Genomic DNA, 144179 nt, shown 5'->3' with positions numbered 1-144179 from the left:
CTAGAATTTTTAGAATCATCACTGATCAATACTCACATAGTATAAATTAGAATATCCATATTAGTTTGTAACATATTACAATATATTCATACTGTCGTCACTGCCCAGCATCTTGAGTGCCTCCTTGCCTTATCAGGCCTTCTCTTCCAACCACACTGACATCTCCAGGATCCTAAATTAAAAGATTAACACCTGGCTGCCTAAAAGTGTTACTGTGCCCAGGGTCCTGATTAGTCACTGGCCATTGTCAGTTGTTAAATATTTTGACACTCCAGAGTCAGAGACTTTTATATAAATTATAACATTTGAATGAATTAGCACAGCTTTAACAAGTTAAATTTAGCTTGCATAAATGTGTTGATATTGGTGCTTTAACATTCAAGGAGGAATGGCTATTTCATGCAGTTCATCTTCTAATCATTCTAGCTTTTTCTGAGCCTAAAAATGCCTCATGGGACTGCCTGACTGGCTCAGTCAGAAGAGGATATGACTCTGGATCTCAGGGTCATGAGTTTGAGCCCCACATTGTGTGCAGAGGTTACTAAAAAATTAAAACTTAAAAAAAAAAAAAAAGCACCTTATGCAATTACTACAAAAACTCCCTAGCCCAGACTTGCCTCACCTCACTTCACCTCACACTTCACATAGGTGCCCTTTGTTCTTTCCAGATATATTGCAAAATGGCAGGATCATTTTCTTTATCACTCCACTCCTTCCTCTTCACTTCGGTAAATCTTGGTCTCTGCAGATGGCCTCACTTTCCTCTCTTCCATGTGGGAAGATGGTCTATAAATATTTTTTGATTTGTTGATGGTACACAGTCTATATTTTTTACTGTTGTCCTAATGTCATTAGGACTTTGAAAGATCATAAAAATAGTTTCAGGGCTGCTAAGGGATCAGATGATTCTGAACTCAATGAATAAACTGTTTTTCTCCTTCTGAAATAAATACTTGAGGGGGCCTGATCTTGACAAAAGAAGAAATACTCTATTTAGTGAATAAGAAATGTAGGTAGTTTATGCCAAACATGTTTTTCTAAAAAACACTGTTTACCCAAAGCAATCAGTCAGTCCAGGGGTTATTGCACTGTATGGTTATCACTAACCAGGTAGCCATTACAATATGTACTCTGAATTTAGGTATATCCGAGTACATTTGAGTTCTTCACAGAGTTCACTTGTCTTTCTCGTAGCGGTACCAGTTAGTTTTGAGAATCATTCAAAGCAAAGTTAGTATAACACATAATTCAGTCAGTGAGAGAACAGATGGACCCCATTCAGAGTAACTAGGAATTTAATCCTCAGAGAAAATACATGGACAAAATATAAAATTCTATGAGAAGTCTATCATATGTAAAACTACCATAATAAAATCCATTAAAGGAAAGTATGAAAATTTGTCCTACAATACTTAAAGTAGATAGAATTTAGGATGAAATTAACATCAAGAAACAAATAGTTATCTTACCTGAAACTCCTCAATTATTGACAAAGAAAAAAAAATCCATCCATCTATCCATCCATCCACTACAGAATACATATTTACCACTTTAGACAAGCTACAGTGGTAGATAATCCATGTGGTAAATAGAATATGCAACCCACAGGGACTTTTCAATTTAGTTGGCAAGTAAAGGCAGAGTCGAAAAGAAATGTTAAGTGTCAGACATGAAAACTCACTGTTCTAAGCTATCTTCCTTTTTGTTGTCATGAAGTGGGGCATGTTCTAGACTGTAAAGGGTAAGGAACAACTGAGGAAATGCAAAGTAGAGGACGGTACAGTTGACCTCTAGATAGTATAATGAATAAAGGAATTGAAATAGAAATCTTTCAGGATAGTGAGTTCTCTCTCCTTACTACTCTAAAAAGCAGCAGCCAGACATTTGATTATCTTTATAGAAAACTTTGAATATTCAGATTGGAAGTCTGTACACTTCCTTTGAAGGGAACAGCAAGTCCACAACAGAAGAGTGACTGAAAGAGGTACTTTAATATTAGGCCAGAGTTTGTGTAACAGCCAATCTAGAAGGAAGTTAGCTGAGTGATACTGCAGTGGTCCAAGTAATAGCATACCTGTAACAAAGCTTCTTAGATCAACAGAAATTCAAAATCAGTTTATCTTTTTAAATTTGTCATAAGGCATATGGGAAAAATGGTAAGAGAACAGAAGAGAGGAGAAAAGGCATCCTGGTTTAACGGCCTCACACTTCCTCTTCACTACCTGCTTACCAATGTGGGCAATGTTCTTAGTAACTGGGAATTTAGGGACAGTCACATGCAATTGCACCTCTATTCATATAAAAGCCCCCTAAAATATAACCACTTGTCATGTGTAAATACAGATAGTTCTAAAAACACAGACATACAAGCATTACGAGAGGCAATCTGCTATGGGCCCTGAGTGCTCCCTCCTACACATTGCTACAGAGTCTGCCAAACCACAAGGCGTGATAGTCCCCTGAGCAATTTCTATAGCTCGTCACACAAGCAATTAAGTTAAGGGGAGCACAGAGTGACTACTGTGTTACACCCCACAGGAGAGATTGTTTTGTTTGCTGCTTACTGCAAAAAGTGCACCCTTGGTCCAGCGTTCATGTCACAATCTACTAAGAGTACAACCCTTGTTTAGACCCATCACCATGCCCTGTGGGATTTAGGGACTGTGAAACAAGCACTACCATACTGACATCCCCTACTCTGATGTACTGTGTGTAGTAAATGGTCTTGCTCTGATCCATAGTGTCTTACTGCTTTTTTTTTTTTTTTTTTTTTTGCACTTAAGTTATGACATAGCTATGGGTTTGGGATTCTTCTAAGATAGCAAAGTCGGTGCCAAGACAATAACATTTGGAAAAGAAAAGGCAAGAGCCTCATGGGTCACGTTCTAGGATATAAGAAAACTACCATCCAAGTGCTGGGCTGAGGCTGAAAGGAATCAGTTATCCCCCACTGTCCCAGCTGCTAATGAACAAAAAGTTGGATCAATGAATAGAGGTTGAATGATTAAAAGTAGGATAAACACAAGCCACCCAGGGGTGCCACGGTTGCTAAGCTGGTTGAGTGGCTAATGTGATTTTGGCTCGGGTCATGACCTCAGGGTCATGAAATTGAGCCTCACATCCTTGGGCTCCTCGCTCAGCAGGGAGACTACTGGACACTCTCTCCCTCTCCCCCATCTGCCCCTCCTCACGCTCTCTCTCCTCTAATAAATACATCTATGAACAACAAAAACAATAAAAAGGAAGAAGCTGTCCAACCAGTGCCATGGTATTCTTGCTATATGGAATAATGCTCTAAGAAAGCACCCTGGTCCCACATCATGGAGGAAAGTACAACCACACCCTGTTTTAACCTAGAATCACTACAGCAGACTTCAAAACAGAGTAGCAAGATACAGACCCACAGTGAGAGGAGGGGAGAGAAATGTGGAACCACTTTGATCAACAAATTTAGGATCCGTTAGAGACATGGCTAGTGCATTTCTGTGATGAGGGAGTTAGAGAGGTTATCCTCTTAGGTGAATGGCAACACATAAGCCAGCTCACTCCAGAAACCAGGATTCCAGCATTTGCAGAAAATTTGGTTGAGACAAAATTATGCTTTGCAATAAGGCTTCCTACTTTGAATGTTTGTTTCAATGACTGTATTATGGCCCTCCTAGGAAGACTTCCCCAAGGCCAGTGGAACTGAAAGTGCCTTTGGAGAAGAAGATTCCTCCTTGGAGATCAATGTTTTTCCACTGGAGAAATTAAGAAGCTGGGAGCTGGGTAGCTTCCTTAGAACAAACTATTCCTTCAGTAGCTCCACTTTCTGACCATATATTCTGCCAAATTTGACAGTCTTTAACAGAAAGGAGGACTTGGGGTGAGCCCAAGATCACTATCCCCAGAGGGACTATAAGTCTCATACCCAGGGAAGGTACATAGCTCAAAGCCTTTACCCATTCCTGGCAAAGAGACCACATTGATCCCCTATTGCTATCTTATTGCTACCAATATCATCTGGAAACCATTGACAATTACTCCAGTTATGACCACAGAGTAGCACTACCAATTCAACTGTAACTTGTTTGGGGGTATCTGGGCTTTTAGAGTAAGACAGTGACATCCCATTAATGAGAAAAGGGACTCAACCGTGGGAAAATGGGCATAGTATTCAATAGGTATTTCATACCCTTATGGTCCTGCAGTTGCTGGCATAACCAAAAGGTGAAATGAACATTTAAATAGTTGACTGAAAAAGATCATAAATCACCAGACTGTCATCATTGTGGACTAACACGTTAGAGAGACAGTAACAGCATGAGATGCCACTGTTCGTTGCAAGGGACTATGTCTTTTTTTTTTTTTTTTTTTTTTTTTTTGCCCCCGGACTCTAGTATCTGAGAGGTCTGAAGAATTTCATCTCAAAGTGGCAGTTAGAGTGAATTATTTAGAGTGAATGACTCCCACCTGTTGCTTAGACTACTCTTGGTTTCAGTTATTAAGTATGACAGATCACAGATCATGAGCAAATTAAGCAGCTGGAAGAATGTGTGAACTCTACCCTATCCCTGCTTGGTGTAGCCCACTTGGGAAGTGATAGAGGCACGATAAGTCATTACTAGTCTACCACTGTGCCATAGCCCATCTGATGCCTGACCCATCAGGCCAGGCAAAGGAAAGGAGTGGCTAATACATTAAAACTACATAGCTGTAGAAGGACAAAAACTCTAGCACCCAAGAAGAGAAGAAGACCTTAGAAGCCTGAGAAGTATGGAGAGAGAGAAAAATGAATAATTATCATCTTGTCCCCTAGACCTAGCACCACAACTAGGCAAACTCTGAAGTAGTCCGAGTCAACAACATCTGAACTGGGAATCTGACCCTCTGATGGTTTCATGGTTCTCATTCACATGCTGTGGGAACAGAAAAATTCTTATGAGCATGACAGTCCAGGAATTTTTCTGTGCTTGATACTATTGTCAATAGTATCCCAGTGTGGGATCCCAGTGTGGGATCTCCCCTCTCCCATATAGGACAAACATGGACAGTCACAACCTTGTTGTGACTCATAAAAATTTGTATTTGCTCCTGAGGCCCAAGCAACCTTGGGTTATATCATGTATGACAATAGTTTGTATGTCTCAGGAACACTGCCAATGAGGCTTAATCAAACCCATGTACTGGTGATCCAAATCAGACTGAATAAACCCTAAACTATAGTGACCTGTACCCTTTGGGTTAGATGTTTATATGTTAAGGACAATGGGTCATCATTGTCTGCTATTGGGATGGCGGTGTTTTTTTGTTGCTCTCTGTAATTACTGGTACTGGCTTGTTTCCTGTTTGCTCTAAAAGACCATGAGCCCTTGGGTCCCATGTTTCTCTCCCGCAGCATAACTTCCCACACAGTGGGCTCGTTGCATTGCCTCTAAGACTTGGGGATATGGACACTCCTGCAGACTGCTGTTCTTGAATCATTAACTGTCTCATTGAGGCCGTTTTGTACTTTTGTACTTACACAGTTATTCCTTGCTGTCTACTATGAGTCTGGGGTTCCTTCCTTACAAATCAGTTAATATATAATTATAAAAACCCAACAAAGAACTCTCAAGAGACGTGAGTCTAAATGTATCAACCACATACTTAGGCTTAAAGGAAAGGATAGAAAGGGAAAGTAAATATAATCCCAGTTACTAAAAGTATGTGTATATATATATACTACTTGATCACATAAAATGGCCATAGCAATCCAGATTGACAAATTTTACAGTGATAGAAAATTCATAATGAACAATAGTTTATAAATAAATCATAAATAATAGTAATCAAACTGGTAGTTAAAAGAGAAAACAGGGCTTTTGGTAGATATTTTGACTTTATTCTCATGAACAATCAGCTCATATATGAATATATTTATACTTTAAGAATTCTGGAAGGGTTTAAAAAAAATCCTGGATAGGTTTTTTTAAGCACCAGATAAAAAAATTATTCGATTTACAAGAAAGCAGAATGCAATAGGTCCATAATTCAACACCATTTAAAAAAAAAATCCAACAATCTGCAGCAGAGATGTGTTGGTATACATTTAACAACCAGTTTTAGAATAAAGAAATCTGCTTTGTAGTGTTTGCCTATGTCCATGGCATCACTACTACTGCTTTATGGCCAACTTCAAGCTACCAACATAATACCACTCATCAAAAAAACACGTGCACAGTTGGCTCTTCTGAACTGGGAAAAGCCAGCTCTGGTACACCACTGAATTAGGGGGAATGGATTAGAGTTCATAATAAGGATTAGTGGTTTAAAAAAAAAAATACCCCTACCATGTATTTATTGTCCATGGAAACAGTTCAGCTTAACGGCAAAAAGGTAGGCATTAGCATCAGGTCTATTTGGGTTAAAGAATCCTTCACCATTTACTACCGTGCAATCATGGGCAATTTATTTCCGTGGTCTTGGATTTACTTTCTTAAATGTTAATGAAGTAAAAAGAGTACCCACCCCACATTTTGAAGAATATACCAATGCATGTAATCATCTGGCACTGTGCCTAGCATATAGCTGAAACCTGTGTGTTTTCCTCTTCATGTTACTAATATACCCAAACTCCTTAACGTAAGGAACATAGTCCTTTCTAATCAAACTGGAATACTACAGTCTCCATCTCTCTTTCCCTCATGTCCAGTGACCAGGTAGGTTTCTTTCAACAGACTAAGCAACTCTAGACTTCTTTATCTTGCCATGATCTTCTCTCTGCCACTTCTCCTCCTAGTATCTATTTATGCCTTAAGTTCCCGCTAAAACTGACTCTTAAGTGTTCTTTGACCATTTTCTCAATCTTCCCTATAGGCAAAATTAATCACTCTTTTCTCTATTTCTTCATGCCTTTGTGAATACTTTTATTGAAGAACCTATCACATTGTTTTTTTTTTAATTCTTTATTTACATTTCTGTCTACCCAATACTTTAAGTATCACTATTATTTGTTTACATTTATTTACATTTATTATTTGTCTACCATCTCAAGCAGGTTAGCATACTAATCTTTATACTTAAGTCTCTAACACAGTGCTTGGCCCAGTGCCTTATGTATTTTTAATGATTTAATGATATTTTAATGAGTAATAATTTAATGAATGAGCCCAAACAATAACTATGAAAGTCTGATGCAAGGGAAGATTAGTCAGGGCTCTCTTTAAAGTGACAGAAACCCACACTGAGTTCCCTTAAGCAAAAGTAGTATTTATTACAAAGTAATAAATTTAGTTCCCTATATCCCTTGGGGTCTAATTAGAAGACAAAACCACACCAATGATTTGAACAAGGAAAATATTAATAAGAAGATAAACTAGGTAAAAGGGAGTTCATTATTAAAAGTTGTAAAAGAATTTCAAGGTATAACAGGATAGCAATTTCAGAAAGTGTCTGCCACTGTAGGGCTGAGAAAAAGGTGAATAAGGGACATGGAAACTTAAGAGAGGGGGCTCCTTCCCTCCACAGGGTAAAGATTCTGACATGTGAGGAGAAACTAGCCTTTGCAGAAATATGTTGCTGCTAATCAAGGTGAAGAGGAAACAGGGTCCAGGCTACTTTCCAGAACCATGGGAACTGGTTGCTGCTGTAGCAAAGGTTTCCAGGACCCACTGACCCCCAATCTGGGGAATCCCCAGCCCCCGAAACAGGGTCAGCAACACAGAGGAAACAAACAAAAGCCCAGGTGCTTTCTCCCATCTTGCTATCTCCCTACAGCACCACCTACTGGCAGAGTTTAACATTAAGCCAGTTAGTAAAGGAGAAATGGAAGTCCGCAAAGTCCAAATTCATCATCACACAGTAAGACAAAAAATGGTGGATTTATAAATAATACCTGACATTCCTGAACTGGAATAAGTGCTATAAAAACAAAGGACTTAAGGTGCTAGGAGCTGAGGCTCCCGCCCTGTAAGCCTCGCCTGTGCAGCTCCCACCCTGCTTTTCTCTAGGAATCCTCCTCATTCTGCCATTTGACCATGGATGAGCTCAATAGATCAGAGATCATGGACATTGTCACCATTCAGAACCGTACTTTTCAAAGTGAGACCACGGTGGAGTTTGAAGATTAGACATCTTGTCCTTCTGCTCCATTATTTAAAAAAACAAAACAAAATTCCAAAGGAGTTTTGAGTCATTCAGTGAGTCTCTGTGACCAAGAGGGTGTTCAACTCCAAAGTTTTAAGTGACATATGCTCTTCTCCGTAGGGAAAAAACAGGCACTATAATTGTAATGCCACCAAAAGCACATGGGTAAAATGGAAAGATCTCCCCAAGAAGAAGGGGCAGGTGAAGACAAAAGAGTAAATGTCAGAATGCTCTATGCCTCACTTCTCTCTCCTTCTAGCCATTACTGAAGACCCTGTGAACAAAGCACAGAGGTAGAATTCTGCAAATTTAATACTCAAGATGACAATTTTACTCCTACACAACCATCTTCTTCACTGTGCTTGATTCTTCCCTGCTCTCATTTTAGCAGTGACTGAAATAGATAACCAGGGCATGGTGGTGGACACAACGATAGATCACAATGTGGGGAGTTATTATGCTGGTTGGGTTTCACCACCGCAGCTTCCTAAATGCAGGGAAAAGCAAATTGGAAAAGCAAGTTAAAGTGACATATATGAGAAAATATGGGTTTTAAATTAAAAATTTCCTTGACAGAGAACCAATGATTATGACTAAGGGATTTTTTAATTCAAGGAGAGGAATATACATTACTGTGGTCTTTTCATACTCAGTTTATGAAACTTCTATTTGACAAAAACCTGAAAAATCACTTTACTGAGGACTTACACATCAATTATAAATTTGATTAAATCTCCTCAGTTTAAACTGTAATTACAGACTGAGTATGGTTGATTCCTTTGAATGTATTAAGCATCTAAAACAGCAGACAAATTACAAACACAACGATTACAAAACTTGTAAAACATTAAAGCTAGTTACCAAAAGGCTAAAAACATGTTTAATTTTGTCTTATTCCTACCCTTATTTTGACACACTGCTAGTGTTATTTTTAGATGCTTATGAGTTTTATTAATCTAACAAGACACAAAGGAAAATGATTAGTCTCATACACACCAATGTGGCAGATTCTGAGTTGTTGGCTAGATGACCATGGCTAGCTAGAAACCCAGTTGTCACTATAATGGCCATAATGATTTAAATGAGTAACACAGGATATCATAAACTGAGTCCTTTATATAATAAATATTTGTTTCTTTTTTTTTTTAAACTTGGATACTTTTCTGAGAATGATATGTTCCTAAACTTTGGTTTCTAATCCAATGTCCTGTCAGTATGATGTTTGTACCTAATCTATTGATTTTTAAGAGTATGCATTTTTTACCAGATTTATTTTAATTACTGGAGGCACCTAAAATTTAATCTCTATTAACAGTTCACCTCTTGGGCTATTAGGCTTAGAGATGAGAGATTAAACTGTTTTACTGGAAACAAAATCTCCATCTTATTGATGAAAAGGTCTGATTATTTTTTGCATTATTATAGGTCACAACTCATAATAGGTTATTTTATATATCCACAAATGTGAATTACTAATTCCTGTTCTTGGTAGAATTCCTACTTTATACAGATTTCTTTCCTGCTTACACAGAAACAAGTATATGTATGCATATTTGTAATTAATAGAAGGAAAACATCCCATCTAATAGACTCTTGTAAAAATCAACTTTTAAAGCATCCACATACATAATTGTCTTTTATATTACTACTTTCTGCATACTTATTAACTTTTAACTTGGGGTGTTATTAGGAATTCATGCCGTTTTACAAATGCAAATTTCTAAATACCATTTTTGCTATTATTTGATGCTCATGGGAAGTCCCCTTTAGCAGATACAGTCATTCCTTATTCTGCCCCTTACGTGCTTTGAAAGCATTCTTGCCTTCTGACAGCAGATATTCCAGACACATCCTGGTTTTTAATCCAGGCTTAAAGCAGGAAATATCAAATACCTCCAAGGAGACCTGTTCTTTTATGCAGAAAACAAAACTGATGATCAAACTGTATCTGGACACCAAGTGTGCACTGTAGAAATGGGGGAAAGACATGAAATGTTGGAGTTGTTTTTCTTTTTTTTTTTTAATTTTTTTAGGGTCTGAGCTGGAAAACTATTATGTACTTGAGTATGGCTTAAAGCTAATTTTTCCAGTTTTCTATGGTTTTGCTCCAGTTATCTTTATGCTTTTTCACCACTAAGATTTTCTCCTACACTGGCCTTAATAGTTCAACAAAGAAACCTCCGAAAGAAAAGTTTAGGATTTGATATTGCTTTTACATCTAAAGAATATTACCCTATAGAAAACTAAAAGAGTAAGAAGGTATATTTTTAAGATGTTTAAATTTTGAGAGAGAGAGAGAGCAGGGGATGGGGTGGGGAGGGCAGCGGAGGAGAGACGCTCAAGCAGACTCCACGCCAAAAATTTGATTCAGGATGATGGTGGCAGTGGCAGCTTAGTTTTCGAATCTCCTTAAATCGCACCATACAAAGAAGATAGCAAGCTAGAAAAGCAAATTATCCAGGTCTTCAACAAAATTAAGTGACCAAGTATCGTCATGTACCCCCATAATATGGGCAGATGTAGATAAACTTTTAATAGCTATTATGTGCATAACATTCACACCAGAGGACATATAAGTAAGCAACTAGGTATCCTATAGTCCTAAGAATCCTAAAATAGCCAAGAGAAGTCACTGGACATTTCAGAGGCCAGTATGAGAACAGCCCCTAGGATTGCCTGGGCTCTGCATACACTATTAGCAGGTGAGTATGAGGGCCTTTGCAAAAAGTTCTGCAGAGACTGGAACAATCTGTGTACCATAAACCCTCAAAACCAACTCCCAAAGCTTTCTTGCAGGACAAAACCCAACACTGAGAATAAAGCACTGGAAATAAAGGTCCAAATTAAGAAACATAAATACAAGAGAAAAAGGGAAAAACTCATGTAGAAGTTGGACATAAGAACAGAGCCCGAAGATCTCAGAAAATAAACCATACGTTTTAAGGCTACACTAAAGAGTAGAAGTGCTACCTTAAGAGTGTCAAGTTAGAAAACCCCTTCTGAAAAAGAAAATTTCGTATCAAACCAAGCAACAGAAAAGCAGCAAGTTGAATCTCCTACTATAGTAATTTGAGAAATACAGAAAAATGGTCATCATGATTATACATCAAGAAAGAGCTTTAAAGGATTTGCCAAGTGACCTGGAGGATATGTAGTTTACATGGAAGACACTGAGTTGACTTTTTATAATCTATATATTTAGAAATATTTTATTCACTGAGCGATTTGTGCTTCCACTAAATTTTAAAATTTGGTCTAATATTTGGAACTAGCCACAAAAAGATTAAGAATATCTCCCTCATTTATAACTTATAAAACAGGCTCACAGGAAACACATTTGGGATCCCATTGCTAAAATCCCAGAATAAAAGCATTCCATAAAGCCAGCTCCAAAAGGTATCTGGAAACTGATATTTCAAAATGAGTCAAATGCAATATAAATAATAAGACATGAAAGATTAACATAAATCAGGATTAGAGAAATGAGGTGATAAAATTCAGAAGGGCATTAGAAATACAAGAATAATTTTATAAAAGAATACTCAACTAGAAGGAATAGTAGAAAGTAGACATTAGAGACATCAAAGGAAAAAGGAAAGGAAATTTTCAAAATCCAGAAGAAAATTACTGAACATTTAGATGCCACTACATAACCCATCAGGATGATGAAAGTCCCAAACTCTGGCAACACTAAATGCTGGTGAAGATGGGGAGTAATTGGAAACCCAGCCATTTTAAGAGACATTTCCTTACAAAATGGGCTCTTACCAAACAATCCAGGAATTTCATCTCATATATTTACCCAAATGAGTTAAAATTCATATCCACACAAAAACCTACATAGGGTGTTTATTAATAAGGGTCTTAAAAAATTGCCAAAACTTGGAAGCTTCCTAGAGGTTAGAAGGTGAATGTATAGACTGTGGTACCTCCAAAAAATAGATCATTATTAAGCACCGGGGGGGGGAAGGAAAAAAATGCTATCAAGCCATGAAAAGACGTTGAGGAATTTTCAGGGCATATTACTAAGTGCAGTAAGCCAATCTGAAAAGGCTACATGCTGTGTAATTCAACTCTATGACATTCTGGAAAAGGTAAAGCCATAACACACTGAAAAGATCAGTGGTTCACAGAAGTTGGTGTGAGGGAGTGAGGAAGAGGCAGAACACAAGATTTCTAGGGCAGTGAAACTATTCTGAATGATACTACAATTGTTCGATACATATGTCAAAACCCATAGGATGTACAAGAATTAAGGAAACCCTAATGTAAATTATGGACTTTGGGTGATAATATGTCAATGTAGGTTCTTTTTTAACAAATATACCCTGATGAAGGGTGCTGATGATTAGAAAGGCTGTCTGCGACAGTGGCATGGGCTATCTGGGAACTCTGCTTTCTGCTACTCAGTTTCGCTGAAAACCTAAAACTGTTTTTAAAAATAAAGTCTATTTTTTAAAAAGGTAGAAACACAGATTTGAGAAAAAGGAACAGATACCAAAAGTAGAGAAGATCCAAAATTTTAATTAAAAAACTGATATCATAGGGGTGCCTGGATGGCTCAATCAGCTAGGCATCTGCCTTTGGCTCAGGTCACCGTCTCTGGGATCAAGCCCCACATCGAGCTCTCTGGTCAGAGGGGAGTCTGCTTCTCCCTCTCCCTGCTGCTCTGCCTGCTTGTGCTCTGTCAAATAAATCAAGTCTTAAAAACAAACAAACAAATAAAAAAAAAAAAAAAGCAAACAAAACAACCCTGAAACTACGTACTGAAACTGAATATTGGAACAACTAGTGTACCTAAGAAGAAATTACCATTTGCCTAGTAAAATTCTAATAATTTGGGGATTTGGAGAAGAAAAAATTATATCCAATCAAGGACTATATTACTTCTCAAAAAAATTACACATTTTAAAGATTTTATTTATTTGAGAGAGAGAGCACATGAGAGAACACAAGCAGGGGAGGGCCACAGGAAGAGGGAGAAGTAGACTCCTCTCTAAACTGGCAGCCTGGTGCAGAGCTCAGTCTCAGGATCCCAGGATCACAACCTGAGCTGAAGGCAGACACTTAATCGACGGAGCCACCCAGGTGCCCCAAGAAATCATATTTTTATTCAGACTTTTCAATAACAATGTTTTATGCCAAAGGAAAACAGAGTAAGATATTGAGTTATCAAGGAAAGCAAATGTTAAGTCAAGGATTTGGTATCTAGTCCAACTAACTTGTAAATATGACTACATCAATCTAGTATCAATGCATTAAGAACTCAGTATTTTCCCCCGTGATTTTCCTGAGGGATCTACCGGAGAACAAGTTTAATGCCCAAGTAACTAATGAAACACTAACCTAAGGACAATAGATAAACATTAATATGCACTTACTTGTAGAGCAGGGACACAGTGATGGTTAAAAGTGTGACAATATATTATTTCACAGTTATGTTCTCACAATAAAGAAATTGTACAATTTTTTAAATGGGGAATAATGAGGAAACATGCATCAAGGAATATTAACTCTTTTTATGTGTGTGATAATAGTAGTCTTGTGTAATTCTGAGCCTGCTGTGTAAGTGATGTGGAATAAAGTAATTGGGTAATTATGTGATATTCTAATTCAACCATCCTATCTCCTTGAAAATCAAAATTTCCAACATGGAGGAAAGAAGATTCATATGTAAGATAGAAGCTACTAAACAGAAACCCTAGTCATGAACTTCATTTGCAAATATTTCTCATTATATAATATTTTTATATGTTTTGGGGCTATTTCTTCCTAAATGTCCACTGATAAGGCCTAGAAATAACCAGCCCAGTAGCAGTGAAGAACCCTACCACTGAGGTTATGGTCTCAAAAACCATTTCTCCCAAAAAAACACCAAGGACCCTTGGGGAATGGCTGATTACATGTTTAGAACAGGAAATGTACAAGATGAAGCACAAGCTATTATCTAACCAGAGAGCAAAGAAGCTATTAAAGACTACTAGGGGCATATACCAAAGACTCAGGAACCAACCCAAGAAGACCTCTACAGCCAAAAGAGGTCAATTTTATTTTTAATAAGGATAAGATGAAGACACAAAATATATTTAACCCCTTTAATTCAAAATGATTTTTATTAAAAGGGGTAGCTTAATTGATCGGCCTTGAGAGATCATGGTGAACCATTCATTAATTTGAAAACTGGTAACTACTAAAAAAGGGTTATTTATGCTGTCTTTCCAATTCTAGCTACACTTAGGAAAAGCCAAATAGTAGATGAGGGTAAACTTCTTAAGGTTTCAATTAATAGATGAAGACAGAATTGGAGTATCCTAATTATGCAATCTTAACAAATGACTGGATCTGACCAATGTACAGCAATGGCTGTTAACATCAACAGTAAAGAACATGCCCCGCCCATGAAATGATCTCGTCAAAAAATTCTCATGTAATTAAGTTTCTTTTTTTTTTAAGATTTTATTTATTTATTTGACAAACAGAGATCACAAGTAGGCAGAGAGGCAGAGAGAGGAAGGAAGCAGGCTCCCTGCAGGATCCCAGGACTCTGGGATCATGACCCAAGCCAAAGGCAGAGGCTTTAACCCACTGAGCCATCCAGGCACCTGTAATTAAGTTTCTATCGCAGGTATCAATATACAGGGAATGAAAAGGGCAGAGGCATGTGCCAAACCTCATGTTGGGGATGCAACCAGCATACTCAGCCCTGGGAGAAACTCTACAGATGAAATATATGAGCTTCTTCAACAAATAGGTTGGGAGAGGAACAAAAGAAAAACCTGTACATTGAAGAGATCATAAAGGGACTATATTATTCTGTACTGCAAAGACATTATACATACGAAGGAAAGACTACAGGGATGGAGGATACCAAAGTATTCGAGGTTGGACACTTTGATGGCAAGACAAAGAAAAGCAAAAAAGGGATTATTTTCAATGTCAATATAGTAGTTATTTTTAGAAGATGTGTAAGAGGTTGTGATTACAATAGGGAATTGCAAATGTAAAATTCTATTTCTTCACATGGGTTATTTACAAAATTACTTGCCTTAATTCACTGTTGTATGTGTTTTATGCAATTCTTTATTTTACACAATTTTTAAAACTTATTGTAAGAAGATATTTCAGTTTGTTTTTGTTTTTTTTCTTAAAGGTTTCTTTAGTTGAGATAAAGAGAGCACAAGTAAGAGAGGCAGAGGGAGAGGAAAAGAGAAACTCAAGCTGACTCCGCACGGAGTGCAAAGCTCGATTCAGGGCTTGATCCAATACTCTGAGATCACAACCTCAGCTGAAGCTAAGAGTGGGACACTTAACTGACTGTGTCACCCAGGCACCCCAAGACAAAATATTTTAAATGTTGTATTTCATTTTATTACGTTCAGTTAGCCACTGTATATTCTTGTAGAATATACCACATAATTTGTCTGATTGATAGTTCATTAATAGATTCAACTAACTTCTTTCGTAAAAATGTTAGAAGCAATATCATGTATTTATTTCATTTGATCAGGATGTACATGTTGTTTTCAATGTAGTGTTCTATGATTGATTAGTTGTATATAACACCCAGTTCTCATCTCAACACATGCCCTCAAGACCCATCACCCTGTAACCTGATCTCCCCCACCAGTCCCATCCCCTCTGAAACCCTCAGTTTCCCAGAGTCCCAGAGTCCACAGTCTCTCATGGTTCATTTCCTTCTGTTTTCTCCCCCTTCGGTTTTACCTCCCTCCCCTATCAGACCAGTGGTTTATCTGAATTTATTATCATACATTTTTAATAAGAACTCCCCTACCTGGGTTACCATTTTATTGAAAACTGTATTTACACACAATCAATCAATCAATAAAAGAAAACTGTATTTACAGTCTTCTCCATGCTTAAGACAGACCATGCACACAGCATGGACTCAGGAAGTTTTTACAAGGCAAAGTAAAATCTGTCCCAATAGCATAAAAGATCACAGAAGTTTGAGGGCCAACAGGGTATCCATGGAAAGACAGATAAAATCAGACCAATTTTGATTTTAGGCAGAACTAAAGAGTATGTGTTGTTTTTCCTCCATAGAATTGATAATGTTCATAGGACAGGTCAGAGGTGGAACAGACACAAACATCATTAGAGTCAAAGAAAGAGCAATTTCTCTCAAAGCACCTGTAACAGGATATAATTTCTATTTTTGAAATCAAGAATACCTTTACACTTGGCACAGAGGTCTAGCAGACTAGATTCCTTCCCTGATTACAAAGAAGCTAACCTCTATAGATCAGAGACTCTCTTCCCAAGGAGACATACCTGAAAGCTGAGCATGAATAGGTTTAGAGTTATTTCAAGAGGTCTGCGAAACTACACATTAGTGAGCAATGCTTACAGGCTGAAAGGGTCATCCACATAAAATGTTAACTAACTGTTCAAACATAATTCCTTTTATTTTTAATATAAGAACTACTATATTTAGTATTTAGTAGTATTACATACTACTTTTAATATAAGAACTACTGAACTCAATTTTTCTCATATTTAGATCTCTATGTATATTTTGATTCAAGATATTTTCCTTTTTTTGTTTTAAACATTTTCAAAGCTACAAAGTCGTTAGAAGCATAGCACAGGAACACCATATGCCCTTCATGTAAATTCACCAATTCTAACAGTTATGGAAATACATTCTCATTCTCTTTTGCTCACTCTCTTATGTGCACACCTGTGATGTTCTTTATTTTCCTGATCGATTTTTAAGTTAGTTGCAGACTTCCCCTCTTTACCACTAAATACTTTAGCATCAGCTCCTAAGATTAAATCAAAAGACATTTTCCTACACAACCCCAATACAACTTTCATACTTACTGAAATTGACACCAACAGTTGTACTAAAAAGAAAGGGAGAGAGACTAGTTTCAATAACTCCAAAATATTTCCTAAATTTCAACAATTCTTAAAATATTCCTAAATATTTTATTCCTGAATTTGAAGTCTTTTTTCAAGTTTGTTTGTTTTTCCTGACTCAGGATATAAACAGGATCAGGGAAAAAATTTTGTTGTTGTTTTTTTTTAAGATTTTATTTATTTATTTGACAGACAGAGATCACAAATAGACAGAGAGACAGGCAGAGAGAGAGAGAGGAAGGGAAGCAGGCTCCCTGCTGAGCAGAGAGCCCAATGCAGGGCTCGATCCCAGGACCCTGGGACCATGATCTGAGCCGAAGGCAGAGGCTTAACCCACTGAGCCACCCAGGTGCCCCAGTTGTTTATTTTTGGTTTTTGTTTGTTTGTTTGTTTTCTTTATTCTTCAATACAGAATTGTCTGCAGGACTTTTTTAATAACTTCCTTTTTTGACAGAGACAGGACAATCTTCCAGAATATACCACGTAATTTGTCTGATAGTTCATTAGTAGATTCAACTAACTTCTTTTTTTTTATTTTTTATTTATTTTCAGCATAACAGTATTCATTATTTTTGCACCACACTCAGTGCTCCATGCAATCCGTGCCCTCTATAATACCCACCACCTGGTACCCCAACCTCCCATCCCCCACCCCTTCAAAACCCTCAGATTGTTTTTCAGAGTCCATAGTCTCTCATGGTTCACCTCCCCTTCCAATTTCCCCCAACTCCCTTCTCCTCTCTAACTCCCCATGTCCTCCATGCTATTTGTTATTTTGTAAAAAATGTTAGAGGCAACATCATATACTTATTTCATTTAATCAGGATGTACATAATGGCCATTGTCACACTATCAGGGATGTTAAGTTTGATTACTTCATTAAGAAGATCAGAAGCAAATGTCTCCACTGGAAGGTTTATTTTTCCCTGAGTTAGCAAAACATTAGCAAGCTATGTTTTTACAAACTTATTGACTATATTCCCTGTTTTTCATCTCAGTGACTTATTTTGCAACTGGAAGTTTGTACCTTTTAATTCCCTTTATCTATTTTACCCACTCCCCCAGCCCCAGTCACCACTCCTCTGATAGCCACTTGTTTGTTCTCCATATGTCTGTTTTTCTGTTTGGGGATTTTTTTTTTTGCCCATTCCTTTGTTTTATTTCTTAAATTTCACAAGTGAAATCATTTGTATTTGTTTTTGTCTGCCTGAAGCTAATAATACAGCATGTTAGTTATAAGGAACCAGTTAAAAAAAAAAGTATATATATATATATTGGCAAAATAAATTCAACAATACATTAAAAAAATCCTTCCCAGTATGTGTTATGTGAGTGCTCTGAAGTGTATAAACCTGGCGATTCACAGACTGTACCCCTAGGGCTAATAATACATTATATGTTAATAAAAAAATCCTTCCTCATGATCAAATGGGATTTATGCCAACAAGGTAGGGATGATTCATCATACACAAATAAATGTGATACACTACATTAATAAAATGAAAGAGGTCATCACCATTGTCATTAGTGTGGAAAAAACACTTGATAAGTTCAACAAATTAGGTATAGAAGGAATGTTCCCCCAAAATAATAAAAGCTATATACAACAAGCCCACAGCTAACATCATACTGAAGAGTTAAAAGTTAAAATTATTTCCTTTAAGATTAGGAACAAGACAAGGATGCCCACTTTGTTACTTCTAGTCAGCAGAGTACTGAAGTCCTAGCCACATCAATTAGGCAAGAAAAAGAGAAGTCATCTGTATCAGAAAGGAAAAATTAAAACTATTGGTTTGCAGCTGACATGATCTTATATATAGAAAATCCTTGGGGCGCCTAGGTGGCTCAGTGGGTTAAAGCCTCTGCCTTCGGCTCAGGTCATGATTCCAGGGTCCTGGGATCGAGCCCCACATCGGGCCCTCTGTTTGGCAGGGAGCCTGCTTCCTCCTCTCTCTGCCTGCCTCTCTGCCTACTTGTGATCTCGGTATGTCAAATAAATACATAAAATCTTTTAAAAAAGAAGAAGAAGAAGGAGAAGGAGAAGAAGAAGAAAGAAAGAAAATCCTAAAAAGACTCCAGTAAAAAAAAAAAAAAATGAATTCAGTAAAGTTAGGATATAAAAATCACCATACAGCAATCCGCTGCATTTCTATATACTATTTGAAAGAGAAATAAATTTAACCAAGGAGGTTGAAAAAAGAGGTGGCGGTGAAAGATCTGCACGATAAAACTTTAAGACATTGATGAAAGACTGAAGACAACACAAATGGAAAGTTATCCTTGTGCTCTTGGATTGGAGCAATACTGTGAAGTTACTCATACTGCCCAAAATGAACTACAGATTGGTGCAATCCCAATCAAAAATCCCAACAGCTTTAAAAAAAAAAAAAATTTTTAAAAAAAGAACCCTATCTTAAAATTTCTTTGGAATCACCAAAGACCCTGAATAATTGAAGAAATCCTAAGAAGAACAAAGACAGAGGCATCATACTACCATATTTCAAGCCATATTACAAAGCCAACAATAATTATAACAGTATGATACTGGCATAAAAGCAGGCACACAGGCCAGTGGAACCTGGCCACACATATAATGTCAAATATTTTTTTACAGGTTGCCAAACACACAATAGGAGGAGCAGTCTCTTCAAAAAATGGTGCTGGGAAAACCGGATATTCACATGCTAAGTAATAAAACTGGACATTTGTCTTACACCACTCACAAAAACTAACTTAATATGGATTACTTAAGGGGTTCCTGGGTGGCTCAGTTGGTTAAGCCTCTGATCCCAGGAGTCTGTTTCTCTGCTTTCTTGCTCTCTAAAATACATACATAAATCTTTAGAGGGGAAAATGGATCATTTGAATGTGAGACCTGAAATCAAACACAGAAATCAAAAGGAAGGAATCTTTGTCACTAGTCTTGGCAAGGATTTCTTGGAAAAGACACCAAGTGGACATGTAACAAAAACTAAAACCCCTGGGATTACTTTAGATGTAGTGAAAAGAAGGGCCATATGCACCCCAATGTTCATAGCAGCAAGAACCACAATCACCAAACTGTGGAAAGAACCAAGATGCCCTTCAACAGATGAATGGATAAAGAAGATATGGTCCATATATACAAGGGAATATTATGCCTCCATCAGAAAGGATGAATACCCAACTTTTGTATCAACATGAATGGGACTGGAAGAGATTATGCTGAGTGAAATAAGTCAGAGAGTCTCAATTATCATATGGTTTCACTTACTTGTGGAGCATAAGGAATAACATGGAGGAGATCAGGAAAAGGAAAGGAAAAGTGAATTAGGGGAAATCCAAGGGGGAGACGAAGCATAAGAGACTGTGGACTCTGAGAAACAAACTGAGGGTTTTGGAGGGTAGGGGGATGGGGTATAGGTAAGCCTGGAGGTAGGTATTAAGGAGGGCACGTATTACATGGAGCACTGGGTGTAATGCATAAACAATGAACACTGAAAAAATAAAATAAAATTTTTTAAAAAGAACTCTGTATAACAACAACAACAACAAAATCAAGTTGAAAAGGCAACCTACAGAATGGGAGAATATTCACAAAACAAGTATCTGATAAGGAATTAATACCCCAAATATATGATGAACTCATACAACTCAGAAACAAAGAAAAGGAAATAATCCATTAAGAAGTTAGCAGAGAGAGGTGCCTAGATGGCTCAGTCAAGTGTCCAACTCTTGATCTCAGGGTCATGAGTTCAAGACCTGCACTGGACTCCATGCTGGGTGTGAAAAACAAAGAAAGAAAAAGAAATGAGCAGAGAACCTGAATAGGTATTTCTCCAAAGGAGACATGCAGTTGGCCAACAGTACATGAAAATATGCTCAACATCACTCATCACCAGGGACATGCAAATCAAAACAAGAGTGAGATACCACCTCACAGCTGTTAGAAGGGCTAGTATGAAAAAGATAAAAGATAAATGCTAACAAGAATGTGGAGAAAGGTGAACACTTTTACATTCTTGGGGGAAATGTAAAATGGTAAAGCCTTTATGGACAACAGTATGGCAGCTCTTCAAAAATTAAAAACTGAGGTATCATATGATCCAGTAATCCCAATCCTGATTATGTATCCAAAGGAACGGCTGTCAAGAATCATATTGAAAAAACCACCTGTGTCCTATATTCACAGCAGCATTATTCATAATAGCCAAGATTTGGAAACAGCCAAGTGTCATTCAACAGATGGATGGATAAAGAAGATGTAGAATATATGTTTGTAATGGAGTATGCATAATGGTGTATTATTCAGCCATGAGAATGAAGGAAATCCTGTCATTTCCAACAATATGGATGGACTTTATGGGCCTTATGCTAAATGAGGTAAGTCAGATAAGACAAGACAAATACTGTATGATCTCACTTATATGTGGAAAATAAAATAACTGAACTCAAGAAGAGTTGAATGGTGGTTACCGCGGGCTGGGGAACTGGGATGATGTGTAAGGGGACAAACTTGCAACTAGTAGATAAATAAGTTCTGGAGATCTAATACGCAGTATAGTAAATACAGTCAGTAATACTGTATAATAAACTTTGAAACTGCTAAGAAACTAGGTCTTAATTGCTCTCATCACAAAAAAAATTGTGACATGATAAAGGTGTTAACTAATTCTCCAGCAGTAATATTCCTATATATAAATACATCAAGTGAGGACATTTTACACCTTATCATTGTCACAACATTGTGTCAGTTTCTCAATTTGTAAAAATCAAAACAAATATTGTTATCTAAGGAGGGATATTTCACAGTAATGTTTCCTGTTTTCAACAATCTTTGCCCATTCATTTTAACATCTGTTGATGTTACTCTGCTGGAGGGGCCAAGATAGGGACTGTCAAACTTTATTATCTTTTCTGCATTTATTAACATAGTAACTTTTGTTTTCTCAATCCCTAGTTATAAACACATGTACTGTTATCTGGGAATGCAAATCTTCACCTAAATTAGGAGCCGCATTATCTAGGCAGACACTGGACTTCTGGCTGCAGATTATTTAAATGTCCCACTTCCCCACAGTTAGCTGCACCAACACACAGGGCAATCAATTCTTTGCTTAGAAGCATTGTTGATTGACAGCACTGTTATCTGAATTATTTGTGCAGACTTCATTATTAGATTTGATAATGATAAACTTTTCGATTTTTATAAAATTCAGAATCTCCTTATTCTTGACATCTAGTATGAAGATTCTACAAAGTGATAGGAAATAACCAAATCAGGCTTTATCTAGATCGTGAAGACACTAAGCAAATAACTGCACAATCCCTACCTCCATACATGCTGAGACCAACAGAATTTTAATATTTGATGTTTAATTTATCTTCATTTCTCTTAATTTCCAATGTATTTAATGCAAAGACTACATGGGGCCATGTTGTTAAACTTTTATGCAGGCATGTTACTCTGTAATTTCTGATTCCCTGGGCTGTTCTTGAAAATCAGCCAAAAATCGCTACAGGTGCAGAATTCAGCAGCTTAAAAGCTGCATTCAAGCAGAGACCAATTTCATTAAATGAGAACATGGTATGTAGATCTTTCAATAGGCTCAGATGTAAAGGCCTGATTTACTTGTATCCTGAGCCAAGCCAAGAATCTGACTGACCAGTTACAGTCCTGCCCCTCTGAGGTTAACAGAAACATCAATTGAAATAGAAGTTGCATTTATAAGTCATTTTTGTTATTATTAATACTAAATTATTAAGTTTGTCAGTAGAAATAGTAAGAACCTCTTTTCCGATCTAGGGTGCTCTTATTCAAGATAGATAGATGGTAGGTATTTAAATACAGATGAAATCAAATAAGATAAAAACAGAGAGGGAGGCAAACTATAAGAGACTTAACTAGGAGAGCCCAGGTGGCTCAGTCAGTTAAGCATCCAGCTCTTGGTTTCAGCTCAGGTCATGATCTCATGAGTCATGAGACTGAGTTCCACACTGGGCTCTGCGCTCAGCATGGAATCTGCTTAAAGATTCCTCCCCTCTCTGAACTCACACACAAAGGCTCTCTAAAATAAATAAATCTTAAAAAAAAAAAAAAAGAAAGAAAAGAAAAGAAAAAGAAAGAAACTCTTAACTCTAGGAAACAAACTGGGGGTTGTTGGAGGGGAGGACGGTGGGAGGTAGGGGAGCTGGGTGATGCGCATGAAGGAGGGTACTAGATGGAATGAGCACTGGGTGTTACATGCAAGTGATGAGTCACTAAGTTCTACCCCTGAAACTACTACTACACTATGTTAACTAACTTGAATTTAAAGAAAATCTTGAAAGAAAAAAATATAGCAGAAATCATAAGACCATTATAGTCAACAGACCATACCAACTTCCTGGAACATGTTGGGATTCCTTATCTTCTTACTTTAATCAAATTTGAGGGATGATAATGGAGTAAACACTTGCTTATAGGAAATGCTAGCTTATAGGAATTATGTAAAGTTTGTAAGAAAAACCTAATAATTTTTGGATGAAATCTAGGAATGGCTGAAATTGGGGAATGGATCCTGAAAAAGGAGCTAATTCCTTAAACAAACAGTGCTTTGTACTTTTTTCAGAAAAATCAAATAAACACTATCCTATTATATGATTTAAAGTAGATAACCATATTGCAAACAGAATTCTTCTACATAAAAGTCCAAATGTTGTTTAATAAGTTCATTAAATACACAGAAGTTTGCCTTGCTAGAAGCAGAAAACATTTGTTCTCTAAATCTGTTGTTCACGTAGCTGTAAATGAGCATTATTCATTCCAGACTCTCTAATCTTCACCTTGGATCAGCACTTATTACCTGGTGCTGCACCTTAACACTCAGAGATTTAAAAAAAAAAAAAATTAATACCTGGGGTGCCTGGGTGGCTCAGAGGGTTAAGCCTCTGCCTTCAGCTCAGGTCATGATCCCAGGGTCCTGGGATCGAGCCCCACATCAGGCTCTCTGCTCAGCAGGGAGCCTGATTCCCCTCTCTCTCTCTGCCTACCTCTCTGCCTACTTGTGATCTCTGCCTGTCAAAGAAATAAATAACTAAATCTTTAAAAAATAATAATACACATGCTTGAGCACACCTCCAAAAACACTCAGGTTTACTGGATTCAGATACGTTCATATTTTAAAAGCTCCCCCAAAACTGGCTGTTTTGATATATATGGCCATTTAGAACCACTCAGTAGAAAGTAGATATACACTGGTTCAAGCAACTCTTGCCTCGCTAGTTAAACAATATTTAGAAAGGTAGTAAAATCTTCAAACATTCCTTCATTTGTATGTAACCCTAACCACCTAAGTATGGAAATACAATGAAACATCATCCTATTTCATTTCATAGTATTTTTGTAATTGTTTTAGTTCTAGGAGTCTATGCACATGTTTAACAGGGTTTTTTCCTCTGTAAAAACTATTATTAAAGTCACAGCTGAGTCTTAGGATGAATGATATCCTAGGATGAGCAAGTAGAGTTTAGATCCAGTGACATGGCCCAAAATGAATGCTGCCCTGGTAATGTTTTTCAGCCACATTCTTCTCTGCTATGCCTCAGTACTAGTCAAGTAGGGTTTCTGAACTTCAATTCATCTGAAAAGTCAGATCAAACCAATTGAGTCACTGGGATAACCCTTAGGTCTAAGCCCACCACCTTAGTAGACCTTCACACACTTTGGTTTTTATACTTGCAAACTGGCTGAGTTTCTTTGGTCAACATGTACTTCTAATTAGTTTGTGCAGCCTTGGGGATAAGCATGTAAGAGAATGCTTCTGTTTAACCAGGGCTAATACCAGCAAACTTTTTCATGGTAAATAGTAAATACTGTGCTGATATACCCAAAAGAGTTAGTTACAAATGTCAGCCTTGTCCTATCAAATCGTCATCTCTGCTTGTCATCTTCTTGGCTGACACCTGCAAGAGATAATGCCACCGTGAAGTATGTTTACAGCATCCAGCTCAGATAATGAGCCTATTTGCTATCCTACCCTCATCCTATCAAAAAATCAACATGGGGTGGGAGGAGTGGAAAATCAGCCTTGAGGAAATGACATAGGTAACTAAATCTCAGTCAAGAACCAAGTAGTTCTAAAGAACAAAAGCAAAGCTATTAGTGGAAGGAAGAATCTAAGAGCACAACTTAGCCTATAATTCACAAGTAAACCCTTATTAACACCTAGAAGTATATGTGGCAACAGGTGCAAGTGTCACCATGCTTAACTGAATCAGGATGAAATAAGTAGTAACCTTTCATAATTATCATTCCTTCTAAATTTTCACAGTGAGGTGATGAGACTTTTTACATTTCCTATTGTCATTCCACATCCTTACTAAATATTCCTCATTCAATAAGTATTGCACTCACTATCTAAAACAGAGATGGCAAACTACCATCTACAGGTCAAACACCTGTTTTTATAAATTCTTATTGGAACACAGTTATACCCATTCATTTGTACGTTATCCATGGCTGCTTTCACGCTAAAACAGAATTCAGTAGTTGCAATAGAAATCCTATGACCTACAAACCTACAATATTTGCTATATGACCCTTTCGGAAAAGTATTTGTCAACCTTTAATCTAAATTCTAGGCAAAAGTTTCTGGCTCTGGGTAAGATGGAGTCAACATATTTCCCCCACTGGTTTTCCCATTTGATTCCATTATAAAACCTGGACAGAATGCACAGGGAAACTATTGGAGGACTCTGAAAATTCGCAATCGGTGGACTGAGAATAAAGACCACAATTCAAAATATCTTCAAACCTATGATGAGTTGGCCATTTCCCTCCCCTTCCGTCAGAATTCCCACCATCTGTCCTTACATGTGGCACAGTTGCATAAGTCTATGGCAGGATAACTAACGTCCCATACATCTGGCCAAAAGAACAAAAAGGAAATTTCCCTAGGAAATTCCCTAGTTTGCAGTTCTTTGCCACTGCAAACTCTATGAGCTTTCAGTGGTAGAGAAGCTTGTGACCTCATAAAGTGATCTCAAATGTTTTTAATATTTGTAATATTTTAATTCCTGGGTTCACCCCCGAGCCATTTGTGTGTAGATAGAATCTTAAAATATCAGATTTTGAGAAATGAACTAATAGACTACCACCCAGATCTGAGACTGGCCATCACTGGTTGATGCAACGTGGTAGATACAGCCAACATTTCAACAGCTTTGAAAAACTGAGCTGATTTTTTAACTAAAGCACACTGAATGCAGTTGTAAATTTGCAGCCTGAAGCTAATCAGGCTGTTAAAACAAAAATGTCCACATTCACTATAGGATTAAACAAGACCTAGAATCTCACAACCTGATATTCAAATTGGGTCAGATATAACCCCAAATTACTGCAAATACACTTGTGATGAGCATTGAAAATTTTGTGTTGAATCACCGAACTGCACATCTGAAACTAGTATTACATTGTATGTTAATTGGTATTCAAATAAAAACTAAAAAAAAATTACTGTGCATACCAAGAACCAGGAAATTTTCCATTCCCATGTCACATGGGAAAGGCAATCCACAGATGTTAATGCTGAGATTAAATAGATATTAAAACTATCTGACAAAAGACTTCAAAGTCACTATTAGAAAAATGCTCCAAGCAATTGTTAACACTCTTGAAACAGAAAAATATGAAGTATCAGCAAATAAATGAGGATTAACCAGAAAATGGAAACTTTGCAATTTAAGAAATTCAAGACAAATGGCTAACAGCTGAAACTCTCCCGTGAGAGACACTTCCTTTTTTAAAGCCATACAAACATGCTTTCACCAAGGGGGGTGATGGCAGAGTAAGAGGACTCTAAACACACCTCATCCCACAGATACAACTAGCTTACACTTGCATCAGAGCCAACAACCCAGAAAAGGATCCAAAGACTTACCAAACAAACTCCACAACTAAATGTAGATAAGAGGCCACACCAAAGGGGGTAGGAAGGGTAAGGACCTAAAGCCTCTAGGTCTAACAGCTGGAGGGAGGATGCTGCAGGTAGAAAGGAGTGAGGAACAGTCTATCACACCCGGGGTGTCCCCAAGAAGAGAAATCCCCAAAGCATTTGGAAAATCAGAGGGGCTGAGTTTCATGAGTACTTCTAACCAGCAGGACTTGAAGCCTGGAACTTTAAAAAATCAGTGGAAGGGGAGGTGAACCATGAGAGACTATGGACTCTGAAAAACAATCTGAGGGTTTTGAAGGGGGGCGGGGTGGCGTGGTAGGTTAGGGGAACCAGGTGGTGGGTATTGAGGGCACTGATTGCATGGAGCACTGGGTGTGGTGCAAAAACAATGAATACTGTTACGCTGAAAATAAAATTAAAAAATTTAAAAAAAAAATCAGTGGGGCTCACCTCTAAGAACCTAAAGGGCAATAGGAAGCTGAGCTTTATTTTTTCTTTTGATTTTATTTAAATTCATTTTAGTTAATATATAGTATACTATTAGTTTCAGGGGTAGTATTTAGTGACTCATCAGTTCCTCAAGTGCCCTCCTTAATGCCCATCACCCAGTTACCCCATCCTCTCACCCCCTCCCTTCAGCAACTCTGTTTGTTCCCTATACTTGAGTCTTTTATGGTTTGCCTCCCTTTCTGTTTTTATCAGAGTTTTTCCTTCCCTTCCCCTATTCAGTTTTATTTCTTAAATTCTAAAGCCTTTAAAGAGACAGCACAGCAAAGAGCCTGCAGAAATACAGCTCAGAAGCAGCTGTTGAAAAGGCACCTGGGGCTTAGGGGAGGGACTGTTAGTGACTTATTTCAGAGTTCTTGGAATTCTGAGGGACTTCTCCAGGAACAAAGGCATTGGTTGGCAGCATTTTCCTCCCCTCCCTCCCCCGCAACCTGCAGGAACCAGCAGGACACTGGCATTCCCTACCCAAATTGCATACACCATGTCCCATGCCCCAACCCCTCCAACATGGCCTCCCTCAGTCCCAGCACTATGGAGCCCCTCCCCCATAAGACCCATAGAAACTGTGCCAACACTGTCTCCTACCTCGCCTGAAGGATGTCCATGCCTTGTTACAACTACACACACCAACCCCATACTATGCAGAGTACCCCAGACTACCACAGTCTCTGCAGTGGCTCCAGGATCCCTTTGGAGAAGGACCAGCACTACCTAGTTATAAGTGTGCATTTATCCATTCTCATCAGATTGCTCATTTAAGATTGGTGAATGTTATTTTATGTAAATTATACTTCAAAGAGCTGATTTTTAAAAATTTTCCAAAAAAAAAAAATAAAAGGCAAAGTGTCTTTCATGAAGGTGAGGGTAATTTACAAGAAATGCAGCCTCATGCATCTCCTTACTTTCTGAAGAGGTGAAGAGAAGAGAATAGAAACTTTCACATTTCTCCTTAGCTAGGGGAATATAACCAAGAAATGTAATTTCTTGTGTTCATTCTCCAAGAAGTAAGGCTATCTTCAAGCATGATTTTCTGTGTGCTTTTGAAACATCTCAGACTTTATTAAAACCTCTTATCAAAAATAAAATAAAAAGAAGTGCACATCCCACCCACTTTCAAGAAAAAGACTTAGCTGACTCTTCTAACACTCAGAAACAGCCACAGATAGGGGAAATGAGAAAACAAGAGGAATAGGTCACAAATGAAAGACCAGGAAAAATAAAAAAACCATAGCAAGACCAAAGCAAAATGGATATTCAAATTCCTTAAAAGCATAAAGTTGCTAAAAAATCAAAATGGCTGCAGTAATGCTTTAGTGAGGCTGGATTTCAAAGTAACCTTTTTCCTCCCTCCTGAAAACCTTCCCTCCACCCTTCTTGGTTTTTTGTTTCAGGAGCCCAGTACCACCCTGAAGACACAACAAATGAGGCTGGCAGCACATAACACAAATCCTGTTAAAAGAAGCTAGACCCTGTATTTCCCTACAAACCTCCAGGTAGGCTTCAGTTTTCAAGTCCTTAGCCTACTGCAGCCTCCTTTCCCTGGAAAAGCAATAAAGCTATTGGTCCTCCTTATTCCCAAACTCTGTCCTCACATTACATATGCTAGCTCAGAGCACAGAGGTCAGTTTTTAACAACAATTTGAGTAATAAGCCTGATAGAGAATTTAAAATAATGATCATAAATATACTCACTGGACTTAAGAATTGAGGACCTCAAGAGACCCTTAAAGGACAGAAAACAAAACAAAATAAAAAAAACAAAAACCAGAGAGGAAGAACACAATAAATAAGATTAAAAATACACTTGATAGAATAAATAGCAGGCTAGAAGAAGGAGAGTAATGAATTAATGAACTAAAGGAGTAATGGAAAGTAAGGAAGCTGAACAAAATGAGAGATAAAAGTCGTGCAAAATTAGAGCACACTTAGGTAACTCAATGACTCCATCAGCATAATAGCAGTCACATAGGAATACCAGAAGAAAAAAATGGAAAAAAGGAGGCAGAAAATTTATTTGAAGAAATAACAGCTGAAAACTTCCTTAAATCTGGGGGAAGGTAACATATCCAGATCTAGGAAGCACAGAGATCCTCCAACAAAAATCAACCCAAGGAGGTCCATCCACACCAAGACACACAGTAATCAAATTGGCAAAATGTAGAAAAAAAAAATTTTAAGCAGCAAGAGAGAAGGCAGTGACATACAAGAGAAACCATGTAAGGTTTCCAGCAGATTTTTCAGCAGAAACTTTGCAGGCCAGAAGAGATTGCATGATATATTTTTTAAAGTGCTGAAAGGAAAAAATCTGCACCCAAGAATATTCTATATCCCATAAGGCTATCATCATTCAGGATAGGACAGATTAAGAGTTTCCCAGACCAGCAAAATCTATAGGATTTCATGAGCACTTAACCAGCCCTACAAAAATATTAATGGGAACTCTAAGTGGAAAGAAAAGAGCATTAAATGAGTATGAAAAGTAGGAAACACAAAAGCAGTAAAAATTTTCCATAAAACAAACACAAGAAAACCCAAAAAAACAAAGAACAGTCAAGGGAATCACACAATAAAAGGATATACAATATGACACCATATACCTAAACCATGAGGGGTGAGGGAGAATAAAGAGTGAGTTTAAACTTAAGCAACTAACAATTTAATATAGAATGCTATATGCAAACTGTTGTATACAGACCTAATAGTAATCAAATCAAAAAATCACTAACGATATGCAAAGAATAAGGTGAAAGGAATCCATGTAAATCACAAAAGTCAACAGACAATGAAAGAAAAAAGGATAGTTCCGAGAGGAACTATAAAAACAAGTACAAAACAAGTAACAAAATGGCAATAATATGTATCAATAATGGCAATAATATGTATCAATAATTACTTTGAATGGAAATGGACTAAATGTTCCAATCAAGAGATACAGGATACAGGATGGAATGGATAAAAAAGCAAGATCCATCTATTTGCTGGCTACACCATAGTCATTTAAGACTACATATTCAAAGTAAGAGGATGGAGAAACATCATGCAAATGGATGTCAAAAGAAAGCCAGAGTGGACTATCAGACAAAATGGACTATTTTTTTAAAGATTTTATTTACTTATTTGAGAGAGAGAGAGAGAAAGTGTACATAAGATAGATGTAGTGAAAGAGAAAGCACAAGATAGTGGAGGTTCAGAGGAAGAAGCAAACTCCCTTCTGAGCATGGACCCTGATGCTGGGCTCAATCCCAGGACCCTATGATCATGACCTGAGCCAAAGGCAGAGGCTTAACCAACTGAGCCACCCAGATGTCCCCAAAATAGACTTTAAAACATTGTACCAAGACTAAGAAGGACACTATATAATAAAGGGGACAATCCAAAAAGATGTAGCAACTATAAATTTTTATGCATGAACATGGAAGCACTCAAATACTTTTAACAGTTAATAACAAACTTAAGGGAACTAATAGATAATACGTAACAGTGGGGGACTTTTAATACCACACTTGTATCAATGGACAGATCATCCTAAAAGAAAACTTAAGCAATGGTTTTGAAGGACACTGGATCAGAAGGATTTAAAAGACTGATTCAGAACATTCCATTTTTAAACAGAATACACATTCTTTTATAGTGTACATGGAACATTCTCCAGAATAGAACACTATTGGGCCACAAAATAAGCCTCAACAAATTAAAAGACTGAAGTCCTATCATGTATCTTTTCTGACCACAACCCTATGAAATTAGAAATCAACCATAAGAAAAAAAATCCATAAAGACAAAAAATAAATGAAGAATAACATGTTACTAAACAATAAATGTTCCTGGCTCCTAAAGAAGCCAGAAAAAGAACAAAACCCAAAGCAGAAAGAAGGAAATAATCATTACAGCAGAAATGAATGATACAGAAACTAAAAACAGAACAGATCGATTAAACCAGGGGCTAGTTTTTTAAAAGATCAACAAAATTGATAAAGCTCTAGTCAGACCCATTAAAAAGTGAGAAAAGAACCACAAATGAAAGAAATAACAATTAAAGGACAACTGGGTGGCTCAGCTGGTTAAGCATCTGCCTTCAGCGCAGTCCATGATCCTGGGATGGAGCCCAGAGTCAGGCTCCATGCTTAGCAGGAAATCTTCTCCCTCTGCCTCTGTTCATGTTCTCTCTCTCACTCACTCTCTCTCTCTCTCAAATCTTTTAAGAAATAAAAAAAGAGAAATAACAAGGAACACCACAGAAATATAATTTTAACTGATTATGAAAAACTGTATGCCAACAAATTAGATAATTAGAAGAAATGGATAAATTCCTAGATACATAACCTTCCAAAACTGAAGTTAGAATAGAAAATTTGAACAGATTACCAGCAAGTAGATTGAATCAATCATCAAAAAATTCCCAAAAAACAAAAGAAGAGGGCCATTTAGTTTCACAGGTGAATTCTAGCAAACATTTAAGAGTTAAATGTGTTGTGATAAGCACTGGGAGTTAATACACAACTAACGATGTACTATATGTTGGCTAACAACATAATAAATGAAAAAAGCATATCCAAGATGTATGGTTTAATTAATAGTAATAAAAGTTTTCCCCACCTTAAAAAAACATTTAAGAGTTAATAGTTATTCTTAAACTATTCCAAAAATTAGAAGGAATACTTCCATACTCATTCTATGAGGTCAGTATCAAATCCAGATAAAGACAACAAAACAAAAACAAAAACAAACTACAGGATGATTTCTCTGGTGAACATGGAGGCAAAAAAATCAACAAAATACTTACAAACCAGATCCAACAGTACATTTAAAAAATCATTCATCACGGGCGCCTGGGTGGCTCAGTGGGTTAAGCTGCTGCCTTTGGCTCAGGTCATGATCTCAGGGTCCTGGGATCAAGTCCCGCATCGGGCTCTCTGCTCGGCAGGGAGCCTGCTTCCCTCTCTCTCTCTCTCTCTCTCTCTCTGCCTGCCTCTCCATCTACTTGTGATTTCTCTCTGTCAAATAAATAAATAAAATCTTTAAAAAAAAAATCATTCATCACAATCAAGTGGAACTTATTCCCGGGAGGTACAGGGAGGTTCACTATTTGCTTATCAGTGTGATATCACATCAATAAGAGAACAGATGAAAACCATATGATCATTTCAATAGTCACAGAAAAAGCATTTAACAAAGTACAACATACATTCATGAAAAAAAAAAACCCCTCAACAAAGTAGGTTTAGATGGAAGAAAACGCTACATAACAAAGTCCATATATGAAAACCCACAGTTAACGTCATAGTCAATATATAAAAAAAGAGCTTTTCCCCTAAGGACAGGAAAAAGACAAAACTGTCCACTTTCACTTTTATTAGCATAGTACTGGAAGTCCTAGCCACAGCAATCATACAATAAAAGGAAATAAAAATCATCCAAATTGGTAAGGAAGAAGTAAAACTTCCATTACCTCAGATAATATGATACTCTACAGAAAACCTAAGACCCCATTAAAAAAAAAAAAAAAAAAAAAAAAAAACAACTTCTGATTTTGATGAAGTCCCAGAGGTTTATTTTGGCTTTTTTTCCTTTGCCTTTGGAGACATATCTTGAAAGAAGTTGCTGTGGCTTTATATCGAAGAGATTACTGCGTACGTCCTCCTCCAGAATTCTGATGGATTCCTGTCTCACATTGAAGTCTTTTATCCATTTTGAGTTTATCTTTGTGTACGGTGTAAGAGAACGGTCGAGTTTCATTCTTCCACATAGAGCTGCCCAGTTTTCCCAGCACCATTTACTGAAGAGACTGTCTTTTTCCACCATATATTTTTTCCTCTTTTGTCGAAGATTATTTGACCATAGAGTTGAGGGTCCATACCTGGGCTCTCTACTCTGTTCCACTGTTCTATGTGTCTGTTTTTATGCCAGTACCATACTGTCTTGGTGATCACAGCTTTGTAGTAAAGCTTGAAATCAGGGAACGTGATGCCCCCAGTTTTATTTTCATTTTTCAACATTCCCTTAGCGATTCGGGGTCTCTTCTGATTCCATACAAACTTTTGAATTATTTGCTCCACCTCTTTGAAGAATACCGGTGGAATTTTGATGAGAATGGCATTAAAAGTATAGATTGCCCTAGGCAGTATAGACATTTTAACAATGTTTATTCTTCCGATCCAAGAGCATGGAATGGTCTTCCATCTTTTTGTGTCTTCTTCAATTTCTTTCATGAGTGTTCAGTAGTTCCTCAAGTACAGATCCTTTACCTCTTTGGTTAGGTTTATTCCCAGGTATCTTATGGTTCTTGGTGCTATAGTAAATGGAATCGATTCTCTAATTTCCCTTTCTATATTTTCATTGTTAGTGTATAAGAAAGCCACTGATTTCTGTACATTGACTTGGTATCCTGCCACGTTGCTGAATTGCTGTATGAGTTCTAGTAGTTTGGGGGTGGAGTCTTTTGGGTTTTCCATATAAAGAATCATGTCATCTGTGAAGAGAGAGAGTTTGACTTCTTCATTGCCAACTTGGATACCTTTTATTTCTCTTTGTTGTATGATTGCTGTTGCTAGGACTTCTAATACTATGTTGAATAAGAGTGATGCGAGTGGACATCCTTGTCGTGTTCCTGATCTCAACGGGAAGGTTGCAAGCTTTTTCCCATTGAGGATGATATTTGCTCTGGGTCTTTCATAAGTAGATTTGATGAAGTTAAGGAATGTTCCCTCTACCCCTATACTTTGAAGCATTTTAATCAGGAAAGGATGCTGGATTTTGTCAAACACTTTTTCTGCATCAATTGAGAGGACCATGTGGTTCTTCTCTCTTTTCTTATTAATTTGTTCGATCACATTGATTGATTTGTGGATGTTGAACCATCCTTGTAGCCCAGGGATGAATCCCATCTGGTCATGGTGGATAATCTTTTTAATGTGCTGTTGGATCCTGTTTGCTAGGATCTTGTTGACAATCTTAGCATCCATATTCATCAGTGATATTGGTCTGAAATTCTCCTCTTTGGTAGGGTCTTTGCCTGGTTTGGGGATCAGGGTAATGCTGGCTTCATAGAAAAAGTCTGGAATAAACTTCTGGGACTTCATCAAAATCGGAAGCTTCTGCACAGCAAAGGAAACAGTCAAGAAAACAAAGAGGCAACCCATGGAATGGAAGAAGATATTTGCAAATGACAGAACAGACAAAAAGCTGATATCCAGGATCTATAAAAAGCTCCTCAAACTCAACACACACAAAACAGATAATCATATCAAAAAATGGGCAGAAGATATGAACAGACACTTCTCCAATAAAGACATACAAATGGATATCAGACACATGAAAAAATGTTCATCATCACTAGCCATCAGGGAGATTCAAATTAAAACCACATTGAGCTATCACCTTACACCAGTCAGAATGGCCAAAATTAGCAAGACAGGAAACAACATGTGTTGGAAGGGATGTGAAGAAAGGGGAACCCTCTTACAATGTTGGTGGGAATGCAAGTTGGTACAGCCTCTTTGGAGAACAATGTGGAGATTCCTCAAGAAATTAAAAATAGGGGAGGAGTCAAGATGGCGGAGAAGTAGCAGGCTGAGACTACATCAGCTAGCAGGAGATCAGCTAGATAGCCAATCTAAAGATTGCAAACACCTGCAAATCCATCAGCAGATCGAAGAGAAGAACAGCAATTCTAGAAACAGAAAAACAACCACTTTCTGAAAGGTAGGACCGGCGGAGAAGTGAATCCAAAGCGATGGAAAGATAGACCCTGGGGGGAGGGGCCAGCTCCCGGCAAGCGGCGGAGCAACGGTGCACAAAATCAGGACGTTTAAACGTCTGTTCCGCTGAGGGACATCGCTCCAGAGGCTAAACCGGGGCGAAGCCCACACGGGGTCAGGTCCCACAGGGTCACAGAAGGATCGGGGTGTCTGAGTGTCGCAGAGCTTGCAGGTATTGGAACGGGAAAGCCGGCTACAGAGACAGAGCCGACAGTAAGATCACAGCTCAGTGTTACCTTGAACCGGTCGCAGGCTCGGTGAGCTCGGAGCGCTGCTGGAGGTCAGGCAGACGGGAGTAACTGGGCACTATTGTCTGAGGGCGCACTGAGTAGTGGGGCCCCGGGCTCTCAGCTCCTCTGGGCCGGAGACCAGGAGGCCGCCATTTGTATTCCCATCCTCCGGAAATCTACGGAAAGCGCTCAGGGAACAAAAGCTCCTGAAAGCAAACCCGAGTGGATTACTCAGCCCAGCCCCTGGTAAGGGTGGTGTAATTCCGCCTGGGGCAAAGACACTTGAGAATCACTACACCAGGCCCCTCCCCCAGAAGATCAACAAGGAAATCCAGCCAAGACCAAGTTCACCTACCAAGGAGTGTGGTTTCAATACCAAGGAGAGCAGCAGAATTCCAGAGGAGGAGAAAGCAAAGCACGGAATTCATGGCTTTCTTCCTGTGATTTTTTTTTCCCTGTGATTTTTTTAATCTTGCAGTTAATTTAATTTTTTTCTTTTTCATTTTTTTTCTCTTCTTCTGCTAAAATTTTTTTTAACTTTTACCCTTTTCTTTTTCAATATTTTTTAACTAGTTTATCTAAGATATATATTTTTTCCTTTTTATATTTTCTTTATTCGTTTTCTTTTTTTAAATTCTTTTATTTTTTTCTATTCTTTCTTTCTTTCTTTTTGAACCTCTTTTTATCCCCTTTCTCTCCCCTCACGATTTGGATCTCTTCTGATTTGGTTAAAGCATATGGTCCAGGGGTTGTTGCCACCCTTTTAGTATTTTACTTGCTCCTTCATGTACTCTTATCTGGACAAAATGACAAGGCGGAAAAATTCACCACAAAAAAAAAAGAACAAGAGGCAGTACCGAAGACTAGGGACCTAATCAATACAGACATTGGTAATATGTCAGATCTAGAGTTCAGAATGAGAATTCTCAAGGTTCTAGCTGGGCTCGAAAAAGGCATGGACGACATTACAGAAACCCTCTCAGGAGATATAAAAGCCCTTTCTGGAGAAATAAAAGAACTAAAATCTAACCAAGTTGAAATCAAAAAAGCTATTAATGAGGTTCAATCAAAAATGAAGGCTCTCACTGCTAGGATAAATGAGGCAGAAGAAAGAATTAGTAATATAGAAGACCAAATGATAGAGAATAAAGAAGCTGAGCAAAAGAGGGACAAATAGCTACTGGACCACGAGGGGAGAATTCAAGAGATAAGTGACACCATAAGATGAAACAACATTAGAATAATTGGGATTCCAGAGAAGAAGAAAGAGAGAGGGGAGCAGAAGGTATACTGGAGAGAATTATTGGGGAAAATTTCCCCAATATGGCAAAGGGAACGAGCATCAAAATTCAGGAGGTTCAGAGAACGCCCCTCAAAATCAATAAGAATAGGCCCACACCCCGTCACCTAATAGTAAAATTTACAAGTCTCAGTGACAAAGAGAAAATCCTGAAAGCAGCCCGGGAAAAGAAGTCTGTAACATACAATGGTAAAAATATTAGATTGGCAACTGACTTATCCACAGAGACCTGGCAGGCCAGAAAGAGCTGGCATGATATTTTCAGAGCACTAAACGAGAAAAACATGCAGCCAAGAATACTATATCCAGCTAGGCTAACATTGAAAATAGAAGGAGAGATTAAAAGCTTCCAGGACAAACAAAAACTGAAAGAATTTGCAAACACCAAACCAGCTCTACAGAAAATATTGAAAGGGGTCCTCTAAGCAAAGAGAGAGCCTACAAGTAGTAGACCATTAAGGAACAGAGACAACATACAGTAACAGTCACCTTACAGGCAATACAATGGCACTAAATTCGTATCTCTCAATAGTTACCCTGAATGTTAACGGGCTAATGCCCCAATCAAAAGACACAGGGTATCAGAATGGATAAAAAAACAAAACCCATCTATATGTTGCCTCCAAGAAACACATTTTAAGCCTGAAGACACCTCCAGATTTAAAGTGAGGGGGTGGGAAAGAATTTACCATGCTAATGGACGTCAGAAGAAAGCAGGAGTGGCAATCCTTATATCAGATCAATTAGATTTTAAGCCAAAGACTATAATAAGAGATGAGGAAGGACACTATATCATACTCAAAGGGTCTGTCCAACAAGAAGATCTAACAACTTTAAATATCTATGCCCCCAACGTGGGAGCAGCCAACTATATAAACCAATTAATAACAAAATCAAAGAAACACATCAACAATAATACAAAAATAGTAGGGGACTTTAACACTCCCCTCAATGAAATGGACAGATCATCCAAGCAAAAGATCAACAAGGAAATAAAGGCCTTAAACGACACACTGGAACAGATGGACATCACAGATATATTCAGAACATTTCATCCCAAAGCAACAGAATACACATTCTTCTCTAGTGCACATCGAACATTCTCCAGAATAGATCACATCCTCGGTCCTAAATCAGGACTCAACTGGTATCAAAAGATTGGGATCATTACCTGCATATTTTCAGACCACAGTGCTCTGAAGCTAGAACTCAACCACAAGAGGAAGTTTAGAAAGAACCCAAATATATGGAGACTAAACAGCATCCTTCGAAAGAATGAGTGAGTCAACCAGGAAATTAAAGAAGAATTGAAAAAATCATGGAAACAAATGATAATGAAAATACAACGGTTCAAAATCTGTGGGACACAACAAAGGCAGTCCTGAGAGTAAAATATATAGCAGTACAAGCCTTCCTCAAGAAACAAGAAAGGTCTCAGGTACACAACCTAACCCTACACCTAAAGGAGCTGGAGAAAGAACAAGAAAGAAACCCGAAGCCCAGCAGGAGAAGAGAAATCATAAAGATCAGAGGAGAAATCAATGAAATAGAAACCAAAAAGACAATAGAGCAAATCAACGAAACTAGGAGCTGGTTCTTTGAAAGAATTAATAAAATTGATAAACCCCTGGCCAGACTTATCAAAAAGAAAAGAGAAAGGACCCAAATAAATAAAATCATGAATGAAAGAGGAGAGATCACAACTAACACCAAAGAAATACAAACTATTATAAGACATACTCTGAGCAACTCTACGCCAATAAATTTGACAGTCTGGAAGAAATGGATGCCTTCCTAGAAACATATAAACTACCACAACTGAACCAGGAAGAAGTAGAAAGCCTGAACAGACCCATAACCAGTAAGGAGATTGAAATAGTCATTAAAAATCTCCAAACAAACAAAAGCCCAGGGTCAGACGGCTTCCTGGGGGAATTCTACCAAACATTTAAAGAAGAACTAATTCCTACTCTCCTGAAACTGTTCCAAAAAATAGCAATGGAAAGAAAACTTCCAAACTCATTTTATGAGGCCAGCATCACCTTGATCCCAAAACCAGACAAGGATCCCATCAAAAAAGAGCGCTATAGACCAATATCCTTGATGAACACAGATGCGAAAATTCTCACCAAAATACTAGCCAATAGGATTCAACAGTACATCAAAAGGATTATTCACCACAACCAAGTGGGATTTATTCCAGGGCGGCAAGGTCGGTTCAACATCTGCAAATCAGTCAATGTGATACAACGCATCAATAAAAGAAAGAACAAGAACCATATGATACTCTCAATAGATGCAGAAAAAGAATATGACAAAGTACAGCATCACTTCCTGATCAAAACTCTTCAAAGTGTAGGGATAGAGGGCACATACCTCAATATCATCAAAGCCATCTATGAAAAACCCACCGCAAATATCATTCTCAATGGAGAAAAACTGAAAGCTTTTCTGCTAAGGTCAGGAACACGGCAGGGATGTCCATTATCACCACTGCTATTCAACATAGTACTAGAAGTCCTAGCCTCAGCAATCAGACAACAAAAGGAAATTAAAGCCAACCAAATAGGCAAAGAAGAAGTCAAATTATCACTCTTTGCAGATGATATGATACTATATGTGGAAAACCCAAAAGACTCCACTCCAAAACTGCTAGAACTTGTACAGGAATTCAGTAAAGTGTCAGGATATAAAATCAATGCACAGAAATCAGTTGCATTTCTCTACACCAACAAGACAGCAGAAAGAGAAATTAAGGAGTCAATCCCACTTAAAATTGCACCCCAAACCATAAGATACCTAGGAATAAACCTAATGAAAGAGGCACAGAATCTATACTCAGAAAACTATAAAGTACTCATGAAAGAAATTGAGGAAGACACAAAGAAATGGAAAAATGTTCCATGCTCATGGATTGGAAGAATAAATATTCTGAAAATGTCTATGCTACCGAAAGCAATCTACACATTTAATGCAATTCCTATCAAAATACCATCCATCTTTTTCAAAGAAATGGAACAAATAATTCTAAAATTTATATGGAACCAGAAAAGACCTCGAATAGCCAAAGGGATATTAAAAAAGAAAGCCAAAGTTGGTGGCATCACAATTCCGGACTTCAAGCTCTATTACAAAGCTGTCGTCATCAAGACAGCATGGTACTAGCACAAAAACAGACACATAGATCAATGGAACAGAATAGAGAGCCCAGAAATAGACCCTCAACTCTATGGTCAACTAATCTTCAACAAAGCAGGAAAGAATGTCCAATGGAAAAAAGACAGCCTCTTCAATAAATGGTGTTGGGAAAATTGGACAGCCACATGCAGAAAAATGAAATTGGACCATTTCCTTACACCACACACAAAAATAGACTCAAAATGGATGAAGGACCTCAATGTGAGAAAGGAATCCATCAAAATCCTTGAGGAGTACACAGGCAGCAACCTCTTTGACCTCAACCGCAGCAACATCTTCCTAGGAATATCGCCAAAGGCAAGGGAAGCAAGGGCAAAAATGGACTATTGGGATTTCATCAAGGATCAAAAGCTTTTGCACAGCAAAGGAAACAGTTAACAAAATCAAAAGACAACTAACAGAATGGGAGAAGATATTTGCAAACGACATATCAGATATAGGACTAGTGTCCAAAATATATAAAGAACTTAGCAAACTCAACACCCAAAGAACAAATAATCCAATCAAGAAATGGGCAGAGGGCATGAACAGACATTTCTGCAAAGAAGACATCCAGATGGCCAACAGACACATGAAAAAGTGCTCCATATCACTCGGCATCAGGGAAATACAAATCAAAACCACAATGCGATATCACCTCACACCAGTCAGAATGGCTAAAATCAACAAGTCAGGAAATGACAGATGCTGGCGCGGATGCGGAGAAAGGGGAACCCTCCTACCCTGTTGGTGGGAATGCAAGCTGGTGCAGCCACTCTGGAAAACAGCATGGAGGCTCCTCAAAATGTTGAAAATAGAACTGCCCTATGACCCAGCAATTGCACTACTGGTTATTTACCCTAAAGATACAAACATAGTGATCTGAAGGGGCACGTGCACCTGAATGTTTATAGCAGCAAGGTCCACAATAGCCAAACTATGGAAAGAACCTAGATGTCCATCAACAGATGAATGGATCAAGAAGATGTGGTATATATACACAATGGAATACTATGCAGCCATCAAAAGAAATGAAATCTTGCCATTTGCGACAACATGGATGGAACTAGAGCGTATCATGCTTAGCGAAATAAGTCAAGCAGAGAAAGACAACTCTCATATGATCTCCCTGATATGAGGAAGTGGTGATGCAACATGGGGGCTTAATTGGGTAGGAGAAGAATCAATGAAACAAGATGGGATTGGGAAGGAGACAAATCATAAGTGACTCTTAATCTTACAAAACAAACTAAGTGTTGCAGGGGGGAGGGGGGTTGGGAGAAGGGGGGGTGGGGTTATGGACATTGGGGAGGGTATGTGCTTTGGTGAGTGCTGATTCACAGACCTGTACCCCTGGGGATAAAAATACATGTTTATAAAAAATAAAAAATTAAAAAAAAAGAAATTAAAAATAGAACTTCCCTATGACCCTGCCATTGCACTCCTGGTTATTTACCCCAAAGATACAGATGAGTGATAAGAAGAGCCATCTGTACCCCAATGTTTATAGCAGCAATGGCCACGGTCGCCAAACTGTGGAAAGAACCAAGATGCCCTTCAACGGACGAATGGATAAGGAAGATGTGGTCCATATACACTATGGAGTATTATGCCTCCATCAGAAAGGATGAATACCCAACTTTTGTAGCAGCATGGACAGGACTGGAAGAGATTATGCTGAGTGAAATAAGTCAAGCAGAGAGAGTCAGTTATCATATGGTTTCACTTCTTTGTGGAGCATAACAAATAGCATGGTGGACATGGGGAATTAGGAGAAGGGAGTTGGGGGAAATTGGAAGGGGAGGTGAACCATGAGAGACTATGGACTCTGAAAAACAACCTGAGGGTCTTGAAGGGGCGGGGGGTGGGAGGTTGGGGGGGAACCAGGTGGTAGGTATTATAGAGGACACGGATTGCATGAACCACTGGGTGTGGTGCAAAAACAATGAATACTGTTATGCTGAAAAAAATAAATGAATTAAAAAAAAACCTGCTAAATGAATTCAGTGAAGTCACAGGATACAAAGATCAATGTGCAGAAATCTATTGTATTTTTGTAAATTATGAACTAGCAGAAAGAGAAATTAAAAAAACAGTCCCCTTTATAATTGCACCAAACATAAAATACCTAGGAATAAAAAAGACAAAACAGCTGAAAGACATAAAATCTAAAACTACACTGATTATACTGAATAGGACACACACAAAAATGGAAAGATAGTCCACGCACATGGACTGAAAGTGTATCATTAAAATGTCTAGTACTACCCAAAGCAATCTGCACATTTAATACAATCTCTATCAAAATACCCGTAGCATTTTTCACAGAACTAGAACAAATAATCCTACAATTTCTAAGAAGCCACGGAAGACCTTGAATAGCCAAAGCAATCTTGGGAACAAAAAGCAAAGCTAGAGGTATCACAATTCCAGACTTCAAGTTATATGACAAAGCTACAGTAATCAAAACACTATAGTACTAGCACCAAAACAGACACATAGATCAGTGGAAAGGCACAGAAAACCCAGAAATAAACCCACAGTTATAGATGTCAATTTATCTTCAACAAGGGTGGCAAGAATATCTTACAAGAAAGTCTCTTCAACAAATGGTGTTGGGAAAACTGGTCAGCTACATGCAAAATAATGGAACAGGACCCCTTTCTTACACCACACCTCAAAATAAACTCAAAATGAATTTAAGATCCCAATGTGAGACCTGAATCCATAAAATTACTAGAGGAGAACACGGGCAGAAATGTCTGACATTGGTCAAAGCAACTTCTTTTTAGATATGTCTCCTGAGGCAGGGAAAACAAAAACAAAAATAAATTATTGGGAGCACATCATAATAAAAATGTTCTGCACCTCAAAGGAAACAACTAAACTAAAAGATAACACACTGAATGGGAGAAGATATTTCCAAATGACATTAGATAAAGGGTTAGAATGCAAAATACATAAGAACGTAAACAATTCAACACCCCAAAGCAAATGGCAGAAGACATGAACTGGTCTTTCTCCAAAGATGAAACTGAGAAGGCCTACAGACACACAAGAAGATGCTCGACTCAGTCATCATCAGGAAAATGCAAAGTAAAACTACAATATCACCTCACACCTGTCAGAATAGCTAAAATCAACATACAGGTGTTGGTGAGCATGTGGAAAAAGGGAACGCTCTTCCAGTATTCATGGGAATGAAAACCGGTGTAGCACTCTGGAAAATAGTATGGAGTTTCCTCAAAAAGTTAAAAATAGAATGACCCAAAGATCTAGTAACTGCACTACTGAGTATTTACCCAAAAGATACAAAAACACTAGTTCCAAGGGATATACGTGCCCCAATGTTTATAGCAGCATTATCTACAATAGCTAAGCTTTGGAAACAGCCCAAGTGTCCATCAACTGATGAATGGATAAAGATATCTCTTTCTCTCTCATTCTCTCTCTCACACACACACACACACACACGCACACAAACACGAATATTACTCAGTCATGAAAAGGAATGAAATCTTACCATTTGCAACAACATGGATTGAACTAGAGTGTACAATGCCAAATGAAATAAGTTGGAAAAAAGGCAAATACCATATGATTTCACTCATATGTGGAATTTAAGCCATAAAACAAATGAGCAAAGGAAAAAGAAAGGCAAACCAAGAAACAAATTCAGAGAAAAACTAATGGTTAGCAGAGGGAGGTGGTTGGGGGAATGGGTGAAATAGACGGTGGGAATTAAGGAAGGCACTTGTAATGAACACTGAGTGATGTAAGGAATTGTTGAATCACTGTATTATTATGTACTATTACGTACTATTGAAAGTAGTTTAACACTTTCTATTCACTATACTGGAATAAAATTTTTAAATGCCTTTATCAAATAGTACAACTAAAAGTTCTGGATCACAAATTGTACGAGTATTTTCTAAAAATTTATTGTTACCTCTAAAATGAAGTTTTTGTGACTGAGAAACTTATCTTTATGGTCATACATACTTTTTTGCTTGCTTAAACAAAACTGGTATCACCCTGCTCAGTTTTTTATCAAATACAAAGCTCTCTGGCAAATACCTATCAAATATTTGGAACATTTACTGAAACATTTTGTACTCATTAGGAAAAAATATATCAAAGACAACTGGGTTGTGCCAAGAGGACATGGAAACTTATCAGAAAGGGCTATCAAAGAATGAAGTGCAACTGATAGAAACAATATTAAAATCTATGAACTCAATGATTTAAAGAGATAAAAGAAAAAAAAACCCATTGCACATCTTTGGAAGTAACTAGGCCACCAATTCCTTATTCTGGAGGTTGGCTATTTGAAAGCAAGAGAATAGAATTAATCATTTTGTTTTCCCTATGTGAACTGTATTTTAGGTTAACTAGTTTTAGTGGATGCAAATTTTTTTTTATGAAAGTATTCTAGCCAAACTATATGAGAGAGATAACAGACATGTACAACTAATAGAATCATTGAGCACTACATCAAAAACTAATGATGTACTATATGGTGGCTAACATAAGAAAAATAAAAAATTAAAATTAACAAAAAGAAAGTCACTACTTTGTAGACCCTAAGTAAAATAATTAATAAAATAATTGATTCAGGCAACAAACATTAACAAGAAGAAACCCTTATACATAGGCTATTAGTATTAATTTATAATAAATACAGACAACAGAAAAACTAAATGATGTAAAGAAACCAACTATGCTAAAAACAGGACCTTCTACAGGTTTCTGTTCGCAAGTCACTGATCTGGTGCTATAACAAGTCAAAATGTCATCAAGAGATATATGTGTTGTGGTGAACCCTGGATGTTGTGTAAGACAGATGAATCACAGACCTGTACCCCTGAAATGAATAATACATTATGTTAATTAAAAATATACATTAGAAGAGTCTTAGGAAACAACTATAAAATCCAGTGCATAGATCTTGTTTGGATTCTGCCTTAAAAGAGACATCTTTGCATCTCTGACACAATGATATTGGATAATAAGGAATTATTAGGTACAATGGCACTGTAGTTAAATTTAGAATGTCCTTTTTTGAGATGCACCTGAAGCATGAAGGTAGAAAATGACATGTCTTATATTTGGCTTCTAAAACTTCAGAAAGGTAAAGTTATAAATACAGAAAAATCCTGATAACTCAAATCTTGAGGTTCAGCATATTGATCTACTGGTCCCTCTACTCTTGTTTATCCTTGAACATTTGTTAAAAACTTCTACTAAAAAGTGTCACTAATACCAAAGATATTTCAAAGTCTACCAGCTAAGTTCCAGAATCATTTCTGAAAAATGAAGCAACAGAAGATTTGGGTACATTACCAGCTTCTTTTAAATATGAGGTAGTCTTTTTAAGTGAGTATTCTGAAGGGGCAAAATTCATTTTTTAAGTTCTAGTAGGGTTTTTTTTAAGATTTTATTTATTCATTTGACAGAGAGAGAGAGAAAGAGCACAAGCAGGGGGAGCAGCACGGTCCCAGAGTTCCAGAATCGAGTCCCGCATCAGGCTCCCAGCTCCATGGGGAGTCTGCTTCTCCCTCTGACCTTCTCGCCACTCATGCTCTCTCTCACTCTCTCTCTCAAATAAATAAATAAAATCTTTAAAAATATATATTTTTAAAAACTGAGGTAATATAGAAACACTTATACAAGGTTTCAGTTAAAAATTGGGGATAAAAAAGTAAGCACTTAGAGTAACACAACCAGACCAGGGCTACACAAATACCAGCCACAGACCAGCAGCATCAGTAATCACTTCCAAGTCTGATACAAAGCAAATTCTAAATAAATTATATATATTCATGAATCCCACCCCAGAATTGTTGAGTCAGAGTATCTGGGGATTGACTTCAAATCCATGCTTTAAAAAGCTTTGGTTTTTAAGAATCATTGAACTTGATAAACCACCACAGATTCTTATTAAGTTCATTTATGATAATCATTTTCTCAAACTTAGAGACACATTAGAATCACCTGGGGAGCTTTTAAAAGTCCTAACACCCAGTCCTCCAATAAACCGATTAAATGAGAAACTCTGGGAATAGATGCCAGGCATCAGTAGCTTTTAAAACTCAGCCAGAGGATTCTAATGGGCAGCCAAACTTGAGAACCACTGGTCTAGCACATGACATGCCCCAGCCATCATTATTTAGGAATTCCCCCAGAGGATACAGAAGTACAGCCTGAGCTGAGAACCAACCAATGGCTTGCATGCATACATGATACGTTTTCATCCATCTTCACTGGAGGGTCTAAGCCATCTCACTGTCAGCTTCCATATAACAAGGATAATTTTTTCCCTACACACCACAAATGTCCACAAACATGACTCAATGCTGCAAAATCCAAGAATAAGAATGAAGGAGGCCATCAATTCCCTGTACTAGTCTTAAGTATGTTCCAAGTTCTCATGATTAGCTTTTTCTACAGATGGGTAGTATTGGCAGTATCAACCTCATCATGAGACCCCACTTTCTAACCAGAAGGAGGTGACCATCCCTATGCCAAGGACCTTAGTAACAACCTTATCAGAATCTACTACAACACAGCAACTTTAACATTAGAATATGAGATAACAATTTAGAGTATTAGGGAAAACTTGTAATCTGTATGACCAAAATAATTCAAGGAATTGACTATCCAGGAACAGAGAAGTAATTAAAGGTATGTGTGTACTATACACATGTGTGAACCACTCTGGCTTATAATTTAAGTAATTGTAGACCCGATGGTTATTAAAAACCTTGGATATTGACCTCCAAGTTTTCAGAAGGCTGTAGGTTCCCAAAAACAATTCATCTCTGACTGATGCCATCTTGAACTCCCCGCAGAGAGATACTATGACACGTTATGAATTTATGTTCAGGATTTAGACCCTACATTTGAACCCAGATACACCACTTACTATGGGATCTGGAACATATTAACCTACTCTAACCTTTATTTCCTTATCTATAAAGTGGGGATACCACCTGCCCTGAAGGACTGTTGTGATAATGTACAGGACATACTGAAATTGTTTGGCATATTTATGGTCAACAATAGGCAGCTATTATTTTCAAAATACCCTGAGTAACTTTCATGCCTCCATGACTTTGCCCCACCATTCCCTATGCCTGAAATACCTTTCCCTTTTGTCAACCTGGTTTATTCGATCATTTGGAATTTATTAAATATCTACTATGCGCTGGATCTTTATTAGGCACCAAGGATAAAATAACAAAATCAGATATTCCATTTCCGTTAGGACAACTCAAACTGTTAAAAGCTATGAAGGAAAAGCTAGAAAGAAATTAAAGCATCTAAAAGGGAGCCTCTAGTCTAGGGCATCAGAGCAGTACAGTGCTTGAAGGCATGAATTCTGGAATCACTTCCAACACTGCTTAATGTTTACACTGAGAAAGTTATTTCAGCCTCTGTCCTTCTGATTCCTTAGTACCTACTAGTGTTGCTGGCACGATTAAATGCTGTAAAAATTAACATAATACCTGGCATACAAGTACTTAATAAAGTCTTCATCTGGTGAAAGCTGTCATCTGGTGAAAGCCATCTTGACTTACATGTTAACATTTTCTATGAACTTTTCCAACGATTAGTGTAAGGCACATAGCAGAAATAATACTGTTTCTCATTGAATGGATACAATGCCCATGGGCTGCAAGTAAGTCAAAGCTTACATCAAGTTATACTAAATTGTACTGCAGTTCAGTATAGCAGCATTTTACCATCCAATTTGTCTTCATTTTAAACTCCATGTAATAGCTGCTGGATCTTTATTAGGCACCAAGCCTCACATAATTAACAAAGCGAAGCTGTGTTTTAGTACAGAAATAGGATGATCTTTGTTCAAGTCTATACTGTCAATTTAGCACCTATTCATAATAACTATAAGGGAACAACTACAGTACCCTCCAAGCATTAACAAAAAATCAAATTAAGCACTGTTAAATATAGTTGTACCCATTAAAAGATATTAGAGGAATAAATCACAGCTTGAAGGCTACTATGTCCATATTTGTGGCTACTAGAAGAAAGCCACAACTCCCTCAAACATAGAGCTCCCAAGCTTCATGATCTTTTGTAGCTAGAAACCACAAGATCCTTGTCATATTTAAACCCAATTTTTTGAGGAAATTATTACCAATATCCCCTAATAACTCTAAAGTCAACTGTGTCTGTCTATATGTACAGATGCAAGGGTTTCACTACAACCAAGCCTCACATAATTAGAATCCTAACAAATCAGCCCTGATATCACTCTCTTCCTAACAATTACAGCAAGAAAATACCTCACATTCGTATTTACCATGTGCCAGGCACCATGCAAGGCACTGCACAGGCATTAACTCATTTAATTCTCCCAACATCTGAGATAGTCAGTACTATTACCCTATTTCACAATGAGTCATCTGAAGCTTAGAAAGGTTAATCTTTTTTCAAAGCTTTCCTTTTTAGCCACTTTTCCTTTTGGCTTTTTTAGTTTATCTGTGTTCTTGTTACAGAAATAGTAGCATCTTAGAGTTTCCCATTCTTGTCTTCTCTGTTGGTATTATAGTTCTCGGCTTCAGGCTATTGTTCCTACTGGTCTTTAAATTCCCTGCAGAATTCTTCCTCTGAAAGTGTCCCCCACTGGTTCTGAGAATCGGTGTTGAATCTAACAGTCCCCATACCTATGTGGCATGACAGGGCAAAAAGGGAACTCTGTTGGTTGAAATTTAAATTGGTTCAGTCACTATAGAAGACAATATGAATTTCCCTCAAAAAAATTCTAACTTAAACTACTCTATGATTCAGCAATCCCACTTCCAGATATATATATCCAATGGAAATGAAAAAAGGATATTGAAACAGTATCTGCACTTGCATTTATTATTTTTCTCTGTAGCAGCACTATTTACAAAAGCCAAGATACAGAAACAAGTTAAGTGTCTCTCAGTGACCCAATGGCTAAAGAAGATGTGCTATATATAAGAAGTATTATTCAACCATGACCATCCTGCCATTTGAAACATGAATGAAATTGGAGGGTATTACACCAGGTGAAAAAAAGGACAAAATACTGCATGAGAAATGCAGTGGAATCTATAAATCTATAAATCTTAACTCTTAAAAACAGAATATGGTAGTTTTCCAGGGACTGATGAGTGGAATGATTGAGGAGATGACTAGTAAGGGTATAAACTTCCAGTTATAGGTTCTGGAAATCTAATGCACAGGATTGTGTTTATTGTCAACAACATTATATTATATACTTACTTCAGAGTTTGTAAGAGTAGATCTTAAGTTTCTCACCAAAAATTAAAATTACAAAGATTACAAAACTAAGAACTGACATAAACTGTTAGTTTACACTGTAATGGTTGTGTTACAATATAAAAATGTATCATAATACATTGTACCTTTTAACTTTACAGTGTTTTGTGTCAGTTATAACTCAAAAAGACAAAGACCTCTACAGATGGGTTCAAAATCCAGAGATCTTGACAAGAGACCACGAGGAAGATACCTTGTAGACATGGAGTGCAAAAGAAGCACGGAGAAGGTGCTATTGTAGAAAAGTTTATGTGGAAAAAACTCAGACTTGAGAAGCTGAATTTATGTTATCAGTGTGGAAAGGGGCAGGGCTCCCTCAGGGAATAAAGCAAGTAGTAAGGACAACCTTGAAGTAGGGAAGAGAAATGATTTAGTTCTTTGAAAGGTCAAATCCTTGGCAAGTTAGAACCTTGGATCCTGCTTCAGGTCAGGCAAGGATTTCAAGCCACAGGGTCTGCTGCCATTGTGACAAGGATGGTACAAATAGCAAAGTTATTACCAAGTAGGCAACATCTTCCAGCTCCTTCCAAACACAGTTCATGAGGGAAAGATTCTAGACCAATTCTAGGACTGTCCAGCACTTTAGGAGGCAACAATGCCCACCTATCAGTTTTAGTTGTGGTGAGAAGGGATACACACAGACAGACTGCCACCAGAAAGAAATACACTTAGTGACTTAGCCATCTGTCTTTCTTGCAGGAAACCCTGAAAAGAGATACTGAAGGGGAGAAGGAAGGAATCTACACAAGATTGCTTTTCCTTTTCGGAGTGGAAGGAGGGTCAGACAAACCAGGTTGGGTTGGACTCCTTTTGAAGAAAACAAAAAAGGCAGTCCAAATGGGGATTCTGCCTAGTCACTGGTATGACTGAGTTTGACTCACTACTCAAACCTCAGTCCCTCAAGGCCCCTAAAATACTGGCTTACCCACAGGGTACTCACCTCTGTATTATAGCAGGATATCTCTACCCAGACCTGTACAAACCTTCCCAGCATTTTAATGTCCAGTCTAAAGAGAGATACTGAAGAAAGTTCCTCAGATTCACTACACTAAATCCTGAAGGAATAGGGAGGAGGTAGGTGGCTGGGCATGAGAGATAGAACTCAACTATGACTCTTAGTCAAAAGGGAAATCAAGAAACTGTGGATATTACATAGGGTCCTTATATAAATACATCTCTCATCTTTCTCATCTGCTGCAATGGGCTTGCTGAGAAGCCAATGTGATTGTTTTGGAACTCAGAAGAGTATTCAAACTAATGGAGACAGCTCACTCCGCTTAATAATATGGGAGACTTTAGATGGAGGGGCACACACATGAGAAAAAAAAGATTTAATGGGGAATTCTTATTGATTTTTGCCATAAGGTGTAGGATATAGATCTCTCCTCTAATCTACAAAGTAAAGGTACAAAGAAGGCACCTTCAGAAAAACTACCTAAGCATAGAATACTATAGCTGTTCGGGGGAGAAGAGAGTGTTACAAGAAAGTGCTAAGTCTGGCTGTAAGGTAGGAAAACAGTGAAGGTGGAACACATGAAGCCAGCTTCACCCAAGCTGTGTGAGGTCCTCCTATGGGTCAATAATCAAGTACTGGACAGGTCAAAGACAGAGGGAGAACTCACATCGTATGCCCCTGTAAGATGAGACATGTACACAGAGCTGGAAGGGGGCACTGGCAGAGGGACCTACTGAAAATCTGAGACCCTTTGGTTGTCAAGGCAAACAAAAGAATGAACACATCTGGAGGAAAGTCAGAAGCCATTCCAGTTATCTAACTATTGCTGCATCACCAACTATTCCCAAAACTCAACTCAGTGGTTTACAACAACCCACTGTGTTCTCTCTCACAATTTTGAGTTAGGAATTTGAACAAGGCATCAGCTGGGCAATTCTGTACCATGATAGTGTCACCTTGGATCACTTAGCTGTAATTAGCTGGTGTGGTCTGAATAAAAGATCCAAAATGTCTACACTCATGTGTCTGGGCCCTTCGGGTGAAGGTGGCTAGAAGACTGGGCTTGGCAGGATCCCTGGACTTCTCCATGTAGGCTGAGAGATACTCCAGAGTCCCTCCATTATGGTAATTTACCATTGTAAAAGCCATGGCAGGCCATCCCAAATTCAAAGAAAGTAGACCCACCTCTCAAACAAGCTTTTAAATCTGTTAAAGGAAAAAGTTTAGTCTGCATGTAATTGTGTTTTGCAACAAGAGTGACACATTCAATCCATCAGCAAGTTCTGTTGGGTCTACCTTCATAATATATCCCCAACCCAATGGATAGCTCATCACTTTCACCGAAATCAGGTAGTCCAAACCCAGATTATTTTAACAACCTCCATCTGCACTTCCTTCTACCACTCCTGCTTCCTACAATTTTCTACCCAACTGCCAAACACACTTGAGTTCTCAAGTCTCAAGCTGCTTACCATGACTTGTGCAGTTCTACATAATCTGAGAGTTGCCCATTTCTCCAATTGCCTTACCCATCTGCCTCTCACCTCCTCCACTGTTAGCTCAACTGGACATTATGCTATTCCTCAAATATCCCATATCCATCTCAAAGAGTCTTCACGTTTACTTTTCCCTCTGCCCGTGGAGCCCTTGTACCAATGCTCAGAAATGGATTCCCCTTGTTATTCAGATCTTAGGAATAATACACCCTCCTAAGATCTTAAAAACCCTATCTAAAGTAAGCCATACCCCACTTCCCTATCTTCTTACCCTGTGACATTATCCTTGGCACTCCCCATTGCCTGGCCTAATAGTATATATTAATTTGTATATGGTGATCTATCTTCCCAAGTTGAGTGGAATCTCTGTAAGGGAGAAACATAATTCCACTCTATTCACAACTATATACCCAGCATCTAGAGCATTGCCTGGAAAAGTAATAGACCCATAATAAATAGTTAATGAGTGAGGCAAATGCCAGAGGCTGTTTGAGAGAAACTGGGAGAAAATGGTAACTGTCAGGGGAACTGAAACTAGAAAGAGATTATAGAAAACATCTTTGTCTTCAATTAGAGAGTTTTTTTTTTTTTTTTTTTTTAACCAGAGCATCACTAACCCAATTATATTTGCAGGAATCTAAGTGATTTTTAAATACTGTTAAAGAGGTACCAACACTGAGGATGTCAAACTTCTGACAGGAAAATGACAGCTGAAAATTGTTAGGAATATGTAATGAACGTCTTATGACTCAGCAGGCTATGATTAATAAATTGCATCTTAGAACTAATATGTTTAAGGAATGCATATGAAATTTGATAGTTTCCAGTTATCTTTGTAAATTCATGTTGTGTGCTATTTCTTCATTTAATATTAAAAGCTACTAATATCTAGGATTTATTTATAATTTAAATTTTGTCTCAATCTAAAATATTCAGTCCATTTTCTTATATCATCCACATTTAATTTGTTCATCACCTATACACAGTTTTCATACTGCCCAAGTATTGCTAAACCAACTGGCCCCTCTTCTCACAAATGGAACACAATTAAGGATGAAGGTAATGGTTTTTAAAGACCTTAAGAATCTATGCAGTAACCATCTCCCAGAACATCAGCCGATTCATATTCCCTTTTCATAGGCTCTTGCTTCCATCATCTCAGTCCATGGCACTGCTGCTTTCCCTATAAAGAGAACAGAAGTGGGTAACTGGCCCTAACTGGGCCATTCAGATGATCTTCACTTCTGAGGTGGTTTTCAGAATCCTCCAGCAAAAGAACTTCTGCTTCCAGGAGTAAAGTGGAGACATACTTTTACCTGTTCTTTCCACTCAGTAGAATGAAAAACCCTAGATGTTTGTAAGTAAAATGAGCATAAGACAATTCCGAATGGTGGAAAGGAAGCACAGCTAGGGTCATCTGAATCCAAGGAACACTACAGTGGTGAATTCCTTGGGTTTTCTTTTGGCCTTCTTATTTTCCAGACTAGGTTTGAGAGAGGACAGAAACCTGGAAACACCAATAGAATTAGACAAGAAAAAGCTTAAAAGCCCCTCTCTATCCAAAGGATCAGGAAAAGGGGAGCCTAGAAAGATCAATAATTTTTTTTTAACAATTGCCACTCTACTCCAAACATTAAAAAAAAAAAAAAAAAAACTACAGCCACATCCAGCAAAAGCAGAAAGGAAAGCCTATACTTCCACTCTTGCCAGGCTGTACTGAGGCACCTAAAGGATCTATCCAAGCTGTTATTAGTGTAGGCTGAGTAGGTTGCCAAGACACTTATCTCTACTGAATAATAAGCAGCTATAACTCAATGTGAGTGAGCAACTGCATGGAGAACCTGGGCTTCTAATTCCCACATGGCAGTAACAAAGAGACACTCCCCTCCACTTCCCTGTCAAAGCAAGTATCAGAGGAAGTCAACTAAAACAGAAAGTATAAATAAGATCCACAGTCTCTTAACAAAATACCCAAAGTCAGATTTCAATTGAAATAAAATTATACAAAGCTACAAGATCTAAAATTGAAAATAACCAATAGACAATAACACTTAAATAATAGGATATTAGAAATTTCTGGCAGTGATTTTCAAGTGACCATCATAAAAATACTCCAAGAAACAAACACAGTTGCAACAAATGAAAAATAGCAAGTGTCACCAAAGATTAAAGAACCAAATGAAAAAACTTTTTAAGTGAAAACTAAAATAAAATTTTTTAACTCTGAATGGGTTCATAAGTTCAAATAGGTGTGTTTTTCTGCCAGTACCATATTGTCTTGATAGAGCTTGAAGTCCAGCATTGTGATGCCACCAGCTTTGGTTTCCTTTTTCAACATTCCTCTAGCTATTCGGGGTCTTTTCTGATTCCATACAAATTTTAGAATTATTTGTTCCAGCTCTGAAAAACGTCGGTGGTAATTTGGTAAGGATTGCATTGACTGTGTATGTTGATCTGGTAGCATAGACATTTTAACAATACTTATTCTTCCAGTCCATGAGCATGGAATGTTTTCCCATAACTTTGTGTTTTCCTCAATTTCTTTCATAAGTGTTCTGTAGTTTTTCGAATACAGATCCTTTGCCTCTTTGGTTAGGTTTATTTCTAGGTATCTTAAGGTTCTTGGTACAAATATAAATGGTATCAAGTCCTTAAATTCTTTCTCCTGTCTCATAGTTAGTGTGTAAAAATGCAACTGATTTCTGTGCATTGATTTTATATCTAGCCACGTTGCTGAGTTCCTATATGAGTTCTAGCAACTTGGGGGTAGTTTTTTGGGTTTTCCACATAAAGTATTATGTCATCTGCAAAGAGGGAGTTTGACTTTTTTTTGCCAATCTGAATACCTTTTATTTCTTTTTCTTATGGCATTGCCGAAACTAGGACTTCTAGTACTATGCTGAACTAGTAGTGGCAGTGGTGAGAGTGAACATCCCAGTCTTTTTCCTGGCCTTCAGGAAAAAGCTCCCTCTTATCCCCACTGAGAATGATACTTGCTTTGGGCTTTTCATAGATAGCTTATATGATATTGAGGTATGATCCCTCTATCCCTACACTGTACTGTATAGAGTTTTAATCAAGAATGGATGTTGTGGGCACCTGGGTGGCTCAGTGGGTTAAGCCACTGCCTTCGACTCAGGTCATGATCTCAGGGTCCTGGGATTGAGTCCCACATCAGGCTCTCTGCTCAGCAGGGAACCTGCTTCCCACTCTCTCTCTCTCTGCCTGCCTCTCTGTCTACTTGTGATCTCTGTCTGTCAAATAAATAAATAAAATCATTAAAAAAAAAAAAGAATGGATGTTGTATTTTGTCAAATGCTTTTTCTGCATCAATTGGGAGGATCACATAGGTTTTTTCCTTTCTTTTATTAATGTGATGTATCACACATTGATTTGCAGATCTTGAACCAACTCTGTAGCCCAGGAATAAATACAACTTGATCATGGTGAATAATCCTTTTGATGTATTGTTGCATCTTATTAGCTAGTATCTTGGTAAGAATTTTGGCATCCACATTCATCAGGAAATGTGGTCTATAATTCTTTTTGGTGTGGTCCTCATCTGATTTGGGAATTATAATACTGACATCATAGAACGAGTTTGGAAGTTTTCCTTCCATTTCTACTTTTTTAAACAGCTTAAGTTTAGGTATTAATTCTCTAAATGTTTGGTAGAATTCCCCTGGGAAGCCATCTGACCCTGGACTCTTTTGTATTGGGAGATTTTTGATTACTGCTTCAATTTCCTTGCTGGTTATGAACCTGTTCAGGTCTTCTATTTCTTCCTGCTTCAGCTTTGGTAGCTTATACATCTCTAGGAATGCATGCATTTCTTCCAGACTGTCCAATTTATTGGCATGTAACTGCTCATAATATGTCCTTGAAATGGTTTGTCTTTCCTTAGTGTTGGTTATGAGCTCTCTTTTTCATTCATTATTTTATTTATTTGGGTCCTTTCTCTTCTCTTTTTGAAAAGTCTGGCTAGGGGTTTGTCAATCTTATTAATGCTTTCAAAGAACCACCTCCTAGTTTTGTCGTTCTAGTCTACTTTTCTTTTGGTTTATATTTCATTGATTTCTGCTATACTGTTTTTCAATTCTCTTCTTTTGCTAGGTTTAGGCTTTATTTGCTTCTCTTTCTCCATCCCCTTTAGGTATAGGGTTAAGTTGTGTAATTGAGAAAGGTTTGCATTGCTATGTACTTCCATCTTAGGATGGCCTTTGCTGTATCCCAATTGTTTTCAGCAGTTGTGTTTTCATTTTCACTTGTTTTCATGAATTTTTAAAATTCTTCTTTAATTTCCTGGTTGACCTATTCATTCTTCAGTAACATAGTCTTTAACCTTCAAGTATTTGAGTTCCTTCCAAATTGCCTCTTGTGACTGAATTCCAATTTCAAAGCATTGTAGTCTGAAAATATGCAAGGTATAATCCCAATCTTTTGATATTTGTTGGAACCTGATTTGTCCATTGAGACCTTATTTGTGAGCCACTATGTGATCTATTCTGGTGAATGTTCCATGTGCACTTGAGAAGACTGTGTATTCTGTTGCTTTGGGAACGAATGCTCTGAATATATCTGTGAAGTGCATCTGGTCCAGTGTGTCATTCCAAGCCCTTGTTTTCTTGTTAGTCTTCTGCTTAGATGATCTGTCCATTTCTGTCAGTGGGGTGTTGAAGTCACGTACTATTATTGCATTATTATCAATGTGTTTCTTTAATTTTGTTATTAATTGGTTTGTATAATTGGCTGCTCTCAAGTTAGGAGAATATAATTGTTAGATCTTCTTGTTGGATAGACACTCTAAATATGACATAGTGTCTCTCTTCATCTCTTATTACAGTCTTTGGTTTAAAATTTAATTTGTCTGATGTAAGGATTGCTGCCCTGGTTTTCTTTTGATGTCCATTAGCATGATAAATTTTTCCCCACCCCCTCACTTTCAATCTGCAGGTGACTTTGGGTCTCAAATGAGTCTCTTGTAGACAGCATATGGATGGGTCTCGCTTTTTTTTATCCAATCTGATACCCTATGTCTTTTAATTGGAGCATTTAGCTCATTTATATTCAGAGTAACTATTCAAAGATATGAATTTAGTGCCATTGTGTTACCTGTAAAGTCACTGTTTCTGTATATTGTCATTGTTTCTTTTGGGTTTATGTTTTGGGTTCTCTCTTTGCTTAATGGATCCCCTTTAATATTTCTTGCAGGGCTGGTTTAGTGATCACAAATCCTATTAGTTTCTGCTTGTCCTGAAAACTCTTTATCTCTCCTATTCTGAAGGACAGAATATCCTCCTTCTGGCCTTCCTGGATAAAATATTCTTGACTGTGTATTTTTCTCATTTAGCATAAGGGTTAGCTCATGACTTTGGCTCAGGTCATGACCTCAGGGTTGGGGGGACAGAGCTGCATATTGGGCTCTGCACTCAGTGGGGAGTTTGTTGGAGATTGTCTCTGTCCCTCTCCCTCTGCCCCACCCACTTGCAAGCGTGTTCTCTCTCTCACACTTGCTCTCACTCTCTAAAGTAAATCTTTTTTAAAAATTGAGTTAATTCTAAAACTCCTCAAAAAGAAATCTCTAGCCCCAATTGCTTTCATTATAGAACTCTACCAAATATTTAAAGAATTATCATACAATCTTTTCCAGACAAAATTTAAAAAACACATCCCAGTGTGTTTTATGCAACTATTATCCTGATACCAAAACCAAACAAAAACAGAAAAAATGAGAACTACAGACCAATATCCCTCATTCATCGAAAAATTCTTTTTTTTTTCATCAAAAAATTCTTAACCAAACATAAAAAATAGATTTCAGCAGTAAGAATCCTATACCATGACCAAGTACGGATTATTCCAGGAATGCAAAACTGGCTTAAACCCTGAAGGAAAAAAATCCATGTAGTCCACATTATTAACAGGCTAGAGAAAGAAAATCATGAGATCATGTCAATTTACACATAAAAACCATTTAACAAAACTCAAAAAAAAAAAAAAAAAAAAGTGTGTGTATCTGTGTGTGTCTGTGTCTGTTGGGGTGGGTCTTTAACTTGATAAAGACCATTTATAAAACACCTACAGCTAACATACTCCATGGTAAAAGACTGGAGTAAAGCAAAAATATCCACTTCTATCATACTAATTCAATGTAGTGCTGGAAGTTCTACCTTGTGCAAAAAATGAAAATAAAAGACCTACAGACTGGGAAGGAAAAAAAAAAACATAAAATAAAACTTTCCCTGTATCCAAAACATGGTATCTATGCATGAACTCCTAGTATGTCTCCAAGTAACATTCCTAGATGTAAGAATTAACTCTAGCAATGTCAAAAGACAAAGATGTAAAAATTGTGCTTTTATGTACTATCAATAAAACATCAAAACTGAAAATTCAAATGTTATTACAATAACTTTTAAAAACCCCAAATATTTAGTTATAAAAACAAGCACAGAACTCATATGCTGAAAACTACAAAAGAAAAAGAAAAAGAAAAAGAAATAAAAGATCTAAACTGGAGACTCATACCATGTTCATGGATTGGAAGATTCAACTGGTTAAAGAGGTCAATTCGGAGTTTACATACAAATTGTTTAATACAATTCTCATCAATTACAGTAAGAATTTTAAAGATATAAGTGACGTTGTTTGAACATTTAAATGGAAAGGCAAAAGATCTACAATAGCTATAAATTTTTTGAAGAAGAATGAAGTGGGGGAAAAATCAGTTTGCTCAATTTCAAGATTTATCTGTCTACAGTAATCATAACTAGTGTGGTATTGGTAGAGGAACAAGCACATGGATAAAGGAATAAACATGTCAGAAGTAGTTCCTCACAATTATTCCCAAATTATTTTCAACAAATGTACAAATATGATGCAGTGGAGAAAATGTACCTTTTCAGTAGTACTAGAGAAACTGGTCATCTATAGACAGAAAATGAACCTCCACTGAAGTCCCACACCTTACACAAGTTAAAGAAATCACAAATACAAAACTTTAAAACTTTTAGGAAAAAAAAAAACCTATCTTCAGGGGTCTAGGAAGTCCCTCAAGATAGACCTTCAGGGGTCTATCTATTTGGGGTCTAGGGCTAGGCAAAGAGTCTTTTAGCTTCTCCAAAGTAGCACCCCATTGATGGAAAACTATATAAATTGGATTCCCTCAAAATTAAAATATTTTTGTGTAAGTGTTGATTAAAAGAATAAAAAAACCATACAGAATGGGAGGAAATATTTCCAAACCACATATGTGACAAAGGACTAGTCTGTAGAATACATAAAGAGTCCTCAGAACTCAAAATTAAAATTTAAAAATTACAATTAAAATTTTAAAACCCCACACCCTAAACTGAAAATGGCCAAAAGATATCTGCAATCATTTCACTGAAAAGGATATATAGATGGCATATAAGCACTGGAAAAGATATCCATTATCATGAACAATTAGGGAAGCTAAAAATTAAAATGAGATCACTACAGATTTTAGTCAGAACTAAGAGAGTAGTGACAGCACCAAATGCTACCAAAGATATATAGAAACCCAACCATTCACACCTTTCTAGTGTTAATGTAAAATTTTATAGCTACTATAAACATTAGTTTGGAACTTTCTTAAGACTCTTAACACACAACCACCTTACAACTCAGCAGTAGTGTTACCAGACATTTATTCCATGGAAGATTATGTTTACACAAATATCTGCATGTCAATGTTTATAATTAATGTGAAATAGCAAAAAAGTGGAAACCAGATGTTCTTCAACAGGTAAATGAGTAAACTGTTGTACATCTATACCAAGAACACTATTCTACAATAAAATGGAACTACTGATATACATAAAATCCTGGATATCGACAGAATTAGCTGAATTGGAAAAGCCCTTTTCAGTACATTACATTCTGCATGATTTCATTCATTCTCCATTTCTGAAATAACAATTATAATGAGGAACAGATCAGTGGTTATCAGGGAATAAGGAAAGAGTGGAGACAGAGAAATTGAGTGTCACTCTAAAAAAAGGTAACACAATGTATCCTTATGGTGATGAAGTGTTCTGTATCTTGAGTGTGTCAATGTCAATGTCCTGGTAATATTGTACTACTCTCTTTCAAAATGTTACCATTGGGGGGAAATGAGTAGAGGACATCTAGGATCTATTATTTCTTACAGCTGCATGTAAATCTACAATTTTCTCAAAAGTAAGAATCAAAAAATAAATAAACAGCAAGTCTACTGGGAGATTGGGTTGAGAGAACATTTAAATGGAAGCTGGGAGGCAATGTTGGACCAGGTAAAGGAGAAAAAGAAGTTTGCAGTAAGTAATGGGAGAATAAAGCAAACATGGCAGGTAAGAATGAACATCTAGGAAAAAGGAGCCATCTAAAAAGACAGCTGCCTTGATTCCTCCTGACAGCTGAGTTCTTGGTTCCACATTACTGGAAGGCTTAACTTAGCAGTACTTCCCACCTTTGAGATATATAAGACAGGTATCTCTGCATCTTTGCAGTTAAAGTCCCTTTGGGCTTAAGTTACTGTGGATGGTTTCCATTAATTGCCGCCAAACAATTCCTAACAAGACAGCCATGTTCAAATTACCTCAACTCTCAAAACAGAAGTGTAAAAAATGGGATATGTGATAGATTCGTTTGTTTTGGTTGCATCAGGGCACTCAATTTTTAAGGGTAATATAGTGTGAAGTAATAAGTGAATGGAAATACTGATGTTCCAAATATTGATAATAATTGTAAACATGTGCCTACCAAGGTTAATTTATACTTAACTATATAATGTCTTTTATGTCCCATTTCTCTGAGAAAATTTCAAACTTTTTCCAGTACTAAAACCAAGCTGTTCTGATCCTGCCTCTTTCTCCTTAAATTAGCTCATGTTCCGTATTCTTTTAAAACAAAGGAATGTTTGGGAGAAACAACTGTTTGTAGGACATTTTTCAAGCTGGATAACTTAAGTTATTAATTAATTTATTAATTAATTTATCAATTTGATTTTATTTAAATTTATTATTATTCATTATTAATTCCTTTAAATTTATTAATTTATACTACTGGGTTGTGTGCACCATTAGTGAAACATAGTTATGCCCATGTTCATTTTTATGCTTTTGATGTGGGCCCACAAATAAATGCAACAGGTGATTCAGATCCCTTCTTAGAAAGCAAAAGAATTATTCAATAATCCTCTGAGAAGCATTTATCTCAAATTTCTCTAATAATGGAAAACTCAAACTAAAATTAACATTATATTTTAGAAATTAAGTACCTTTGACCCCAAAAAGCACTTCCGATAGGGACAAAGTAAAATGCATTATGCCCACACAAGCTATGAATGTACGGATGAAGCTTCATTTTATCCCTGATATTACAAGACATCTTAGACTCGAAGAAATATACCATCAGGCCGCTTGGCATATTTTTGACTCAGTAAATTACAAAAATATTATCCTTGTCATTTTCTGTGAATGAGACAAGGTTTTAGCTTGCTCCTTTTTATGTGGAAATAGGACTAAAATAAGGCGTGCCATGGTGCCTGATAGTAAAAGCTGAAACAGCTTCCTTACCTTATTTAATCCCTTTTCAGAACAAAGCACATATTAACTACGATCATAATTATAATCCTAATTGTCCAATTTATTGCGTGTCTGTTACATGCCAGGTACCATACTTAGTATTCTCCACATGTTGTATTTAGTCCTCACAACCATCTAAGGCATTATCATCCCATTTTCTAGGGGAAGAAACCGAGGCTCAGAGTGTTTTGGCCAGCCTCCAGCCACAAACCAGACCACTGTATTGCCAACAAAATCCAACACACTTCATGTATGCTTAGAAAAATAAAGACCATGGTTGCTTCTGGGATGGTTGGTTCTCTGAGCCTGAGAAAGGGTGGCTGAACAAGATTTTTTTTTATTTTTTTTATTTCATGTACCTACTGCTTGTTTTTTTTTTTTTTTAAACAAGGAGAATGGATTACTTTTATAATAAAAGTTATTGAATTCCTTGATCTGAAAACACCTGCTGTATGAAAACTTCCAATCTTTGGAGAACTGAACACAGCAGGCACTGAGTCAACACTAGATAGAATTGAAGTGAGTTAAATTGATTATTCTTTTAAAAGTGAAAGATATGCAGAAATTGAAGTATAAATGTATTTCTACCCTTAACAAAGTATAATTAGACTATATATGAATATAGATAACCCCTTATTCTTAAGGTATCTTAGCTATATTTTATATATTTAACATTGTACTATCATAAATATGAATGATTCTCAACTTCTACCTCACAAGTTTATTTTCATAGGGTTTGTTTTAATGAAGAAAATTCAGCCCCACTCCAGAGGACCTGAAAATAAATCTAAGGTAGAATTTAGGCATATGCATTCTAAAAAGTCTCCATATATTTGTTGAATGGACCAGGGACTGTGAATCCCTACTCAAACTCTTTTTCACGTAACTTAGCAATTCCTCCTCCTAGGGCCAACAGAATACTGTTTACCAAAACACATGTAGCAGATGAATAACAGCACAATTTCTAACTGTCCCAAATTAGAAGCTAACCAAAAGCCTAGTGACAGAATAAAAAAGTGGTCTATTCACACAAGGGAATGCTATGAAGCAGTCAACAGCTACATGAAATAAGGATGAGTGTCACAAAATGCTGTTACTAGCCAGACACAAGGAACTCCACACTGTGGAATTCCACTAATGTAAAATAAAAAACTGATGAAACTCATTTTTGCTGTGAGAAGTCTAGATAGCAGTTACCTTTGCGGGAGCAGGAGAGGAGGCAGGGAAGAGTGACTGAAAGGGAAAATAAGGAGGATTTCTTGTATGCTGCTACTGCTCTGTTTCTCCATCTGGTCCTGTGGGTATATGAAGTTTGGGGAAATTAATCATGTAGTACTATTATATGTGTACTTTGCTACATCATACAGCATTCTAATAAATCTAAAATGTCCATAAAATATCAGTTATTTGGCAGTTTAAAATTTAAGAATCAAGAAATAATTTAAAATATACAAAGAAGGGGCGCCTCGGTGGCTCAGTGGGTTAAAGCCTCTGCCTTTGGCTCAGGTCATGATCCCAGGGTCCTGGGATGGAGCCCCGCATCGGGCTCTCTGCTCAGCAGGGAGCCTGCTTCCTCCTCTCTCTGCCTACATGTGATCTCTGTCTGTCAAATAAATAAATAAAATCTTAAATACATTTATTTATATATATTTATATATATATGTGTGTATATATATATAAAGATGTGATATCAGAGAATATACAATAGATAAGGGTTGAGATCCCAAAAGGAACAGACCTAGGAGATTTAAATTCAGTCTCATCTTAACTTCCCAAGATCATCTGTGTTGCATATTATTTTACCTCTTGAAAAGCTGTTGTCAGGATTATGTAACTCTAACTAAAGCTTAATAGTTGGCCCATAGTTCACAGTAAGCATTCATTTCTCTCCCTTTCCAGATTTTAGAACAAAATGTATGTTTCACAACAAAGCAGCTGTTATTATTCTTAAATGTAGTATCAGTTCAGGTAAGACTACCAAGAAATGTTTAAGCCAGTTCAGAAGTAGGTAATTCCAGAGGATTTTTAGATACTTCTAATTTTGTTCACTTTTCTGGGGTACGAAAGCAAGTGGTAGGTGGTGACTAAGCTACGAGACAGACATCTCCAGCAACCATATCCATGCGGTGGGTGATATGGTATCTGAAAGAACACTGGCTGTGACAGTTTTCAACAACCAGGAGCTGTGATTCTAACTCAGGTGGTATCACTAAAATGTGTCATAGAAGGAAAAAAATGATCAAATTCCAGCAGCCAAATTCAAAGGCAGAAAAAAAATCGAATCTGGGTATTGAAGGATTTCAAGCTGAATGGCAGTCAGAACTATCCTGTTTCCATTTAAAAGGCAAATCATCAGATGCAGCAAAAAATTGGCATATGGTTAGTCATAGTACATTGACAGAACAGAACACGTGCTGTGTAAGGAGCCTCTGGCCTCATCATCCAGTTCTCATCCAAGCCACAGAGGGGTTTTGAAGAGGATTAAGAAGGGCAAAGATTGATAACTAGGACTAATAAGCACAACTTAAAACTGACCAAAATTATTTACACCAAGAAGGGAAAAGCAAGGGGCAGTTCAACAATCTGTGTTTGAATCAAAAGATCAAGGATTAAGGAGGGAAATTAGAAATACATTGTCAACAAAATCAAACCCATTCATCATTTAAGCTTACTGCATGTTTTTAGCACCCTACTGGTCCCCTTCTGCTTCCCCAGGCAAAATTGATGCCTCCCTCACTGGCTTTATTTTGTTTTTAGAATAGTACAGTCAGGATATAATCACTGCAACTTCTGATTACAATAATGAAACTATGCCGAGAAACGGAGGAAGTAGAATGGAAGACAAAGGAGTAGCTGGCTGAATCAAGTGGTTTTATATTCCACTCTCATTCTTTATGTTACTTGGTCATTAGGGTCAATTGCAAATGCCTCTATAAGTCCTGAATCATGACCATCCCCAAAATAGATACTAACAGAATTGAGGGAATTATGGCATGTTATACTACTATGAAAGGTTAATATGTTACAGGACATATTCCTGAGTATCATAAAGAATGACTGAAGACAATAGCAAAATATCATAACTTTGCTCTTTACCTATAAGTCTTTAAAAATCTAATTTTCTGTCCTCTCCCAAAAATTGAATTGATGGCTTACAAAAATGGAATCAGGCCTTTGGCTATAAAATCCTTTAAAAAGGTCTGTTTACATGCCAAGCTTTCACATGCTGTCTACTTGGATAGAAGATGAAAAATTTAAGTCTGATTTATTCTTAGAAAGACTGTAATGGAAAAAATAGAATTTTAGAATTATAAGGTGATAGAGAATTCGTTCTAAAGTAGAGGTCAGCAGTTTTCTTTTTATGTAAAAAGCCAGATAAACACTTGAGAGTATGTGAGCCAAATGGTCTGTCATAACTATGCAACTCTGCATGAAAGAGGCCATAGCCTAGATAGAAGAGAATGAGCATAGTCATTTTCTAATAAACCCTGATGAAAACAACAGGCAGGGGGCAGTATTTAGCCTGAAGGCCACCATTTGACAACCCTGATCTTAAGAATATTAAGATGTGGTTTACCACAGGGGAGGCGGGTGAGCACTGGGTGCTGTATGGAAGTGTCGACCTACATATGGAAGTGTACACCTAAAACTAATGTAACACTGCCTGCCAACTACTGAGAATTAAAATAAAAACTTTAAAAAGATGTGGTAAAATACAGCAAACGACCCTTTTATTCAGTCTGGCCATGAGTAGGTAACATGACTGGCCAAAAGCTTGAGCATGTTTATCTGGGAAGCTATTAAGTTCTTCAAGTCTCCTTACACTGACAAAAATCAGAAGACCTTCTCTTCTTTATGTCTAAACACCCATATCACCGGTTTTCATTAGCGGTGGAATTCAAGTAGCAAAACAAAACAAATTAAATAAAAGGTCTTGACACAATAGGACTGGTAAGAAAAGAAACTCTAGTCTTGCGCTGACTCCAACAGAATTCACCCGATGCAACAAAAAAGACAATGAACTTTAAAACATGTACTTAATAAAATTTTGCCCTTTTGTCCGTTCAGGGGCACAATTAGAAACTCCAATAATTATAAACAAATGGAGGCTCTAAGGCATATTGCACCCTTGAACTACTGTATTGGAAAATAGGCTGTCAATTTCAGGAGAAAAGTTATGTGGCAAGTACCAAAAGAGGATACCGATGGCTACAGATCTCAAAGCTAGAAGAACCTACTTTCCCAGGAGATAGCCAACTATAATCAACAAGCCCTTTTATTAATTTAAACATGATAGAATAAGCATGTTGACATCAGGAACTTTCCTAAACCCATTTGGGATAGGGAAGGCAGGGCTGAATGAGGAATCAGGAAGTAGCATCCTGTCAGTGAGACAGTTTGTCTATAGCAAATGTTTGCATGACTGACCTGCAGTACCCATCTTTAATGGCTAGAAAGAACTCAAGCTGTAAATCTCATACACAATATATGACTAGGGACTTGAGGAAACAAGATGTGAATTACACTAGACCTATGGAGAAATTCTCAAAGAAAAGGGAAAGAATATAACGTGGGTAAGGGGGTTACAACTAGCAGACCAAGACTATTTGCTCCTCTCAAAAAACTTCCATCAAGAAGATTAAAATATTGATTAAACATAGGTCATGAATGTATAGGTCTTAATAAAGCAATCACACATATAAACAACAGCTTGGAGCAGCAATTCTGTGATCTCAAGCAATCTCAGGTGAGTTAACAGGGACATCGGGAGATACAGCAGGAGCTGGCTCGTGGCAACACATAATACAAAGTAGTCACAGAAATGTAGACCATATTCAAAATAGCAAAAATAGACACTGTTAAAACACCATAAAAAAAGACACAAGAGATTAAGTGAGTGAAGTATTTTTAAGACATGATTTAAGAAAATTACAGGAGTTCAAGAGGAAGTTAATCTACACATTAAAAAAGCACACTAGTTATACTATATGTTGACTGAATTTATTTATTTATTTATTTATTAAATTTATTTGTCAGAGAGAGAGAGAGCGTGAACACAGGCAGACAGAATGGCAGACAGAGGCAGAGGGAGAAGCAGACTCCCTGCCGAGCAAGGAGCCCGATGTGGGACTCGATCCCAGGACGCTGGGATCATGACCTGAGCCGAAGGCAGCTGCTTAACCAACTGAGCCACCCAGGCGTCCCTGTTGACTGAATTTAAATTAAAAAAAAATAATAAGAAAAAGAAAGGGCACACCACATTGCAGGAAAAACTGACAGGACTAATCAACAGCACCATATTTCCAGGTAAACTTACTAGACATCAAAAGTTTAAAAAAAAGTGGGGGAAGAGGTCTAGGTGGCTCAGTTAGTTAAGTGTCTGCTTTAGACTCATGTCATGATCCCAGGGTTCTAGGCTCAAGTCCTGCATCAGTCTCCCTGCTCAGCAGGGAATCTGCTCTTCCTTTTCACTCTGCCCCTCCATGACTCATGCTTGCACACATGCAATCTCTCGTCAAAAATTTAAAAAAAAAAAAAAAGCTCAAAGAAAACAGAAGTCTTTTGAGCACTTGAACAGAAGGAATAAAACACTTAAAATGGTGAAAAAAAGGAAATTCACTGAACTCCTACTTCTACACAGCCATCCTTAACCAAAGATGGTAAGAATATTGAGGGTGTCTTTTTTTTTTTTTTTTTAAGTGTTGGTTGTAATCTCTCCTCTTTCATTCATGATTTAATTTATTTGACTCCTTTCTCTTTTCTTTTTGATAAGTCTGGCCAAGAGTTTATCAATCTTATTAATTCTTTCAAAGAACTAGCTCCTAGTTTCATTGATTTGTTCTATTGGGTTTTTTAGGGTTTTATTTCATTGATTTCTGCTCTGGTCTTTATGATTTCTCTTCTCCTGCTGGATTTAGGCTTTCTTTGCTGTTCTTTCTCCAGGTCCTTTAGGTGTAGTGTTAGGTTGTGTATGTGAGATTTTCTTATTTCTTGAGATCCTTTTTTTAAAATCTATGTTATTTTCAGTGTTTCAAAATTCATTGTTTATGCACCAGACCCAGTGCTCCATGCAATACATGCCCTTTTATTGGCAGTAGCCAAGACACTGAAGAAGCCTAACTGTTCACTGATAGATGAATGGATTAAGAAACTGCTAGGGCGTCTGAGTGGCTCTGTCATTTAGGGTCTGCCTTTGGCTCAGGTCCTGATGCCAGGGTCCTGGGATCAAACCCCACATCAGGCTCCCTGCTAAGTGGGAAGACTGCTTCTCCCTTTCCCACTCCCCCTGTTTTGTGTTCCCTCTCTCACTCTCTCATTTTGTCAAATAAATAAATAAAATCTTTAAAAAAAAAAAAAGAAAGAAATGTGATATATACACAATGGAATATTATTCAGTCTTTAAGGAAATACTACCATTTGGGGGTGGACCTGGAGAGCATGGTGCTAAATGAAGTAAGCCAGATATAGGACAAATTCCAGATGATACCACTTATGTGAGGAATCTAAAATAGTCCAGCACAGAAGCAGAGAGTAGATTGATGGATGCCAGGAGCTGGGAGACAATGACAGGAGGGAAAAAGGGAGGTGATAAAGGGTGCTAACTTTCAATTATACAAAATACGTCCTAGAGATCTAGGATATGGCATAGTACCTATAGTTAATAGTATATTGCATACTTTAACATTTGCTGAGAGGGTAGATCTTATGCTAAGTATTCTTATCACAAAAAAAAAAAATGGAGAGAGGAAACTTGAAGGTAATAGATATATTTATGATATAAATTGTGTTGATAGCTTCATAGATGTGTACTTATCTCCAAAGTCATCAGGTTATATATATTAAATATGTACACTTTTTATATGCCAATCATCTCTGAATAAAGTGGTTAAAGAATTTATGTACAATGTTCAAGAAAATGACAACAATATTTGATGACATGTTAAAGTATAAATACAGACATTTTTTTCAACTTTTAACACTCAGAGAATATAGTTCTATGAGTCATTTTTGAAGAAACCTCTAGAGAATACTATTCCATCAACCAAGAGATAACCAACTATGGCAAAACAGACATTGGTAAGCAGTCATTTAGGATTAAGCCTAAAACAGATGTGAGGACTATGGTCACAAAATGTGATTTAACGTTATAGGCCTCAGAAGTTCTTGGAAAATGATATCAACAAAACCAGAATTGTCATGGCCAACGCGACAAATCGACCAGCAACGTGAGGGTAAGATGATGGTAAAAAGAAGGTAAGAGACAAAAAGACGGGGGCAGGAGGAGCACTGAGGAGGATGTCCAACAGTGCTGATTTTATTCCACATCTTACAAGCATTTATAAGGCAGATCACAATAGAAGGAATAATACATCAGTATCTAGTCAGATAACTGCAAGTTCCTATAACAAGTCTTACATTAACTACAAACAAATCTCGTGATGCCAAGTAATCATGGCTAATGCCATTAGCTACAAGAAGTTACAATCAACCAGAGAGTGCATTATGGGAAGTACAGGAACAACAAGGACCAACTAAGAATTTAGGACCCTGACCACATTTGTTCCCTTCTGTAGGGAGAGCATGTGGGAAGTCACGTAGGCGAGTGCATGACACATAGCACAGACCCTTTCTCAGTATTACTCAACTTTCCTGTCCTTAACCCCTTATCAAGGCATCTGAACTTTAAAGGAGACACAAGTCAGGGCCTGGTTTGATCCACGACTCCAACCGGGCCATGGCCTCCAACACAGAATGAAAAGCAGAAAAAAAAAAGTAACAGAACTACAAGCATGCTGATTTTCTTCCTTTATAGGCTATTATTTAAAGTTCTTTAGTAAAGGTATACACATATACTTAGAAGTCACCAGAGATGTAAAAAAATCTGGATCACAGGCATAGATCTGCAGCCCTGGGTGCTGAATTCTCACAATGCATTTGGTAGGTTAAGTATTTTTTCCTAATAGCCTTGGAGTTTTATGGCAAATGATCTAGAGAAAGACATGATTTTTGTTGAGAAGTTATCTGGAACCAAATCACTGAGACAGTTAAAATTAACATTGACGGAAATGGTCAAAGCAGAGAATCTCAAACTAAGGCATAAAGATATTTCAAGTAAACGTCAGGGGTTTTCAGCAGTTACAAAGACTGCAGGTTGCAAAAACTGTTAAATTTTTAAGCCTTCAAAGTTTACATACATAAGTGAAAACCATTTCAAAACTATGATATTTCATAAATATTTATAGTTATAAATTTCACTTAAAACTTAACAGTGAGGCACAAGTTTTGTTTAACAACTCATGGTTCAGAAGGTCAAATCATAGGTCAAATCACCAAAACTATTTTAAGAACCAAGCTACAGGTACTACAACACCTACAGTAGTAATCAAAACAGTATGGTATTGGCACAAAAATAGACATAGATCAATGATACAGAATAGAGATCCCAGAAATACACCCACACTTACATTGTCAGTTAATCTATGACAAAGGCAGCAAGAATATATGGAGGAAAACACAGTCTATTCAGTAAATGGTGCTCATAAAACAGGACAGCTACATGTGAAAGAAAGAAACCAAAACACTTTAAACACCCTAATAAAAATAAACTCAAAATGGATTAAAGACCTCAACATGACACCTGAAACCATAAAACTTCCAAAAAACATAGGTACTAATTTCTCTGGTGTTGGCCATAGCAACATATTCCTGGATATGTCTCCTAAGGCAATGGAAATAAAAGCCAAAATCAACTATGGGACCACACCAAAATCTAATGCTTTTGCACAGCAAAGGAAACCATCAACAAAAAGGGTACATACTGAATATGAGATGATATTTGCAAATGATATAACCAATAAGGGATTAATATCCACAATATAAAGAACTTCCACAATTCAACACCAAAACAACAATGTGATTAAAAACTGGGCAGAGAACATGAACAGGGATTTTACCAAAGAGGACATACAGATGGCCAGAAGATACATACAAAGCTCCACATTATAATCATCAGGGAAATGTAAATTATAACCATAATGAGGTATCACCTCACACCAGTCAGAATGGCTTGTATCCTAAAGACTTAGAAATAAGTGTTGTTGAGGATGTGGAAAAAAGGAACCCTCACCCACTACTGGTGAGAATGTGAATTGGTACATCCACGGTAGAAAACAGTTACGGAGTTTCCTCAAAAAACTAAAAATAGAACTACCTTACGATCTAATAATTCCACTACTAAGTATCTTCCCAATGAAAATGAAGTAGGGCAATTGCTGGGTCCTAAGGCAGCTGAACTTTTAACTTCTTGAGAACCTCCATATTGTTCTCCACAGTGACTCTACCAGCTTGCATTCCCACCAACAGTGTAAGAGTATTCCTCTTTCTCCACAGCCTTGTCAACATTTGTTGTTTCCTGACTTGTTCATTTTAGCCATTCTGACAGCTTCAAGGTGGTATCTCATTGTGGTTTTGACTTGTATTTTCCTGATGCCAAGTGATGGGGAGTTTTTTGCACATGTCTGTTGGCCATTTGTAGGTCTTTTCTAGAGAAATGTCTGTTCATGTCTTCTGCCCATTTCTTGACTCATTTATTTGATTTTTGGGTCTTGAGTTTGAGAAGTTCTTTTAGATCTTGGATACTAGCCCTTTATCTGATATATCACTTGCAAGTATCTTTTCCCTTTTTGCGGGTTGCCTTTTTTTTTTTTACTGTTTCCTTTGCTGTGGAGAGGCTTTTGCTCTTGATGAAATTCTAATAGTTCATTTTTGCTTTTGTTTCCCTTGCCTATGAAAATGTGTCTAACAAAAAGTTGCTGCAGCCAAGGTCACAGAGGTTTCTGTCTGTGTTCTCCTCTAGGACTTGGATGGACTCCTCTCTCTCATTTAGGTCACTCATCCATTTTAAGATTATCTTTGTGCATGGTGTAATAAATTGTTCAGTTTCATTCTTCTGCATGTGGCTGTCCAATTTTCCCAGCACCATTTATTAAAGAGACCATCTTTTTTCCATTGGACATTCTTTCCTGCTTTGTCAAAGATTAGTTGGCCGTAGAGTTGAGGGTCCATTTCTGGGCTCTCTATTCTGTTCCATTGATCTTTGTGTCTGTTTTTGTGCCAGTACCATACTGTCTTGATGATTACAACTTTGTAATAGAGCTTGAAGTCCGTCACTGGGATGGCACCAGCTCTGGTTTTCTTTTTCAACATTATTCTCGCTATTCAGGGTCTTTCCTAGTTCCATACAGAAGGGGCACCTGCACCCCAATGTTCATAGCAGCAAAGTCCACAATAGCCAAACTGTAGAAAGAGCCAAGATTTCCATTGACAGATGAATGGATAAAGATGTGGTGTGTGTGTGTGTAAACATATATATGTATGTATGTATGTATGTATATAAAATCTCCAATGGAGTATTACTCCATCATCAAAAAGGATGAATACTTAACCATTTAAATTGACATGGATGGAACTGGAGGGTATTATGCTAAGTGAAATAAGTCAATCGGAGAAAAACAGTTATCATATGATTTCACTCATATGTGGCATAGAAGATACAGTGCAGAGGATCATAGAGGAAGGGAGGGAAAACTGAGCAGGAAATCATCAGAGAGAAAAACCATGATAGGCTCTTAATTACAGGTAACAAACTCAGGGTTCCTGGAGAGATGGGTGCGGGAAATGGGGTAATGAGTGATGTGATGAGCATTGGTGTTAGACACACCTGATAAATTACTAAACACTACATCTAGAGACTAATGATGTACTATATGTTTGTTCATTTAATTTAAATTTCTAAAAATATGCCAAATATAAATTAAAAAATAAAAATTACTGAAATGCAATTATCTAATCTTCGCTTCCACCCTTCCATTCTGAGAATTCACCATATACTCGGTCCTAGTTTTGTGATTGTGGCAGAAAGATCCATAAAATCAAGTCACCTAACACAGAGGAAGGTCTCCAGGCCATGGAAACCATGTATGAATGAGGAACTGTACATACTGCTGAACACAGAGCAAGGGCACTTCCCTAAAATAGACTTTCCTTAGAAAGGGCAGGAAGAGACTTTAAAACACTGTGGCAGGAAGAAGCCATGGCAATACTGGAATAATCATTTCCAACTCTCTGTCCATGTAAAGTCTGGAGTAGACCTGACCTGTTTGGTCTAAGACTCTGGAGCCCTTCATAAACCAGAAGGAATGTGGCGATAACAATGGGCTTTGAAAGGGAGATAATGGACTTAAGGATATAAAGGAGCTCAAATAATTAATTTTACAAATAACATATGTGACCTTTTTTATTCCAATATTGTGGAGGTTTTAATATGCTCATGTGCAATGTATCACCTTATCCTGGATCATGTAGTTTAACATAGTTTGGGATGGACAATAAAGTAGGCATAGTACTTTTATCTTAATGTATAGTAATATGCTTGTCCATTTCAGTCATTTCTGGGACCCCCATGTGAGATCTTTATAAAAGGCCCTGAGGGGCTTACCTGTCAGAATCAGAAATATCAGGTGTACAGAAGGAAGTTTTTGGATTTTAAAAGTGAATAATCCAATTAAAAAATATGAAAGTGATGGATCACTAAATTCTACTCCTGAAAGCAAAATTAAACCAAAAAAAATTAAAACTAAAGAGAATAGGCTGACAGCATGAATAGTCATTTTTCCAAAGACAACATACAAATGGCCAACAGACACATGAAAAGATGCTCAACATCACTGATGATCTACGAAAGACAAATCAAAACTACAATGAGGTATCACCTCACACCTGTCAGAACGGCTAAAATCAGCAACACAACAACAGGTGTTGGCAAGAATATGGAGAAAGGAACTAGCACAGCCACTGTGGCAAACAGAAAGGAGGTTCCTCAAAGTTAAAAATAGAACTATCCTGCAATCCAGCAATCACACTAAGCATTTGGCCAAAGAATACAAAAATACTAATTCAAAGGATTACATGCACCCCAATGTTTATAGCAGCATTGTCTACAATAGCCCCATTATGGAAGCAGCCCAAGTGTCCACAGACAGATGAATGGATAAAGGTGGAATGTACATACAATGGAATATTACTCAGCAATAAAAAAAAGAATGAACTCTTGCCATTTTCAACAACCTGGATGGAGCTAGAGAATGTTATGTTAAGTGAAATTGGCCAGAGAAAGACAAATACATATGTTCTTACTCATATGTGGGATTTAAGCAACAAAACCAGTGAGCAAAGGGAAAAGGAAAAAAAAAAAGATTCAAAGCAAGAAACAGAGTCTTAACTATAGACAACAAACCGATGGTTACCAGAGGGGAGATGGGTGGGTGGATGGGTTAAACAGAAGCAGATTAAGGAGGGCACTTATTACAATGAGCATGAAGTGATGCCTGTCAGTGTTGAATCACTATACTGCAGACCTCAAACTAATATTGCACAGTTGGTTAACTGGAATTTAAGTAAAAGCTTAAAAATAACAACAGCATAAAAATAAAAGGGGCCTCATGAAGGTGAAAATTTGTCTTTTCTTATATACAGCTTTACTCCTGAGGAAGTCAACACTTTCTGTTCAGTTGACTAATCTATGGCTGTTGAACCCACTGGAATATAGAAGAAGCAGCTATACTGTGTACCCGTTTTATTCCATCAAAATTCAAGATGGGGAAGAGCTCCAATGTGGGTCCAAACCAAGGGCACAATCAGGCCACAGTGCTAAAAGATACAGCCTTCCCTGAAAGAAGCAAAGACATTAAAAATTTATCCTCTGAGCAGTGAGCTCTCATTTGCATTTCCTCTCATAGGCTGCTTTTTCCAAGCTGCCGCTTCAGTAAAATGGGCCCAAAGGATTTTTCTCCTTTGGAAAGTACCTCAACTAGTAAGTCACCCCATCCCCTACTACTCCCCCACCACTGTTAAGTTGGAAATGGAGTGGGACACAGAGGAGAGGCCCAAAAACTGTGAGGCATGACTCTGATCACACAAATAGAACCCTCACAACCCATTCTGGATCACTACATGCCCTAGTTAGGAATAAGTGTGTTTGCCAGGAATAATCCTCCAGCACATTTCACAGACAGCGACCAGGGTGGCTGTATCCACAGTTGGAGCCAGAACAAAATTTGGGATCCTGCCTAAGCATCTTTGAGATACTTTTCACCAATAGGCAACTGCAAACTTTTATGAGGTAATTCTTTGGGATCAGCAATTACATTTGCCTCAATGAGTTCTGTTTCTCTTATTTTAATTTTTTATTTCTCTTTTCTAAACATTTATGCCTTTAGAGAAAGAAAAAAAGAGCATATGCCTGAGTGGAGGGGTGGGGAGCCAGAGGAAGAAGGAGAGAAGCAAACACCCTGCTGAGCATGGAGCTCCACTCAGGCCAATCCCATGACCCTGAATTCATGACCTGATCTGAAATCAACCAGACCAACTGAGCTACCCAAGTGCCCCTATGCTTTTCTGTTACGGGGTAACATTGTATTTTAAATCCTTCTGTTGTACACTGTATGTTAGACTTCAATGTAAATAAAAATTTTTAAGTATGTTATTCTCTTGGCCCCAGGACACCATATTCTCTGATTTCTCTCCTCCCTTATCACCCCCAACCTTGTGTGCAGGTTCTTCCTCATCTCCCTTACCTCTGAATGTTGAGGTATCTCTGGATTCAGTCCTTGGACTGCTTCTTACTCTTAGACAGGATGAAATTTCTTAAGTATCTCATAACTTTCAATACCATCTATATACTCACAATATCCTAACTTACATATGCAGCCTGGACCTCCCCATTCTCCTCCTTACATTCGACCATGTTATAAGACATAGTTATTGGTTACATCTCCAGGTTAACGTACCCAAAACTGATCTGACATCTATCCAAAACTTGTACTTCTAAAGCCTTCCCCACCCCAGTTAAGCATAACACCATCTTCCCAGGTGCTCAGATCTAAAACCTGAGTCATCTTTGACACTTGTTTTTCTTACATGTCACATCCTGTCCTTCCACTTCCCACTTTCAGAAGTTCCTTTCCCCCTCCCCACCACTGCCCCATGACCTCATGTTTCTCTTGTATATTTTAACATTTTCAATGACATTGCTCTTAAGGTCACCACCAAACCCATGTTGCTAAACCCAATGGACTCATATATGCTTTCATCTTAATAAACATCTCAATGGTAGTAGGCCTCTTAGCCTTTATCTTAAAAACACTTTCTTCTGTTGTTCTAGGACACCAGACTCTTCAAGTTATCTTATCATTTCTCAAAGGAATTTTTTGCTGAATCTTCTAGTTCTTTCAAATCTTTAAAATCCACCCTTTCTCTTTAAATCAAGATCATTCCAGCAATTATTTCCTGCTTCTATTGCACTGTCCATTTCTCCCTTTCTTCTGGTTCATTCCCATGATCACAAACCATGTTATAATTTATCCTTTTTTCAAAAATTCCTCTTTGCCTCTTCTCCTATCAGTTACAACTCCATTTAGGTTTTCCAAGAAAAATCCTCAAAGTAACTGTCTATACGGTCTATACTTAACACGTCTTTTTTTTTTTTTTTTAAATCTATGCTATTGGGCTCTTACTTCAACTGCTGCAAACAGTTCTAATCAAGCCAAAAGCTTCCATTATGACAAACACAGTGGTCATTTCTTATTTCTCATACTGAGCTCAGGAGTAGTGTTTTACTACTGAGTACACTCCCCCACTTCACTGTCTTTCTCTACCTTACTTCTGGGTTGTCACTCTGTCCCTCCTTACTCACTGGCTGCTCCTTCTCATTCTGCTTGAGTAGTTCCCTTTAGATTTCTCCAACCTCAAAATTCTGAAGTAATCCAAAGCCGATTCCTCAAACCTCTTTTCCTTTCTCTATTTCCACTCACCTCCCCTCCCAGATGATCTCACCCAGTTTCACACTTTATATACCATCCGCATGCCATTGATCACCAAATTTATACCTCCTCCCTATACCCCTGTACTCCTACTTGCTATCACCAACTACTTAAGTACATGAATTAAAGCAGGAACCTTATCTTTAATGCTATGCTCAGCACTACAACAGTATAGTGCTCAAAGGTTATCCGTTGTTATTTTCATGAGTATTGTTCAATACCCCTATGAGAAAAATTAAAGTTAGTAGCTAATTCCAAGTAGTTGCTTCTTTTACACAAGTCAATGGTGTAAGAGAAGGCAATTTAAGGCCTTGTTTTCAAACAATGTGGTTTGTTCTAAACTGGAGAATTGGAACATCCGAAGGGAGGAATGGATTATTTATCATTCAGGAAATCTTTTGTGAAAATTTGTTCTCATTCCTAGACTATTAATAAGATTTGGACAGCATAAATCTCAGGGACATATTCTAAAAAGAACATAGAATTAATGAATTCTATGCAGCCATTTCAAAATAAAATCAGATCTAGTCCATTGAGCAGAGGTAAAGTTGGCATGGTCTTGAAAAAAAACCTAAAAAGAATGGATCAAGGATCTAGTCCATGTTTCTTTGAACAAGAGAAAATAAATGATTTCCCAAATATCCAGGCCATGTAACAGTTTTTCAGGCTACAATCCATAGAAAGTTTATGCACAGCAAGTAAGTAAGTAAGTCTCACAAACATACTGTTGAGCAAAAGAAGCCAGAACCAAAATGAGTATATACTACATGCTTCCATTTAAATCAAGGTTAGAATAACATGAGAGGACTTTCACACGTGATGGTAATGGTGGCTATCTTGACTTGGGGGATGGTTACACAGACATATAGTTGTCAAAGCTCGAACTATATACTTAATATATTGACACTTTAAATTGGGTTACATTTTACATTCATCAAACAAAGGGTCCTGAAATCAGTGTTCTGGGGCATAGATGGGGAGTGAGCAAGGTAAGATCAACAAATTTTTTCACTGCACCATCTCTTGCTGCATTTAAGAGGTTAACATACACTCCAGATCTCTAAGAGAAGGCTATAGGATGCATTATGTTCCGGGCTTACTTGCTCAAAGAATCGCCCTCACACATATACTAACATCTGTAAGGCACTGATGTTTCAGAACCCACTAACTTCAAACTGGAAAAAAGTTAAGGGCTACAAATACTGCCACAGCTATTAAAAAAAAAAAAAACCTGATTTAAGCAATCCTCTTTTAGGGAATACTTCCCATAATAAACTGGTTGCAAAACATTATCCCTAAAGAAAGTACAATTATGTACTTAAGAAAACATGTCCCAAATAAGTTTATTTTGGGGTTGTTGACCTTAAATTCTTTTTTTTTTTTTTAAGATTGATTTATTTGACAGAGAGAGATCATAAGTAGGCGGGGTGGGGGGGTAGCAGGCTCCCTACTGAGCAGAGAGCCCGATGTGGGACTCGATCCCAGGACCCTCAGAGCCGAAGGCAGAGGCTTAACCCACTGAGCCACTCAGGCACCCCGACCTTAAATTCTTTATGGAAGTAGTTAGACTGTAAAGCCAGTTGTCTCTTGCAGAACTTTTGGTTTATGAGAAGAAAGTATTCATCAACATATAATTTTTTTGTTTTGTTTAAAGACATTAAACTCGGGCGCCTGGGTGGCTCAGTGGGTTAAGCCACTGCCTTCAGCTCAGGTCATGATCTCAGGGTCCTGGGATCAAGTCCCATATCGGGCTCTCTGCTCAGCAGAAAGCCTGCTTCTCTCTCTCTCTCTGCCTGCCTCTCTGTCTACTTGTGATCTTTCTCTGTCAAATAAATAAATAAAATCTTAAAAAAAAAAGACATTAAACTCATCCAGAATGGCACTGAAGCATTAAAACACATGTTTAGGGGCACCTGGGTGGCTTAGTGGGTTAAACCTCTGCCTCGGGCTCAGGTCATGATCTCAGGTTCCTAGGATCGAGCCCCACATCGGATTTTCTGCTCAGCTTCCTCCCCCACCCCCCGCCTGCCTCTGTCAAATAAATAATCTCTGTCAAATAAATTAATTTAATTAAATAAATAAAATAAAATCTTAAAAAAAAAACCCACATGTTTAAAAATATTGGCCTTAGGTTCCCCAGGAAGCCAACTGTGAGACAGACTTGTGTGTGGGAGATTGACTGCTGAGAGCTCCAGATGGATACCTGCAGGGGAACAATGGAGGCAGGACTAGGCATGGGGAGGAGGTTAACAGAGATGCAATCTCAACAAAGGCCTGGACAGACCCCATGGAGACTCTGGGACCAGGATGGCCCTTCCACCTCATCTAGCCTCAAGGCAGGGAAACCAGACTTTTGTATCCTCACAAGAAACCAGTTGTATTCTGGCTGCCCTAGAGGAGAGAAATGGCTATGGTGAGGTGGTCTCTTTGGCTGAGGGTAGTTTTCAGACCAAGAATCGGCTGAGAGCCACCAGCTTTCAACATTTCCAGCAACAGGGAGAATGAGTGCCTCCATCCCAAAGAGGTTGCTGAGCTGCACACCAATGTTCACTTTAGCAGCCAACATACAGCCCTCTTTGAAATTCAAGAGTGTCTGACCTCCAAGAAACCATTCCCACCAAATCTAACTCCCATGCTGTTAACAGAGTAGCCAAGGGTCTGATTTTTGAACACATTCCTTTGCCCTGGACTAGTATTCATGGAACTGCAAATAATCTCCAATGGCTACGAACAAAATTATTTCACAATAGAAACCACATACCAAGGAATTCATTGATGAGCTTTGCCATGATTGGAAACCTGGCTGCACCTGAAGACATCAAACCTGAAAACATCAAGTTTCTCCAAGAAAAGCACAGCAACCCATAAAACAAAATAAAAAAGGCCTTAATTTTCTAACAGAATTTTTAATCATATTTCCCTTTGCCCTCTTTAATAAAATTTAGCATCCCACTGCACACAGTAATGAAAAAGGAAGTAGAATTCTTTGTTTCTCCCTGATTAAGCTTTTTAATACAGGCTGCCAACTCACTTCTTCTTTCAAAATGCATTTACTGAGGACCTTCCATCAGGAGATACCACGCTTGGTCTTGTAGGTAAGAGAGGACTAAGAAGTTCGCCATCTAATAAAGACAGACATATAAATTATCAGTCCCATGTTTCATTCAACAAACAGACCTAAGCACTATATGTATGACCATTAACAAGACAAATGTAGTCTTTGCCTACATGCAAGGTGAGACATGAATGAAGAGAAAGCTTCTGAAAATACCATGCTCGTTGCCCAGACTAGGGAATAGAGCCATGGAAATCTTGACAACTGTAAGCCAATGATTAGCCTTTACAGAGCACTCAAGTTTGTACATGCCTGGTGCATTTTGACTCTCAATCAATCCTCTCATATAGGTATTATCTTCCCCTATTTACAGATAAGGAAATTAAGGCACAGAGGTTATGCAGCTTAGTCCAGGTCACCCAGGGGTTGAGTGGCAGGAGTGAATTCAAGGACTTACCTTCAGAACTGAGCCTTGAAAACTGAGTAGGAATTTGCCAGATGGATACTAAGAGGGGGTGGTGAGAGCATTCCAGACACAGGGAACTTCAAGTACAAACACTTTAAAATTATCAACCTGCAAGTTTGTCTCCATGTAGGCTGCTTATAGAAGAAAACAGGAGTCTAGGCCTGGGAAGCGGGAGCAGTGGGGGACAAAGATGGGAGTTGTGTCCCACCAGGGAGAGGCTAAAGAAATGGAAGCACAAATTGGTGGGAGTGAGGTCAATTGTTTCAACAACATCAAATAGGATTAATAAAATGACTAACATTAAGAACATCCTCTAAGCATGTTGGTTTAAGTATTTACATGCAAGACCCCATTTTAGTTTCAACGCCACCTTGAAGGAGGTACAACTATGATCCCATTTAAAGGAGAATACAGAGTCTTAAAGAGGACGTCTAGATTGTCCAGGGTTCTACTGTTGGACTTGATCGAGCTGGGATTCAATACTAAGGAGCTGTAACCCAGAGCCTGGGCTCTCAGGTGCCCGCTCAAACTGCACAGCAATCACACTCTCCTCCTCCAAGGCATGGCATCAAGGGCAAGTTCCCACAAGGGAGAGCCTCCAGCCCAGAAGACAGGTAAAATGCAGGCTCGAGGATGAGAAGTCTGTGTACACATAAGTGGCCCTGGAGACTACAATCAGGCAGGGAGAATGAAGGAAGAGTCTTGGCTAACAGCCAGCTGTCTGAAGAGACGCTGATTCTGGTGACCAAGAGAATGGGTGGAGATATGCACCAAGAAACCGGTAGGGGGATGAGAGAAAGACACAGAGGTCAAGGTCCTCTAGGGCACAGATGAAGGTCTCAGTAGGCAGCTGGATATTTAGGTCAAGAGCAGAGAAATCACCTGCTAAGGAGGTACTAATTTGTCCAAGGACATGTTGAAGGCACACAAGTAACAGAATTTGTCTAGAGAGAATGTGAAGATAAGAACAGAAACCTAGAAAACCACCACTCTTCAGGATACGAATCCTTTCTTTCATCTGTAAAAATAATGCTATCTAGTGTATATACATATATACACCTTGTGTACTTGCCACATAGCTTCGGTCTTTAGAATTGAGAAGGGTTGTTTTGTTTTGTTTTGTTTTTAAACAAAGAAGGCAGGAGGTCTTTAAAATGATCTCTGAAAAACCCCTCTTCCGTATGTGAGGTTTTGAATTACTTCTAGGTAAGTTTATTTCTGGGGAAAATAAGTTAGTTGAATGGTGCATGCTACTGATAAATAAAAATACTACTGATAGTTTGAGTATCTCCAGGAGGAGCTTGGCTGCCCTGAGCCCAAGTCGCTGACGTCAGCAACTGCACTTCAGACAGCACTGTGGGCTCTGGGGGGGAAGAACAGCACGCTTACAGTGCTCCCGGGATATGCCATTTTCTAGCCTTATTAACGTGCTCCCCCACCCTAAGAACCTCACAGCACAGCTTACCTGCCTTAGCCATCTGCATAAAAGGCAATTCCTGACGTAAGAGAACTTCCCTATGTTAACATGTGGCCAAAAGAGAAAGAGAGAGAGAGAGAGAAACAAGGGGGAGAAAAAAAAAAAAACCCAGCCTGTTTGGTCCGCCCTCCTGGGCTGTTGCTACCTTGCAGTTTATGACATACAGATAGAGGGAGGTCTGGTGTGAAGTGAATGAGGCAGCCTGAGAGCCGGTCCATTCCCGGGGAAACCACGCGTCCCCTGGCACAGGCAGCTCTCCCTACTTTCCGGAGGGATTTCTTCTGTGTGCTGTGTGACTTGGAGAGGGGCTCATGAATGATTGCTAAACGTGTGCCTCGCTCAGGCGAGCCGCGCAGGGAGGGAGTGACCCAGCCGAGTGCGGGCAGAGCCGGCGAACGCAGACCACGCAGTGCTGGAATTGGCTCCACTCTTGCAGTTTTTGAAGTCAGCAGAACAGAAATCAGATTACTCTCCTGTTATGCCGGTTGAGGCTCAAGAAGAAGGGACTCTACACTGGCTTAATTACCGTGGGAGATGCAGCAAGTCCCAGAACAGCAAAGTATGTCTAACGTGTGGACCCTGAAGACAAATGTAAGTTCTCACGCTACTGTCTTTTATTTCTGTGTTAATTTTCTTTCTGCCTTGAAATCACGCTTGGCCAAAATGTTAACATTTCAATGAGAATTTCTGGTGTGAAAAGTTGTCTGCTAATCTTTGCTTAAGAGTTTTCTTTTCTTTTCGTTTCTTTTTTAACTAAGCATAATGCAAACGGAAATTCCTGAAGGCAGCTGTGGCCATTCAGCCTAGAGACAGAGAACTATAGCCCCAAGTACATCCAATTACTATGGGATTAACACAGGATGTATTTTTAATTGCCTTTCTTAATGTAGAATGCATACCGCCCCACTGTTTTGGATTGCATGCTGTTTTAATACTGCTGTGGCTAAACTAGTGGGATCAACAAAACCCACAAAATGAGACAGAGCTCAATGAGATTCCTGGTAATTACAAAACTTTTCTTTCCTGGCCAGGATCACATTTTTCTCTCCGAATGCTCCAAACTCTGCAACCTCGGTTAAAAAGTTCATCCTGCTTTTCTGACCTTGCTTTGAAGGGGGGAAAAAAAATGAAACCAAGCAAGACTCCACGAACCCCGTGAAGGAAGGAGATACAAAAAGCCACTGCAGTTCAGCTCCCATTGTAATCATGAGAGAAAAAAGGCGACCCAAGGAGCCCAGCATGTACGCCGGCTTCAGTGTGACAGAGCGTGGGGACATAAAGATGCATGGCGAGCTGAGGCTCTAACTTGGTAGCTTTTCTTTACTTCATCTGCTACAAATTCCAGCTTAGAAATGGATATTCTTTTTGAGGAAAATGCTTCCTTGAGCCCAACAACAAACTCCTTAATGCAATCAAATGAGGACCCAAGGCTCTACATCAATGACTTTAACTCCGCAGAAGCTAACACTTCAGATGCATTTAACTGGACAGTGAACTCGGAAAATCGAACCAACCTTTCCTGTGAGGGCTGTCTCTCACCACCATGCTCCTCCTTACTTCATCTCCAGGAAAAAAACTGGTCTGCTTTGTTGACAGCTGTAGTGATTATTCTAACCATTGCTGGGAACATACTCGTCATCATGGCAGTGTCCCTAGAGAAAAAGCTGCAGAACGCCACCAACTATTTCCTGATGTCACTTGCCATAGCTGATATGCTGCTGGGTTTCCTTGTCATGCCCGTGTCCATGCTAACCATCCTGTATGGTGAGTGGCCTTAGCCTCCCAGCTGCACCCACACGGGGAACAGACAGCGTGTGCATGTTAGGAGCAGATGAGTGGAGGCTCAAGGGACAAACTAAACACAAGGGTTTATTTATAGACAGGGGTCTCCCATGTTACACTGGTTAAATCTTAAATTGGCTTTCACAGATTAAGAGATCAGACAACCCATTATCCTTGGACAGTTTGTGCTTTGAAACACGTCCATTTTAGGTAGTCGCTTTAAATGCCCCCCATACGGTCATAAAGCAGTAATTTAGCTGTCATTCTAAATCCACTGGATTTTCGCTTCTAGATTTTCCCAAGTATCCCAGCCTTCAGGACAGAACACAGTTTTAGCTTTGTCACACAGTTTTCAGCACTTCTAATGGAGTGGCAAACCTTCCCAATTACCTTGGAACGTGTGCAGGGAGAACATTTGCGGTACAGTGGGTCTGATGTTAATTTATTTATTCTAAGGTAGAAGCTGCATATTTTAACTCCTGTTTCAATTGTTCCCTACCTCCAGAGAAGCTAATTCAGAAGTATGCCTTTAAATTAGACCCTCAACTCTTTAAAAATACATATACATCAACTCCTCCAGTCTGGTTTGGAAGAGGGTAGAAAACAAATGGGAAGACATTAATCTTGCTTTCTTCAACAGTTTGAAAGAGTCAAACCTCTCAGCAAGTCAGCAAACACTGGTACGGCTTCAGCTGGAAGCAGAATGTGATGTTCTTTTCAAATTATGAGTAATACAGTTGGATTTCTTTTTTGAAGAGTATTTAGACTGCTGACATAGGCACGGAGCAGTCACCTTATGGTCTTTTTAAGAGGAGATTTTCTGTCCAAGTCTTAAGGGCTAAAGTATATATATATTATCCCAGCACATAAGGGTATGGAGGAGGGAGGAGATGGGCAATGGAGAGCAGGCGCCGGTTTGCACGGGGTCCATACTGCTCTTTGCTAGGACAACCTCCGTTTGACCACTCAAATGTCACACCAGGGTGATTTCATCAAATTTGCCTGTCATTTCCCAGACATGCTGCAGAGGTTCTGGCTCCCTAAGGCCCGACCCCCGCCTCGAAGGCAAACTCCGGGAGTGGTGCATGGCTCCCAGAGGTCCCGTTAGGGCACTAAAACCACTGCCAGAGGGCGGAGGTGACCCCAGTAGCAGATGGGGAGCAGGCAGGCACCCACCAGCTGGGTTAAGAAGCTAAGACCTGGCCGCCGCCTCCCACTTGGGGTGCAACGGCGCCCCCTGGCGGCGGCTGCTCCGCGTGCAGCCAATTCCAGCCAGAGTTTCAACTCACTGGGACTGGTCCTCTCTCACCCCTCAAGGTGAGGAAATGCCCCCTCCCTATCCATGCTTTGGAAACCAGACTGTGGCCCGACCTCAGCTGTCTCCTTGCAGAGAGAACTCTCAAGGGCCAACATCAGTTCCCACCAGACAAAGTGTGGCTTCCCTCCAGGCACTGCAAAGGAAGAGGCTCTTGTTTTAGCTCCCGTTTTTTGGCAAGTAGAATGAAAGGCATTAAGTTAGACTTGTATCGTGTACCCTTTACTTCCCCAAATATAGGTGGTGGCATTTTAGTGGAGTACACTTGCACATGTGGAATCCGTTCAGCTTTGCGGGTCTGGACTACTGACAAGAAAAGGTGATCCTTAGGATTGCCTTTTCCCTTGTACACAGATGTAATATCATCGCTTACACAGTTATCAAAACTAATTTGGGTTTATATAACCACTGGATCCCCTGTAAAACAAGAACAGGACACTTAGAATATGCATTATGGGCCTCCCTCAGTGCTCTTCATATTGGGATCATCGTGACAGCTCTGGAACACTCTGTTTGGGGCCCACCTCCTCCTAGCCTCCTGAGAACCAGAATCTAGAGAAAAAGCTTCTCGGCTGATTCTCAAATGCAGCCAGGGCTGACAACCGCTGCTGCATGCAGCTGTTGCCCGAGTGTTATCCCGGGACCAGGAACACCACCTGGAAATTGGTTAGAAATGGCCGTTCTCCTCCCCAACTGCAGAGTCACAAAATTGACACCTCCAGGTGGGATCCAGCAGTACCATTTCAAGACCCTACCTGGGAGGCCCTGAGGCTCACTGAGTTTGAGAACCGCTGCACTGAAACACTCATCAGGTCAAGAACACAATGCTTTTCTGCATATCCCCCCACACATACACCCCAAATTTGAGTTGAACCCCTAAAGTATAATGTAATTATTTTTCATTTTTCCAAAAAATATTCTCAATCTGGACTTTTTCATCATTTATTCATTCACACCAATAGCATTTATTGAGAGACCAATTGATGATATCGCTGGGCAAGACTGAGCCATTATAGTTATGGAGACTAAGAGGTGGGCCGAACCTCAGGGAACCCACAGTATGTCAAAGACGTGAACAAGGTGCTTTAATAGAGGAGCTCCAAATCTATCGAGACTTCTAACTCCTTAAAAACAAAGAAAAAAAGGTAGATGCTGTTAGGGGACACAGAGCAAGAGAAACCCTGAAGACAACCCAAGGTTACCACAACACAGTGGCATAGAACTCCAGCCCCAAGAAATTTCTAAACCCTGAGTTCATCAGCTTGTAGGATCTGAACATTGTTCAGTACAATGGTTCTTGGGCTTTTAAAACACTGAAAATATCTTGTGTTGCCCTTTGCCACCACCTGTGCCTTTCCCACCCCACCCCACCCCACCCCCAGAATAGCAGCCCTTCTGGCAGGCTGGGTTCCACGCACCGCACAGTGGGAGGCCCAAGATCCCTAATTGATGCTAACCTTTTGCATCCCAGGTTACCGGTGGCCTCTGCCTAGCAAGCTCTGTGCTGTCTGGATTTACCTGGACGTGCTCTTCTCCACGGCTTCTATCATGCATCTCTGTGCGATCTCACTAGACCGCTACGTTGCCATCCAGAACCCCATCCATCACAGCCGGTTCAACTCCAGAACCAAGGCCTTTCTGAAAATAATTGCTGTTTGGACCATATCAGTGGGTAAGTGGGTACGGGATTTCAGGGGCTCATCTGAAATAACCATCCATGCCTTCCAAAGAGACTTGTTCTGTTTTATTGTACGAAAAGCTGATACACGGACTCCATGGGGTTTTTGTTATTGTCCTCTCTAGACCACAATGTCGTTATTTCTCAGATTTGCTTTAGGAAGAAAAAGTATCAACATCACTGGCTGACAACCTAAGTTTTCCCAGTTAAGAACAGACACCTGCAGAGCCAGTTAGAAATAACTGTGCCATAGCCACCTTCAAATGCTTTTGCTCCCCATCTCGCACTTTCTAATTCACTACTCTACCTCTTGAGTTCCCCTGGAGACCTCCACATTTATCATCCCTGCCCCTGTCCATTTAAATGGCAGGCCCCCACGCTGAAGAATACTCAGCTTCCGGAGGCTGGAGAAAGGTACCAGGGGCTGTAACTCTGAGGCAGAAGGTGAGAACAGAGAAAGGTGGCAGGACTAGTTCAAGGGCAAGGCACTTCTGCCTGCCCAGTACCTCTGTAACCCCTCCTCTTTTTCCGGTCACCACACACCGGAAGATTTCAACCCCCTTCAGTTGCTTTGATTACACATTCCCCTCTCACCAGTATTGATCTCTTGTCACAACCAACTCAACAGGCAGGAAAGCCCAGATAATGGGAGCCAAAGGGTCAGCTCACAGGTAGCTAAGTCAGTGGCACCTGTCACCTCAACAGGCTTGGTTTGGAACCAAAAATTCCCTGGGATTTAAGGCGACAAAGCTTTTCAGGCACGGACACTGCACCTGCTTGTGGCCACAGCGGTGTTTGCATCTGCTAACAGGAGGGAGGCTATGGGATTTGATGGCAGGCTTGACACCAAACATTTCAGAGTCTTTGTGATAAAAATCCAAGTTAACAGCAAACGCAATAGGATATTTTGTGTTTTTCCGTTCCTCCAGCTTGCCTTGCTGCTAAAGGGGTCCTCTGCAGAACAGGTAACTCCATTTTAGGGATGAGCAAATGGGGCTTCAACAAGTGAAATGACCCGCACCAGACCCCACAGCTAGGACACAGGACGGTGCCTGTTTCCTGATGGAAATGCTAACAAATTACATTTGCAGGATTTTCAGATTTTGAAGGGTCTTATCTAGTTTCCATTTTAAAATTCCTAGTACAGGTTGAGGTGGACAGAAGAGCTCATTATGCTTATTTGATCAGTTAGGGTACCAGTGCCTAAAGAGGCTTTGTGGCTTGCTGTGTCAGCTCTTCAGCCAGTGACAGGTCTAGGACTCTAAACTTCTGGTGCCAAGCCATGCTCTTCCTACTGCATGACCACCTTCTTTAGAAAACCGTTTTTTTTTTTGGCGGGGGGCGGGGAGTAGCCTGTGGTTTCTGGGCCCATGCAATCTTAGACTCCTTCTATCTGGAACAACAGAATGAAAGACCAGTGGTTCTCAATCCCAGCTACACATAAGAACACATGTGGAGCACTGGGATTTAATTGGTCCATGGTGGGATGACTAAGGAGCAACCAGGGTAAAGGACCACTGAAACACATGCGCTTAGCAAAGGTGGCCGATAATGCAAACAAAGCAAACCATGTTATCACCAGGTTTATTCTAGTGTTCCCCTCGTACACAGTCACACCGGTGAGACAGAGGCTTGGGAGCGTCACCCATCTTCTACCTTCTGGCATACACATACAGTTCAGTAGCACTTGTCCCAAGGAGCTGTTTCTGAGCAAAGACAACCAGCCTGCGGTATTTAAAGTGGCTTACAGAAAACAAACTGCAGAGAAGTTGCACAAGATGACATTGCTCCTATTCCGTTCTCGCTCCAGGAGACAGGCAGGCTGGATGGGTGTGGGGGTGCGAGGAGGGGTCATCACCAATGTGGCCATACTTACAACACAGCTACAATGTATGGAGCACTAAATACATGAAGATGAGTTAAGATAAGTATTTGGAGACTTCCAATAAGGTGATGGAGGAAGGCAAATAAGGAAATAAAAAAGCTCTGTATCATAAATCTGAGATAGAAGGCTGAGGAGATGGCAGTTGGGAAAGGGTTAAAAAAAAAAAATTCTAACCAAGAGCCTGAAGGTGCTCAGCACAAATATCTGAATTTTCTGCTACTGTTTCCACTTGTTTTACATTTAGATACTTAGTCCAGATAGAATTTTGTGTATATAGTCTAATAGATTTCTTCTACCAGTCTTTTTCGCATCTATTTTTTAGCATTTCTTCTACCGGTCTTTTTAGCATCTATTGATATATCAGTACACTGAAGCTGAAAAATGGATATTTTGTTTTCTTGATAGATCTGAACTGCCCTTGCATTCCTGAAATGCATTTATAAATGAAATTGCCTTTGGAGGACTTTGTTGGTTGGTTTATTATTCTTACAAGGTGTTTTTTTTTTTCTCTTTTTAGCTATATTAAATAAATTTGGGATATTACTGTTTTTTTCTCTGTGGTCTTCAAATATTTAAATGGGAATGTTCTTTAAAAGGTTTTATAGAACTTGGTTCTAAAGCTCTGTCATGTTGGAACCTTTCTAAATGTTCTCTTTAATTACAACTCTAAACTCTCTTCAGTAGTTATTTACATTTTCTACCTGGTCTTGGGTTACTAGCTACATAGAAAGTTGAGATTATCCTTTTATATGGATTCTTGATTATTAAATGCAATTCTTCTTGCTTTAACATCTACTTCATCTGATATGAATATAGCTCTGCCAGTTCCCTTTTGGTTATTTTCTGAATATATCCTATTCCATCTTATTACTGTCACTACTTCCTGATTTAATATTTAAAGTACATTGCCTACAAGCAGCACATAAAATTTTCTTTAATCCAGTCTATCTTTTCATTGGAATATTTAACCCATTTATAACTAATGCAGCCGAGATACATAGTATTTGGGTTTAAAATGACCGTTACTTTTTTCTTTTGTCCCATTTATTCTATATTCTAGTTTCTATCCTTGCCTTCTTATGGCCTGATCAAGAATTCATTGTTCCCCATTATAAGCTTGTTATCCATTCTTTTAAATCCTTATGATTTATTTATTTATTTTAACCTAATAGAGCCTAACAAATTACCATTTCTTAGATAATGGAAAACCTCTGGAATATTTTAAGTCCATTTGTCCCTATCTCTCATGTTCTCTTTTCCTATTGTCTAATTTTAAGTATCCTATTAAAAACCATAGGACATAAGTGTTCTACTATTTCCCACATATTGACCATTTCTGTTGCCATTCATTGCTTCTGTCATTTCCATGATTCTGCCTGTCTTTTCCATGATTCATAGTCCCTACTTCTGAATTTTAGAATGACCATGTAGTTTTCTTTCAGCTCGTTATTCTAAACATCTTTATTTAGCCTTCCTTTTAAGCATATTTTTTGCTCAATATACAACTCAAGGTTTCTGGTTTTCCAGTAATTTAGAAGGGGCATTCCAAAGTTCTAGCTTACATAATTTTATTTGATAGTGAGAACTCAGCTGTCAGACTTAGTGTCCCTTAGAAACCACCAGCCCTTGCCACCCCTTGCTACTTTAGTAGGATTCTTTCTTTGTATTTTATAAATTTAACTATGATGTGCCCAGATACGTCTTTTACTGTTGGGTTTGTCCTGCATGGTGTTTATATTCATTCTTTAATTTTTTGCCTAGTACTTTTGTTAATTTAGCAACATTTTTGGCCATTATCTTTTCAAGAATTGCTTCTGCTACAACTTTTCTCCCCGACACATTTCTTAGACTCGTTTCCCAGATAATAGAAATTTTACCCATGCTTACAACTCAAATAACTTTTCTACATTTTTACATCTTTAAGTCTTTAGTCCATGTAGTTTTACTCCCTTCTCTGGATTATTAAACCTCTCACCAGCTATTTCAAATTTGTTGCTCAACAAATGTATTATAGCCTTAATAGATCACTGTATTTCTAGTTTTAAAATTCCCATTTTATTGTATTTAGTTCTGAAATAATTCTCCATGGTTTCATCGGTTTTCTCAAATGTTAATCACAGATGTCCAGAGAGCTGATTACCTGGGATATTCTGTTTTCTGGGGTCTTTTCCCCTTTGGCTATTAGTATACCTTGTAATTTTTTTTTTAATTGTGTTAAGGGGAAAAAAAAAAAGGAAATAAAATGTTAGTATTCTTGTTCAGAGAGGCATTCTTTAGTTTTATCAGGCAGTTGCCATAAATCCCTTTAATCCAACTAGGGACTGAGCTTATTTTAGGCTCGCTTTTCATAAGCACTGTCTTTTAGTTTATCCTTACACCTAAGGTATATGCCTTCCTTTTTTCAAATGAAAGCCTGAGGTGTTCTCCATTTCGAAGAACTCTGAAATCCTATCCCCTAATCCTATCCCCTCAGCACAGATTATTCAGCTACTCAGCCTCTCAGTCCATCCCTCAAATGGACTGGTAAATGACTAACTGGGAAAAGGGCTCACATAAATACCTTCCTTCTCTTCACTTCACTCCAGAAGCTTAATTCTTGAAATCCTGGCTACCTTGGGTAGCCCGAGCCCAATTTTTTATCTCCCTAACCCCTGAGACATCGTTTTGGGCCTTGAGTTCTGCCTTATATGAAACTAGCATTGCCATGCCTCTTCCTCACCTGAAATTCTCCATTTCATCTTTTCTCCTCTCTTCATTTCTGTCATGTCTTTGTTCCTTTGATATTTTCACATTTTTAAAACACAATCTTCCTATCTCTGTCTTTTGATAAAGAAATTCATCCTGTCTGTATTACTATCACAACTGGCAAAAATCAATTTTATTCTTCCCATCTTCTATTTCATATATTTCCTTTATAACAGTTCATTTACCTTATTTCATGCATTTACTGACTTGTACAAAGTCATTCTTTACTTCACCCCATCCCAATGAGTTTGAATTATTTGAATTTTTCATTCTTTTTATTTTTGAAGTCCCATCCCAAAAATTGCACTGATGTATCTATTAGAAGATCGTAAGTAATCCAGCTAGGTTGTATTCTTTCCTCACTCACCCTGAGTCCCAATTTAGACTTCTCCATAATTTCAAAATAGTAGAGCAATAGCTTTTTAAGCAAGCCAAAGAAATACACAAACTACAAAGATATAGACATTGCTTACTACAGGAGAAAAAGTTCTATAGGTAAAAATCAATAAAAGCCAAGTCAAAAGAAAGTATCAGTGCATATGAACAGACTGAGGGTTGATATTCCTAACATACAAAGAGTACCTACAGGTCAAACAAAAAGACAACCCAATAGGGAAAAAATATATAAACATGAACAGAAACATGAAATGGACAATAAATGCTGAAAAGAGGATAACTAATGGACAGGAAAATGCTTAATTTCTTAAACGGTCATGGAAATGTAATTTAAAACAATGTATTACCATTGTTCATCTGATTGGCACAATTAAAATAAGTAGAATCACGCTGAGTGATGCCCTATGTAGGCTCATACCTTATTTGTGTGAATATGAATTGTTCTTGGACAGTGTAGCCAAAGCTATTAAAATCTGACCTGCCAATCCTACTTCAGGCCATCTGTCCTACAGAAAAATAGAAGTAGATCTAAAGACCTTGAATTCAGAAGTCTTGGAAAATAGCAGAAAAGAAGACTGGATTGTGGTTCACTGTATTGTTTTTATCCTAATTACAGAACATTTTCTAGCTCTTAAGAATATTGAGGTGGGGTTATTGTATAGTCAACTGGAAAAATGTCCATGACTAAGTGCAAAAAGCAAGATTTCAGGGTGGTATGGATGGTCTGAGCCCATTCTGGTAAAATAGGAATAATTTAGGTGAATCTATTAGCAGGAAGAATCTGAGGACTTCAAATTTGTCAAGTACGGGAAATTAGGAAAAAAACAACAGATTGTTGTTTTCCCCTGTAGCTTTCTGTATAGTTTTGTCACAGATATTATAAATGTTTCATTCTTGATCATCATAACATCTGTGGCGTGGGAGAGAAGGCTTCATGGAGAAGGTGGATGACCTTCTAAGTTTGCTCGGATCTAACAAATGGCAACCTTGGGAACCACAACCCAGATGACTCAAGTTTTCCTGCACTTGGTATTTCTGAGATTTGCTGCCATGTCCCCCTGCTCCCTGCTACCAGCTTGGTCATTTTACTGTTGCCAAGGCTTTCATCCAATTTGGAGGAAAACGAACGTAATTACAAATCAATTGCACTTTCTATTTGTGAACTCTGAGGAAAGAACTGATGACAGAGAAGATTGACGCATTAGATTAAGAACGATCCTAGGATTTTCCGGATTTCATCAGCCCTTCATAAACCCAATTTTTATGATCAGAGGTAACTGACTTCACCATGATATAAAAAAAGTGAGCAAACGCTTTCCTCACAACGATAGATTTGCTAACATCACGTAGGAAAAGAAAATACTTAATTCTCTATCTGTAGCAGGTAAAGGTACAGGTTAGATAGAAAAAAGTGAAAAGGACTATCTTTCACATCACATAGGACAAGCAAAGACCCCATTTAGAATTTTTTCTTCTACTTCAGAAACATACTTGCACCCCATGGAGTCATTTTGAAGTATCCCAAATCCAAATAGAATTTTTTCACTCCCCCCTCAAGGATATCCATGACTACTATTCTCTACATTAAGACTACTTTTGTAATAGGATAAAGATAAGCTGTGTCACATTTATTCAGAACCTGTGTCTTCACAAACTGACACCTTGGCATAAATACTCAATTGAATGCTTAGGTCACCAGGTACAACACTGGCCTTTAGGCAGTCAATAATTTCCTGTCTTAGGCAGATTTATAAAGAAATTTTTGAGGGACAGTGAAAGTAATCTCAGTGTAGCTTTCATTTTTTAAAGAGGACTTTGAGCATCTTTGGTCTATGAACAAGTTTCCATTGTGTTTAGTTGGTTGACCATAGATCCTGGTTATAAGCCACAAGTCTGGAGTCAGACTATCTGGCTCTGTCATGTCTAAGCTGTGTGACGTATGGCAAGTTACTAACCTCTCTGTACCTTCTGTTCCCAATGAATAAATTTTAGTAACAGTACCTATATCAAGAGGTTTAGTGATGGAATAAATATACGGTTTGTGTCATAAGCGTTACAACATGTAAACTTCTCTGTAAGGTTCTTGGTTTCTAACAAATTAGCAGGATTAGGTTTTTTTTCAAGTTTTTTATAATTTTTTTTTACTTTTTATAAACATATAATGTATTATTAGCCCCAGAGGTACAGGTCTGTGAATTGCCAGGTTTACACACTTCACAGCACCCACCATAGCACATACCCTCCCCAATGTCCATAACCCCACCACCCTCTCCCTACTCCCCTCCCCCCGGCAACCCTCAGTTTGTTTTGTGAGATTAAGTCTCCTATGGTTTGTCTCCCTCCTGATCACATCTTGTTTCATTTATTCTTTTCCTACCCCCCCAAACACCCCACGTTGCATCTCCACTTCCTCGTATCAGGGAGATATGACAGTTGTCTTTCTCTGACTGACTTATTTTGCTAAGCAGAATACCTTCTAGTTCCATTCACGTAGTCACAAATGGCAAGATTTCATTGCATATATATACCCCCTCTTCTTTATCCATTCATCTGTTGATGGACATCTAGATTCTTTCCACAGTTTGGCTATTGTGGACACTGCTGCTATAAACATTTGGGTGCATGTGCCCCTTTGGATCACTACGTTTATATCTTTAGGTAAAATGCTCAGTAGTGCAATTGCTGGGTCATAGGGTAGCTCTATTTTCAACTTTTTGAGGAACCTCCATGCTGTTTTCCAGAGTGGTAGCACCAGCTTTCATTGCCACCAACAGTGTAGGAGGGTTCCCCTTTTTCTGCATCCTCACCAGCATCTGTCATTTCTTAGCAGGATTAGCTTTTTGTCTGCTTTCATAATTTATCTAGGTATTCCCAATGTGTCACTGGTCATTTGAAAATGGTGGGTTTTTCCAAATGAATTTTTATTTTTATATGATTTTTTATGTATGTTCTTTTCTTTGGGTCTTCTGAATTTTCAATCATTACCAAGATTGCCTTTCCCATTACAAAGTTTAAAAATCTTCCATTACTTTTATAGTTTTATATTAAGTCTTTGAACCATTTAGAATTTAACCTGTGATTTTAGTTTTTCTACACAGATTCATGTACTCTTTATTTGACCACAATTTGATACTCTACTTTATCATAACCCAAGTTCCATATATATTTGGATTTAATTCTGGACTTGTTCTGTTGATTCATTTACTTTTACCCAGAGTATACTTTCAGTTGAGAATGTATAAAGGCATTTATTACCTTAGATCAACTCCCTCATCCTTAGACTTTTCATGACTATTTTCACATGCTTTGAGTTTTAAAAACCAGCTTCTATCTAGTTCTGGAGGGTGAGGGGGGGTGGTTTTATTGAAATCCCATGTAGTTTTATAAATCAACTTTCTAGGTCTTTTGTATGTGATTTAAAAATCACATACAATCGAGGTCCAAAAAGAATAATAGTGAACTATGCTTAATTAAAAATACAAAGTGAATCAGCTCTTCTGTTGGCCTTCATGCTTGGAGGTGATGGGATTCCCAACTCTACTGGCTGAGACAAAGTATCTTAGGACACCTGGGATTCTCTCTTCTGGGACCTGACAGGTTTATGCCCAATTTGCTTATTGCTAGGAGTCAGACAGCCTAGAAGTGGAATCCAGAGACTCACCAAACAACCAGGACAGGAGGTGAATGTGTTACCTATGCACTCTTCCACAATTGGAAGATCACAGTGTAGGCTAGCTCCTACCAGGACACAAAGGCAAACTTGAGAAATTCACTTAACTTTCCCTTTCCCTTGGTTTCTTGGCTCATTTTCTCTCCTGGGTGAAAGAAAGTGGTTTTTTGTTTTGCTTCCCCCATATGGCACTGTCCTATCCAGACGGCTAGGAGGAAGCTCTGGGTACCACCTCAGTCCGCGGGTGAGTGGGCCAGTGTCTGGGAGCAGGGATGCTCACAGCCACATGGAGACTGCAGTCCTTCCCAGGAGTATCATGGCACCAGATAGCTAAGGGACCAGCCATACTGTCACAGCCCTGAAACAAAGGCTCTACTGAGCCACTACCCCCTCAGCCCATCTTCTCATTTCTTAAAGGGCCATGGTCCTTTCCCCTTCAGCCCACAGGTGCAGAATTTAGGGACCTCTGCCCTGCTGAGCAGCACTTCCTAACTTAGAAATCTCACAGGAAGGCTATGCTCTTGGAGGACACATCCTTGGCTGTCCTTCAGCACTCTTGCCCATGGGTATGAGGCCATTTAATGGCCCATGTCGCTCAAAACCTGCCAGAATGACAGCTGACTTCTTTCTGCATCACAGACTCAGCCATAGCTATGGGACAATATGCTCAATAAAACAGCACTTAGCATAAACTCTCCAGGGCAATTGGAAACTGGTGAGAAAAATTAAGAAGTGATTTGGTGGTAAAGAAGCACTTTATGCCTTGTCAGTCTGCTACTTTGGCTTGCCTCATGGACTGTTCTGCTCTTTTGATCATTCTCTCAAGGAAAATGAGGAAGGAAAGAAGGGACAGGGCTGAGACTTTTATTACTTCTGGACATTGAGAGCAGAAGACTAGCATCCATATACCGCCCAGGCTGTGTTGGGTACTTCCAGGTTAGGGAGCCTTCCACTTTCTCCACATCCACCCATCACTTCTGGGCTGGAAGGTAGGAACCCTCAAGTCCGAGGCTAGGGTAGATCATCCGAAAGGTTATCACCAGCACCCTTCATATCCTAGTACCTGTTCCTTCTTTGGCCTAACCAAACCCCAACCCTGGGTCACTTAGACCACCATCCCTTATGGTCACTGCACCCATGTAACCCACAGCTGCTAGAGAAAGTCTCATACTGAATCACATGCTGCCACATATCTCTGGTTTCCAACTTTGCCTAGATGCCCGTTGTGGTCGGTCCTTTGGGCAATCCCTAGTGGATCTTTCAAGTTTTTCCCCATTTAGGTTTTCTCAACCTCAGTCCTTCATTCTCCAACCAGAAGGCCTCATCCCATTCTCCTCTGTGAGAAGGCTATTAAAGCTAATTCCCCTTATCCCTACTTTTTCTTTCCAATTTGGGTTTCAATTCCCAGTTTCCAGACACATATTCCAGGACTATCCATGTTCTTCTGTGCTTTATCTCTACTTCCTGTCCTTCCCCAACGGGTCTTCAATTCCTCCCCATTCAACTCTGATTTACATTAACTCCCCCTAATGACTCTACCTTTGCTTTCTGCATTTTGTCACATTTTTCACACCTCAAACACCATCCAGCTTTGGCTGCCCTTCTTACTGCTCAAAATCACCAAAGCCTTTCTTTTCCCAGCCATGTCTAAGAGACTCTAATAACATCCTCAAGTAATACATGGGTACTTTCCCAATGTGAGGATCCAACAGCTCAGACTACAGAGAATGCAAACTCACCCTTCATCCCTCCTGCCTTTCCAGACCAGCACCCACAGTCTGGGCTAACCTTGACCCTCACCGTTACCACTCAGTGCAGAGCATAAGCTGGAGGAGAACAAGTGAATCATACCAAGCAAAGCTCCCTCAGTTTTCAGCCCTTTGAGAACATCTCAGTCCCCTTCCACTTGGATAACCTTTGACTCTGTTTGCACTTCAAACCTTTGCTGCAGTTTCTCTTGTTTTGGCCCTTTCTTCAAGTTGTTTTTACTAAACCATCTGCTGTCCTCCATTTGTGAATTACTTGTAAGAGCATTATTTTCATGGATTGTTCTAGTTGATTGTAATTAATGGACTTTATTCTGTTTTGTCTGTGAAAGGAATTTCCAAGATCCTATACATATGTGCCCAGACATGGGCTTGACTCAAAAATATTTCTCATTCCTTACCTACTATCCTTTTATATATTTAATTCTATGGATTGATTGCTTTCAATACTATTTTTTTTCTCTGTTCCTTTATTAACTCCCAAATGAACCACTAAAGGTTTATAAGAGGAACCATACTTACAGGCTACACTCAAATGGTTAAGACATGAGCAATTCCCACCACATTTAAGGAAACCACCTAGTTTACATATTTGATATAGCAACTTCGGAAACCAGCCAGGATGTAGAAACCCACAGTCTGTTTATTCAGGGATGCTTTCTACTTCTGATACAGCAATTAACCCATCTGGGGTTTTTGGTTTGTTTTTTAAAGGTTTTTGCTCATTAAAATTTCATTTTATCCAATGAAAGATACTCAAGCCTGTCTGAAACAAAGTTGATCCTCATTTGTTGTCTTGTTTGGTCTGCTGGTTTTGTGTCTTTGTTTTAGGCACTGGATACTGAATCCATAGTAAATGGACCAGAAACCATGTATCTGTGGTTCCTCTAATCCAAGGGAAAAGAGAGGTTCCTCTTCTTTTGCCCAGCACCTTCCTGTGCTATCCTGCCGGCATTCTATTATGGCTCCAACCACTCTATTCCAGCATCACCATTCTTAGATGCTAATTCACCAACCCAGCCCTATCATTCTGGTTGAACACACATGCTCCCTACATATACTTGAAGACGTTACTTCTTTTGATTTGTCTCCTAAAGTCATTTACCAAGGAAGCAGACACATAAGAGACCAAGCAGGAGTGTATTTAGCCATACATAGGAAATAAATTATGCTATCTAAATGAATGAGAAAAGGATGGAGGAGACCTAGAAAGAAGTGATACAGAAATAAAAGGAAGGAGAGAAGTAGCTTTTCCCCTGCAGTAAGTCATCTTTAATAGCTCTACCTAGGCCAGCCGTTTTATGTACAGGACCTCACTTGGCCAAGTATAGCAAATAAAGGTTTGCATACACATCTCTAGGGTAGCTTTTTCAGTTGAGATTTAATGTCAGTTTCCATAGTAACAGGTTTGGTAAGGCTGATTCACACATGCTAAGAATGAGAGACATTCTAGGAGAACTTCTCTAACTTCAGGCAAAAACTAAAAGTCACACTTTAGTCTTTTCAGTAACTTGGTGCTTTAAACTCAGCAGGAGAGAGACTTATTAAGTCGAGCAAGAAATATTTTCATTAATGAGGTTTCTTTTTTGACTGTTTATATTTCTTGTAAAATTGAAAGCTATTATAGAACAGTGTTAATAGAGAATGTTCCTCAGGGGAATAGAAAACTTTCAGATTCTGGTTATGGTCTTCAGAACCGTCCCTGCCCAGCCCTTTCCTCAATGAAAGGTCTTAGCTGCCACTTGTTCATCTGCCTATTTTGAGGTATTTTATCATTTAACCAGACGTCAAGAGTGTTAAAGAAAACTAAAAAACTTGAACAGTAAGACTGAACTGTAAAAGTGAAGTATTTCTCTAAACATCCCTAGTGACCAATCCTAGACCAGTTTCTGAAACAACATCAAACAGACCAAAATGATAACCCGTAACTGAAGACCATTTATTTCACCCTTGGATGAGAACTTCCTTTGTGTCTGTGAAGGAGGACTTTTCTGTAAGGAAACAATGGAAGCACACTAAAGTTACTGTAAAATGCATATGCTTAGAGCCCATTCCCAGATAATCTGGTTCATTAGAAATGGAAAAACCCAGGAATTGATATACCTAAAGAAGCACTGCCTGAATTATCAGTTTAGAATTTGAATTTTTTTATGTATATTCTCCTGAAGTTCAAGACTTCAGATTTGTACATTGCATGTACACATATTTTTAAAGGAAGAATGTAAGGATTTCCACTAGAAGTACACAGTTGTTCAACACAGCTGTTCAACCAGCACGTAGTATGTTCTACATGCAGAATATACCAGACTTTTAACTTCTTAAGGGTAGGGACGAGCCATGTCTTACTTGCCTGTGTAAGTAACACCTCTTTGCCCCTAGTACAGTAGGCATTCCATCAATGTTTGCAAAACTGACCAGTAATAAGTCAATCCGGATTTCTTCAGTTTTCATTTCAAATTGGTCAAGGTAATAAGGTACCTTCTCACATAAAGGAATATCATGATATTTGAAAGTTAACTGCTGCCCATCAATAACTCTACCAGAATTAAAGAGGAAAAATACAACTAAGATGACCCAACTAATTTCCCTGGAGCTCTTTTGAAATAGTTTAGAAAGCCTGAAGTCTCACATGGCATTTGTCTAGAATTAAATTACATTTTGATAATCCTTTCCAGCTCTAAAATTCCATTTTCTACTCTTGGGTCTCAATACCTAAAATTGTTAGCAAGCCTCTGAACAAAGATACTTTTGTTTTAGCAGCAAAGAATTTTATTTCTAGGTCTCCATTCGACCTTCAAAATCATACTCAGAAGTTGGGTGTCAAAATGCGGAGAAAAGCACTGAAAGCTCTCACTGGTCTAACCAAAGTACAGTGTTATCTGCAACTCCTATCTGTTTGCCTACCTGGAAACTTTATGAATTCTCCATAATTATTGTGAAGTAGGGATGGTTCTTGGGTGAATAAAGTAATTCATAGACCCTATGGAAAAAGTAGCACTAAATAGCCTATCTTCAGAATGGTTTGCTTACCCCCCCCCCCCCCCCCCTGGTGGTTGAAGGCAGGAAAAACAATTGCTTATTTAGCAACTCAGAGGCTCAGCAGCCTGAAACAGGCTAGAAATAGAAATAGACCAGGTGAGAACCAATGAGTCAAAAGGTTTGGGGTTTTTTTTGTTTGTTTTTGTTTTTGTTTTAACCCAGCCCCAGTTGCAAGTAGAATTGAATAGACAGAAATCATAAAAGAAGGTAGGGTCTTGTGATTGATTTCCCTTTGTTTTTTAGGTCAAAAATGGACCTGTTTATAGACTTTTAACGGATCTTTCACAAGGATAAAGTAAGAAATCTGAATCGAATCATTTTCATAGTTCTTTAGGAAGCTTTTTCCACATTACTACATTCTAGAAGCTTTGGAAGTCCAATTCCTCAAGGTTGAAATAATTCTCGCAATGTAAAGGATACTAAAAGCTCAAAGGGAGAGAAGAGATGATGGATTTGGTTAATTTAGTAGCAATAAACTAAACATTTTAAAGTGGTTTTGCAGCACCAAGTCCCTCTGTCCATGATACATTGCCATTCAGAGTTAGTATCAGGTAATAAGCTGCACTGGCAAGAGGAGCAGTGCATTGAGACCCAGGCAGCCTGGACCATCAGCTTTTATGGGTACATGGGCTGTGTCCATTTCCGCACTTGTATGGTGAGAACTTTGGATTACTGAATTCCTGAGCTCATGGTCAACTCTACAGTCCTGTAGTCTGTAGACTGAACCCTTAAGTCTTGGTACTGAGAATATTTAGGGGGAGCCCAGGCAAAACTTAATTGGAATTTAAAATCTCCAAACTACTGACTTAGCTATACTTCATGTTAGACCAATTTAGATAAAATCCATCAGATTAAAACTGAGAACTGATGGAGCTCCATGATAAAATGTAGCTCAAAACTCCAATAGGTAATTAATAGGTCACTATCAATAGAGACCCAAGGTATTGAGCCAGACAAGATCTTTCCTTTAAAGAACAGTTGAAATCATTAGCAATTTTAATCCTAGAACCATTTTCATTTGTCTCCCAATAGAATGCATTTTTAGCAAAGAGCCTACACACGGTTCTATATCATGATACTTTTATGACTCATAATACATTGGTTTTTTTTTTTCCATTACAGGCTCTATTATTATGATTCTAATGACTGTAATCTATTCCTTCATGTTGGTAAAGCATAACCTGTTAGCCATTCTCCCAATTCTGTTTCTAGTTTTGACCAGAAGTAGTATACTCAAAAAACACTCACTTGACATTTAATAATAGCATTTGCTTTATTCTAACCTTACAATTGGTTGTATTTTAGTTTAGTCCTTTCAGTTTAACTTGTCTTGAATTTCCTCAAGTCTATTTACTTCAGTCCAAATGATTCCTTCACTTTTCTCCTGTTTAAGGAAGCTGACCATTTTAGAAGTTGCTTTTCTTTTTAAGAAGTCACAAATGAAGGCATTACTTTAAAAAAAAAAAAAAAAAAGTTGTGGCAAAACAACCAGTGTGTCATTTCACTACTAAGCATATAGTTCACTGGTACTACATTCAGAATCTTGTACAACTACAATCGTGATTTCCAAACTTCCCAACCCAAGCAGAAACCACGTTAAGCAATTCTTCTCCATTCCCTCCTACCGCAGCCCTTGGTAACTGCTAATCTAATTTATCTCTATGAACTGGTCTCTTACATTTCATAGAAGTAGAATTATATTTTTCCATTTGAGTCTAGCTTACTAAGTTTTTAAGGTTTATTACACTACCTAGAAAACTCCATTCCTTCTCATAGTTCAATAGTCCATTGTAAGTACATTTTGTTTATTCGTTTGTCTGATGGTGGACAGGAGTTATTTCCACCTTTTGGCTATTGTGAATACTGCTGTACTGAATGTTGGCACGAGGACCTGTTGTAGTCCCATTCTTAATTCTTTTGTATACTGAGCAGTGGAATTATAGGTCATATTGACCTTTTCAAGAAACAGATATATCAGCTTTCACAGTACCTATATACCATTTTACATTTCCATCAGCTATGTAGAAGGGCTCCAGTTTCGCCACATCATCAGCAAAAGCTATCTTGCTTTTTATTGTACACATACTAGTAGTGTGAAGTGATATTTCACTGTGGCTTTGATTTGTATTTTTCCTAATGACTGATATTGTATCTTAAGTATTTTTGGCTTTGTGTATCGTTGATGAAATTTCTCTAAGTCCTCCATCCACTTTTTAACTGGTATGTTTATCCTCTCATTTAGGAATTTTTTTTACATGTTCTGGATATAAGCCTTTCAGAGAATATTTGAAGACATTTTTCATATTTTGTCATTTTCTTGATCATCAAAATTAAACTTGTACACAGAAGGACATTAAATCCAATTTCATTTTTCTTCTGTCACCTGTACTTTTGGTTCCCTATTTCAATCACTTTTTATTCCTTTAATCTAGTTTGCTTTCTTACTCCATCTTCCCTAAGGTTTCTATATTACTCCAAGTTATACTATTGTTAGATAATAATTCAATGAGTTATCAAGGATTAAAAGAATTTGCAACAGACTGTTTTCCTGTCATTTGAAGTATTGAAAGTCGGTGTGGCAATGTTAATAGCAGTGAATAACTTTTCCATTTTTAGAAATGGCACATTTCAGTAGCCGGTAAATGTCGATATAGTTTATAAAGCACTTTTGGATGCTTCAAGGATGAAGAGTCACCCTAGACTTCTTTGGGTAAGTGCCTGAAGATAGATAATGAAAATGTGGTATAGAGGGTGAAATAGGAACTCAGTCAAATGCGGGTAATTTAAAATATGCTACACCTGTGAGTACACTCTCAAAAGAACTAGGTAGGATAATTACAGATTTGATGGTGCTAATTCCTTCGTTTAAGATGTAGAAGAATCCAACAGTATTTTAGGGAGGTGTTAGTCTAATTCCTTCAGTTGGAGTCTGCTTTTGATTATATGGTGGATTCTTCCCAATACAGGCTCTTCTGAATAGTTACTTGTTCTTGGCCATGCATTCACCTTCAAAGACCTCGTACAAATGTTAAATCTCAATACCAAGCTGTCAGAGCTTTGCCTTCTATTTCATCTACAGATCACATTTCCAGCCGCACAGCAGCCTTCAGTAATTCCATTCAGCTTGACTCTCTGACCCAGCTCTGGCAGCTTTGCACATCCAAGGATGTGGAGCTTTCTGATTATGCAAATGTTATGTGCTTCCTGAAGTCTGACTTCTCTAGGGAGAAGACATCCCCATAGTTTTAGAGAGACAGAAAGAAAATGTTTGAAAATGGGAACAATTTCCCCTGATCGTCTCTTCAATTCATGATTTGTATTATCCAGCTTTCCAACTGCTAAAGGAAACCAGCTCCTGAAGAACTGATCATCTCTTGGCAGTAGACTCAGGCAATTAATCTAAGACAAAGGAACCTGAGCTTAAACCCAAATCCTTCATGAAAAGCAGCAAGCAACCAGCCCCTTGTTCCAGATGGAGATGTTATCTGTTATCCAAGGCTGCTCACTATTCAAACATTCTCAAAAAGATATTCTTGAGGAGCAGCAACTCCTTGAATTCTGTGGAGAATCATATCCTCAGTTTTATTTTTTTCCCCTTTTAAAATCTTTAAAAAAGATTTTATTTATTTGACAGAGAGAGACAGAAGGAACACAAGCAGAGGAGTGGGAGAGGGAGAAGCAAGCTTCCCACTGAGCAGGGAGCCCAATGTGGGGATCAATCCCAGAACCCTGGGATCACGACCAGAGCCACCCAGGTGCCCCCCCTTTTAAAATTTTAATTCCAGAGTAGTAGCATACAGTGTTACACTGTCTCCTCAGTTTTATGCTATGTTGCACACACATGTAGCAGGCTGTCATAGTGCTGATATAAAATGACAAGTGGTAAATGGTAAAACAAGAGATTAAGTGAAAAATGACCAATTATCAGTCTCAGGGAAGGGAACAAGATAATGGAGTTGCCTTGACTTTCGAGGATGAAGTCCAGTTGGTACCAATTTGGAAGTAGCTGAGGTAGTTCAGATATCACCTATGCCAGATCCTTTGTCCACTCTACATCTAGCATATAGTAAGCATTTTTTGGAGTAGCTGTTGTCAATGTTATTAGTTCCAGGCAAGGGTTGGTTAGCCTATATATGGAAACTAGTTGGTTAATATATCAAACTATATAAAATATGTAACAAATATTAAAAAACTTTAGTTATTCTTCTATTTCTGGCCTCCAACCTATACTACTTAGAAAGCTTCTCCTCAGACTGTAAAGGAACCAATGGGACATGTGCCTTCAAGCCTTTGCTCAAATGTTCATTTCCTGGTGAAGCCGACCTAAACTTTCCCTCCCACCCAGAGAAGTTTTCACATTATGTCCTGTCTATTGCCCACCCATTCTACTCAGCTTCTTACCTTCTATTGTTTATTTATGTTTTATTTTCAGCCTACCAGTGGGATATATGTCCCATGAGAGCAGAGGTTTGTAATCTGTTATATATGATCAATCTCCAGCCGCAAACACTGTGTGGCCACCCACAGTCAATGCTCCCTAAATTTGTTAGATGAGAGAACTGAGTCCTAAGAGATAAAGTACTTCAGCCGGCTATAGTAACAAGGTAGGGTTGGGACACAGATGCAGGTCTTCTGACTCAGTTACTATTTCCACTGTATGTCACTCACTTTGCTAGCCTCCCCCTGTCCCAGGCCTCTAGGTACATGTATGTAACTCCATCTAGGAGTGGAGATGCCTGCCCCACCCCATCCCCACCCCCAGGAAAGAGAGGGACTGCAAGTGAGGCAGAGGCTAAAGGACGGGTCAGCTCTCCAGGTAAAAAGACCACCCAATCCAACTCTGTGTGTGCATCAGCCTCCTGGGTTAGTAACAGATGCACCTCTCTGAACTTTATAAAGGGGAGCCTTCAGAAGTCCAATCTCTAAATCAGGACTGCCCATAGTAATAAACATTTTATATAGAATTTTAATCTACAAACCAATTTCTAAAACTCTCCCAAGTGAATCCTCTTAGGATTCCCAGGATGTGGGCCAAGATAGAGATAACAGAACTTGAAAATAATGAAGTATGTGAGAACAACAAAAAGGCCTCAGCAGATGGCTGGAAAGCCCAGAAAGCTTACTTGGGTCTGAGCATCCCTATGTTCCCATCACTGCTAACTTTGAGGACTCCCACTCCAGTATCTACATATCCTGCCATCAGTGATAGATGCGCATCCGTGTCCTATACATAGGACTTATTTCCACTCATAGCACAAGACTCTGTGTATATATTTCTACATATGCTTTAAGTGATCCCAAGATTTCCTTTGAATTAGTTCCATAAAGCTATCAAGCAGCCACCAGAAATGTGTGCTATTTAAAACTTCAATGTTCAGTAGACCTAGCCATTGATGGCTCTGAAGGCTAACACGGACCTAGGACATTCCCATCACATAGTTCTACTAGACAGTGTCCCTGCTAGATGTAGCCCACATGAGCCAAGACCATTTATAATCTGCATCTCAATCTGGTAGAGCCATAATGGTTTCATAGGGCAGTCTGCTGGCAGCCCTGGTGCTAAAATTTGTGCCTAATAGCTTTTTGACACTGGATTCTCATGAACTTTGAGCAATTGCTTTATTTTGTCCTATCTTATGAGGCTCTTAGTTTTCTTTTCCATAACATCACACTCACTGACCTGGAGTCCTCAACTGCTGAAACTTTTCCCTCCCCACCTCCAATAGTTCTTGTCAGCTAGCTGACACTTCATGGCCATGTGAGGCTTGGGACAACCTACTTTGCTATCTTCTCCTTCTTTGATAGATCTTAAAATTCTCGACGTCCAAATTAAATTTACAGATTAGCTAAGAAGGCCAGAAGATGGGGAAGCGTATCAAAATATATTCTAGTAAAAATAGGCCAGACTCAGAGGTAGGATAACTCAAATTTGGCACTCATCGTTAACCCACAGACCAGTCCTCTAACTTCTTTCAAAGTCTTCTTCGTTGTCATTTGTAGAAGTATTCACATCTACTGGAGGCCTGGCGGAATATTTTATTTTATTTATTTATTTATTATTTTTTAATCTTTTCAGCATAACAGTATTCATTGTTTTTGCACCACACCCAGGGCTCCATGCAATCCATGCCCTCCTTAATACCCACCACCTGGCTCTTCTAACCTCCCACCCCCTGCCCCTTTAAAACCCTCAGGTTGTTTTTCAGAGTCCACAGTCTCTCATGGTTCACCTCCTCTTCCAATTTCCCCCAACTCCCTTCTCCTCTCCATCTCCCCTTGTCCTCCGTGTTATTTGTTATGCTCCACAAATAAGTGAAACCATATGAGAATTGACTCTCTCTGCTTGACTCATTTCACTCAGCATAATCTCTTCCAGTCCCATCCATGTTGCTACAAAAGTTGGGTGTTCATCCTTTCTGATGGAGGCATAATACTCCATAGTGTATATGGACCACATCTTCCTTATCCATTCGTCCGTTGAAGGGCATCTTGGTTCTTTCCACAGTTTGGCGACCGTGGCCATTGCTGCTATAAACATTGGGGTATAGATGGCCCTTCTTTTCACTACATCTGTATCTTTGGGATAAATACCCAGTAGTGCAGTTTCAGGGTCATAAGGAAGCTCTATTTTTAATTTCTTGAGGAATCTCCACACTGTTTTCCAAAGTGGCTGCACCAACTTACATTCCCACCAACAGTGTAAGAGGATTCCCCTTTCTCCACATCCTCTCCAACACACGTTGTTTCCTGTCTTGCTAATTTTGGCCATTCTAACTGGGGTAAGGTGGTATCTCAATGTGGTTTTAATTTTAATCTCCCTGATGGCTAGTGATGAACATTTTTTCATGTGTCTGACAGCCATTTGTATGTCTTTATTGGAGAAGTGTCTGTTCATATCTTCTGCCCATTTTTTAATAGAATGAAGTAGAACTACACTGATGTTAGATCTTGAGAAATTAAACCCAGATTCTCCCAACCCAGAAACTCTCTCAAAAAAGGTAGCCAGAAGTTATTAATGAAGCAGCATTAGTCAGAATATGCTCTGCATCACAGGCAACCTAAGAGTGCTGAAAGCAGGAAATCTCACCTTTTTATATAGCCAGGCCAATATAGCCTGTTACCTATGTGGTCTCAAGTCACGAGTCCAAGTTTAGAGGGCTTACCAGCAACATTTGTCACCTGAAGTACATCCTAGGCTTACCTAATAGTTGGGGTAACCATCTGTGTTACCTAACTGGCTGTATGCAAATATAAATTTTTCATCTTTATGACAGGAGGTAGTTTTCCAACTCAGAGGGAGGTATAAGCCAAAGTCAGGATCCCACCTTCCCACAGAACTTCGTGGATATAGTAGCTCTTAATCACAATTCAGAAGGATGGCTCCCTGGTCCTTGAGAATGATACCCCTAAATTCTAAGCCCTACAAGACTTATAAGAAGACTTAAAACTCAACAAGGCAGAGGAAGAATTTAACAGTTACAAATTTATAAAAGCAAGCACCCTAAGAAAAAGGAGGCATAGATCTCTCCCCTTTTCCTTATGAGAATTAAACCTTTTGATTTTCATTTGTATTTGTCCTGCTTATAGGAATAACCAATAGGTTATTTCAAATTTGCACTGTCACTTATAATGGAACCTTACCTAATTATTGGGAAAGTAAATCTGGATTAAAGAATCTAAAGTACATTTTTTTTTCTCTCACATGCATATAGTAAACTAGACCAAAGTAAACTGACCAAAGAGAAAGGTCAGTGAATGCGGCCCCTTGGAATCTTCTTCATTTGAAGAGCTGTATAATCAGTGATTTACACAGAAAGGACCATGTACCTGAAAGCAGTCCAGACAACTTTAATATTTCTACTAATAACTTATTTGATATTACTTGCAGGAGTATCATTTTGTAAATAAATCTATAAGAAATATTTGTACTGTAGTGATACTCAAAGTTTTATTCTATCGACCAAAGAACTTATTTTTTTTGGATGGGTTGCATTACAGGCCTTACTGTAGGCCTTTGCATCATTCATTGTTACTGAAAATCTATGTAACCATAATGCACTCTCACCGGTTTTGTTGTAGTTTAGGCAAACTAAAACTACACCATACTACTTCATAGTAGTTGATTCTAGTACTTCATAAAATTCAGTCGGTCAAGAGTCGTAGCATCATTCACTTCCGGAACAGTTGCCTGTGGTCCACATAGTCAAAGTTTCATGCTCATAAGAGGTCTTAATGACCCTCAAGTGGTCAGGACAGTACCAAGATTTTTATATACTCATTAAGTATATGCACCTGTTAACCCTGCTAATTTGTAGTTAAACAGGTGAATGTTTAAACAACCAGAGGCTTGATGCATTATTTTAGGTATTCAGAATTCAGACGTAGGCACTAAGATCTTTTCAATGGCTTTCCACTCTCCTTAGGAGTCTGAAATGAGTTCATTAGACTTAGATGTGAAGCCAGTCCTTCTGCCCCCAGACACCTGCCATTTCTTCTACCCTCTCTTCGCCCCACATGTTCCTTATCTCTCTTCAAATCAGCCTAGACTTTCCCAACTTACCAGGCTTACCCTTGCATCAGGGTTGAAATATTTCCTACCCCACCTACCATTGACTTCACGTTCTACCCTTCCTTTAGATCTTGACGGAGTGGTTTTACAACTAGAACCATTCCAGTTGAAGACACAGAGTTAGTAGACCCAACCTAAGTTATCTTAGGAGTTTAATAGAAGTCACTAACAACTTTATTTCCTATCCATGGTCAGCCAGTTTCTTACTGTTCTTCCTATTTCTGGGGTTTTCTCATTAGGAGGCCTCTTATTTCATTGAAAGCCCCATTTGATCTATCCCAAAGTGAATTCTACAATACTTATTTTCCAGCTAATTTTTCTTATTCTGTTTATATTTTATTAGACTTCATAGTAAAATATAGTTTATCTTCCTCAATACACGTATTTGGGTAGAACCAAGCTTACAGTGCTTACATCTATACTGACTATAGTACTTACCAGAGTAGGCTCTTAATGATTTAAGTAATATGCAAAATTCCTATCCCCCACCCTCCCCCAGAGAGCTACTTGCTGTAAGTCTATTTCTTCTAATGTGTGATATGTTTAAACTGCTTGGTTCAAAACTAGAGATGTATTGCCTATATCCCATGTAATAACTGTTGGGTTTAAGTCTACTTTCAAAAGATCCAGTAATTTCTTTCATTGTAATTGAGTCAAATCTGGCAAGGAACTTACTTGTCCTCATCTGGTTCTGTTGCATGCTTGGGTAGAGGTCGTTTAAGGCCACAGCTAGTTTCTTACATAAGAAGCTAGGATCCCAGACCACTGACCCAGAAACTAAAGGACAGGCAATAGCAAGACAACCTATTTTTGTCACAAAGGAAGTTGTCCCCATGTATATCCAGTGTTTATTATCTTGGGCTCTTTGGCAATATGTAAAGGGCATCAAGACTAATTGATTTTAGCTGGGGAATTAGTGATCAGGGACGTTATCAATAGCAATTTAGCCAGAGGAGTGGCCTCTTCAGAGGAGTAGAGTAGAGCAGGCAAAAAATAAAAATAAATAAATAAATAAATCCAGCTCTTCCACCTCTTGCAAGTGTTTCCCCCCTTTCCAAACGCTAATATCCAGGTAATCCATTCCACCTGCTTCAGTGTACCCCGGACTTCTATTTGGGTTAAGGTTTTAGCCAGTAAGAGCTATTGGGTTCGAAGTTATTACCTCTTCCAGAAATGTGTGCTTAGGAGGCAGAGTGCTAGAAGAAAAAGATGGGGTGGGCAGGGAGAAAGGTGCTTGGTATACAGAACAAATGAATCAGATGGAAAACTTTTAGGATGGTGGGAGAGCTTATTGGAGAACAGGCATTTCCAAGGTCTCCCAAACCAAATCCTAGAAGTTGTTCACTCCTCTGCAGCCAGATGATGGGGGAGTGGAGAGAGGAAAGGAACTCTGTTGCTACAGTTTTTGCTGGGACCTGGGTCTGGAGGTAATGGAAGTTTAATAAGGGTCTGGGAGATGGGGGAAGGAACATTTTTTACAATCTCAAAGTACGTAAGTGACAAAAATGGTGCTTAGGAGAAAAAAAAATTCCATCCTTTTGTACATCAGGCCAAGCTTCCAAGTTTCAGAAATGCAAACACGCAATAGGATTTGATCTTATTTATTCTCAATTTCACTTCTAAGCTTTTTCCCTCCATTTCCTTCTAAAGCTGGTTGCTTTTTCATTATTTCAGTTCAGTTTCCTATAAGCTGTTAGGAAATAACTAGGACCTTTGAAAAGGATAAATTGGTCTATTTTCTCCACACTCAGTGAGTTTCCCATTCCTGCTTACAACGAAAACATCTGGCAAGTCTAATTTTAAATAATCAACTTTTCTAATATGGTCATTAAAAGATATGGATCTGCATTTGCATTTGTTTGTAGAAATTCTTCCTTCAAGCCATTCATTTTTTGTCAAGCTCCCTTTGCTTTTCATTACTTCCTTCCTCACCTCCTCCCTGTGGTCAGCCTACCTGACTGAGCAGCCCTATTTCACTCCAGGCTCATGCTCTGCAAATTGTAAAACTATTAGCAAATGTTGATAGTAATCCAAACTTCATTATTTCCCTAATGGAATCTGTCAGTCAGCCACGATGGTTGTTAATGACCACTTCGTTGATAAATAGAGGGTAACTTCAACAATATTCATTTTAAACAAATAAAATCTGTTCTGATTAAGAACTCATTCTGCCCAGTGGGAATCCAATTAAGCCAGCTTCTGGAGGAAGGTTCACTCAGGATCTCTCCACTTAGTCACAGAAACTTAGTTGGAATTCAATAAAGCTCTCCTCCTTGGAAGCAGAGAAGTTTTGTCCTCCTTCCAAAAGTAAGGGTGATTGCTTTGCAATCCTCACTTGGCCACAAACCTCCCCATTTCAGACCCTAACACAAACCCCTATACACAGACCTACCCACTTACCATATTGACAGTTTTTTTCTTTAGTCTGCTCGTATTACCATTAAGGATCTCAAATTATGGAGGTTTCCATGTATTATATAGCAACATAAAGCAGATTCTGGCTTCAGATCAGAAGTGTAGCCAGGGATGACAGTCAAAATATTTCACCAACCCATATAACAGACACCAAGGACCTTATAGTGAGAATGACAAATATGTAAATAAAAGATGTGATTTGAAGCTGATGGAAGTGCTCTGAGTACAAAGTACATAGTTCCCATTATTAGGATACTATTTAGAGAAGGTATTCAAGGAAGGCTTTTCAGAACATTTCAGCTGAAACTTTAAAAATAGATCAGCTGTATATATCTTGAGTCATTATCAAATTATCAAAATGCTTTTGTTGCAGATAATCTGATTCAGGAAAGAAATATACCCCACCAATTCTGAGTCCTAGTATTTTTCTCCCTCCCCTTCACAGGTTGAATACTGAGGTCTCTTTAGAAGACAGAAAGTAATTATTACAGAGTGAATTCCTGTCCCTCAATACTGATGGAAAAAGATCAAGGGACATTGCCACAAGTTCTTCACTACCAACCAAAGTTAAAATTGCTATTTCTAATCCTTTAGTAACTCGTGACTTTACGAAGATGAAAAACTGAGGTTTATGGCCCATTTATACTGCTTTCTCAAAGCTAACCCTCGCCATCACCCACCTGCTGCTGTCCTTATAAAGTGGCCCACCATCAGCCAAGGCAGAACCCTGAACGTCACTCTTGCCACCTTGCCTCCCAGCGTCTGTGGCTACATCTGTCATTTTTACAGTCTCAGTATTGGCTGTATTCACTCCTCTCTCATCCCCTCTGCCTCAATTTGGGACCTCATCTTTGGACAGAAATAGTATTAGGTTTTCTTAACTACTCTAACATTACCATTTCCAGTACTCTTGCCAGTCCCTTGTTTAATTTCTAAAGCACAAATATGATCAGGTGTCCCTCCCCTGCCTACAACCTTATTAGCTCCTTCCTAGTCCCTTAGGCATAGAACAGGATGTACAAGACCCAGTTATTCCCTGCCTGCCTCCTCCAGCTCAACCCTTCTGTATCACCTACAGTTCCTCATTGCCTTCTGGTTTCTTTCACCAATGTTCTCCTTTCTGGAGGACGTCCCCCCCCCCCCCCGCCTTTTTTTTTTTTTTTAAGATTTTGTTTATTTATTTGACAGAGATCACAAGTAGGCAGAGAGGCAGGCAGAGAGGCAGGCAGAGAGGCAGGCAGAGAGGCAGGCAGAGAGGCAGGCAGAGAGGCAGGCAGAGAGGCAGGCAGAGAGAGAGGAGGAAGCAGGCTCCCTGCTGAGCAGAGAGCCTGATGCTATGCGGAGCTAGATCCCAGGACCCTGGGATCATGACCTGAGCCCAAGGCAGAGGCTTTAATCCACTGAGCCACCCAGGCCCCCTGAACATACCCCTTCTTTATCACCTGACCACTGCTATTCATCGTTCAAAACTCAGTGCAGCACTCCCTCCTTCCTGGAGCCCTCCCCCAACAGCTATCTGAGGAACTCATCCTGGAAGAATCCCTAGCACTGTCCTTCTCCAGATCTCATAGATCTCTTTACCAAGGAGCTCTACTTGGACATACCCTGTCCCACAAATCAACATGTCCCAAGCTAACTCACTTCCTTTCCCCCAAAACTGGACCTTCTCCCCAAGTTCTTGAGTTCCATGAAGGGTACGACTCTATGAAGCTAAGAAAGCTTAAGTCTTCCTTTTCTCCCCCATACCCACACCCACTCACAAAGTTCTACCAGTTCTGTTTTTTAGTATCTCATATGTCCACTTCTGCCACTGCCACTGCTGTCACTTCTCTCCTTGTTCACTGCATCAACTCCTTTACTGGTCCAATTCCCCGATAAATCCATTGTCCGCACTGCCAGGGAACTCATCTGATCCTTTTCATTCTCTGCTGAGGATCATTTATTGGCTGCCAGTTGCTCTCAGGATAAAATTAAAACTTCTCAAATGGCTCACATGCTCCTTCAAAGTGTGGCTCTTGCACACCTCTCGAGGCTCCTCTTGAGGATCCTAATTTCCAAGTGCATTACTTTCAGTTCCTATTATGTGTTCTGTCTTTTTGCCTCTTGGGAATTTGTCCAGTTTGAATAAACCCTTATTTTTGAGGTTTTAGCTTAGGATTCTTTTCTATCGAACACTTTCTCAATCAGTCCCCAAATCTAACTCAACTGACCTCTGTAGTGTTCCTCATAGCACCTTGAAATGGCCACCATCCCTAGAACTTATTAACATGAATTATTAATGCCTCGTACTAAACTGTAAACTTCATGGTGCCAGAAACTGGCTGTTTTGGCCAAGTATTCACCCTGCTTAGCACCATGCCTGACACTTAGTAGACATTCAGAAATTTGCAGGAGGAAGAAGTAATTAGGTAATGATAGGTCTTTGACCTAAGTTACAAGTATTTTGATAAGAAACTGATCCCAGGATCTAGTACTTTGAGTATAAACATTAACAATCACCCTATTAGATTACTCTAGGTGTCCATTTATCCTTGTAGTTTGTTCCTAAGAATTGAAGCCCGCTGGAAAATTTACAAACTTAAGGTCTGAGACTCCGATCTCATAAAGGATCCATAAGGATCCCTTAACCAAGCTTCACATCCATTTAGAGGACTCCTATTAAAAACTCTGCTGCATTTTTTAAAAACTCCTAAGTTTCATAAGCTTGGATCACAGTGAATAGAACATCTCCTTACGTTTTTACCTCTCCTTTGTTGGGAAAAATAGAGGTTAAGTAACTCAGCGTATTGAGGCTTCACTGTCAAGTTAGGAGGTTGGACCTAGTTGTGTGCCTGTATTTCAAGTCTCTTCTAAATCGTGTTGTTGATTATGAAGCCACAGGAGATTGCTGTTTTCATTTTAGTGAAAAACTGAGAGAGAAAAACACTTCATACTGGGGACTCTTCAAAAACAGTAACAGTGTTGGCGGGGACAGATATGCCGGCGTCTTGTTTGTAACGCAATGTCAGAACATCGTCATGTTTCCCAGAGAAACCCATAGCTGGAAATGAAGCAGCAAAAACGACTGCTTGATTCCATGCCTTTGTCCTCCATGCAAGAGGCTCTAATCTCCTCTTAGAGGTCAAGAAATGTACTAGCCAGGAAGAAGGTTTAGGTACGGGATGGCATACTAAGAGAAGCTGAAGTACAGCTAGAGGAGTAAAGACCATCTGCCCCAATGCCCAGGGCTGTTGATTTTTTTTTTAAAGATTTATTTATTTGACGGAGAGAGATCACAAGTAGACAGCGGGGGGGGGGGATCACCACTGAGCAGAATTCGAGGTGGGGCTCGATCCCAGGACCCTGAGATCATGACCTGAGCCAAACGCAGAGGCTTAACCCACTGAGCCACCCAGGCACCCCAGGGCTCTTGATTTTTAATAATTCTTGGAGATTCCATCCACATCATAGCTTAAGTATGACTTGATGTGATATATTATTAATCTGTGTATATATATATATATTATCAGAACTGATCTGGCTGAAAAATGTTCTATTTTGGATATTCAAGTTAAGTGTTTGAGGTTACCTGTATTTTGGATTCTTTTTTCCAGGTCTGAAGATGTCCCCATCTACTCACCTACCTCAGACCTTTTTAGAGAGGTAGGGCTTTGGAGTCCTATTCCTTCTCCCTCATCCCATTATGTTTTACGTGGCTACATGGAATACATAGAAGCATCCCAAAAGCCTAAGGGAAAGCCAGAGAACTAAGTAGCCAAGATGTCCCCCCTGAGAGCACCCCCCTATGCTCAACAAGGGGATAAATGAAAAAAAATCTAGAGACAGCCCCCACCCACCCTAAGATTTATAGGCCACACAAAAGGCTCTCCCCATCCCCAGAAAGGTCTTAAGTTGGATCATGTGAAACTGCCCTTTAGAAGGTAGAAATGGTTAAATATCAGCCTTCTCACTTTTCAACCTAGTAATTCAATGCTTGTCTTTGAATTCAAAGACTCCATAGCATCCTTGTGAGAGAGTAGTGGGAAATTGGGTCTTAGTTTCCTAGGGTTGCCATAACAAAATATCCCAAACTAGGTGACTCAACCAACAGAAATTATTATCTAGTCTCCCATTCCGGAGACTAGAAGTCCAAAATAGAGGTGTTGGCAGGGTTAGTTCCTTTCTAGGGCTGTAGGAATCTGTTGCATGTGTCTCTCCCAGATCCTGCTGGTTTGCTGACTCCTCCTGCATTCCTTGAATTAATGGGTGCCTCCTTTATCATCCCTGTGCCATCCCTGTGTGCTTGTCTCAGCCCTCATTTCTACCTCTTTTGTAAGGTCACCAGACATACTGGATTAAGGCTCACCCTAATGACCTTACTTTTTTCACTTGTGCGTCTACAGAGACCCTATTTCCAAATGAGGTCCCATTCACAAGTACACATTCAGGGGGATTGGGATTTTAACAGCTTTTGGAGGAACACTATTCAACCCACAAGGGGGCAGGAGGGACTCTATGGTCTACTGGCCTAAGGCACAGACCAGTCTCAGCCTCAAGTGTTACTAGATGTTAATTATGTTACCACATCTCCACAGCACCAAGTTCCCTCAGTCAGGTTGACTAATGTTCTCAGGGTAGATTCCAATCTGCAAAGAGGTGAAGTCAGATAGGGCCAGACCTGGGATGATGAGATTTTATTGTGAGGGGTTCAATAGAGACTCAAAAACCACCAAACCACTACTTTGTCTAGACACAATGTTACAGTAGCTTCTACCTTAAGGCAGTCCAAGTCTAAGTTGTATGAGTTTTATTATATACCCCTCTTGTAGCATAACAGAAATCTAATAAGTCAACTTCTAACAAATTCTAATAAGTGATTTTAACAGAAAAAGCACGGAGGTGTGGCTTGTGGCCACGGAGGAACCCCTGAGCCTGTGATATTTGCAACACCGCCCACTAGATGATTCTTTTATTCTCAGATGGCTGATAATCTGGTCACACAGCAGTTAATGTTTGTCCTATTCACACAAGAGTTAACATCCAGCTAATATCTAGGATTATCTCCTGAGAGCCTATTGCTGGTATGTACTTTTCCATCTTATCCCCTTTAATCCTCATAAGGACTGAGGGATAAGTTTGTTTTGTTAGCTAAGAATCTAAGCCCAGACTTGGCACTCTGTGTCCTGTGTCTTCTCCAATACCCACTGCATTTGAGAATGTTCTGAAGCAAAACACATACAGCACAGACAACCAGGACCCTTCAGGCTGGTTTCCCTTTAGTTCTCCAGGTTTAAAGGGGCCTCCAGGTCCTGCCATGTAGGGAAACCAGTGAAGACTGCCAACTACCTCTTCTAAATCTAAGAGGAAGTTGGTGAACTGGAGACCATAAGAGCTTGGAATAACCTCTAAGAAAGAAGGTGACTGGACCCATGCATGGCAGACACGTCACCCAAATGGGAAAACCAGAGTCACAGGCAGAGTAGTCTGGGCAGGGCTCACCTGCCTGCTGACTAAGCCAAGCAGAGAAAAAACAATGGTGGCCCAGCACCTCCTCCAGCTGGTTGGGTAAGTTCACCATAGGTTTAAAGCTACTGAGATAGAGCTCAGTGACACATTAGAATCACCTGTGATTCTAATTTTTAAGTTTTAAGACCTCCTTATGCTCTAGGCCTTACCTGGGGCTCATAAAAATCAGACCATGGGTTCAGTCCAAGTGTCAATAATTTTAAAGCGCCCAGGTGGTTCCATCATGCTCCATGGCGAGAACCACGGAAGTGGGTAAATGGGGTCTCTGAGCCCACATTTTAATTTTAAAGGCTATCTTCCCTAATTTCCATCTTTCTCCTCAGTCACAATCGCCAGGAGGGGGACACGCTGCAGCCCCTTCTCCCGATGTCCAGAATCAGTTATGGTAGCTGATACCCCCGAGGGAGCATTTATGCACAAGGAAAAAAAAAATACAACAACAAAAAACGTAGGCATAGGAAAACCAAGTCTCTGTAAAAGATATAGAACTAGTCAACCAACCTTTACCCCACAATTCAGAAGCAACACCCCATACAGGGGAACAAAATGAGTAAGAATGATACAGTAATACTGGATACAAAGATAGGCTTAACAACATGCATTCGCAGGACCTTTTTGGGGAAAAAAATCTAAAAATCATAAGACATAAATAACTTCATTTGTTAAAAAAATATGTGTTTGTACTGGGATAATGTAGCATTGTAAATTATAGGACTAAGATACTCGTTTTCCCCTAAATTAAGTCACAGTTTCAATTCAAATGTCAGAAGGATTTGAGGACCTTGATGAAGTTATTGTAAAATGTTTATGGGAGAAAAACCATTCATCACAGCCTCTTACGCCAGGCAGAGGAAGGAACAGGGCAAAGCCAGGGCTCCCATCCCCCAGTCCAGGCTTGTTTTACCCCACTTGGCTACAGTTCTGAGTTGCATTTTAGTAGCATAAAACTGAAAAGCAATGCCGTTTTTATTATTGAACTGTTATCTTGTTCACAGAAAGGTTTAAAAGTTATTAGAGTCAATGTCATCCAAACTCATCAAGTTTGTCCCTTTGAAGAATTCTCATAGTGAAAATCACTCCAAGTGCCCAAGGTCAAAAGCAATGCCATTAAGAACAGTGGGAGCAGGGGAGCCCTCCATACAAGGAGATACGGTCATCCTTGGCAAGAGGGGGCCCCTCCTCCTCCAGGAGCATGCACACCTATAGCAGCACCCGAGCACTGAAACAGGAATGGGTCCAAACAACAGACATTTGTTTCCTTTTGCTACCGTAAAAAATGACTACAAACTTCAACAGCACTTTCGTTAGCTCAAAAAAACCCAAATTCATTACTCACAATTTTAGTTCGAAATCTAAACTGGGTCTCCCCAGCCAATATCAAGGTGTTAGAAAGTCCACATTCTTTCTTGAGACCCTCAGAAAGAAGGCGTCCACTCGTGGCTTCTGGAAGACACCGTCTGCTGTTACAGAGACTGAATTACTCTGACATACCCCTGCAGCCTCCTCTTCTACTTTTAAAAACGCTTGTGATTAGGGTGGGCCCACCTGGATAACCCAGGACACACATGCCCTCTTTAAAGGTCAGCTATTGAACTTTAATTCCCCTTTCCTACGCAGTTTCCAGGAGACAGAGACTTCTCAGGGGATTATTTTTCCCAACACAAAATGCATCGGGGTCAAATATTAAGTGAGCTGAAGCTGGTTAAATAGTGTCTTTGTTACTGTCACAAAATTTAGGAAAGTGATGAATGCATCATGAGCAAGTACACGGTTTAATTAACCAGACCTGCAACCACTCCAGGTGCCCAAAATCTTGTTAAAAAAAGGGCCTTGGGCACCTGCATGGCTCAGTGGGTTAAGTCTCTGCCTTTGGCTCAGGTCATGATCTCAGGGTCCTGGGATCGAGGCCCGAATTGGGTTCTCTGCTCAGCAGGGAGCCTGCCTCCCCTCTCTGTCTCTGGCTGCCTCTCTGCCTACTTGTGATCTCGCTCTCTGTCAAATAAATAAATAAAATCTTTAAAAAAAAAAAAAAAAAAAAAGGAAGGGCCTCTCCCCCAGTTAGTCTAAAACCATCCTAACCTTATAAGGTGAGGTGGAGAGCTGCATCCGTTTTTCAGATGTGCCTGTCTCCATTAGATAGATATTCTATGTGAAAGATTCTTTTGGTCTGACTTATTCTAAGTGCTCCGATTTTAACATGTGGCCAGCCTGACAAAGTAACTTCTCCGCAGGATGCTAAAGTTAATTAATGAACGTGTGTTGTGAAGTGTGTGTGTGTGTGTGTGTGTGTGTGTGTGTGTTTTAACCTGAATACACAATTCATCAAGGAGCTCCTTCTTAATCACTTCCCTGCATTTCCTTAAAACTATCTGGCTCATTAAATGTGGACTGTGACTTTGGCTTCTTAATGTCTTTGAAAAATAGAAGTTTCTTCCATATTCTCTAGAAGAGTACTATCCAGGAGAATTATAATTCTGAAGCTGTGAAGCTGTGTTTTTATTAGGACACACATGACGCAGCCTTTGTACACCCAGGCTCAGTGCCTCAGAATCGTTTTTATCCTACAGAGTATTGGGGGATTGCCTCTCTTCTGAAAAATTTACATAGTCACAATAATAGAAATTTTCTATCCATTTTCAGGGGGTTTCTGCCCCACCCTTACCCCTGAGATCATCTAAAGTTTCAGCTGGAATTAAAAACATTCAACATCAAAACAGGTGTGGGACACTAGTCAGCTGAAACCCATGGAAAGAAAATAAGCATAGCAAGACAACATGAAGGATTAAATGCTAAGGTCTTATTCATTTTGTCCCAAAGTATAGCATAAACTGTAAATGTGTGTGTGTGTGTGTGTGTGTGTGTGTGTGTGTGTATGGTTAAAATAGTAAATTTTACATTACATATATTTTACCACAATAAAAAAGGGAACCTTATAGGTACAAATTTCTATTTCTTTCAACACTTAGTCATGTAAGCTCTCACAGTTATTTTCTAAAACACCTGAAACAGTAAAAGCACCAAAAAAGGTGAACATTGAGCAGATGCTTATTTTTTTAATGAAAAATACACAATTTTTATTAAAACTATCAATTACATAAGTGTGGGTATTTACCACAGGAGGCGAGCTGGGGGTTTGGACTGCCTGCCGGCAAGCTCACCAGTCAGCAGTGGTGTGAGGAGGCTTAGCAGATGTTTAAAAACATATCTCACAAATATAATATTAGTGAAAAGCCAAGCACAAAGGAATCTGTGCTGATGACTTGATGACTCCATTATAGAGAGTTTCAAAGCAGATGAAGCTAACCTGTCGCAGAGGTCAGCAGAGCAGTGACCTTCAGGCAGGAGGAGAGGAGGTGTGCCTGGGAAGTGTCTCCAGGGCGCCCAGGAGGTGCTGGTGGTGCTGTGTGTGGCCGGCGCAGGGACAGGCTCTCCTTCTGTAACTCACTCACCTGTACACGCGTGACTTACACACTTCTCTGTGTGGATGTTCTCCTTCAAGAAGTTGTGTCGGCTGTCAAAATGTAGAGGAAATTAGAATCTTTTAAATGTTAAAACTATTAATGTAATATCAATGTAAAAATGTTAAATTAGAGAAGAAAAACAAACCCTGAGAGATGTGTATTAAGGCTTATGGTGCATGATGACTCCTGAACCCGGAGATCCTAAGCAGCAGGTCCCATATCATACCTTATTCGTGACTCAGGGCCATGACCCTCCTTCCCGTGGGGAGCATCCACATGACCATAAATGTGAAATTTATGCACAAACACAGGAAGAAGAAGACTTGCACTCATTGTACTCATTTTATCAGTGGGACACAACGTGGATGTCAGGATCCAGACCTGAAGAGATAGGAACCAGGCCTAATGGACATGACTTCTTAAGCAGCAGATTCCCTGCAGTGAAGAAGTTTGACCAATCCCCACCCCCCAGCCCTGCACACCTGATGGCTAAGTTGTTCTGAAGCCACAGAGAAAAGCTCCACACAGACCATGGAGCCAGGCTGAATGTATCTTGAAAACCTAGCTCCACTACTTACTGTGTGACCCTAGGCATGTTAGTTAACCTCTCTGTGCCTCAAGTTTTTCATCAGCAAATGAAGAAAATATAGAACCTAACTCACGGCATTGCCATGAGGATCAGGTAAGCTAATCTGTATAAAGTAATTAGGACAATGCTTGGAACACAGGAAACCTTATACAAGTATTTGCTACTATTACTATTTTTTACTATTATTATTATTATTATCAATACCACCACTGCATAGTGTCCCTGATGGGGTTAGATTATAAAGTACTATTATCAACTCCAAGATATTAGAGAAAGAGTAATATCTATAAAAAGTCCTCATGTTTAATAGCTTTACCTTTATCATCTAAAAAGACCTAATTTATCAGAGTTTTTAGATCCCCAAATGACCTATGTTTGGGCAAATTCTTGCCCTTACCCCTATAACCAAGATAATGAAGAAGATGATGATTTAGTCATAATTGTTCTTTTTATGTCCCAAAGGCCTCTGAATTTGCCTGTTCTTTATTCCACAGATCCTTATTTAATTTAAATACTATGTGCCAGGCATAACTATCTTAGGAAAACTCCTTGCTTTTACAGAGTTCACATTTATGAAAAAAGACAGACAGCAAACAAGCGAATAAATAGACCAACAAAACATTTCATGTGGTGACAAATGCAATGGAGAAAAGAAGTCTGTGATATGCTATAGTCACTATGCTATGGAGTGACTCAGATAGGGTGAGGAAGGGCTAATTTATGTTTACTTCCCAAGAAGGGACAAACTGAGGAGACAGCATCGACATTGATGCCCAGTAATAAGGAAGAGCTAGCCAAGGGATCATCAGTGGAGGGCATGTTCCTGGTAGCGGGATTGGCAAGTTCTAAGGTCCTAATATGGAAACTAGCTTACAGGGTTGAAGGACCAGAAGGAAGCTGATGCAGCTCAAGCAGTTCATTGAGAAGGGATGAGCGACAGGAGACAAGCAAGGAGAGGTAGGCAGGGCCTTATAACCAAGGTAAGGAGTTTGGACATTGTTCTAAGTGCAGTGAGGGACCTCTGAGAGTTTTAAGCAGGGGCAGGGGTACATAAGTAAGGGCAGAAACAGAGAGAGCAGTAAGGAAGCTCTTGCGGTATTGGCGCCCAGTACAAGGATGGCTGTGGACATGGAGAGGGGTAGACAGATTCGGGCACAAAATATATTTGGGAGGTAGAATTTATAGGATGTGGGTGAGTGTTTTGCAAGGGAGAATAATGAAAAGAACGACTCCTAGGTTTTTGAGCTGTGCACCTGGATGGATGGATGGTAGCACCATTAGCTAGGATGGAGAAAGAATAGGAAACTGGCAGTTGGGGGATGGTGGTGGGGAACAGCATGCATTCCAGAGTTCTACTGTTGCCAGGAAAGGTTAGGGGGCATCCGAGCTGGGAGGAAAAGTGGGTAGCTATGTATTTGTTTATTCCTTATTAAACAGTTATTTCTGAGCTTGAATGGCATACTTTTAATGAAGAGCTCCATGAACCTGAGGGTAGAGGTTTTATTTGTTTTCCATTCCCTATCTCTTGTTTCTATTCCTGCCTCCCACGTATAAGATCTCACATAATGCTCAAGTGGATCTCCAGGCTCTTTACAAATAAACACCCTTATTCCTTAAAGCCTAATGAAATATAAGCTATAAAATGAAAGCAATGAAAAAGCTGTCTAAACACAGATGTAGATGAAAGCTCTCTAGACTAGGGATCTGGAGGCCATGGTCCTAACACAAAGTGAGGTACAGAAGAAAACCAAAGAGTCCTACCTTTGAATCCTAGTCTGTTTACTCATTAAGGGAAAGACCTAGAGCCAATGACGGAGTATCTTGAAACCTCAGTTTTCTCCACCTGAAAGTGGGAAAAATAATTCTTGCCTTATGGGTGCCTAGTGAGGATGAAATTTGTTGACATCCATGAAGGTTTCTACAGTGTCTGACACATGGTGGACACCTATAAACAGGTGTACACAGGACATCTGTAACCAGGATTCTTTCATTCTTTTTGCCAAAGAACCACTCTTTTTTATTACCAGTGTAAACTTTCATAAAGCATTTAATATCTCTCACCTTGGTTCATCAATTTTGAAAGAAAGCAACTTCAACAGATGATCATTAAGCTCCACCTAAGTCTTGGAAAACAACAACAATGAATGGTCTACTTGATAAAAACTTAGTGAAAACTTAGATAAACTTAGTGAAAACTGCTTTTTAACCTGGTATCAGTGCCTCTGTCTGCAAACTTACTTAGACTGGGGAAGACAGGGCATTGAGAAGCAGAAATTACACCAGAGAAATATCTCTCCAATGTCACAAAAATGTTCTCCCCAAACCACTAGAATATCAGACACAAACACTTTGCAGAAGATGAAGTAAATGACATCCCACTGAGTAGTGACTTTGGGATCGCTCACTGCACGTACAGTCTAAAAGAAATCAAAACCCAAAGCTCTTCATCTCTGGCTTCCCTAAACTAGATAGGAAGTTTGGAGATCTGGGCAAACCAGATTGATGAGTAATGAAAGGGATGGGAAGGTGGAATTGTAGAGAAGCTTCTAAAATCCTAGCAGCTCAAAGAGAGGGTGGCCATGACAGGAGGGAGACCCTGATTTAGCTCTGGTTAGAAAAATGAGTTGCTAGTTGGGGACTATCTATGTCCCCTCCTCCACAGGCACTGTCAGAACGAGAGTTTATCTACCTGTGTGACAACAGCATTGATCTGAACCCAAGGCGAGCACCTCTGAAACCCAAGCTCCTTTGAAAACAGTATGGAGTGGGGCGCCTGGGTGGCTCAGTGGGTTAAAGCCTCTGCCTTCAGCTCAGGTCATGATCTCAGGGACCTGAGATCAAGCCCCGCATTGGGCTCTCTGCTCAGCGGGAGCCTGCTTCCTCCTCTCTCTCTCTCTGCCTGCCTCTCTGCCTACTTGTGATCTCTGTAAAATAAATAAATAAAATATTTTTAAAAAAAAGAAAACAGTATGGAGTTTCCTCAAAAATTAAAAATAGAGCTATCCTATGACCCGGCAATTGCTACTGGGTATTTACTCCAAAGATACAGATGCAGTGAAAAGAAGGGCCATATGCACCCCAATGTTCATAGTAGCAATGTCCACAATAGCTAAACTGTGGAAAGAACCAAGATACCCTTCAACAGATGAATGGATAAATAAGATGTGGTCCATAATATACAATGGAATATTACTCAGCCATCAGAAGTAATGAATACCCAACTTTTACATCAACATGGTTGGGACTGGAGGAGATTATGCTGAGTGAAATAAGTCAAGCAGAGAAAGTCAATTATCATATGTGGAACATAAGAAATAGCATGGAGGACATTAGGAGAAAGAAGGGAAAAATGAACAGGGGGAAATCAGAGGAGGAGATGAACCATGAGAGATGGCAGACTCTGAGAAACAAACTGAAGGTTTTAGAGGGGCGGAGGGTGGGGGGATGGATAAGCCTGGTGGCGGGTATCAAGGAGGGCATGTATTGCAAGAAGCACTGGGTGTTATATGCAAACAAAGAATCATGGAACACTACATCAAAAACTAATGACATACTGTATGGTGACTAACATAACATAATAAAAACTATTAATAACTAAAAAGAAAGAAAAGAAAAGAAAAAGAATCCCAAGCTGAGAAAGACCTTGCTTGATCATTGAACTTAGGAACCAAGGCAAAAATATATTTAAGCCTAGTGGTAGAAATAGTGTCAGTCTATCCATATAGGGACAGTAACTCCAAGAGCAAAACCAAGATGAGAAGGCCATAAGATATATGAAAAAGAAGAATCCCAAGGAACTTTAAAGTTCTAAACCTGTATCAAGCTAAATGAATAATGAAAACTTTGTCTAGCCCAGAGATATGTCTTCTTTGGCTTGCACAATGTGTAATTTTTAAACCGAACTTGATTGTCCTTAGACACTGTCCAGTTTACCAAGCACCATTCTCCTGTCTTAAGGTCAGGACATAGCTCACTTATATTACCAGGCTAGCTCCATAAGAATTTCATAGATACCAGTGTGTAATGTTCAGACTGACTCATTTTTAAGTATTAAATATGTGAACATATGCTGACTACAGAGATGACAGGGAAAGGGGACGATCTTGGGGAAAAGATAAAAATAGGAAAAGGCCAGAAATTATAGCATTGCCCTCTTTGGAAGAGGCATCTCCCCGGCCCAGCCCAATTATAACAGCTACGAATCATGCCATGCAAAGGTCGAGTTAAATGGGTGCCTACCATATTTGTGGCTGGCTCTCTCTTTCAACTAACCTTTCTATATTTGGGGAAATTCCCAAGAGGCAGAACTCAAATTCTAAGCCTTCCTTATAGCTAGGACATTGGCTTATAGCCTAGGTTCACCCATATAGCAATGCCTTGGCAAAACTGTGACGGGAAAAGAGCAAAGTGAACAAATAGGAAGGGCAAACCACCTCCGTTGTTGCAAGCATGGAGATGGCCCAGGCGTGAGGCTTCTGGGAGGTACATAATTGAACCCCTGTTCTGGAAGTGGCATCGGTGAGGCAGGAGCTTCTGTGGTTATTCCTCCCGGTGCTCAGTGGACAAGGAAAACAGCAGAAATCTCCTCTACCAAACCCAGTCCATAATGAAATTGAATTCCTGGATTCTTAGTCTGGAGCCCAGCCCTGTCAAGAATTCTTTAAACTACTCAGTATCATTTTTTAAAACTCATTTTCTGCTATATCATCCCAAATCAGCTTCTACTACTTAAAACCAAAGTATCCTAATTGATAGAAAAAGCGATGGCAGACATATCTTGGAGAACCTTTCAGTGGGGTATCTTGGGAGAAAGCCATTCACACTAATTTCTATGAACCCTAATATCTGTGGAAGGAGCCCCAGGTTTTATAAGGCCATCCTTGTTCCCACAGAGGAACTGCACAGTAGAAATCTCTCTTTACTCTTGCTCTGTGAATCCTACATGTATTTTCTAAAGCAATATCACCTTGCACACATATTACTCAGTAGTCCTAGCAGTTGACTTAATTGTTACCATCCATAGAAGAGGTCATTAAATTTTCACCATTTGCTAATTAGTTATGGAAAATTACAGGGCTGAGAAGTCCATTATCAACCATCTGAGAGACGGTCTTGCTTTGCAAGGGCTCTATGTTAAGTGATGAACAGGTTCCTTATTAACAGACCTCTACACAAGCAAGCAAGACACAGATTTTTAAGCTTAAACTGTAAGGATGACATCAAGCTGGTTTAGATTTCTGTTACAACCAAACATTGAAAGTTTGAGCTATAGAAGGGATTTTAGATAGAATGAAGAACTCCGCATATTGAGGACGGCTGTGGAAAATTCTTGTCTATGATTTCCATGTGCTAGACAATACTGTATTTTACTACCAAAGGAATAGCAATTCCCGTTGTCCCTCATGATAATCTTTTAAAGGGAATCCTATTAAATAATCAAACAATCCTCATTTAAAAGGTGAAAGTTCTCACAGGGATTAAGTGGCTTGCTTAAAGGTTGTAGGGAATCCAAACTTGGGTTTTCTGATTTCAAGCTGATGGTTTTTTCTCCTACATCAGTGGCTTTCAAAGTGTGCTCCAGGGAGTTCTGGCGATACTCAAGACACTTTCAAGACATCTGTGAGGTCAATACTATTTTCATCATCATCATCATCTCCATCATCATCATAATAATAGCCAAAAGAAAAGAAATCCTCCATGTTCACTGAAGCACTACCACAATAGTCAAACAGGGAAACAACGTCAGTGCCCACTAATGAATGGATGAAGAAAATGTTGTGTGTGTGTGTGTGTGTGTGTGTGTGTGTGTGTTGCAATATTATTCAGCCTCCTTTATACATATAATGTAGTATTATTCAGCCACAAAAAAGAAAGAAGTCCTATTATTTGTGACAACATGGGTGGACTTTGAGGCCATTATGCGAAGTGAAATAAGTCAAAGAAAGACAGATACTATATGATATCCATTACATATGCAATCTAAAAATATCAAACTCCTAGAAACAGAGTCAAGTGGTGGTTAGCTAGGACTGAAAGGGTGGGAAATGGGGAAATGTTGGACACAGAATACAAACTTTCAGTTATAAGATAAATAAGTTCAGTTATAAGATAAATAAGGTGAATATAAATAAATAAGTTCTAAGGTATATTATGATGACTATAGTTAATAATGCCATATTCTATATTTCAAAGTTGCTGTGAGAGTAGAGCTCTAATGTTTTCGCCATAACAATAACAACAAAATGGTAAGTGTGTGAGATGAAGGATGTGGGAACTAACCTTATGGTGGCAAACATGTCTCAATGTATAGGTGTATGAAATCATCTTAAACTTATACAATGTTATATGTCAATTATATCTTAATAAAGCTCAGAAGAAATAAGGTATTATCATCCCTTTTCCCTCCCATCCTTTTATAAGATACAGTGCAGTTTAATGGAGGATATATGGTGTGTGATATAGTAGACTAAAACAGAAGCATCTATGAGAATCCAGCCATTCCTGGTTAAGCCTGATATTAAAAGAGGCTTTCAAAACTAAAACAATGCCCTTCTTCTCACTATTTGATTTGTTGTGGGAAGTTTAATTATTTTTCATAAAAATGCTATTTATGTTAATAGGCAAGCTGTTAGCTATTTTTGATGAATTGATAAATTATTTTAAGTGTCCTCCGTTTTCATTTATAATGCAACAAATATTTATAGGTATAATCCACAGAAACAAAGATTCTTTGGAATCCTCAACCATTTTTTTGAAAGAGAGAGAACTTGATTTGCGAGCAGGGGGCAGGAGGGCGGTGGAGGAGCAGAAGGGAAGGAAAGAGACAAGCAGAGTCTGCGCTGAGCTCAGAGTCCACATGGGGCTCCATCCTGGGACCTGAGATGGTGATCCCAGCCAACATCACGAGTCAGATGCTGGGGCGCCTGGGTGGTCCCATCCATTAAGGCTTCAACTCAGGTCATGATCTCAGGGTCCTGGGGTCAAGCCCCATCTCCAGGCTCCCTGCTCAGCGGGGAGCCTGCTTCTCCCTCTGCCCTTCCCTACCTCTCATGCTTGCTCTCTCTCAGACTGGCTCTCCTCAAATAAAGAAAATCTTTAAAAAGAAGAAAAGAAAAAAGAATCAGATGCTCAACTGACTGAGCCACCCAAGCGCTCCTGGAAGCCTCAATCATTTTTAAATGTGTAAAGGAGACTTGAGACCAAAACAATTGAGAACTGCTATCCTGCATTAAGCTGCCTTTAAAACAAACTCCAAGCTTGAGAGCCTGGGTGGCTCAGTGGTTAAGCGTCTGCCTTTGGCTCAGGTCATGATCCCCGGGTCCTGAGATCCAACCCCACATCGGGCTCTCTGCTCCATGGGAAATTTGCTTCTTCCTCTCCCACTCCCCCTGCTCATGTTCCCTCTCTCACTGTCTCTCTCAGTCAAAAATAAATTTAAAAATGTAAAAAAAAAAAAAAAAAAAAAACCTTCAGGCTAACTACAGATTTACCTAGTTTGTGTTACTTTTAACCAACGGATATCCATGCTAACCCTAGATTTTCTGCTTACATTTCTGTGCCTTTTTTCTCCCCAGTTTTAGATTGATGAGTTAATGAACGACAGCAAAAATCTTGGATTGTAAAGCAGTGATTATAGCCTCAAGTACCTTCTTCCTCTCAAATTCCTGAAGTACCTAGTTCACTGTACATTCAATTAATATTTAATTAATGGATGAATGACTGAAGCTGATTGCTATCACACAGAGAGGACCTGCTTGATGTCCCTGAGAAATAACATGTGTGCCTGCCCCTGAGTTCACAGGGGCCCATCAGACAGGGCAGAAGCTCAGCCCCAGCAAGGCCAGGCGGAGTGCAGGCCTGGAGGCATAGCGATCATATTCCTGCCCCCCCCCCAACCCCCACCTTCCATCCACAGCACAAGACCCGAATCCGCAATCCCGTCTCCTCCACAGCTCTTCCCCGGAGACAGTAACCCACAATAACACCACATTCTGACCTCATACAACAGTCTGAATCCACATCATCTATTTTGCTTCTTGGCCTCATTTGATTCTACACTACTGTTTTTGTAGACTAGGTGTGTCTATTTTGTTTTCCTAAGATTTGAGGCTTCTAAACGTTGTCAAAGGCCTTTTGTCGCACCCAAGACTCTAGCATAGACTCCACTGTATTTTCACCAATGCCCTATATGTAAATTAGGGAAGGCCTCTGTTTCTTACCTCTGCCTTACAGAGGGAGGCTTTAAAGTTAAGCTACGTTGAGTCTCCCAGCCAGTGATTGACAGAATGCACACCTGCATCTAGGGTGACCCATTCTGTGCTATTCTCACTGTATTAATGCTCTCGTTTCTCAATACATACTTGTTTAATTTAGCTGGGAAAAAAAAAAAAAAAAAAAAAGCTTGGAGAAAAATAACAGCTCTAAATCCAGGTGATGAGTCAAAACACACAAGAATAACCCAGGTCTCTTGATTCCCACGCAAACACTTTGTTTTACGGCATCTTTTCCCTTGTGATTTTAGCTGTTAAGGTGGTCAGTGCCTGTGCTAGTTATATGGAGTTCTCAGGAGAAAAGTACACAAATTAGCATCATAGTAATATCTACTTTCCTTCTTTCTGCCCTTGGCAGCTAATTAGCAGCCACACCGATTGTGTTTTCCCAGCAAAAATGAAGGGATACATTATAAAATAATTCAGTAAATTCAAGCTGTGTCTATAAAAGTGATTATGATTCACATCTATTATAACTCCTTATCTTTGTTCCCCCCTTCATTCACTTACTCATCGATCCCACAAGAATTTACTAAGTGCCTAGGATGAGAATTACATCAGATGCCGTGCTTGAAATAAGGAAAAGATGTCCCTGCCACTAATAAGATTATCATCTCATGGGTGAACTGATGCTCCTAGAGAAAAATTCTATGGTATCAGAAGTGTAAAATTAGTGCAGTATAAATTACTTATGGAGGCAATGAAGGAATATAGAGTAAAAAGTCTCTCATTGCAGATAGAACTTTAGGACAACTTCCAACAGAGGATGTCTTGAAAGAAAGATGTCATGAGCTATCTCTTCAACGTAGGATATGGTTTGGGAATATAACCTCCATCCGTAGCCCCCCAAACCCAAATAATCATACAAATCAAAGCAAAAACAAGTTGCTTCCTATGCAAATGTAGCCACAAAATGAGGTTACCTCAGTCTCCCACACCCAGCCAGCTGCCAACACTGGTGCCCTGCCGCAGGGAAGTTCTGGAGTCCGCACTGGTCGGTAGAGCATTTCAAGGAAGAGGAGAATCAGAACTGGTCCAGGCAAAATGGAGAAATGAGCCTGTACCTTCCACTTACTACTTCCAGCACACCTTCCCTCATGGGAAACGCATCATGCCACAGATACACATCCATCTCTGAATGGCATCCCTGAGCTATACTCTGTGTCCTCTGGCCTATGACTGCTTCCCTTTCAAAGGGCCATGCCCCCAGGAGTCTCCCTTGCTATGTGTCTCTGTATCACTACAACTTGAGCTTGGATTAACAGTTAACCCTTGGAAGTTCTACAGGTACAAAAACATGGGATCTCTCTCATTCTAACACTGGGAGATGGCAGTGTACAAAGCAAGCGTCTGGGAAAAGACACATGCAGGGAGCAGGCAGATATAGAGAGCTCCTCAGATCATGCTAGGTGCTTAGCTGAAAAATTAAGCTATGTATAAGTCTATCCTAAATAGCTCAAGAGATAGCATAAAGAAAAGAGAAAACACCACATGACTATGTCAAAAATAGAGAACATTGAATGATCACATTAAGACCAGATCACAAAGATTAGGTGCCTGGGTGGCTCAGCTGGTTGGGCAACTGCCTTTGGCCCAGGTGGTGATCCTGGAGTCCTAGGACTGAGTCCTACACTGGGCTCCCTGCTTAGCGGGGAGTCTGCTTCTCCCTCTAGCCTTCCCCCATTTCATGCTCTCTCTCTCTCAAATAAATAAATAAAAATCTTAAAAACAAAACAAAACAAAACAAAAAAACAGACCACAAAGACCTTGGAGGTTGGGTTCAGTAGTTGGTAATGGCTTGAGCATTAGGGACACTATAGTTCTTCATTACATAATGCGATAAATGCAGTGCTTTGGGAAGGTGTGTATAAAAGAGTTTAGGGGAAGAACTGATAACCTATAGGCCTGGACTATATAGGCATATTATGCTGCAAGCCATCTTCCAAATACCATAACTGTTTCTGCACACACGCTCTAGGCCACTCTAGGCCCAAGTCTCTGAAATGAGATATCACATGTGAGACTCATTCTCCAAGATTTCAGAAACAATCACTACAAAATCTGTACCTTTTAAAACAAATGGAATGGGTGCCTGGGTGGCTCAGTCGGTTAAGTCTCTGTCTTCAACTCAGGTCATGATCTCAGGGTCCTGGGATCAAGCCCCCCATCGGGCTGTCTGCTCAGCAGGGAACCTGCTACCACTCCCCTGCCTGCCTCTCTGCCTACTTGTGATCTCTGTCAAATAAATAAATAAAATATTTTTTAAAAAAAACAAAAAACAAATGGAAGACAGGATGTGATCCTTTAAAGATGAGGTTCAGTAATATGGGGCAGAGATGAATTTTTTCTCTTTTTTAAAAATATTTATTTATTTGAGGGGGAGAGAAAGAAGCTCAAGTAGACTGCCTGCTGAGTGGGGAGCCTAAAGCAGGGCTCGATCTCATGACCCTGAGATCGTGACCTGAGTCAATGCTTAACCAACTGAGCCAGCCAGGCACCTTGGAATTTTTTTTCACAAGATTTTATTTATTTATTTGACAGGGAGAGAGAGATCACCAATGCGCAGAGGCAGGCAGAGAGAGAGGGGGAAGCAGGCTCCCTGCTGAGCAGAGAGCCCAATGCGGGACTCAATCCCAGGATCCTGAGATCATGACCTGAGCCAAAGGCAGAGGCTTAACTCACTGAGCCAACCAGGCACCCCATGGAATCTTTTTTTTTTTTTTTTTTGTAATAATAAACCTCTGTTAGTGAGTATGTTGCTTAAAGAAACTTTTCCATTGTTGGTGAATAGTGTAATATCCACTGATGTAAAGAGTCAGCAGGTGACAAGGTGAATTGAGGAATTTGAAGTTTCTCCATAACTTGTGATACCAACTGCAAAATGAGGCTCTGATCATTCAGATTCTATTTGGGCTTCATACCATACTGACAGGGAAAAAAGATGATCCGTGGAAATCAATCTGCCTAGGGATGAAAGGCACGGATGGGCTGCCAGGTGTCACAGTGACAGCTGACAATCCACATCTTAAAGTCTCAATTCAGCCCCTTTACCTTCCCTGAATGTAAGATCACGATATGAACACACAACTTCTGGGCTACTGAACCCAAAGGAAAAGGAATGAGGGTCTGAAGAGCAAGTTACCATCCTTCCAGGATTCTAGCGGAGGGCAGTTAGTAGGGCTGCCAACTGCAGCGGTTCACAGCTGTTCCTACTTCAGGGAGACTCTGAGCACTTCTTCGGATTATCATACATTGCCTGAGACAGAACACAAGCTCTAGCCTTGTTGGAGATTTAGCCATAACAAAGTATTAAAACAAGGATATGTGGATTTATACAATAACGGCACTCAACACATTTTTTTCCCCCAAATAACTCATGCCCAACTTGAGGGAGCGGCAGAGGACAGGTTTCTTTGCCTCTCCCATCATTTCTCCACTTGGCTTTGCTGTGGAAAGCCTACTGGAAAGTAATAGATTTGTTTAACCAAGGGAAAGGGAGCAGCTATAAAACTACTCCATTTAGTTTCATTTCAAAATAAAGACATTTATTTATTAGAGAGGGAGGAGCGGGGGAGGGTAGAGGGGAAGGAGAGAGAGAACCTTTAGCAGGCTCCACACCCAGCACAGAGCCAGATGCAGGGCTAGGTCTCCCGACCCTGAGATCATGACCTGAGTCGGAATCCAGAGTCCGAAGCTTGACTGACTGAGTCACTCAGGCACCCCTCAGAATGAAGACATTTTTCCTAAGCTTTTAACCCTATACATTCCAGGTTCTCAGCACTAATTGTGTATCAGTATCACCTAGATATTCTTTTATTTGAATAACATGTTCCTATGGGACCTGAGCATTAGCATTTTTTAAAAGTACTAATATCAGAACCTCTGGGACTGGACCCCATGCCGTGTAATTTTTAAAAGCTCCTTAGGTGATTCTTTTCTCTTTTTTTAAGATTTTTTTTTTTTTTGTTTACAGACAGAGATCACAAGTAGGCAGAGAGGCAGGCAGATAACTAGTGGGGAAGCAGGCTCTCTGCTGAGCAGAGAGTCTGATGTGGAGCTCGATCCCAGGACCCTGGGATCATGACCTGAGCCGAAGGCAGAGGCTTTAACCCACTGAGCCACCCAGGCACCCCCCTAGGTGATTCTAATACACAGCCAAGCTTAAGAATACCTGCCACATAAAAAAGAAACTAGATGTTGATTCTAAGGATTTTCATTTTGGAATACCTGTCTGGCTTCAAAGAATAATGTCTCATCAGAAGAAATTCTGACTTTGAGATTAAAGAATGAAAGAAGAAAGTATCAAATGTAGAGAAGTGTGTGTGTGTGTGTGTGTGTGTGTGTGTGTGTTCTGTACATAGGGTATTGAAATAACTTAGTGTTTATTAACTACCTTGGGGGCTGGAACATTTTTTGCTAATCTGATGAAAGCTCTGTCTCAAAAAAAAATGTACATACATGAAAATTTTGCAAATTTCAGGAACATCACAGACATCCTGGAACTAATGTTAAAGACCTCTGCAATAGTCAGACTGTTATAACTGCTTTTGTAAATAAGCAGGTAAAAAAATCATCCATAAGAAATGAGAGACCTAAGTAGGAGCCTTGATTTTTCCCCTAAATGACTGTGTGACTCTAAATAAATTACCTAAATTTGCTCCCCCCAGCTTTTCCACAAAGTGATATTTTTATCTAACCGTAGGACAGTGTGGGTAATGTTTTTAAAATTTTGTAAAACAAAACAAAACAAAACCAAAAAAAGGTAAAGAGTCAGTGGATATGTGTGAAAGTACTTCGAGAAGCTATGCTTTATTATTAGAGATATCAAGAATTAACCTAAGAAAAAAAGAAATGATTTAAGAAGCATACAATTTCTTGAGTAACTGACATGTTTATCTAGCTCTCACGTTTATAGACCTCTGCCTGTCTGAATACCATGGATTATAAGGAATGTGGTAACTCTAGAGCTTCACACTTTGTATTAGGATGAGTCCCAGCTCCAGTTCCCTGCATACTCAATCTCTCTCTCTCTCTCTGCAGTATGACGACTATCCTGCAGTTTTCACTTTTGGTGTTTTCTGTCAAAATGCTAGTAAGTCCATTCTTACAATGTGAAAAAATAGAGCGTAAGTTAAAATAAAAAGGAAAGAGAGTAGTTCCAGAGGACATGAAACCTATGAACCAAAATTCAGTCTCTTTCACAAGAGCCCTGAAGTATTTGTTTCTTTCCCCTCTACCTCCCACAAAACCAGAGGGCCTGGGAACTCCCACTGTCATGTCCCCTATCAGAGGGTCACTACTTAGTAAGGAACCTTATTCCCCAAGGAGACACTGTCTCAGAAGTACATTTGGTCCCAAAATATTAAAGTATAAAAATCTAGGATTGAGAATAAAGCATATCTTTCACAATCAGTGCTTCTGATTGAAGGCCATGTACCAGACTGTGGTTAGATGGGAAGCAGAGGTACAAACTTGATATGCACAGTAAGCAGAGCTACCCTAAAAGGAAGACACCAGCCCCAGCCTTCACGCTCCTGGGTGTCAATGTTTCCCATTCATTTCATTGTCTGAGTTTTAATGAAAACGTGCATGGAGGGTCCAATGCAGATAGTGAATCTTCACTATTTACCGCTCCTCAGAAAGATGTATTAAACAAAATGCAGAGTCACGTAGTTTAAGCGACTGTCTGTTTGATCATAAAGGAAAATGCTTTATATGCAGAAATTTCAAGTGAGAGGAGATGTCAGGTCTCCAAAAGCAGCTATTATCAAACAAAGCAGCCAGAAAATTAATGCACTGCAGATGGCTATGACCGCAACCTTGGCTGTGAGCCAGCGTCTTCCTCTCTCTTCGTAAGAGAATGTTTTTGAACTGCTTCTTGTACTCGCAAAGCTTCCCTAAATGTTCTAGTTATTTGACGTAAAATTCTTTCCCCTCTTTTACAGTGTATTGTTCTAACTCTCTAGATATTCTTTCCATAAACCCTCGCTGACCCCTTACTAGCAGTGAGGCACTGAGAACGAATGGTATATGACTGTAGTTAGGACATTTTTGTTATACATAAAGAGGAATGGACCATTTAAAGAACAAATTAGTTTGATTCTTCTCCTCCAAATCAAGGACCCCCTTCCAGACAGCCTGCCTGTGCCTTCTTGCCATATCCATTTTAAAGTGGCTCTTTAGGGATGCCTGGGTGGTTCAGCCGGTTAAGTGTCTGTGTTCAGCTCAGGTCATGATCTCAGGGTCCTGGGATTGTGTCCCACATCAGGACCCTTGCTTAGTGGGCAGTCTTCCTCTGCCTGTCATTCCCCTTGCTTGTGCACTCTCTCTCTCTCTCTCTCTCATCCTCTGACAAATAAAATTGTTAATAAAATAAAATAAAATAAAATAAAATAAAATGACTCTTTATCCCTGGCAGCTAAAAGGAATCTCTACCTCAGTAAGTTGGCTCCATCATCCCTTTCCATCCCTGTCCACAGAAGTTGAGCCATTCTGGAGAGGGGGGTGTGTGTGTGTGTGAGTACGTGTGTTTTCTCCCAAACAAGGACACTCATTTGATTTCCAAATGATTGAAGAATTTTTAAGTAATAGCTTGGGGTTTTAAGTAATAGCTTATTCTGGTTGAGAACTGCCACTTACATAAATCACCAGGTTGCAAACAAATAGGGCAAAAGACTCTCAAGGTAGCGACTTCTTTTGCATTAAGAAAATGCATACCCAAGCATTTAAAAACAAAATAATACACCTTTTATTCACACAGTTGATTTTTGTTTATGTGTTATCGTGACTAATAGTAATGGCTGCAATTCATCACATTAGAAAAGCTATCAACAGTTCTAGCAGCAAGCACAGAATTAAAATTGATTGAGGCCCTTTGTCACCCTGGCAGAAGCTAATAATTACATCATTATTAAAATGTAGCCAATAGCCAAAACTTTTTAACTTCTTTTGGTTTAAGACAAAATAGAACAGAATCAAGTTAATGTATTCAATTTGAATAATTCTGTGGAGAAGGCTACTCCCATGTTTAACTATCATTGGCAGAACATCCACTCTGGACTAAGGACTGTCCTAGGTGCTTTGTATATTGGGTTCATTTTATCCTCCCCACATCTTTGAAGGCATGTTGGATGCCAACCTCATATGATAGATGAGGAACCATAGGGATGAAGTAATCAGCCCAGCAGCACAGAGCCAGGACCAAGACTCAAATCCAGGTCAGTCTCATTCCAAAGTTTCCATTCTAGTCAACTACACTATAGAACCTTCTAGACGAATACAGGAAACACAGTTCACAGATACGCGTTCAAACACTTGGAGGACAAAACATTCATCTTAGAAACCATTTCTTAACTTTTATGATCAAAAGTTTTCTGAAAGTTAAACAAAACTGGTGTGTGTCCAGGGTCTGAGAGGATGTTCCCTTTGGAGCCATAGTCCTTCCACCCCTTCCTGGCCCACAGAATGTTATCAACAGGCTGGGACAGAGAGGAATAACAGAAATGAAGAGTCATTAACCACACTAAGTGTCCTTAAGACCAGCTCTGGTGTCATTTATCTCCGCCTTCCAAGAATACTGGGATGGCCTAGCATGGACAAGCGACAAATACAGTCAATGAAGTCTGTGAGGATAATGGCAAATGCCCCTGAGAAATCTTTGAGTCAAACATTATATTAACCCAAGCTCATGTTCCTCCTCCTTGCAAGGACGGCCAGTGTGAGGGGAAACGAGGTGAGGACAGCTGGGCCTACAGTTGGGTAGAGCCGAACTGTCCCGAGCACTCACAAATTAGATTATAGAGCCTGAAAGTTCTTCCAGATGGGTCACAAGACTCAAGCAAGCCGTAGCTCCCAACTTGGAACTGAACCTATGTTCTTGGCTAGATTGTAACTCATTAGACTCTGAAGGGTGGTCAGGAGCAGTGTGCTGGACACTCCATTATACAACTTTGAGGGAGGGATTAGAAAGAACTTCATTCTGATGTTCTCCCAGGGTGTCCTTTGGCATCTACCCTTTCACAGAAGAAGCAATCTTAAACTAAGTTATACGAAGTAGTTATTTGATTCATGTTTCCTCTCCTTCCTCATTTCCCTGATGTTTCCTTTAGGGCATCACGTGATTGCCAGGAGAGGAAGGCACTCCCCCACCCCCAAAATTGCACAATGGTGGGAGTGGCCAGGTGAAGCTCCCTTAAATATGGTCCTACACCATGGGGGATAAATTAGCAGGATTAGAGGCCAAGCATTCCTTTTACTCACTTTGTTCCTCCTCTGCCTAAGCCCTGTCCCTAAGGGAGCTGTATGGGTTCTCCAAATTTCAGTGATGGAACAATTAACCATGGGCTCACATTTTCATGTCTTCTCTCATCTTGTACCTAACTCATTTATATTTATCTTATTTTTTTTAAGATTTTTATTTATTTATTTATTTGATAGAATGAGAGCAGGAAAGCACAGACAGGGGGAGCAGCAGAAGGAGGGGGAGAAGCAGGCTTCCGGCTGGGCCGGGAGCCTGCTGTGGGGTTTGATCCCAGGACCCTGGGATCATGACCCAAGGCGAAGGCAGTTCCTGAACCACTGAGCCACCCAAACGCCCCTATAGCTGCTTATTATTTATATTCCGCCATTATGAATATTCTACTACTAAAAATATATAAAGATTTTTATAGAACAATTAGAAATATGAACACTGATTCTATAATAATATTAAGGAAATATTAAATTTCTATTTAAGAGTAGGATTTTGATAATATGAGGTTTTTAAAGAATGTATAGCTTTTATATCTACATAAGAAAATATGTACAGATTGGATGACATGATGTCTGGGATCTGTTTAAAAATAACATGGGAGAGGTTGTAGCAGGTAGGAATATGGGTGAAACCAGATCGTCCTTGAGTTCACTAATGTTGTAGCTGGGTGATGGGTTCAATGTGCTAGGTTTGTTTTGGTTTTTCAGTGTTTTCTTTTGTTTTTTTTTCCTGCATATATTATAACTTTTTGATAGCAAAAAGCTTCTTTTAAAAAAGAATCAAAGGACACGTGGGTGGCTCAGTCGCCAAGCAGCTGCCTTCGGCTTAGGTCATGAAACCAGGGTCCTGAGATCGAGCCCCACATCGGGCTTCTTGCTCAGCAGGAGCCTGCTTCTCCCTCTGCCTGCTGCTCCCCCTACTTGTGTTTGCTCTCCCATCCCGTGTCAAATAAATAAATAAAACATTTCATAAATAAATTAAGAATCAAAATTAAAGTTAAAAAATATAATTGGTGAGTTACTTTAAATTCACACTAGAAAATCATATTTTCTAAAAATGCTTTAAAATATGTGCAATTCTCTCTTAACTGTAGAGGGTTATGGAAGGAGGCGAGTGGGGGATGGGTGGGGGGTGTGGGGGGCATTAAGGAGGGCACTTGTTATGATGAGCACTGGGTGTTGCATGTAAGTGATGAATCACTAAATTTGATTCCTGAAACTAATATTACACTGTAGCCAACTAACTAGAATTTAAATTACAATCTGAAACATAATTAATTAATTAAATATATGCAATTTTCATGACTGAATGTTAAATGGAATAAGAAGATGTATATCTGCACATAAAATACTGCATATACATGTATATACATTTACTTATACATGTAAAAGGAAGAAGAAACTACCTAAAATGTAAATTAGAATTTCCCCTGGCTGGCAAGAATATATATCAGTATTCTTTATTCATTACTTTTTTCTTTTTCAAATTTTCTGAAAAGAAAATATGTTTACAATTTTATGAGGGCATTTTTATAAATGCCCTCATGGCACAATGTTAGGAGAAAAATAGTTAGAAACTGTATATGAAATTCAATTATAAAATGTGTGTGAATGCTGTGTATGTGTGTTTATCTAAAAGAAATAGCACAATAATGTTAATGGTGATTATCTCTGGATGGTTGGTGGCATCACTGGTCCTTTTTATTTTTGTGTGAATGTATTTTATTCAATTAATAAGTATAATGTTGTAATCAGAAAAAATACAGCATGAAAAGTTAAAGCTAGACTTATTTAACTTCTGTTTTTAAAATATTTATTTATTTATTTATTTTAGAGAGAGACAGTGTGCACGAGCAGGGGTAGGAGCAACGGGAGAGGGGCAGAGAGAGCAAAAGGAGCAAACACTTAACCAAATGAGCCACCCAGGAACCCCTGTACTTCTTTAAAAGTAAAGGACTATGGGGCACCTGGGTGGCTGAGTGGGTTAAACCTCTGTCTTCAACTCAGATCACGGTCTCAGGGTCCTGGGATCAAGCCCTGCACTGGGGTCTCTGCTCAGCACAGAGCCTGCTCCCCACCCCGCCGGCTGCTCCCCTACTTGTGCTCTCTCTCTCTCTCTCTCTGTGTCAAATAAATAAATAAATAAAATCTTCAAAAAAAAAGAAGTAAAGGACTATCTCTATAGGGCAATATAACATACACATATAAGAAACCATATGTTCTATATAGTTCATGTATATTTTATATATATTCGTATATATATTACAACTATATATGTCACTACTATAATTATATATTAAATTTATATAATAATCCCTAATATCTGTAATTCCAAGAGAATTTTAAATTCTTACTGCAAGTATATATTGAGCTTTTAAGCAATGTTGATACAGAATCCTTTGCCCGCCACCATTATGTAGCAATGCTCCTCGTGTAGACTATTCCTTCACAGGCATGTCTCATTTTCTGTCCAACTCCAGGTATCTCTATGCCAATACCAGTCTTCGGGCTACAGGATGATTCCAAGGTCTTTAAGGAAGGGAGCTGCTTACTTGCGGATGACAACTTTGTCCTGATCGGCTCTTTCGTGTCATTCTTCATTCCCTTAACCATCATGGTGATCACCTACTTTCTAACTATCAAGTCACTCCAGAAAGAAGCTACTCTGTGTGTGAGTGATCTTGGCACACGGGCCAAACTATCGTCTTTCAGCTTCCTCCCTCAGAGTTCCCTGTCTTCAGAAAAGCTCTTCCAGCGATCCATCCACAGGGAGCCAGGGTCCTATGGCAGGAGGACTATGCAGTCCATCAGCAATGAGCAAAAAGCTTGCAAGGTGCTGGGCATCGTCTTCTTTCTGTTTGTGGTGATGTGGTGCCCATTCTTCATCACGAACATAATGGCCGTCATCTGCAAAGAGTCCTGCAACGAGAACATCATCGGCGCCCTCCTCAACGTGTTTGTTTGGATCGGTTACCTCTCCTCGGCGGTCAACCCACTCGTGTACACACTGTTCAACAAGACCTACAGGTCAGCCTTTTCCCGGTACATTCAGTGTCAGTACAAGGAAAATAAAAAACCATTGCAGTTAATTTTAGTGAACACTATACCGGCGTTGGCCTACAAATCTAGTCAGCTCCAAACAGGACAAAAAAAGAATTCCAAGAAAGATGCCAAGAGCACAGATAATGACTACAGTATGGTTGCTCTAGGGAAACAGCACTCAGAAGATGCTCCTACAGACAATATTAACACAGTGAATGAAAAGGTTAGCTGTGTGTGAGAGATTGGTTGCCATAGCAACCACAGAGGGCACACTAGGCAAATTTTCACCTATTCTGGGGGAAAAAAAAAAGAAAATAGGGAGACTGGAACCAACTAGAACCAACAATAATATTTATATGCCTCATTTTATTCTGTTAATGAAAAAAAAAGCAGGGTTAAATGACACAAAATGTGCACTTCAAAAATGTTCTGACAGCATTTCAGCTGTGAGCTTTATGATACTTATTTTTAACATTGTAAATGATTTGTCTTTAAAATAATTAGGTTTTATTGTATAATTATACTGAGGCCATAAATAAGTCTAAATTACCTGCTATTTCAAGTGGAAATCTTACTACTCTGTTGTTAATTCACGGCATGAGTTGGTTACCTATTGCTGTAAATAACAATAGCTATAACTAGTGAAAATTGGTTAAATATAATATAATGACCTCTTAAAGAAAAATCTTCTTTAAAACTTACTATGTTACATATTTTGAACAACAACAAAAAAAGACACTAAGGACAGTGTTACAAAATCTGTATTGCTAAGATAATTAAATGAAATACTTGACGACTTTCTCAGATGTCATTTGGAAATATTTACAAAGTTGCTGGCATTTGCTGCATTTCAAGCTAATTCTTCTCAGAAGTGAAAAAGTTTTAAAATGTTATTTAATAACTACTGCTGCTTTCTCTTCTACATTTGTGATTTATTCCGAATCTCCGATGTGGTCTTGTGTAGTATCTTTTCTACTAGGTAAACTAACAAAAGGATAATTTAACATTACCAAATACGTTTCTAGAAACTGCTTCTCCTGAACAGCACCATAGCAGTGTTTGGTAACTCGCTCTTTGATGACCGCACCGTGCATGCGCTCTTCTGAGCAGTAAGCAGTATTGATGTAACTGTGTCAAGATTGAGGAATAAACTCAGGTTTTTTGGCTACTGACAGCAGCAGAACCTTAGGACGTCTCTGTAAAATGCAGGTGGCTTTCCTCTTGGCATCCATCAGGTAAATTGATGTTTTCAGATCAATCAATCCATATTCTTTACCAAAACTGTTCAGCTTTGGTCTCATAATCATCTACTGGGTCTATACTGTCTGTGAAGAAATGTCCCAGGTACTGAGGATATAAAAAGAATTAAAACAGTTTTCCTGCCTTTGAAGAAAATGACCTAATTGGAATGGTCCTTGTCAGAAATATTGATTAACAGACATTTTGAGAATTGGTTCAAACTGTTCTCTTATTACTTCGTTCTGAAGGAGGCTTGTTTCGACTCTGAGGGTAGTTTTCTCAATAAGTTTCCCGATTGGTTTCCAATAAATACCCACCAAATGAGCAAGGGAGGGGAATACAATAGGAGGTCAAAATTTGCAGTTAGTTTAGAAACACACCACAACCTGGACCCAACCTGCCACTACCGAAGATTCAAGGAAAATTTCTGTTTTACTTCCCTAAAAATCTGATTTATTTCTTACTCACTGACACTGGACTCCCTAAAAAAGAGCAGTAATACAGTTTTTTGCAGAAAAGTTTGCTAAAGAAAGAGTTTAACAGTAGTTAATTCACCTTGATATTCCTCTAGATTAAATTATACATTCTTACTAAAATAGATGTTAGATGATATGAGATTACAACACTGAAGCATTTCTATTAAATAAAAAATAGTTTTTTGCTCTAAGCCATTTGAAAAATATTATAGATTTGAAAACTGAAGAATGTGGGAGATGCCACTGTGTAATTTGGAAATGCTTTAAGGCTATCCAATTTAATTCTTATAGGTATGCTGAAAGGTATGTATGTCAAAGCTAGAATTTATAACAAACCACTTATACCAAGGCTGCATTTGACCTGAACCACTTTAATGATAATACCATACTAACTGAGAAAAATACAAATGTTAAAAAATCTCTGCTCTAAAGTATTTTGCCATAGTTTATAACTCTGCACATTGCATTAAATATTAGAAAAAAGATTACAGATTCTATCCCCATTTACTCAATCTTGATCAGAATGAACATAAATACTGCCTGACCAATGTCTTTTGACTACATATATATTACAAATGTGTATTTTTTTGCTTTCCATAAGTATCTACTCAAGTGTATATAGACAAACATGTATCTGTGTATATGTACAGACATGTTCTCATGCACTTTATTCGATATTTATATTATATTTATATGGAGAAAAAGCAAGAGTCATTAATGAAAACACTCAGTATATACACATGTTTGCATGTTTGTATCCTGTCAATTAAAATGTGAATTCATGTTCTAACGTTTCTATGACCTTCCATTGCTGTCAAAGCAGATTAAAATGTAACAGAAGTATCAGCTCTTTAAATAAACTGGAAGTTCACCTAATTTTGTGGGAAGACTTTAACACAATTCTATGAGGGTGGTGAAAACACTGGTGTTTTTAATAGCTGAGTGATCTTAAATAAAATGGTGGACCCTTTCCATTTTCTGGGGACTTTCTCACTACTAAGGCTTTCAAAACACCCCCGCCCGTACCCCAGTGAGACACAGTGCTTGAACGATATATGGATCTGTGATTAAAGGACTCACTCCTAATCAATGCTTTAAGTTGAACAGTAGATTCTTCTCTATTTAAAGAAAGGAATCAAATGCCATATAGTTAAGGGAAACACTCAGTTTAGACATACTTAATCTACTTGGCCACAGCGCCATCTCATGGTCATTTTTTAAAGTGCTACTGTAGCCAAACTGAAGTAAGTTACTGTACTGCTTTTGGCAAAGGGTGCTTCTCCCATTTGTGCATCAACGAAACATATTTATAAAGTGTTAAATTATTCTGTGTCATATATAATAAATACAGTGAAGATTATTTTGTGTAATGATTTTAACCAAGGTGATTCTAAAAGATTTCAAGAAAGAATAATTATAAATAAAGTATACTCAAAAATCAATGTAATTTTATGAGTCCGTAGTTTTGTCTGCTAAAGGGAGTTACCCAAACCTTTCGGCTATCAAATAAGAACTTGTGTATCACCCAGATACTTTGAGAGCCCAGAGCCTGTGCTCTGAGGTTCAGTGACTGAAGCAGGATCGAGCTGGTTGAGTTAGATTTAAGATTGTGTGATCCAGTTTGCAATTATCTGCAGCAGAGAGATGCTCTATGTGTGGTCACTCCATCTGGTTCAACACAGCCCAGAAACAGAGAGAACCACTGCTGAACCCCCAACGCACGCACACCGCTACTGATGGGTACGTGTGTACACGTGTACCCCAAGACGTGCAAGGGGCCTTCACACACACGTGACACACATTTTCACAGGAGATAATTTCAGGAATTGAAGTAAACCAAGAAAACATGGTATCACTGAATAAACTGGAAAGTTGCCCTGATTCGTCATTTCACTTCTAAATGTAGGAAAAGTTTATGAAATCCAGACAGTAGGTATCTTTTCCAAGCATTTATAGCTCTATGTATTGAGTACCTACCCTGTGCCAGGAATTAAGCTGGCTGCTTTGCTTGATTGACCTAAAGGAATCTTCACAACAATACTATGGGGTAGGTATTGCTATTTCTTATTTTTTAAAGATAAAGAAACTGAGATTCAGAACAGTTAGTAACATGTCCAAGGTCACGCAGCTGGCAAAAAAAAAAAAAAAAAAGTGACAAGTTCAAGCCTGGGTCATCTGACTCTGAAGTATACAATTCTTGTCCCTGCCCAATATGGCATGGGAGGATAAAAACACTGAATTCAGAACCAAAAGATGCAAGTTCCCATCTTAGCTTGCCTACACACTGGTTTTATAACCTCAGACAAATCACTTAAGAACCCTGGGGCCTCAATTTCACTGTCTCCAAAAAGGGAGCCACAAGTAGCTGACCTGGCTAATGGAGAGCATCACTTAAATGAGGTAATGGCTATGGCTGTGCTTGATAACCTGTAAAGCACCATGTAAATGTAATAAGTGTGTTGTTATTGAAAAGAAAAATACCCAAAGCCAGTTTATATTATTAGCCATCAGAGCAAATTCCACACAAAATTGTGGGCTAGTCAATATTATTATTCAACAGCTTCTACTATCCTTTCCATGAACATTCTCATTTTTTAAAACATTCTGTTTTGTCCATACCATGATGCAGAGTTCCCTTCACTGGCATTTTTTCCTGCCTTCATCGAAACTTACCCATTCTATGACCCATCCTATCAGGCTCCTCTTCTTTACTAGAGCCCCAATAAGTAATTCAAGCTGACAAACCACTGTCTATCACTGAGGTCCCTTCAGCTGTCCACCATGATCATAATCCATGATTAAAAACTTTAGCACCAGGAAGACAAGTGAGAAAGAAATTTAGGGACAAGAAATATTCTCCTGGCATCACTCAAATGACCCACAGGAAAACAAGTACTTTCAGAAACTTCGTAATGTGTATGCAGTTTTATAACTTAACATTAAATTTTAACTCACAACCATAATG

General features: G+C 39.0%; 1 protein-coding gene across 1 annotated transcript; it reads left to right on the top strand.

The window, feature by feature from the left end:
* Positions 1 to 81019: 81019 nt before the first annotated feature.
* Positions 81020 to 142656, top strand: HTR2A (5-hydroxytryptamine receptor 2A). The gene is made up of 4 exons (XM_004759184.3): positions 81020 to 81713; positions 82154 to 82886; positions 85691 to 85891; positions 138938 to 142656. Exons 2-4 carry the CDS (start codon positions 82475 to 82477, stop codon positions 139735 to 139737), a joined length of 1413 nt encoding a protein of 470 aa, XP_004759241.1. The 5' UTR covers positions 81020 to 81713; positions 82154 to 82474; the 3' UTR covers positions 139738 to 142656.
* The last annotated feature ends 1523 nt before the right edge of the window (positions 142657 to 144179 follow it).

The sequence above is a fragment of the Mustela putorius genome, unplaced genomic scaffold (assembly GCF_011764305.1).
Source record: "Mustela putorius furo isolate JIRA1106 unplaced genomic scaffold, ASM1176430v1.1 tig00000179_pilon_pilon_pilon, whole genome shotgun sequence".
NCBI lineage: Eukaryota > Metazoa > Chordata > Mammalia > Carnivora > Mustelidae > Mustela > Mustela putorius.
The sequence above is the reverse complement of the archived record's forward strand: the minus strand, read 5'-3'. Positions and strand labels throughout refer to the sequence as shown.

Excerpts from the sequence above, each read along its gene's own strand:
- HTR2A (XM_004759184.3), top strand. The coding sequence starts at position 82,475 with ATGGATATTCTTTTTGAGGAAAATGCTTCCTTGAGCCCAACAACAAAC. Across the intron at positions 82,887-85,690 it reads CATGCTAACCATCCTGTATG|GTTACCGGTGGCCTCTGCCT; the intron begins GTGAGTGGCCTT and ends TTTGCATCCCAG. Across the intron at positions 85,892-138,937 it reads TGTTTGGACCATATCAGTGG|GTATCTCTATGCCAATACCA; the intron begins GTAAGTGGGTAC and ends GTCCAACTCCAG.